We start from the raw sequence: 119,693 nt of genomic DNA on the forward strand, positions 1-119,693 counted from the left end.
GTTTCAAACAAACTTTGCTCTCTTGACTGAATCAAGCTTTAAGATGAGAATAGTGAGAAACAGGGATTTAAAATAACAACGCAGATTAGGGCAGCAAACTTTTTTAGTCGGCGGGCTAAATAAACCTTATCAGTAATTAAAACTAACTTAAAAAATTTGTTATACTGAATAACAGTGTTTAGCCTAGATAAAAAAATAATGCTATACTTGGCTAACTAAAACTTTGTGAATCGTTTACAATTTCATATAGATAAGTAACTTAATAAACAAATGAGTGCTTAACTAAGAAATTTTTTTTTAATACAGAAAAGGCCATAACAAAAAAATATATTTCATTATAAAACTCAACTTTTAAAAGTTACAGTATAAATTTAAAATTTCTTAACTATTTTAAATTATAAAAATCAAAAAAGTATTCTTAGCACTTAGAACGTGTAGCATTTAAAATATGTAATTTCATTCAAAATAACTTAACATATTTGTTTAAGGTTAGATTTTTTACCTAGGGCAGTAATATTAGAATTTTTTTAAAGTAGCAAACTACCGAATTTAGGATTCCGACTTTTTTTTTTGCTTAACCCGGATCCTAATTTTGTAGATCCGGTATTTCACTAATTTCGGCAAACATTATCCAAAAGTGGATCACTAATTTTAGCTACCATTATCTAAAATCAGATCGGTATGCATTTATTTGAAACGAGCAATAGGCACTTTTTGTTAAAAAAAATCCTCATCTAAAGACATAATTATAACAAAACGCTCCTGAAAGACACAAGTAGACTATCGAAAATAAACAAACTTACAGTATCAGTAGTTTAAAAAAAAATCTAATGCATATTGTAGATTTACAAATATTTGTCTATTTTTCCTCGTTACTATCAAATATCCAAAAATGTTTAGTGTAAAATACAAAGTTAAACTTTCTAATTGGTATATGTTCACATAAGTTATATCAATAATTGTATGTTGATTAATTCTTAGTAATTTTGCTTACTTCGTTTCATGATTAACTAATATTTTTTTTACATGTAGCGTTTTTAATTTTAATGATTTTTTCCTGAATATATCTTTTTGTTTATTGGTTTATAATACCTTTAGGCAACTTCCTTAATCGACGGACCTGATAAATCTGGCCTATTATGTTCAAAACGTTGTCATATCCACTAAGTTTTAAACTTGAAGTCTATTATAAAACTTACTGTTTCAAGCATTAAGAAATGTTTAAATTAAATAGCTGTATAAAACACAATAGACAAAACTGTTTGTTTCACTTGTAGGATGACTAAATACTTTTATTTTATTATTATCAAGAGTAACAACAAAAGTTATAAACTTGCATTCAAGGAAAAAATTACAAATTTATTGATTTAAGAAATTACATATAAAATATTTTTTTACTCAATTAATATTAATGAGATCCTTAGTTAAAGTAAATATCTTATTTAATTAGAGTTAATTTTTCGATTTGATTTATATTCCGAATTTTTCTTAAAATTGCATATCAAGCTCTTTTGATATATCAAAGTAATTTTTATTTATAGATAAATGTTAACAAAACTAAAAGTATCTAAAATTGTAGTAGAAATACGTAGTTTAAAAAATTTCGGTGATAACTAGATTTTAAATCAGTAATTATGAAAGTGATAATAAAGTTATTTAGTTGTATAAAGAACATAGATGAGTAACAAAAAAACTATCACAACTTCTAAAAGCTAGTTTTTTATTCATCGAAATATATTTAAAAACAAAAAATTCAATAATATCTCGTTTTATTGTAAAACAGTATATACTAGATCATCAGAATCAATATGTGTCAAAGATTCTAATACTCTCCTAACCTAGCGCAGTAAAGTATTTAGTTTAATTAGTTTTTGAACTATTTTTAATTTTCAAAACTTTAGTTCGAACAACTATCAATACTTTTTAATATGAAGCAGTACGAACAACAACATTTAACAAAACTTAACATTTTAAACGCAAGTGCACAGCTTTTAAAAAGTTTTGAAACCACTAGTTTAAATCGTTTAAAATTTTTACAAATGAAAAAAATACTAAGAGTATAAATTTATTTCCTATAAAAATTATCTATAAAAAATTAATAAACTGCTTAAGACCTAACTAAAAATTGATAAGCAAACATATCTACTTAGATAAATATAACACAAAAGTAAAAACAAGTTTTAAGTTTAAGTTTTGAAAGACAAAGTTTTTAAAATTTTTCGATTGTTATAGTAAAATTTATTAAAACAGATTAGTGTTTTAAAAATTACTAACAAAAAGATCATTGCCTTAGATAAGCATGACCATAATGAAGAAAAATACGTAAAAATATTATTACTTTTTCTATTTCAATGAAAATAGACTAAGAGCATGGCCTTATGAGAACATATCTATACTTTTCAGATGTCGGTATTCTCATCAAACAAAATAAATGTGATTTCGAAACTTTCAGCTTTTCCACAAGAAGTTCATTCAACCATGCGTAGTTCGAACACTTTACTTTAAATAGTTCAGTCAGCTCTTCTATCTTAATTAATCCAATGCCTACACTTTTAGCGAAGGTGTGCGAATACGAACCAGATGTAAGAAACCCAATAGTTTTTCTAGAAGGTTCTACCTTAAAATGGGATGTTTTAATCAATGGAATATAATCTTTCTTCTCCTTTTTTCGCTTTCGATTCTTCTTGCGAAGTGCTGTGTCTGATTTCCTGTAATTTCAGATTTGTAATTATATATTTTATTGAGTAAGCAGTAATATTGCTAGTAGTAAAAAACCAAATAAAAAAATAATGATATATTTAAAAGAGATAATTTGTTCTTATTTCTGTATTTGTGTTTTATTACTCAGTAGTTATCTTAAAAATGTATAGTAATACTTGATTAAAATATTTCATAAAATTAAGTTTTGCTAGACAAACAGAAAGATAGATTCAACAATTTAAGTATAGTAAATAATTCTTACGGATTACCAAACAAAATTCTCTACAAAAGCTTATTTTTATTCTCTTACAAAATTATTTTACTTTAGCGGGTGATTTAATGATACTAAGCGGTAATTTTTTTAATTTAATTATAACTATGAATAAATAATTAAATGAAGATTAATAATCAGAATATATTTATTTATAAGTAAGATATGTTATTATACTATATGAATAAGTATTCTAGTTTTTATTTTTAGATAACTTATGCGAAAACCATTAAAAATAAATATTTTCTAAATTTACGGTTAGAAAAAGTTAACAGCATTTTTTAATTTGAACATATTCCTTTAATAGTTAATCTTCTGAACTAAAATTTAACTTAAAGAAAAATAATGATACACAAATAAAAATTATAACCACTTTTTTAACAGTATTAATTTTCAATAAACCTCAGAGAGTTCATAATCAAACATAGTTAATTTCAATAGTTACAAACCTTTTTTCTCTTTCTGGATCATCGTGAGCAGGTTCACTAGGACCCACGCAGTCATAAACCCCTCTGGTGTTAAGATCATTTATATCAACTCTCAATTTTGAAATATCTTCAATAGTTGGAATACTTAACATAGCCCCTTCACAGGTAACCCCACTACTTAACATAATGACTTCTACTTGAATAAAGTTTTCCTGCTGCTTGCTCGCCAATATATTGAATTTTTCTTGTGATTCTATAATTGTGTACATTAATTTGGTCAAATTACAACTTTAATTTTGAAAAAAAAAACGTCAAGCTTTTTAACTTATTAAACTTGTTTCAAATCGAATTTTTTTGAATATTCTATTTCTTCAGAAAAATAATAAAACATCACATTAATTTGAAAACTATATACAAACTTTTTTTAATTCTAAAAACATTTAATGTAACTTTAATTGTATAATGGAAAATGATAAAAGTGTATTTTTCTAATACCATAACAACTTAAATTTATCCGTTATAATAACAGGTAATCCAAAATTGATTTTTGAATTAGTTAAAAGTATGTAACAAAAAAATTAAGTTAAAATACAAGAACTTTTAGATATCTTTAAAGTAGTTGCTGAACAAACTATATAAATCTTCTAAAAATATAAACTGGAAAGTAATTTTAGAATGACAGTTATTGAAGTTATAGTTTTAAAAAGTTTGAAAGCATATTAAAACAACTAAATATATACTGTATTAATCTCTCATTAAATAAATTTATTAAAATTTTCTAAATACTTTAACACTAGAAAAACGTAAGTATATAAAAATTAACATGTCAATACTAGGAGTTTAAATAAGGAAAAACAATAATTAAAATATTATATCAATTTTCGTACCGTTGTTATTGTAGACTAAATCTAGCTAACTTTATTTTATACTTGTTGTGTTTGTAATCGCGTAAGTAATTTTAATTTGAATCAAGTTACATAGTTAAATAACAAGTTGCATTCAATGTTACCTCTATAACTATTATATTTTGTTGATGTTTATACTTTGAATGTAAATTAAATACATAACTCAACGCTTCAAGTAAATTCATATACTAAATATGTATATAAATTCGATTAGATGACAGTAACTTAATCCACGGGTAAGACAGCAAGTTAAATACTTAAAAAATTATGTATTTGAGAAGCAAATAAACTAACCGGATTTTATACTATGAAAATGATTGTTGGGCAAAAAACATTAGAACAGTAATCAAGCTGATTATGTTAGAAATATTAAGGTTTTAGTACAACTATAAATAACCTTGATTAAAAACTTAAAAAACTATAATAAATAGTTTTGTAAACAATTCTAATAAACACTAAAAAACTAACTTTCACCTAAAGATCTTATAATACTTTTAATTTCAGATGGGTTTCTAAGTACGCTCATTTCGTCACAAAGTTCATTCCAATCGGGTGCAAACGGACTTTTTACTCCTAAAACTGAATAGTTTGGTCTTTTGGAAGGAGGGCGTCTAGAATTAACAAAATAGTTGAGGCTTAACAATAGCTTTAAAAATTCAGTTTGATTAATATAGATTCAATTTTGCAATAAGCTGTTCAAATAGATTTAAAAAAAATAATTGTTTTGAACATAACTTACTTGTAGTATTGGTTCAAATTTTCAGTTTGAATATGACTCCAATGGAATTTTCCAGCCTCTGTATCAGGATAATCTTCTGGAAAATGAGGTTTGAGGCATTCCTTTAGTAAAAAATATTTACTATTTTAGTTTAGTTTATTGAAAGAAATTAAGTTTTAATTTATAAGTTATAAAAATAACAGATTAAAAATGAGTGTTTTAATTTATAAAATATGAAAATAACAGATCAAAAATGAGTGAGTGTTTCCAAAAAAAAATGGAGTGCTATAAAAAGTAAAAACTAACAATTGAAACTCTCTTCAAATCTCTGTCACCTCCAGGTTTAATTTTGTTGTAAATCATCGGAACCCAGAAAGCTGTCGCCCATTTTCGCGGTATTATTACGTCATACCCGGACCCAAAACCTGTATTAGGGCCACTATGTGTGCTTGTATGATCTGTAGAAAATATCTAATTGTATTCTTTAAATAAATATTAGAAAAACTTATTTTGTAAAAGAGCTTAAATTTTCATACTACTAAATTGCATACAAACAATTAAAAGAACAAAACATTTTAATCTTAGATTTTAAATGAATTACAATATGTTTTTTATTTTTCATCAAAAAACAAAAACAAAGCAGTTTTGGTAGGTTTAAACTTGTCATTTGAATATCTATGAAGTAATCAACACAAAAAAAAACAATTGGTGTAAGGAATTGATTATTAGATATGCTTGACCCTTCTAATAAATTATTAAATCTATTGTCAAATGCTTGTTGAAGTAAATTCTACTAAGCCTTCAAGATATCTTCGTCATCATTTTCAAAATAATAAAATAGTGTACAGATTTTTTTATTATTCCGAACTTAGAAATTTCTAATAAAATATTTGTTTAAAAAATTGCAAAAATAAGTCAAAATTTTGACCAGTGTGTAAATAAGGCTTGGAAAGTAGTATGCTTTTAACATAAGTAAATTTTCACTACTTGCATGTATAACTAATAGTTTATTCTAGACTAAGTAAATTAAAGTAAAGATCAAAACATGTTGTTTCAGAATATTCTTAGTTAAAAATTTTTAAATAAAGTTTCAGTTTTAATCTAAACTTTTAAAGGTTTTAAGAGTATCAGCTAATTACTACAAAAACATTTTTTTTGAAATTTTTAGAAACTAATTTTATATAATTAAACAGTAGATTTAGCTATTCTAAAACATAATTTAAGAATAATCTATAACGTAGAATAACTTTAAACCAAACTCATTTTCATAAACGCCTTCCAGGCAGGAATTTAAAAAATAGTCGGCCCTTTACTAGTTTATTACCTATTTTATTTTTCGTAGCCTTATAGCTAACAAGAACATATTTGACACCTATCCATAACTAACGCCCCCTGATAGTTTAAATCACCCCTAAAGGAACGATATTGCCCTCTTTGGGAAACCCTGATTTAGTTTTTGTAACTTTTAAAGTTTTGTATAAAATTAAAAACAGCAAAAAAAAAGTTACCTAAAATTTTTTCATAAAATTTTACTTTGTAGTTAAAGAACAATAAAATTTCAAACAAAAATGAGACCAAAATTTAAAAGATTGATGTGAAACGCAACTTATGAAGAAAATGAAATTTGCAAATACCAGAATTAAGCAACAGTTTATTATTATAACATTCGTTATTAAAAGTATAAACATTGATTAATTTACTGTTGTCAGTCTATCAAAAGTTGAATCCATTTGTTATAATTCAAATTTAAAGTGACCAATTTTGATAAGTATTATTGCCTCAGAAATACAAAAAAAAAAGTTCATTTGAGTCTCTTGCAAGTAAGAATTTAGCATTCATCAAAAAAATCTGCTCTCTTGCACTTCTTACCAATACATTTTTAACATGTAGAGCAACTTCTAGGTTGCAAGTTTATGCAACATAAAGTAATTTCATTTAGTAGTTTAATTTAATATTTTTTAGTAGCTGAATTGTCAAAATATGATTTTGAACAATGAGCTAACTCTCTATACAATTTCCTAGTTTAACTTTAGTTGATTTGTTATAAAACCCATAACTTAATATTTTATCACACAATCGTAAATAAAAATGATAATTAAAAAATAGGTCCAGCATTAGATTAGGGAAAAATGAAATGAAGAGAATCCAATGATTTTTATTTTTATCACGGAAATTTCAGGTTTTTTTTTTTTTAAACTGAGATTATCCAAAAAAATCCAGCGTAGTAGGGGCTTTGTATTACATTAAGTGACGAAATAACTATTATAATGTTTACAGCAAAGCAATAAACTACCGTTAGTATTTACAAATCCTTGTCTAGCAACAACAATAATTGGAACTGGAGTTTTTATTGAGTTGATCCATTCAGTTTTATCTTCACCATTTAATTTAGCCTGATTTTTACGAGTTGAAACCACATGATCAGGCAATCTACTTTCTTTTATCTGTTTAATTGTATTTATATAAATTAATAACTCTACTTTACTAATGAATACATAGTACTAATTTTTTAATGATAAAAATTTACATTTTATGTAGTTCTTTAAATTCATAAAAATATTGGTTTTTAATTTTTAAGTTGTAAACAATAAAGTAAGGAATAAAAACTTATAACAAATAAAACATATTATTTACTGCAAACCAAGAGCATATGACAGTACAAATATTTTTTATACAAAAACTAATATGGGTCCTTATTAAAGCTTAAAATATACGGAAAAAAAACTATAAAATACTTTTCCAAAAATAAAAATTTTAATTTACGTTTTTATATGTAGACAGCATTGTAAAAACGTTATGATGCAAAGTATTTTTAAAAGGTATGAAAGTAATTTTTTGATTTTTTTTTAATTTTAAAAAATTTACTTAACATATATCCTCTCTTATAATTTCTAATAAATTTATTTTTATTAAGTTTATATGAAATGTTTTTTTTATTAACACCTTCTGATAAACTGATTGAATAAAACTATTCTATGTCAAAAAACTCTACTGCTAACTAAAAAAAATGTAAGAAATTCAATAGCTTGTTTCCTAAAAAATGTTCATTTTTTTTATACAGATTAGGCTAAAAAAGTTAAAATACAATTTATTAAAAAATGTAAGAGATATATTTTATTGAAATAGTTTGTTTTTTACTTTTTAGTTGGTACTTTTTTTTTTAATCTATTTAACTTAACTATAATTTTGTCATTAAGTATCTATTTGTTTTTACAAGGCTAAAAATTCTTTATTTAGCGAGTTATTTTAATACAATCAATTAAATTAACTTTTAAACTTATTATATATTAAAAAAATTTTAATATTCATAAATAAAGACCAAATAAATTAAATTTCAGTTAGCATAATCAAGTATAACTTTTTCTTAGTAGTAATCTAAATATATCATATGCATATGCTACTTTTTTATTTAATTTATTTAATTTCAGTTACTTTTTACAACTTATTTCAATAACTTATTTAAAATTTTGAGTAACTGACTATGTATTTAATTAAGAATTCAAATTACTTTTAAGAAAAATAATTGAAATACAAAATTTGTATTTAGTATATTAGAGTAGTCATATATTATAAATTTCAAACCAAGTTATTTTTCAAAACTTCCTTTATTGTATTTAAAAAACTAAGATAAAAGATTTATTATTAAAATGCTTACATTTTCAATATTTTTTCTTAGTAACAAAGGTGAAGAAAAAGGAAATTTCTCTTTAGATATGCTTTCATACTCATCTCGAGAAATTAATCCTAAAAAAAGTTTATAACCTATTATAAATACTTTAGTTGTTACACTGAGTCTAAATCAGAATAACAAAATAATTAATTGAATCTTTTTACTAGTAAATACTATTTTAAATACAAAACAAAATTTAAAATGTTATAATTTCGAATACCTTCAACGTCTTTAAAGAAAAACTGAGTTTTTTGTAAAGGCATTTTCAACCTTGGATCGTTAACAATAATAGGGTAAATTTTACCACTGTGCAGTTTTAGTTCGTTTGTTTTTTCTCGCGAATACAGCTTTCGATGAGTTTCTAGAAATTAGTCTACTAGTTATAATATTGTTACATTTCTCAATTATTCACATAACAATTAAATACAGTGCATCCTCGCCTATCCGGTCCTCACTTATTCTGATCCTCGCTAATCCAGCCAGTTTCAGTCAAAAATATAATTTAATAAATTAAGCAAAATCAAATGTTTTATTTTTTAAACTTAAAACCGACATAAATTAAATTGTTTACGGTGTGATCTGTTTTCATCAATTGATTTTTAACTTTCTAAAAGTTTTGCTTTGTTTATTTTTTTGTTTGTTTTAATTGCTTGGTTCGTTTAAAATAGTTTCATTTAATAAACAATAACAATGTCAGAAAATTTAGTGTCCGTTTTTATATGCATCGCATAATATGAAAGAAGTAAATAGTATCCGGCAAAAGCTAATCCGGCCACAATTAAAAAAAAAACCTCACGAAACATGACCAAATAAGCGAGGAAGCACTGTTTTTAAATTTATAAGTTAGTAATCTGGAAATCACAAATTAATTTACAAACTATTAGTGCAAAAGCTGTTACAAGTTTTCTTTACTTTATTTTTAATTATATAAGTTTTTGTTAAAGTTTAAAAAAAATAGTCTACTTATGCTTTATTTCTTACTTTACGTATTTATTAACCAATTTAAAAATATAAATTCTTAAAGATAAACCTGCCAAATTATATCTTGCAGTTTTGTTTTGTTTTTCAACATCATCTTTATTGTTTATTATCCAGTCAAGCATGTATGTTGAACGATCTAAACAAAATAGCTTTAGCTCGAAACTTTTAATAACTAAATATTTAGAGCAAAATAATAAACAATGCATTAAAAATTTTTAAGAAATATTTAAAAGCCAAATGTTGAACTATGGAAAGAATTTTATAACAAAATATTTAAAAGCAAGATAATAAACTAAGCAATGGAACTTTAGAAAAAATGTTACTAAGATTTCGAGTAGATTGTTCATAAAAACAATACAAACTATTTCTTAGACTTTTATAATTTTTAATGCAAACCTAGTTCATTTGCTAATTGTAAAATGTAACTCTTAAACACACTATTAAAATATTGAGTTGTGCGCTATAGCGTTTTATTCATTTTACCTATACCACAACAACATTAGTTTTCAAATTTTTATCTACATACAAATATCTAAAAACTTTGAGTTTGGAATAAATTAAATTGGATACAATAGAAGCACAAGTATTTATTTTAGCTAGCCTTTTATAGTAGTCTCATCTTTAGTATTAGAACAATCAACTTTTAGTTCATCTTTACTATACGGATAGTCATGAAGTAAAGACAATAAATTTACACTTGATTTAGGTCCTGTCAATCGAAATCTGTTTAATTGTAGTTTTTCTTCCCTGAAAACATAATTTTAATCATTCTTTTCACTATTCACAGACAAAAAATTGAAAAAAAAAAAAAGAATTAAAAAAAGTAATTAATAACCTGAATATAACTTCTTTTTCGTTAGTTATCGAGCTTTTAACCAGATTAACTATAGCTTTGGTGATGGTTGGGTGCGTCCATATAATTACAATGATTTTTTTTTTATTTGTACCTAAAAATTAAAAGATAAAAATAAACACCATAAATACTAAAACGCTATTTGTTAAAAATTAAATTGGTTCGTAAGTTCAAAATTATTCTTATAAACTTGTTTATTCAATATTGTTCTGGTTATTGACACCTTTATCATAACTTATATTTTTTAATAAAACTCAACTTTTGACTTAAATTGTATGTTAGTTGAACTAATGATAATAACACAATTGAAATAAAATATAAAATTCAATAAAAAGCTTATAAAGTTTTAAAGTAGCAAACTAAGAACAAGAGTTAAAATTCAAGTTGTAATATCAACCTTTAATACTATATTTTTTAAGATGTAACGTTAAAAGGCATTCCTGGAGATCCTGATAAGCTAAGCTTATCGGAATAAATACCACAGATGTTCTTGTGCTAAAACTTTATTTCAACTAACGGCGTTTCACTGCTCTCAAATAAATTTAAGAACAGATCTACGGAGTCCATAAAATATTAACACACATTAGAAAAAAAGCAGAAAAAGCATGTAAAATTATGTATAGTGTTTATGTAGGTAGTAACTATAAATGAACTTTATGGTTTAAAAACATGTTTATAAACTGTATAAATTATTGACCAATTTGTTAAATTTATTATGACGTAATATTTCTGCACAACTCAATTTAATTTTCATTTTAAAAACTTGTCTAATCTTAGAGCTTTTTGAGGTTAGTGCCTACTTTTATTAAATTTGAATTTTTTGTAGACAATTTTATAATTTTATGTTTTTATCCCAAACTTTGTTTTTAAACCATAAAGTTCATTTATAGTTACTACCTACATAAACACTATACATAATTTTACATGCTTTTTCTGCTTTTTTTCTAATGTGTGTTAATATTTTATAGACTCCGTAGATCTGTTCTTAAATTTATATGAGAGCAGTGAAACGCCGTTAGTTGAAATAAAGTTTCAGCACAAGAACATCTGTGGTATTACATTTTTATATAATTTATAAACCTAAAAGAACCAAAATTATTCATTTATTGTGAGCAATAAAATTATTGATCAAACTAGCTTGAAAAACATTGAGGTTAAAAAACTTAAAAACTGTTTTAAACTGGCCTTAGTTTTTTTTTTAATTAAAAACAATATTTTTTAAGTCCTGAATAGTCAGAGTGAGTAGAAATCATTTAAAAATCAACATAATGATAAAAATTAATATTCATTGACCATTCAAACCTTCAAACTTAGAAAACAAAGCAGGCCCTATACATTTTCCAGCAGAGTAAACCAGACGCTGTACTTCTATTCCTAGCATAAAATCATCAGAGGAATTTGTAATCAACTTTATTACTTGGTTTAGTTTCAACTCACTTCCCACAAGCTTGCTACAGTCCATATAAGAGATATCCTTTTATTATTATTATGACCCATTATTGAAAAAGTTTCAAACTTAGACGTAAATATTTTATAAAAATTTCTTAAATAACTTCATTACAAAAATATATTTATTAAAAATTTAACTTAAAATATAATTCTACTCAAGTTTGAATTTGATAAACAAGGAATTTTTTTTTATATAGGGCGAATTTTTAAAAGTAGCTCAAAACAAATATAATTGTTGATCACTTTTGTCTAAAATGTTTATTATTTATTTGAACAGTAACTAAGTCCATTGATTAACTTTAAAACTAATTAAAAAAAGTAACCTAGCAAACTTAAATAATACTACTAGAAGAAATACATTTGTAGCAAGTAGTTAAATATAAAAGATGACAAGAATACACGTTATAAAATTATTTAGTAATTGAATATTTATTGTAGCTGGTTACAAAATATGATGTGAAATATATACCTTACTTGTTAATGAAAATCGGCAAAATTTTTAAGGTTTCATTACTTTTCTCATCATAAAAAATGAAAATGCAAGTTACTTTTGTTGTGAGCAATAGCCATCTTAAATGGGTAGGTGTCAAATATGCAGGAAGGGACACTTTTACACTGCGTTAATTTTGCACGGGTTGAATTTTTTTTTTCTATCACTGTTACTCCTAACTGCCTAACCCTTACCCTCGGTAACTTTTTTTATTAATTTAATCTTATACATTTGTTTCATTTATATTTATTTTTAATTTCTACTTTTCTATTTTTTTACTATCACCGTTACCCCTAACCCTTACCCTCAGTTGGTAACTTTTTTTAATAATATTATATTATTTTATTAATTCAATTTTATTAAATTGTTTTTTTTTTTTTTATTAATATATACATTTTTTTTAACTCTCGTGCAAAAATTACCCTTCGTGCATACTTGAACCGTCCCAATCTAGGATAGCCTCTTGTAACAAAATATTGAATAATTTCACAAATACGCTTTCATTATAATGATACTGTTGAAGTTTTGAATAGTTAAGTGCATATTTTCGTTTTAGGAACTTATACTTTATTTAGTTATCTTTAAACTAAGTAATTTCACAAACAATATTTAAATATTTACTTAAATATAGTTTTCTTAACTAGTTATATTACTTTTTTCTTTTTAAAATAAACATATAACATCTCATACTGAACATCTACCTGCACGATGCATCCCTTACTTAATTCTCTATTGCAGGATCTAAAACTTTTTTCATTTGAATGCAATGGAATTAAGTAATTCCAAAACTTATACTTTTCATCATTGTTTAATGTCATTTTAAACCTTTTGGAATGCCAAAGGTGAGTTTCTAGCCATCCTGATCTTTCTGTAAAATTTATGTGGTTAATATATTGCTAAAATGGTTGCTTTTTCAAACTATATATAGTAACTCGTGTAATTTCAAGGAGGGTTATTAATTAAAGTTCTAAAATTTTAAATCAAATATTTATTTACTTATTACATGAATACTATTTTTAGACGAACCATACATTAAGGTTATTATAATAATTGTGTAACTTGAAAAGTTTTTTTAAACATTGTGTATAACTAAAAGCATACAAAATCAACAAAAAGCTTATTACATACTAAATTCAATTAATTTTTAAGTTTGAAGATACATTTTTCACAATATTTAAGAACTTATTTGTATTTAGTAACTAAAAACTATTTACGTTTTTAGAAATATATAGCGAAAATATTCCAATTTACATACCATAGTAAAATTGTAGTACTTTTAAAAACATAGTGAAAACGCTTATCAACAATACATAAATACTATGATTACTTTTTTAAAAGTTTGAAATATAACATAAAATTTATGAACCTGTTCTTTTTGCATACTCATTTTGCAAGTCTTGATGCCTTCGACGCTTTTTCCTACTAACCTTTATTTCATCTTTTGAATCCTTAATAAAATTTGAAAACACTTTTTACTACTTTTTTCTACCACTTAAAACTGTAAAAAGTCTAAACGATATTTTGCTTTAAATTAAGTTCTGCACAAAAAAGTCTTGGTAAAAGTCTAACAACCAGTTTTGAATAGTAAAAACCACTTCAAGCTAGAGTACAAACGTGTGTGATTTTGTATTAAATTATACTAAATTGGCATAAAACATTATCAAACATCAACAAAACATGTAAAAGATATTTAATACAGAACTATTAATTGTTACATAGTTTTTTATACTATTTTAATTTATAGTTTTCAGTTAATTAGCCTTGCTTTAAAAATTCTATAAAAATTTTAGCTTTAGTTGTAAATAATAGCTCAGTCAACTCATATATTTACAAGTGAACCAAAAACCTGATTTTGTAGTGCAAGTGGTTGCAATGATTTGGGTAATCTCTTAATATTATGAGATGCGGCTCTTCGTCGCATGTTCCTAGGCAAAATCTAAATTGATGTTTAATTCCATATTGATAAATATTCACAAAAATTTGTTTGAAACAAATTATGAACTTTTAACTAGATTTTTGATAAACATATTTAAGGATTTTGTATTTTCAGATAGAAATATTACAAATTTACTAACATTATTTTGTTGCTATTTTATCTAATTTATATAAATTTATGTGTTTCAACAAAATTAATTAACAATTTTACTAACATATGCTAAAAACTTTTTTAAAGGAATCAAATAACTTTTGATTGAAAAATATACTAAAAACTACCAAGTATCTCATTGCAATAAATTTCAAGGTTAACTTATTTTATAACTTGATACTAACTTTCAACTAAATTTAATAGTACAAATTTTTAAAATAACCTGTAAAGGAGTTTTATTGCCTCCATAACTTTTCACAGCTTTTAACATTTTTGCAGCCTCTTTGGAAGTTTTTAGAAAAAAGGGCATTGCTAAAACTTCTGTGTTTATTAATTAAACCGTTACTAACTTATCATAAACGTTTCATTTATAAATAAAAAATAAAACCTTTACTAAAAATCGACTTATAACATAAAAGTAATGAATATACTTGATCAAATAAGGACAAATTTATTTGATAACCATAAAAACGACAAAGCCAAACCATTTACAATCTTTATTTAGTAAAAATATCATAAATTTCTAATATTTTTTAAGCAACAGTACAATGCAAGCTAAACTCTTCTTTATATTCTGCCGAAATTTTTAAGTTTGTTTTTATTGCCGTAATTTTCAAGTAAGAGTTTTATAAAACAAAATCCCATAAAGTTTTCTTTGCTTAAATCTGCCTAATGATAAATGCTTTTTGTTTTGCACTTTAAACTATAAGCATTGAACATCAACAAAACGTACTGAAAATAGCAACTTTTTACTTTAGACAGTTTAAAATACCAAAAACAACTATAGTTCAAAAAAAAAAATTTAATGTAAGTGTTATGATGATTTTTCTAGTCACAAAAAAAATATGCAATGAAAACTAGTCACCGCTAAAATTCTAATTATCTAAACTTCATTTTTATATTATGTACCTTATCACTGTTGAAGACGTTATATGTTAAGGGAATAGGGGGTTAACACTTTTTGATTTTTGGTTATATTTTATATAGTTTTTACTAAGCTACAATGTTATTTTTACAGATTTAAAAAGTTCAAAATAATTTTTGAGATATAGCTGGTCAAAGTCCGAGGCAACAATAGGATCCTTATGGGAGGCGCAAACTAAACCGGCAAATAACTAGAAATCACTAAAATCTATCTTCTCCTATGTTTTTTGAGATAACTACTTCAAATTTTTAGAAAATGTTCCTTCCAATATTTAAAAAATTCTGTCGGAACATAATTAACATAACTGTTTTTTTTGTTTATTTTTTATATTAAGTTTTTATTTTTTAATTTTTTAAAAATTCTTTCCGACATTATTTTTTAAATATATTAAGGAACATTTCCTGAAAATTTGAGGTAGTTATCTCAAAAAACCTAGAAGATAGATTTTTAGTGAAATAGTCTATTTTGCCGTTATAGTTTGCGCCTCCCATAAGGATCCTATTGTTGCCTCCGACTTTGACTGGCTATATCTCAAAAATTATTTTGAACTTTTTAAATCTGTAAAAATAATTTTGTAGCTTAGTAAAAACTATATAAATTAAGACCAAAAACCAAAAAAGGGTGTCTACCCCCCTATGCCCTTAAGCAATTTAAATAATTTTAAACATTACTTGTAACTTAGTAATTTCATTGAGCAAAATACTTTTAAAGTTTTAGATTAACAGTTATAATTATAAAATTGTAAAACTTTAAATTAACTGCAGTTATCATAAAAACTATTGGAGATCAAATTCATTAATAAATATCAGTTTAAAATAATAGTCTTAACACTCAAAATTACATTAATAGTATTCCATAGTAAAAATTTGGATTTAAAAACTATCGACAACCTCGTGGTAGATCAAGAGAATTTTTCTTTTCATCAGATAAATTTTTCAGAAAGTAGTTTTCATGCCCTAAAAATAACACACTAATAAATAAATAATTATACATGAGAAATTTAAGCCTAAATTGTGAAATTAAAGGTATTTCCAGGTCTTTTCAAGGATTCAAGGTTTTTTGGCAACTCTGACTTTAGATTGAGAAAGTTACAAATTAACAAACTTATTGCATATTTAAAAAGTATAAATGCGTTGTTGTCTTTAAAATTTGGTTTATATTGTTCTACACTAAGCTAATGTAGAACAACATAAATGTAAAACACTACTTTTAGGCTTGATTCTTTGAGGAAAGCTTAGTGCACAAGATTTTGATTTTAAAACTAGTTTGATTTTTTTATGCTTTAAGTTTTTCAGAAGTTAGATTATTTTAAATCCAACCAGTTTTTACTACTTTTCAGTTTAAAAATTACTAAAAATTACTATTTTGTCAAAAGATAGCTTGCAAAAACTACTCAAAAAGACTTAAATTATAAGATAGATATACTTACCATTTTTTTCTTAATGTGGTATTTTAAAAATATATAAACTAATTTTTTTGATAATTTAAAATTGTGGAAGATTTTTCTTAATTAATATCTATTTCAAAAACACAACATAAGTATTATAATATTGCTAGTAAAAACCAAAAATAAAAATTATGTTTCAAAATACAAAAAAAAATTCCAAATTTGTTTCTGGCCTCCTGACTGTATATTATCTAGCCTTGGATAAAATAAGGTGAGGTTTCTTAAAAGTATTTTTAGCTAAACAACCCTCAATATATTCTTAGATTTCCCTAAAATCAACCAAGCATTTGGTAAAGAATATGTTAGATTAAAAACCAAAGTGAACTTGTTAGTAGTAGTAATTGATTACTTATTGATTGTAAAAGTGCACATGGAGCAATTCCAAGAGAAAAAAAAAGGTGTCCCAAGAAGCAGTATGATACTGTTTTAACAAAAAAGTATATCACATCTACTATCAACTCAGATTTCTTGTGATATTTTTCTACTATATATATGCTTTCAGATTAATATTTTTTTATTAATTAACATTAAATTTAATAAAAGTTAATATCAACTAAACACCTAGTAAAATTAAATTTTATTATGTGTATTATATAGCTCTTATCAAGGTATAAGCTTTTATATATTTTATAGATAAAAAATTATACGTTGCTAAGTTCTCAGTCTTGTAAATAGCATCTATATAAATAAATACAATAATAATAAACTGCTATGAATTTACAACTAAAAAGGATTTGATACAAAGCTTTTAAATTAGGAGTCAAAATATTTAAAAAAACTAAAAAAATTAAGTTTTAATTAATTTAAATATTTAATACTTTATAAACTTAAACTAATAGTAATGTGAAAACAACATTAGGGTTGCCAAATGTTTTTGGCAAACTTTTTCCAGGTTTTCAAAATTTCCTCCGTGTTGTTAAAAGTACGCATTTTTGGGTCTATTTTTAGTTTAAATTTAAGTTTACAGTAAGAAATTGTGTTAAAAACATTGAAAAGATACTCTTTAAATGTGTTTTTTAATAAGAAATTTTGATGATGACAAAAAAATATATCTATACAATAGATTTTTTGAGTCAAATCAAAATTTTACTACTTCACATGTTAAAAATGTTAAAAATTTCAAGTTTTTCCAGGTTTTTTTTTTCAAAATTTCTCAAATTCCAGGTTTTTTAGCCTAAATTGTCAAATTCCAGGTTTTTCCAGGTTCAAGGTTTTTTGGCAACCCTGCAATATTTATATTATTAATACTCTTATTATTATTATTATTATTATTATTAATATTACTATACACAGGTATTAATACACTTGAAGTTAAAAAAAATTTTAATACAAATAAATGATTGTTGCTTAACTAAATAAAGACTTTTTATATTTAAACAACAAAATTACTTTAATTTTAATAAATTTACATGCAGTTTCTATTATATAAAGGTCTTTTATTCTTAGACAGGTGCTCTCAATAATCATAATTTCTAATAACAAAAAGTTAACTAAAATGTATTTTATATATATATATCAAGATGCAATTAAAATGAGATTACATCAGTAATATCTTTCTGGCTAGCTGACTACCCACATTTTACATTCAAAATCAAAAAACCTATAAGTAAAAACAGTAAAATAATTTGCTTGTAATATTAGTAAAAAAGTACTATTTTACAGAAAAAACTGCATATTTTGTGTGTTAATGACGTCATAATACATCAAAAGCAGTTGAAATGTCTTTAATTTATGCCTATAATTATAAGCTTTCATTAAAGATAAAAATTAGAAGTCTAGGACATGTATAAGCCATTTTATTCTTGTTTAAGTCAAAAAATTGAAAAATATGTGATTTTTGGGGTTGAAATTAGATTTGGGCAGCAACTTTTTATTTTGCAATCTTTTTTTTATTCTTCTTACAGAAGCTAAAACACATCTAAATCATATCTCCTCATATGAATTTTACAATATGACTAAAAAATATACTGTACTCCCTTACCCCTATTAAAAACTACCTACATATTTTTTTAATAATTAAACAAATAGTTAGACTAAATTATGTTTTAATTACAATAGGAAATTAATATTGCTCATAATTTTGTCCAAGAATTTTCAAAAATATAAAATGGTCCGAGGACTTTTTTTTCACCTTGTATTTAAAGCTTGTGGTATAAATAATCTATAAACAAAAGTTTACTCTATAGTATGGACAGCATTTGTTTGTATAGGGTACAGTAACAGGGGTAGGATTCAAATACGCACGAAGGGAAACTTTTGCACAAAGACACTCTTTCAAAGGTTTAATTTTTTTTTTCAACTTTTTTTTTATCAATCTCCATTTTTTTGTTTTATCACTATTATCCTTCACCTCGGTCGGTAACTTATTTTTTTGTTTTCTTTTTTTATTATTATTATTTGTTTTTTATTAGTAATTTTTATTTTTACTATCAGTGTTACCCATAACCCTTACCCTTGGTCTTTTTTTTTTTAATTTTATTTTCATTTATTTATTTTTTTTTGTAATATTTTTTTATAAATTTTATTAGTTATTTTTTTTAGTTATTTTTACTATCACTGTTACTTCTAATCCGTACCCTTGGTCGGTAACTTACTTTTTCTTCTTTTCATAACTTAATTTTTTTTTTTAATTCTTGTGCGAAAATCCCATTGTGCAAAAGTGACTTTCCTTGCAAAAGTGTCTTTGTGCTTAAGTGAACCCTCATGCAAAAGTTTGTGCAAAAGTTTCTTTGGGCATATTTGAATCCTACCCCAGTAGCAGTATTCTAGTAAACTATTTATATAATAGGTCTAGATAATCTAAGTCAACTAAATGTTTTTAACTTAATAACTAAAAAAAGTACATGGTGAATTAAAATTACTAATATTCATTCAACAATTTAATTAACAGGCTTCTCTTATGGAGCTTTACTCTTTAACTTGAACAATGAAAAGTTAAAATATTTTCTGATCTGATACTGAAAATGATTTACAAGTTTGATATAAATTTATATGTCAATATACTATTTAAGACAAAAGGTTTTAACTTGTTTACAATAAATTTTAAATACTTTTTTTTTGAATAATTGTAAGAAAATTAAATAATTATTTGCACTAAGAACTTACTTAACAAAAGTTATAAGGTGTTTTTTATAATATCTTAAAACATCTTTTAAACTAAAGCAATAGAGAGGCTCTTTTTTAAAGCTTATCTTATTTTGTGTACTTTTTATTTTAGTTCCCTAAAAGTAATTTTCTAGTTTAATGAAATTAAATTAATATATAATACACAAAGATTAAAAGTTCAAATGAAAATATTATTCTATTAAAAGTATAAACTCAAGTAAAAAATCTACTGTTTTATAAAGGATTAATATTTTTAAGCTTCAGTCAACCTAAGAAAATATAAATCTGTTTTGTAAAATTTTTACAGTTCTCTATTAGAAATATTATTTTAAACATAAACAACCTTTTTTCAGATCTACTTTTTCTCTTGGTTGACTTTTCATTTTCTTTTTTCTTGCCTGTTTTCGCTTCTGCCTCTTTTGTTGCTGTATCTCTTTTTCAGTTTCAGCTTCAGTTTTTCTTAGTTTTTTTTTACTTTTATTTTTCTCAAAGAAAGATTTTATACTTTTATCTATTGTCTCATTTGTATCTGTATTTAAACTAAGTTCTTTAAAGTTTTCTTTTGTTGGTTTTACAAACTCATTTTCTCCTTTATGATTTTCATTTCTTACCTCAGTACCGTCAATTGATACAATTTTTTTTTCAGAATTATTGTTACAACTTTCCAAACAACTTCCTTCATTACAACTTGACATAACTATAATTATCTAAATTGTGAAAGATTTATCAACTAAACATTGTAGGTATACAAAAATGTGGTATAATACTAAAAACTTAAAGAAAAAAGATTTTTTTTTTAATTTATTACAACATCAGAAACAAACATATGTATATAATTGTAAAAAAACAACTTATGACATGTGGCAAGGTTGCCATAACTATTATTTTAATCTAGCATTTGTAATTGATATGGGCTTTCAGTAGTATAACTCTTTTTTAATTAAACTATGTATGTTTAAAATTAAACTTGTTTACAATTAAATCATACATTTAGTCTTGATAAATCAAGTGCAAAAATAGGCAAATATTCACATCAAGTTATGTTTTGAGTCCTTATTATAATATTATACACATATTTTGTATCAAATCCTTCACCAAGCATTTAAACTTAAATATGTTATATCAAAAACCAAAGTAAAATAAAACAAATCTTGTTAGTAATAATAACTGAAAACTTTTAAAAAGTGCACTTGGTGCAATTCTTAGAGAAAAAAAAAGGTGTCCCAAGATACAATATGATACTATTTTAACAAAAGAGTAAATCACATCTACTATCAACTCAGATTTCTTATAATATTTTTTTACTATGAATATGCTTTAGGCTAATAATTTTATATTAATTAACAATAATTTGAATAAAAGTTAACATCAACTAAATACTTAGTAAAATGGAATAATATAGTTCTTAGCAAGGTATAAGCTTTTATATATTATACAGATAAAAGTTTATACCTTGCTATGTGCTCAGTCTTGCAAAAATCATTTTTATAAGTAAATACAGTAATACTAAACTGCTATGAGTTTAAAACTTAAAAGGTTTTGATACAAAGCCTTTAAATTAAAGAATTAATACATTTAGACAAATAAAAAAATTAAGTTGTAACTAATTCAAATGTATAATACTATATCAACTTAAAATAATAAAGATGTTAAAACAATAACATACTTAACTTAAAAAATCTAAATACAGATAAATAATTATTGTTTAAATAAATAAAAACTCTTTATATTTAAACAATAAAATTACACTAATTTTAATAAATTTATATGCAGTTTCTATTATATAAAGGTGATATTTTACTGTTAGACAGGTGCTTCATCAACCATAATTTCAAATAACTGAAAGTGATTTAAAATGTATTTTATACATATATATCAACATGCAACTGAAATGAGATTACATCAGTAATATCTTTCTGGCTAGCTGACTCCACACATTTTACATTCAAAATCAAAAAAACTATACGTAAAAATAGTAAAAGAATTTGCTTGTAATATTAGAAAAAAAAGTACAATTTTACAGAAAAAAACTGCATATTTTGTGTGTTAATGATGTCATAATACACCAAAAGCAGTTGAAATGTCTTTAATTTATGCCTATAATTATAAGCTTTCATTAAAGATAAAAATTAGAAGTCTAGGACACGTATTTGTGATTTTATTAATGTTTCAGTTAAAAAATCAAAAAATGTTTTTGGGTAGCAACTTTTTTTTTTTAGATTTTTCTTAATAAAGCAAAGACACATCTAAATCATATACCCTCATATTAACTTAACAATATGACTAAAAAATGTGCTGTACTCCCTAACCCTGCTCAAAGAGTGGCAACTCTGTTGTACATTATTTAGCTAAGTAGATATTCTTAAAATCATGGCCTCTGGTCTTAAAACATTCAACTTTCACATAAATAGTTTAAAATAGGCAACAAGCAAGGTGTATAAAACAAAAAAAAATTGTAAATCAGTAATGTACTTAATAAAACTGTTAAATGTGTTAACTTAAACTTACAATTTGTAAAAATACCAAGCCCTAACGTTAATGAAAAAAATTAAGTAAGTTTTTTTCATGACCTGTAAAGAATAAACAGCACTTCCAATTTCTTGTTGGGCTTCTAATAAATAATTAAATGGGGTAGGTGTCAAAATTGCACGAGCAGACAAAATTGCATGAGAGGACTTTTATTTCCTGAGCAGACAATTTTGCACGGAGACATTTTTCCGGGGTCGAACTTTTTATTTATTCTAATTTTATTTTTTTAGTTACCCGTAACCAGGCATAATAAAATTTAAAAACCACTAATTACAGCTGTATTATCGATGAAGTAACTAGAAAGCTAATGTAAAAAAATATAGCTTTTTTTTCATATTTTACATTGAATAGAATTTCATAACTTAATCTTTATTACTTTTGTTGTTATAAACTTACTATAATGTTAAATTAGATAAGTTTTAATTTACAACTTATGTACTAAAACAATTTTAATACCTTTTTCTAAAACTAAAACAGTTTATAATGATATTTTTACATGTTACCTAGATTTTTTTTTCAACAACTTAAAATGAAGTTCTTCTTAAATTATTTTTAGCTTAAATGAAAACTAAAAACAGAAAAACTTTTAAATATAAAATGTAACTTAATCTTTTCTTCAACATTATTATTTATTAATAATTAGGATTTTTTATAAAATTAAATACATAAATTCTTCAAGGTACATTAGACTTAAATGTTATAAAATCTTTTTTTATTAATAAAAGTTAGAAACAAAATTTTTATAGAAACATTTTAATGTTTTATACACAGTATACAAAAATAAGTTTTGTTTTGTGAATGCTTTGTCCACAAATGAGAGTTGTAAATTATAGGCTGAATTGTTCTAAAGAATTAACTATATAGTATTAATTTGTGGCTATAAATTAAATGAAAGGTTTAAATGATGAAACTAAAAAGATTTTAGCTTAAATTAATTTTGATATCTTCAAATAAGAAAACCTATCTTAAGGTTAAAAATTAAATATTACAACTGTTATAAAAGATAATTTACATTTGAGAACAAAAATCCTTCTGTCGGGGATTTTTTGATCGTGATATATTTAATTTGTGACGCTTGTTACCATCTCTGCCCATAACCCTTACCTTCGGTCGGTAACTTTGTTAATAATTAGTTTTTTTTTATACTATCACTATTACCCCTAGGCTACTACTTTTATATAACTACTTTTATAAACCTAGCAATAATATAATGTTTTTCACTAATCAAATAATTTTTAATAAGATTATGTTTTAAGCGTAAATAAAAAAAATAAAGGTGTGAAATATAAATAGTGTAAAATCATTTAACTATGTTTTTAAAAAGCTGTGATAACTTGATAGACCAGTAAAATTTTACTTTATTCACTTAAAATAAAATAGCTTTAAATAATGTAATAAAAAAGTATGTTAAATTCCTCTTAGTTCTACATGCACTCGTCTCGCAAATGTTTTAAAATATTTATCTACGTATTATACAATCTATATATAGACTACTACAACCGTGAATAAACTTAAAATTTTGCATCAATTTTTCAATTGATTTAGCTTTTTTATTATTTTAAAACTTTGAGAAATAGCTGAATTTAAAGTCTTACTCGTAAAAACTTTGTTTAGAATCTTTTTAAGACAATACTTTTAAAATTTTTACAATTACTTTTTTGCATTTATTATTTTGTTAAGCTTAATAAACATTTTCTACTTGAACATAATTTTAATTTAGTATTATAAAATTACTAAAATTTCAAAAAACTTTGTTGCTAATGAAGTTTGCTAAACACAAGTTATAAACTAACAAACCTTTTTTCAAACCTTCAGTTTTTGAAATATTACATTTATAATTACCTAAAACATATCTGAAGACAAAACTAAAGTAAGATAATTAATGGAAATCTTATGCGGAATTTCTTACAACTTAATTATTGATAAAATGCAGTTTTGTAACTTTTGCTTATGAATGTTCTTACAATAAAGTCTTATTTAGTGTATTGCATAGATAAATAGTTATTTCTAACCTTTTTAGCCTAGTTAAACGTTAAAATAAATTGTAAGTAAACTATTAGTAAACTTTTTTGTTATATAAATCAAACTAGTAAAAATAAAGTACATTTGATTAAGTATTTGATAATTAAATTATCATTTTATTTAATAACTCTTGCTTTATAATTATATGTACTTGTTGTACTTATTTTTCTTATAAAGTACAGTTGTTCTCCATAAGTAGAGCCTACTTAGCATGTTTTCTAACTTATTGCTATCTGCGAGTGATATTTTTAGTATAAATGGTAATATACTTAAAAAGGAACCAAGTTTTGTTTTATAATTTCCTAATTACTTATTTATAATTTCAATTAACTTTGGTAATTTTTCTTTGCCTTGAATTAACAATTTAAAATTCCTAAAATACGAACTTAATGGGATGCTGACTGTTTCAGTTTAAATTTTAAACGTTTTATCTTTTAAAATCTTAAATTTTAAAACACGTTTACTAAAAGGTATCGATCGTGCATAAGTGAAGATACATGCAAAAGTTACACTTCGTGCTAAATAGACTTTCCGTGCTAAATTGACACCGTGCTAAAATGACACTCTGTAGTCTGTACTAAAGTATGACTATGTGCTAACTTTTCTTACCGTGCTAATGTATCATTCTGTGATATAGTGTCACTCTGTGCTAAAGTGACGCTGTGTTTTTCTAACTCCTAAGTCCTATCCTTGGTTTGGTGAGTCTCAGCCCAAAAATTATAATTCGCAAAAAAAAAAAAAGATTGCGTACTAAATTATATCTATGTTATATAAATAAACATGTTTAACATCACTACTTTACAGTTTTTTTTTTCAATTCACAACTAAAAAGTCATTGCATCTTAGAAAAAAAGCTTTTCCAGAAAACTTTTTATAGAATAAAATAAATGCTTAGTGAGTCAATATACAACTATTACTTATTCATAAATGTTGTCATAATTAAATTAAGCCAAAAAAAGTTTTGTTTATAAACTTAGAATATATCTTAAAATCAAGTAGTAAAGTAAAAAAGCTATTTAACTAGGGTTAGTGAACTAAAAGGTTAGTCTGAGATAAAAAAGCTAAAAAAAGAGAGCTTAGGCAGCAAAGAAAGAAGCTTTTTTTCATGTTATTTTTACTTTTAATAATTTAAAGTTCGTTTTTTGATTAATTTTTAATATGTTTGGGTAAGGTGGATTAGGCATAAGGGTATAAATAAAACTAAAAATTCAAAAAAACTTTCAAAAGGTCTGCTGATTCAGCTTTTTTTAACTAAGAGACTTTAAGTATACTTTCCTTAACCTAGAAAGTTTCAACGAATAATTATTATATTTTTACTCAACTTAACACATAATAAGGCTTTTGTTTTTCAGAGTCTTTTATTGCTTACATTGAACGACAAGAATAAGCTCAAAATACTTGGTCCTAGGACCTGGTGCACGAAAAAAAAACCTTTCGGTTACCGAGTCGCACACCGCGGATACTTAACGTCTTGTCCGGGTTTGGTTAAATAAACATTAGTTAAATCTTACAAACAGTTGATGTATTACTCAATTTAACCTTTTAATGGTTTTTAGCTTTAGAAACTTACTTTTTTCAGTACTCCATCTATATTCTATACCTTAAAAATGATTGCCATCAGTGATTTTACATTCTATTTATCCTTAAAGTCACTATACATTGTATTTGTATACTTAAGTAGTTTTCAATAATTTGGTATTTGAATTAATTATATTTATTACTTAAAATTATTCACAAACCTGTGACAAAAATTTTATATTAAAAGAATTTTATTATTATATTAAGCCAAAAAATTAAATTGATAAAAAAAAAAAAAAAAAAAAGCTTTATTTGTACATAGATGCCGTGCCATATAAGTTTAAAATTAAGTTAAGATTACGTTTATAAAGCAGAGACGTTAAAAATAAAGCTGTTTATATTTCGCATAAAAAAAAAATTAGTTGATTTGTCAAGACTTAATGCTTAAAAGTCTAAGTGTAGAAAAAACTATAGTTATTTTAACTATTTAAACTATAAAAATTAATTTACTCCAACTTTTATAAATGTATGCTTAAAGATTTGAAATAAGAATAGTTGTATTTATCGTTTAAAATACGCTTATCATATAATCATAAACTTGATAGTTTTATAATTTTTTTGATATATGAGTTCAGTAGTTGCTATTTGAGATTGGAAATTGTTTTTGCTCTATAGCACTAAAATCACTAGTATTTTGCTTGGCAGATAATATTATTCACTAAAAGTTATCTGATTGTAAATTTATTAAATAATATATAAAATTACTTAAATTGCTATACCACATCCTCATATAAAAAAGAATTTTATTAGTTAAAATAAATAAGATATAAGTTTAAAAAAAGGTAAACATTAAAAAATGACAAATCAGTTAAAAGCGAATTATAAAGTTGACTTAAGGCTTGTAAAAAATTTATTTAATTTTATCAAGTTTATTCTATTTTTGTTTTTACAAGCTTTAGTATAAGTTCTATAAAGTCATTTTTATAAAATTTTAAATATTAACAAAACAAACTGCTAAAAATAAAATATCATAATTTTATTGAAAAATATACAAACAAAGAGTAAATTTTAAAGTTAAATTAAGTTTTTGTCCTGATGTCATAAAGGTCTTAAAGACAAACTCTCTAAGTTGATTGTAAGATCAAAGCCCAGTCAACACATGTTAAAAAAAACTATATTAAAAAATTGGAAAAATCTTTTGCTAGCATATAATACCTATTTTATACTCATTAAATTATATCAAAAATAATACCTTTTACCATATTTTAAGTAAAGCTTGTTCGTTGTTTAAAAAAAAGATACTACACTTAAGGTGCATCAAGTTTTTAACTAATTAGTTATGCATGTAGAATGGGTAAAGACCAGGAACTGTTGACAGCTTCTCGTTTAGGTGATTTCAGTAAAGTTGAAAGACTTGTAAGGTCGCAAAACCATAACAGTTCTAGTAGCTGGAATCTTGCTCATACTTTCAGGTATATTTATAAATTTATTATTGTTAAACATTAAAGTAATCTATAAGATATAAGAGTGTTCATAATTTTCTTAGCATAGCTTACCATACTTCCCATTTAAAGACAGTTCTGAATTTTTTATTGTCATCACCATTACTTTTTAGATCCATTTGAGATTAAAGTGTACTATAATCAGGTCACCAATAACAAATATAATAATTCTAATTGTCATATACTTCCTTGATTTCATAGCTCCGTTGAAGTTTTTAATCTGTTTACACAGAAACATGTGTTTGTATTATAAAGAAAGGATACTGTATAATTTGTTATTAACATATAATCTAGTGAACTTGTTTCCCTAGGATCTTTTGTTAACAAACATTTAAATTTATATTTTTGAATAGTTAATTGAAATATATGCATTTATTTTGCCAAACAAAATTTTCGGTTTTGTACAAAAACTGTCCTTCAATCTAAAAACTAAACAAAAATAAAGGAAAAAGATTAAGTTTTGAAATAAAGTTTTAGTTATAGAATAGTGATTTTTCAGCTTAATAATTTTTATATCTAATCAATTTCTTTATCTTAAAAATTTAAAAAGGGTAAAAGTACAAAATAAATTAATAATTTTAAAATAACAGAATAAAGACAGCAGCAAACGTAAATTTTCAAGATGCTTCTGGGTACACACCTCTTCATTATGCTGCTTTAAATGATCATCAGTTGGTTTTGTTGGAATATTTTTAGTAACAGAATATAAAAACTGTGCCTTTTTTGAACTTTTATAATTTAATAAATAATTTAAAACTACAATTTTTTTTTTACCATCTAACCCAGGGTTTCCCAAACTTTTTTTTTCAAATTTCCCCCTTTTAATAAATTAAAAAGGCTTGTGCCCCTCCAACAAGTCTACCATTTAAAATTTTTGCTCTTCATTTGCAACTCAAGAATATATAGTGTAAGTTTCAAAATTACTAATATATACACCTAAGTCCTTTTTTTTTGATCTTCAACTGCAACTAACAAATATCTAGTATAAGTTTCAAAATATTAAAATTGTCCCCCCCCCTTTTGTCACTTTACTAATTATTGCCTCCAGGGGAGCGGTACCGCCCTTTTTGGGAAACCCTGATCTAACTCCTTTTAAGGGTATAAACACTTTTTTCGAAATTTGATCTTATTTTATGTAGTTTTTATCAAGCTACAGGATGCTTTTTAAAGATTATGAAAATTCTAAATAATTTTTGAGATATAGCCAGTCAAAGTCGGAAGCAGCAATAGGATCCTTACAGGAGGAGCAAACTAAAACGGCAAAAATAGACTATTTCACCAAAAATCTATTTTCTCCTACGTTTTTTGAGATAACTACCTCAAATTTTCAGGAATTGTTCCTTGATATATTTAGAAAGTTCTGTCTAAAAAAATTTAAAGAAGTTTAAAAACAAATATTTTATATAAAAATAAAAAAAAGTATATTTTTTTTTGTTTTTTATTATAATTTTTTTTTTTAACTTTTTAAAATTTTGTTCCAACAGAATTTTCTAAATATTGCACGGAACATTTCCTGAAAATTTGAGGTAGTTATCTCAAAAAATGTACGAGAAGATAGATTTTAGTGATTTCTAGTTATATGCAGTTTTAGTTTGCGCCTCCCATAAAAATCCTATTGCTACAACGGGCTATATTTCAAAAAATATTTTGAATTTTCATAATCTGTAAAAAGTATCTTGTAGCTTAGAAAAACTATATAAAATAAGATCAAATTTCAAAAAAAAAGTGTTAACCCCCTTATGCCCTTAGTATAAACTTAAGTGAAACATTTCTTTTAACATGTAAATTTTTTATGTTTACTAGTTTTGTATAATTAGTTGAAGTTAATTACATCTTGTTTTATTTATATTTATTTTGTTGTAGTTATTAGATATTTCTAATAGTAAAATAAGTTGTTAATTACTTTAGTATAGTTAGTTTTAAAAGTATGTATATTGATTCTTAAATGGTTTTAGGTTTTAGTTAAGAACTGTATGCTCCTTGTTTTCTAGAATAAACTTAAAGTTCCTGTTTTGATATTACGATATACAAGAGCACAATAAATTTGCTTTTTCTTACACTTTGCGGCTGTGCACAGTAGTCTGCATGAAAGTTTTTACTGTTCACAAACTGTTGTATAGTTTATAAAGAGTTAAGTAGTAAAAAACAACTATGTGTTCTATTAAAACCTTATGTTTTGTTATAGTTATCAATAAGCTTTAATACATAATCACTGATAAATACAAAAACCTAATAGTAGCAAATCTTGTACAAAAATGTTTGCATAATTACCAAATTCACAAAGTCAACATTTTTTTCCTAGTGGTCTACTGCTCACAGCTTTAGAAGGCTTAGAAATTATTTAAGGTAATAAAGCCATAAAAAAAGTTAGTAGTTTTCAAAGTGAAATTGACTTATATTTTTATTTAATTTCTAATACCAATTACAAATTGCTTTTAATTAAATTTAATTCAAGTTATGTTTATAAAGCACAATAATGGTGTTTTACAGTAAGTATTGTATTTCGGATACATATTTTCTACTTAAGTTAAAGCTATTTAATTTGTATCCCTTATAATATTTTTTTTTTCATTTAAGGTCAATAGTAGTTCTGCTGCTTCGAAATGCAGCATCTACCCTCACTGTTGATAAGCAAGGAAATTCACCATTGCACTTAGCTGCCTGGAAAGGAAATAATGAAATAGTTATATCTCTTTTAACTCATGGACCTAGCATTGCTAAAATAAACCAAAAGGTTTGTATAAATTTACAAAAAAATTTGTTGTTGAATTTTAGATACATGTCAGCTAGCTAATTATTTAAAAATTCTTAATTGATCCTTGCAAGTTAGCATTTTTATTTATTTATACAAAATAAAGTTATAAAATGTCTAATAAAAACAATATTTCAGATTTAATTGTAAGTTTTACAGCTATCATTGTAAGCCTAAATAATACTTCTTGAATTCAGTAATAAATTTTCTTTTACCTAAATAAATTATATTTTTATTCTTAAATTTTTTTAAACGCTTTGTAAATTTAAACTAGTTATAAAATTACAAATATTATATCACAAATAAAATTATGCCATTATTTCCACTTGAAATAAAATCACAAAACTTGGGTAATTTATTTATTTTTTACAAAAAAAAAATAAAGTAAATCTTATTTCTTTTTGTAGTTAAAATTGATCAATTTAAATTAAGACATATATTTTATTTAATTGTTATAATAATTAATTTCTTACTACCAGAATAAAGAAAATGAAACTGCTTTACATTTTGCATGTCAATACGGAAATAATGAAATAGTGAAAACTTTGCTGAATCACGGAGCTGAGTGTGATGTTAGTAGATATCAATTAAATTTTTGGTAAAATATTGTACTACAGTTCTTATTACTCTAAAAATTTATTGTGTAGTCAGTTTAACTTAAGAAGCTACAATAATTGTTTAATTTTGTAAATATTAGACTAGCTTTTGTTAAAGTTTTAATAGCAGTGTTTAAATCTTTTCTTGTAACTTATCTAAGGTTTATATTAGTAATAGTTTTATTTATTTATTTTTGATTCTCGATTATATTAAAGCTGACTTATTAGTAAAATTATCAATTTTGGAGATGTCATTACTTAAATAAATATTTACTTTAATTTTATTTGACCACATATGTATTAGAACATTCTAAATAAATTTAGGGGTTTAAAGAAATGACGAATTGTTTTAAACTTTAGAGGGGCCAGTAATTTTTATCAAGCTTCAACAGGATTGCCATAAAACCTCGAATCCTGGAAAAACCTGAAATTTGACAATTTAGGAAAAAATAAGACCTCAAATTTTGAACAAGAATCACTAAAAACCTGTATTTTTAAACAATTTTTACATGTAAAATAATAAAATTTCAATTTCACATTAAAACTATATTATGTAGAATTTTTTGTTTTCATTCATTCTAAAAACATATTTACTATGACTTTACAGTATCTTTTCAATCTTGTTATATATTTTAAGACAGTTTGTTACCTTGAACTTAATTTTAATTATAAAATTAGATCCTTTAAATTGTACATTTAAAAACTTGGAAGAAATTTTACAAAAACATTTGGCAACTCTGTATTTAAAATAGAATTTAATTTTTCCATTAAATTTTAATATTCTCAATTTTTTACTTAAAATTTAGTTTTATACTACAAATGGACAAAAAAACTTGGTAATAAATAAAAGTTTTTATTGATGCACCCTGCAATAGCATATCTTTAAAACCATACATTTTCAGTTTTTAAAGTTTATTTAATTTAAAAAAAATAGTTTTTTAGTTGCTCTGCAAATGTATTTTTTTTTTGCAAATCTCACACTTAGTAACTGTAAATGAGCATTCGTTTAACAGAGGCCTAAGATGAGAATAATAACCCAATATGTAGAACCTAGTCTAAATTATGATACATAAGCTTTAGATGACACAAGGTAGTTTTTTTTTGTCTTCAAATTATGAAATTTAAACTAGTTATTGATTTTTTAAAAAATAAAGAAACTAATCTTACTAAACTAAAGTTATTTTTGATACTTGTGTAACTTTTCTTCTTTAGAGAATTTTAATATTATGTCTTGCTATCTTTATAACGTTACTATAAAAGATTAGAGTGTATTTTTTTATGTATTATAGTTATTAAGTCATGCCTTTTTCTGCTGCTAGACAACTTGGCTTCTAATTGATCGGTATACTATCAAAATCAACCTGATCAAAATCCACCCGCGTTTAAAATCCTTCCGATTTTTTATATTTTTTATTTATTAATTTATTTTATTTACTTTTTGCCTTTTATTTGTTATTTATTTATTTTTCACTTTTACTGTTACCCCTAACCCTTACCCTCGATTGGTAGGCGGTTCTCGAATTTGACTGGGTGGATTTTGGTCGGGTGGACTTTGAACGTGTCCCAATTGATCAATTTTATAAACGTTTTTAGATAGTTTAGTTTTAAACTTCTGGCTGTGTTGTTTTGTTCTAAATTTATTCTGTTGATAAAATTATAAGTTGATTTTCTTTGCACATCTAAAAAATTACTGATATTAGTTACTTGTTAAATGGTCTGTCATATTGAAATAGTATACTAACTTATTTGATTTGGTGAAAATTTTAAGTAATTTTTAAGTAGATTATACATAGCCTAAGTGTAGAAATTACCCACAAACAATTTTATTTTCATTATTTATTTATCATTTTAAAGACCACTGTATAGAACAAGTATTAATTTTACTTAAACAATTGTTACAAAATCCTGAACAAATGTTTTATACAGTTTTGTTTCTCTTTAATTTAAACTAACATTTAAGTATAGCAGATTCAAGATAAATTTATTTTTCAGGCAAGAAACTCACGTATAGAGTCACCATTAGATTTAGCATCTCAGTACGGGAGGGTGTCATCTGTGGAACTGCTAATCAGACATCAACCCTCATTGTTGTTACAAACTTGTTCCACTAACAACAACAATAATATTAAATTTACACCTCTGCACCTAGCCAGCAGGAATGGTCATCTCGAAGTTGTTAAAATACTTCTCGAAAATGGAGCTAACATTAATGACATTGTATGTTTAATTTGTATATGCTATTTAATGTTTTTTTTACAAAATTATTAACTTTTAACATTCTGTTATTTTTTAAAATTTTATTTCAATCGATTCAATTCATATTTATTTTATAATCTACATTAATTATCTTAAACATTTTTAAAAAATTGCAGCTATTCAAATTATCCAATATAGTCTATATGTTGAAAAAAGTTGCTTAAAATTAAGCTTGCCTTTTCTGTTACTTAATTAATATTAACTAAGAAAGAAATTTAAGTAACTAAGTATTAACTAACTTTTGAACATATAGTTTTTTTGTTTCAGATTTAATTAAACTTATATTTTAAAAGTGAAGTTATAACTATTATTTAAGGGTTTTGAAAAAAAAGTTCAGTGCTATTTTTAGAATTTTTTTACTACTAAAAGTATAAATTTAATTAAAGTTTTGCTTGAATATAAATCTCATTAACTTATTTAAATTTTGTATATGGTAGTATACAATAATTCATACAATAATATTAATACAAGTTTAAAAAAATACTTTATAATAATTATAGTATATTTACAATAACTGTATGATATTTATGGTTTAAAACTGTTATTATGACAAAACTACTTACTTAGACAATACTTGCTAATGCATTTTTCAGTATGTTTTACGTTTTCAAACTTATTTTAAAGGGTGATAACGGAACAGCCCTCCATGAAGCAGCTTTGTTTTGCAAATTTAATGTTGTTAAGCTTCTTTTACAAAAGGGAGTAAACCCAAACGCAAATGATCCTCAAAATCGAACTGCACTAATGCTCGTCCAACAATTAGACTCATCTATTGCGAAAAAAATAGCTCGTCATATACTCAGTAAGTTGATTTCTTTTGTGTTTACGCTTTTTACTAAGTTAAACTCAGGGTTGCCACTTTACCTGGAATCCGGGAAAAACCTGGAATTTAAGAAATTTTGAAAAAAACTGGGAAAAACCTGGAGTTTTAACAATTTTCACACGTTCAGTAGTAAAATTTCGATTTGGCTAAAAAAATCTATTAAACAAATAAAAAAATTTGTCATCATAATTTTTTTTTATTAAAAAATATATTTAAAGTGACTCTGCAGTTTCTTTTTAATTTTTATATACTATTAACACAGTTTCTTACCTTAAATTTAACTTTAAACTAAAATTACACCCAAAAATGTGTACCTGGAAGAATTTTTGAAAAAACGAGTGGCAACCCTGTAAACTTAGAATCATCAAAAAAAGCTAAGCAAAACATCAATTAAATTAAGCTTGTGTTTCTTGCAATTGCTTACAATTAAGAAGTGAATAATAATAGTTTTTAAAGTATTTGTTGGTTTTATTTTATAACTTTTTTCTAGGTTTTATGTATAATTTTTTCTATATAAAACTACAAAAGTATAAAAAATTAAAACAGATTAATGATTATTTTACTGAAATTAAAATCTTAAATTCAAAGTCTTAAAGCATCTCATAAGTTTTGTAACCAGGGGGTGGCAGGAAAAATGGGCCAGATTTACCCAAAGTCCTTGCTGGTGTCAGTTTTTCGAATAATTTTACAATATTATGAAATATAAAAAGCTAAAACTTGGTTTATAGTTAAAAAACACCAAGTAGGCCAAACAATTTTGCTTGGTAAGCTACATTTTGCCCGTGGCCGCAGTTTGCCAATCCCTGTCTTTTACGTATGTAAGGTGGTAAATAAAAATAGATCGTTACATTTGAGACAGTTCTTTTACTTATCCTAATAACCTTAAACAAGGTGAATGTTTTTTTAAAGATCCTTTAATGATATATTCGATATTTTAAAACAAAATGCTAAATAAAAATAATATATGACAAAAAAGTCATAGTTTAGCTTAAACTTTTTTCACTAAAAAGCAGTTATTTATGTTTGTAATGTTGTAAGTGTGTGAAGTAGATGTCTATAAGTATTAGTTAGTATTTAGTCTTACATCAATTTTCAATTTTACTTCTTCAAACTTTTTAAGTTATACAGAATTCACAATATTGTTGTTTAGCTTGAATTTCCGTTTAATTATGTTCTGAAGTTTTAGTGTATATGATTAAATTAAAAAAATACTGAATTTAAGCAGTTTACTTATTTTTGACTAAACTAAGTTATTTACAATCATTTAAGCTCTTTTTTGAGATTGTTTTTTAACTGACACCTGGTCACAGTACGGCTTCAAGAAGGTTGCTATCACGCCCTAAATTACGATTTGAGCAGTTTCAGGGATTCGTGGGTTTCAACAGAACTAGAGCCTGTTTCTCCCACTTTGTCATCTCATGATTCTTACGCTTCTTCTTTTAGAAAAAGTACGCACAGAGGTAACTGTGTAACGTGATATTGATTGTCAACGTCTTTATGTTTTGCTGCATGAAAAGTGTATTACTTGGACAAAATACACTTTACCAAAAGTTTTACCGAAAATATTTATACCTTATAACTCAAATCAGTGTCGAGTTTTTTTGATCAACTATTTTTTGTTTTACTTCTTGGTTGTAAAAACTTTTTAGCTCTAAAAATTAAATTTTATTGAACAACTGTTAAGTTGTGTTCAACCAAAACAGTTCAAAGTAATGCATTTCAAAGGTGTTGAATCATCAAGTAGTGTGATAATTCATCTTGTTTCTCATTTGAAATTATCATGATTGGCTTCGTCTTTTTTGTGCTTATCGTTAAAAACATTCAGATTACAATTTATTTATGAAAAAGTATTTTTTGAACTCAAAACTCATATGTATTTAATCCAAGTAAATTGTTTCTCATTGTTTGAAGGAGTCTATTGTTTGAATATTTTATCTAGCTTACATTATAATAGTTAAAAAAAATATTATTTGTTTCAAGTTTAATGCAAGAAAGAATGTTTTTAGTCTATTTAAACCTGAAACATGGTAATATTATTTTTAAGCTGCTTTTCAAACTAACTTTTTTAGGTATGTTGTTTTTAAAACTAGCTTAGCCCTTGTTTTGCATATTAAATAACTTGAAGTTGTAATGGTTTTTCTTAGTTACTCGATTAGATGTTTAATTATTCTTTAGATAAAGGAATTATATTAAGTATAGTGAACCAGAATTGCTCTGAACTTGACATGGGTAGTCAAGTTCAGGGTTGCTAAAAAAATCTGGAATTTGACAATTTAGGTTTAAACCTGGAAAAACCCGGGATTTTGAACAAAAATCACTATAATTTTAAGGAATTTTAGACAATTTTTACATGTCAAGTAGTAAAATTTCGATTTGATACAAAAAATCTATCATAATCAAATTTGTCATCACCAAAATTTTTTATATTAAAAAACACATTTAAAGTACCATTACAGTATCTTTTCAATTTTTTTATACTATTTAACACAGTTTTCTACCTTAAACTTATTTTTTAAACTAAAAATAGACTTAAACGATGTTTACTTTTTAAAACCTGGAGGGAATTTTGAAAACCAGTAGAAAATTTGTCAAAAACATTTGGCAACCCTGTTAAGTTTCAATTTATAAAAATGTTTTAAAATCTTTTTAAAAGTCTGAATTTCAATGTAGCCCAACATTGTTTCAATTAAATTCTCAAACTAAGTAAAAAAAAAAAATCATAATAAAGAAGAAGAATTAAAAAATAAAATTCCTTTTTTTTTCTATTATGATTTTTTGTATTAAAAAAGGTTTGATTTAAACTTGAAAATGAGGTAAATTAGACAAATATTTTAACAACGTTTCTATTGTAACAGCTTGAAAATATTTATTAGGTCTTAAAATTGATAATCAAACAGAATGTATTCTACTATAATTAATTAATTAATTAAATTTCAAAAAGTAAATATTATAGGGTATCTCCAAAGAATACATCGTCTAGAACTGTCTAACAAGGTTTAAAAAAATCCGGATTAGCTCAAAATATTTTTATAACGTTATTAAAATCCCTTTAAACTAGGTTTTTAAAATATATTTACAATATGTCCAGCATTTTCAGAGTGTACCCTAATATTTCAAGGTTCATTAGATTAACGACTAAAAGTTGGAAGAATTTTTTTTTGCGAATTAGACTTATAAAAAATGATGAAACTACTAATTAAACTTATTAAACAAAACTTTAAAATAACCTTTTTAACTATGAAAAAAGAAGTAGAAAGTTGAAAAAAATTGGTGGTTGAGTTTTTACTTTCAAAGACATCAAATTTATATATGCAAAAACTCTTCAACTCGCCTCGCGCCAACTATTTCTGTTATAAATTAAGTTTTTGACTTTGGTCTGAAGCTATGTTCTAGAATCTATACTTTCTAACTATCCATTTTCATAATTTTTTTTTGTCAAGTTGCTAGTTCATTATGTATTTTTGTATAAAAACTTGATATATTCCAAGTTTACTAAAAACATTAAATATTGGTTCTTCAATTTTCATTTTATCAAAGTTTTTTACTATATACAGGGTTGCCAAAAAACCTGGAATCCTGGAAAAATCTTGAATTTGAGAATTTAGACTAAAAAAAACCTGGAATTTGAGAAATTGAAAAAAGGGAATTTTGAACCAAAATTAAGAATTTTCAACAACTTTTACATGTTAAGTAGTAAAATTTTGATTTGACACAAAAAATCTATCGTATAGATAAAAAATATTTGTCATAAGCAAATATTTTTTATTAAAAAAACACATTTAAAGAAGCTTTGACTAATCTTTAAATGTTGTTGTACTATTTAACATAGTTTTTTACCTTAAACTTAGTTTTAAACAAAAAATAGACCCCAAAATGTGTAATTTAAAAAACCTTGAAGAAATTTTGAAAACATGGAGAAAGTTTGCCAAAAACATTTGGCAACCCTGTATATAAAATTCTAAATTTTGTTATTAAAAAGTGGACAAAAGTAAAATATCAGTACATCTTAAAGTTTATGATTTATATAAGTCAAGGGTGGTGTGTAATCTTATTTAACTTTTTTATCCGTATTATGTATGATAAGCTTCATACAAGTTTTACTTATTTAAGTATAATGTTTTTGTTAGCAGCTGTGGTTTTTGTTTAATTTGTATAAATACAAATATTTAACTAGCAGTGTTTGCTTCAAGTTCAGTAATTTTATTAGTTCAGTATTTTAACATAAAACACATTTATTTTTGTATACTCAATTAATAGTTTTAGTATATGTACATTTATTACGTATAATTAAGGTGATCATAAAAGTATTTATTCAGTAGCTGTGTTCTACATTAAAAGTTGTATATATGAATTATATTTGTAGAAAATTTGGTTAAAAATACTTTGTTTTAATCATACTATAGATAAAAAAGCTTTCTATGGCTTAACAATTATGCTTTAATTTCAAGTTCTTATATATTAATATCCTTGGAAATAAAAAAGTGTAGTATAATATTTTAAATCGCTTTTTATTTGCTTTTTAAGATTAAAAGTGACTATTTTTCTAGAACTTTTAAATTTTCAAAACTTAATGCGAAAATAAGAATATAAATCTAGAATTTTATGATTTTACTATTTAGCTATCAACATTTTATGAAAACAAATTTAAATTCAATTAAACTAGCTGTAATTGAATTATTTGTAAAGGTGACTATAAAAAAATGAATCAAATTAAAACTATTTTTGTTAAGATTTTGTTTAAATTACCAATTTTATTATATTGTGTACATACTTTGTTAAAGTTTTCTTAAACTACTTAATTATTCTTTCAAAAAAATTAAAAGCTTACAATCTTCAATTATTTTGCAGATTTTCTTAGAAGGAGCAATTCTCAAGTGCCAGGTAAATACAAATATTATTGTTCAGTGTGTACCTAATCCAATAAAGATATTTATAATTTTATGTGTGTAAATTAAATTAATTTAAATGTCTAATAACTTAATTATAAACTTAGACAAAGTTTAGAATTAGAATTGTCTAATTACAATAATATTTATTTATGAAGATGTTGTTTGCAAAAAGTATATAGGAAAGGAATATATGCAGCTTATTTAATAAAATAATGATTTTTTCACAATTAAAATATCTTGTTTCATCTTATTTTATACGGCTTACGTTAATTTATTTTTTATGACTATTCAAACAAAACTCTTTTTGTGTACTTTAAAGTGTTAAATTTATTAAGTTATTAATTTAAAACTAATATAAAGTTATTAAAAATAAATAAAATAAATACTTATCTACCAAAAAAAATTAGCACTTAAAGTAGATATTTTTTAAGATATACATTTTTTAAAATAAAAAATATTGCATACATATAATACTATAAGAATAATTTAAATAATAAGTATACTTAAGCTTGAAAGTTTTTCCTTCAATATGATATTTATTGACAATATTTTAAAAAGTTAATATTATTAAAGGAAACTTAAGTTAACAGTTATTTTCTTTCATCAAGTCTTTAATAGACAATTTAAAATTTACCAACTACTCAAAGTATCAACCTAAAATATGTAAATTTAAACGTCACTTATTAACAGACATGAATGGGAGAAAATCACCACCACTTCCAAGAGTTGTTGAGGAGAAGAATAGCAGTGTTGACAATAGATTGATGAACAGTAGAAATAAATTGTCATCAAAGCAGTCTATAAGAGGTTATTGTAAAAAATTTAAGTAGATTTAAAAAAATTGTTTCTTGGCATAAAAAATAAAAATAATTATAGTTTGAGTTTAAAATTCTAGACCTTGTTTTATTTATTTTGCTGGTAGTATAATCAATGTATATTGTTTATTTGTTTAAGTCATGTTACCTTAATTAAAATAATTTCTACAAGTATATGTTTTTATTTTGGAGAAAATTAAATATTAAACATTTTGCTTAAAGAACTTGAATAACTTAGATCGTTTAAAACTAAAAGTCTTTTATCATCATTCAAATGCAAATCGTACCTTACTTAAACCTGGTCAACATAACTTAATTTAAATTGAAGTAGCGCTTATGTTATTTTATATTTTTTATATAGTTCTTTTAATATATGATAGAATCAATAACTTACTATATAATCGTAAGTTGATAACTAAATTAATTCTTTACTACAAATAATAACTAATAATTATATTTTGAAATTAAAAGACATTATTTTAAAACAATCAATTTTATTGAAAATATTTATGATTAATTATATAATTTCAGAGGATGAAATTAGTTGTTAAATCAATTAAATAGTATTATGCTTATAAATTTATTGATTTTAAATTTTAACTCGGAATGTTATAGTAATATCAACACATCTATCATCATAATAAAACGTTAATAATATAAAACAGTTTTTTGTAAAAACATACTTAAATTCAGGGTTGCCACAAAACCTGGAAAAACCTGGAATTTGACAATTAAGACTAAAAAACCTGGAGTTTCAGAAATTTTGAGAATAACCTGGAATTTTAAACATTTTTTACATGTTAAGTGATAAAATTTTGATTTGACAAAAATCTATCATATCGACAAAAAATAATTTTTGTCATCATCAAAATTTTTTTTTTAACATAAAACACATATATCTTTTCAATATTATTGTATATACTACTTATCACAGTTTTTCACCTAAAACTTAACTTTAAACTAAAAATAGATCCAAAAACGCGTACTTTCAAAAACCTAGAAGAAATTTCACAAAAACCAGTGGAAAACCTGAAATTAGTCTGATTTAAAGTACTCTAATAATTTTTGTAATGTGTAGTCATTTTATATATAGTATTAAAAAGGTACAAAATAGTAGTTTACGTATACTCGTAAAAGTTATAAATATTTTTGAGTTCTTGTGAATTAAATTAGTTTTAAAAAATTAAAATTATAACATTTAGGTCTGATAAGAACAAATTGGAGGAGTAGTTTATCTCGCCCAAACCTTTTAAGGCGTTCAAACTCTCAACAAAGCTCAAAGTCTCTGCCCAGACTGCCATCTTCCACCCCTCGATCTCGAGAAGCCTCACCAAGGACGAATGCCTCAACTGGAGACCGCATAGAAGAAGTTGTAAAAGAAGATAAAGTACCTGCACCGAAAAATAGGAACCACCCTTCATCGCAAATGTTTCCTGTTCAGCCGGTTATTTCAAACAAAGAAGGTTTTTTAAAAAGTAATGAAAACTGTTTCTCTTCTTCCAAATATGATGATAACGTGTTTATTCAGACAAAAGACGATAAATCAAAGAGACGCACAAGAAGTTTTGATCCTACTTCTGTTGAAAACGAGCTGAAAACAGTTCATGACTCCTCAACGCCGTTCAAACTTTCAATTGAACCCTTAAAAGATTCTTCGAGTACAAACTGTCAGAAAGTGCCAAATAAACCAGCTAGAAAAAAGTTGTCCACTTCAAGCGTTCTTTCAACTTCTTTACACTCTCCGAGTGATAATACTTTAACAAATGCTTCTAGTAACAACGAAAACAGTTTCAATTTGACAAATCAAGTAGTCAGTTCACCAAAACAAAAAAAGGCACCTCCTTTGCCGCCAAAACCAAAGCACATGGTTTTGTCCAATGCTCCAACACCACCTAAGGTAGTTTTCTTATCCTAAAATTTAGTCAGCTAGTTTTTTTATATAACCTTTAAATATATATTTTTTAATGAATCACTATTAATTTACCTTAACAAAAGCTATATATTCAAAATATATTTATTTATAATAATAGAATAACAATTCATGTTTTAGTTTTTGTTAAAGAAAATTTCAGTAACTTTTGAATAAACTGGTTTTTCACTAAACACTTGATGGTTGTAGATTTAAGGTTTATATTAGTTGTAGTTTAAAAAAACAAGAAAGTCAGAAAATAAACTTAAAAGAAAGAAATATTTTTATTAACGTTTTAATTAATTAACTACAGCGTTCCTCAATATCTTCCCCCACACAAAATAAACTCGTCAGTTTTACAAACCCTGTTGGAAATTTTCGTAATACGACGGTAGACAACGATTCTATAACTACATCTAACCAAGGTAGTGTTATTTGATTTAAAGTATTCAAAAGTTTACCACACTTTTATGTTGGTTAGATATTTGAAATAAATATAAATTGGAAATTAATATTTGTTTTTAATCGATTGCATGAAATATAATTTTTATATTTTCTTTTTGTTTTTATGATTAAGAATTAATTTTTATTTTAACTTTTTTTAGTATTAAGTGCATTGCATATGGTATTACCAGTTTCGTATATGATTATCTCTGAGTCTAAAAGTCCTGATACTTTGTTTCAAAATAGATTGTACATTAATATAGTTATGATGTGATGATTGCTTTATTAAAACTTTATAAGTTAAAAATTTTTATTTGTCTAAATTTTTTACCAATTATGTTTTTCAGCAGTGATTAAGTTTTTTATATGATAAGTTAATGTGAAGTGAGGTTTTTATGCTAAAGCCAGTGATCTAGCAACATGTAGTATTTTTTATGTAGTTATAATATAAACGACTTTTGTTGTTTCCATTTGCTGCATTGTGTTGAAAGTTTTTGCTTTAAGAAAACTTTTAATAACATTTTTTATTTTTTTACTAAATTTGTTTACAGTTTTAAATTAAAGAAATATATTACTCAAATTTTCTTATTGGTATTTTTTAGATTAAATCTTATGAGAGGCTTAAAAAACTTCACATAGGAAATGATCCCTAAAATTGAAAAAAAAAATAATAGCAGGGAGAGTTGATTATTAAGGTGAAGAAAGAGTAGATAAGTAAATAGCTGTTAAAGGGGTTAAACTTTCTTACAAGATATAATTGATTATTTTGAATATTTTAGTTTTAAGCTTGTCGATTATTTTAGCACAAAAAATGAAACAAAAAGACATTTGTTTTGTTAAGATATTTAGTAAATAAAGTCTATTAGCAGTACTAAATTTTGTTTATTAGCAATATTAGTTAAGTAAGATATTTTTTTGAAATTAAAGTTGTTATAAAACAGTTGTCTTTTGACCAATATAAACAAAAAGTAGCATAACTTCAAAGTAATTAATTTTGAATGCTATTTTAGAGTCAGCTGAATTCTATATACAATATTTAGAATTTGACAAAAACTAAGCAATTTGTTTTAAGAAATTTTATCAGGGTTTATTTAGGAGACTATTATGGTTAAAAAAGCTAAAATATTCAGTACAAAGCAGCAATTAAAATTTTAAATGCGATGTAGGTTGAACAAGTATTTTAAAGTTGTTTTTTTTACTATGTGCTATTTTTTTTTTTTAAGGCAACCATATTGTTTCTACAAATACCAATTAGATATGACTGAATTTGTTTTTTTAGGTTTAAAACAGTTTTAATTGGTTATATTTTGCTCACACAATAATCAATAAAACTTAAGTTTGTTTAGAAAGTTTTACAAGTAATTTTGCTAAAAAATTCTAAAAGCATGGTGAGTAAGAATGTTTAACTAATATCTATATATATATATATATAAACTTATAAATTTTTACAACAAGCACAAATATTTACAAAAACTATAAAGCTTTTTTTAATCAATTATAATTTATCTTGTTGCTGAAGTTAAGCAATTTATAAAAGTCAACAGTGAAAAAAAAATTTACACTATTATCATATAGGAATATTCAAAAAGTTTTTACTTAATTTGTGTATTAATTTATTTTAATTTAAATGTTTTTGATTTATATATAAGTATAACGGTTTTCAAAGCTGGTGATTATGTTTTATTTTTAAACCTTTCGTTACTAACAGTTTATTGTGTTCTATTAATTTTAATCAAATTTAATGATTTTTAGTTTTACATTTAATATATTTTAATTTGGATCACTATGTCTTTTTGTAGTTAGTTTCCACGTTTGCGTTTGTCATTGTTGTATTGATGTTCACCAAAATAAGTCTTTTTGTTTGGGCATGCTCTTTTATGTTTGTAAAATTCTTTAACCAATTTTGTTCACCCACGTGCGGTACATAGTTATAAAAATTGTTTATAGTAAAAGTCACTGTGATCAATTGAGCTTAATACCTCTACTTGTTTTATTAAAATTTCTTTTAAATGTTATATAGGGCTTTCATATCAGATACTATTTTTATATATAGCATGTGCAGTCAATATTTTTGGTTTAAAATTAGTTGATTATATTAGAATTAAATTTTAACTTATTAAAAGGTATTCACATTTTTCAAATAGTTATTGTGATGGTCTTAATCAGCTATTGTAATTATAATTTTTTTATTGAAATTTGTAACCCCTTTAATTGTTAAAAAATTGCATTATGTATAAGTATAAACTATACAATGAATTTTTAGCTTTTATTTGTAGTTAAATTTAATAGTTTTTTTTATTTATCTTAAATGCCAATGTCGTGTTTTGTTTTTATAACATAATTTAAAAAAAACTATTCCTGAGTTAAGTTTTGCAACTTCTTTTTTAAAAGCCAAAGTTTAAGTTTTTTATTATTTTAGTTTTCTTTTTGTGCTGTAATTTTATGAAAGAGTGCTTTATCATTTTACATAGTTGATCTAACAAGTTGATTTTTACTTTCAAATAAAATTTTAAATATATCGCTATTATATTCTTGTTAATAAATTTTAAGTTATAATGAAAATTATAACTAAATGTTTTGGTTTGTTGCATTAAAAAAATATACTTGGTAAGTATTTATTATTTAAACAAAAGTTTAGCATTTGTTTTGGTTTCGAAAACAATAAAACTACTTAGTTTTTTTAATGTTTTTAATTTTTAAGTCTCTAGAAGGTTTTTCAAAGATAGTAATTATTTTTTTTATTTGTGTCTAAACTTAACACATTTTACTTTACTGTTTACTTTTTGTTGTTTCTTTTCTTTGATTTTGGTGAATAAATTATTGACAATGACAAATGTCTCCGTGGTGATTTTAACTAATAAGACTTGATAAAATTAAGAAAGCAGAAGGATTAACATGCAAATAACATTACTTACAGTCAAATAAACCTGTTTTTAGTTTTTAAACTGGCTAGAGTATAGTACATAGATGGCTAACTTTTTGAGTCGGTGGGCTAGAAAAAGTCTTATGCGGCCCGGAATTTTTTAAAAGAAGTCATTAAAAATTGCGTAGTTTAAAAATAAATTAAATGTTTAATACAAGTTGCAAACTGTTTAAAACCAAAATTATAGTTAGATAGTCAATTTATGAACTACTATTTACTTAAATTCAAATTAATAGCTTGCTCTTATTTTAAATTAGAAATAAAAAATCAACTTGTTCTTTGCAAAAAAGAACGTCACAGGCCATAAATAAATTTATACTTGTCGGACTAGATTCAGCCAGCAAGCTGTACACAGTCTATCTAGTCTAATTATTTATAGCGTTATAAAATAAATAAGCAAACATGTTATTTAAAAAAAGATAAAACATAATAAGGCGTTAAATCCCAAAGATCTAAACTAGCCAAGCCCGTCGAAAAAAAAAAACTGTTTTAGCACTCAAATACTTCATTAACTAATGACGTTTCGCTGCTTAAAAATATGGACAGCTCTACAGAGTCTATTTAAGGTTTTTGTATAATTTAAAATTATGCAAAGTTATATATTAAATGTTAGATATATGTGTTATTAAAATAATAAAGCTTAGGCTAACTGTAAAAACTAGATTGGAAGCTTTTAATTAAAATTAATTATCAAAATATATGCTGTTGCTTTTGAAAAAAGCCTTGAATTAAAAAACATAAATATAATTTTTCTATTAGATAAAATTTTACGTCTTGTTTTCATTTGTAAAGTATATGTTTAAAATAGTTTCATTTAGCCGATAGTTGCATAATTTTACATGCATTTTTATGATAACTCTGTAGAGCTGTTCATATTTTATGAGCAGCGAAACGTCATCAGTCAACAAATTTTTTGTGTGCTAAAACTGTCGTTTTAAATTTTAGTGCAACTAATCTTTAGATATTTTATAAAGTTTAGTTTAAATTATTTTTGTAACAATAAATTATTGAAAGTAATTAAATTTTTATAACTTTAGCTATAGTTGTTTAAAAAATCTGAAATTTATTTAGACATTCAAACCTTAAAACAGAAGCTTACAAAGCACATAAAAATTTCAGTTTTCTGAATATTATAAACTTTTAAATATGAAAACCGAAGCTGGTAACTTTAGCAAAGTTTAAAACTAAGTTATTTTTTAACTTAATTTTTCTTTTATGTTAAAATAAGTAGTATGAGTTTTGTATTTCTTATGATAGAATTATCTAAGTTAGCATACTGGCATCATATTATAAATTATTATTTTAGTTAATGGAATTGTATAGAAATCATTTATTTTTTGTTAAATGATTTTTCTTAATTCAAGCTTCTGGTATTGCATATAATTAAATTTTCAATTACCTAAATAAAGTTCTACAAGTAATAAAAAACACTTAACCTACCTTTTGGTTAAAGTAAAATATAGTTAACATTTTGTTGAAGTTGAAAAATTAGTATGCAATTAAATTATTAACCTTAAGTAAAACGTTTAGTTAGTTTTTCATAAATTAGTAAGACATACATTATTTATTAACTCGTAGTGAAGGTCTACTTAAATGGTACTTGAACAAATTTTCTGCAATTGAATATATAATACAATGTTTTTAACGAGTTTATGATCCTCGACTAACACATATATTTTTTTAAACATAGTAATGCTCTTTTATTACCTTATGGTGTTCTGATACCACATTGTGGTGGTCAGATACAAAGTTTAGCTCGGCATTACTTGTTCGAGTAGGTTTACTAGTACCTAAAGTATTTTTAGCTGTTTGTGCACACGTAACGTGCTTAGTAAACATCTTTGTGAATTGCTAATAAAGCTGATTGCTGATAAAGGCTTAGGTTTCTTAGCTTAGCAAGTTTTAGCTTTTTTCTACAATAAAAATGGTCGTTTTAAACTACTTTGTATTTTACTTACTGCCATATACACTAACTTACTAATTAAATCTCCTGGTCGCGTTTGTTTTTAAGTTTAACTTTAAATTTAAGATATACTGAATAGATAAAACAAATCAGCTGTAGTAAATTTAATGCGATGCCAGTTAAGATATTTCACGAAGTTAATTTTTATTTATTAATTTTTTTTAGTAGTGGCTTTTTTTTCTAATCATTTTATGACATATAACGTTTTGAAACTCAAATAGTAGTTTAAAAAGCTGCATGCAATTAGTTTAAGCTGGTTAACATGTGATTTCAAAAATTAGCTAAAATACAACAATCAATAAAATGGTAAATAAATTTTTTTTTTTAATAATATAGAAGGAGACTGGTCAATTATGCACGAAGACATTTTTGCACGAAGGGTCATTTTTTCACGAGAGTAAAAAAATAGATAAAAAATTTTAATAAAAAAAGAACAAAAAACTTCCCGACCAAGGGAAGGGTTAGGGGTAACAGTGATAGTAAAACTAAAAATAAAATAAAAAAGATATAGGAATTATTAATAAAAAAAAACAAAAACAATTTAAATAAAAAATAAATTAATAAAAAATCAAAAAAAAAAAGGAAAATAAGTTACCGACCGAGGGTAAGGGTTAACAGTGATGGTAAGAATAAAAAAGTAGAAAAAAAAATCAACCCGTTCAAAATTTACCCTTCGTGCGAAAGTGTTCCTTTGTGCAAATTTAAGATCTACCCAATATAGAAAACCCTAAACTGTGTACCGCCGATTAATACCATACTATAAGCATAGAAAACTTGTCAATTTAGTTTAAGCCTTTTTAGTTATTTTATTAGCATGCAACGTGAAAATTAGAAGCATACATTTAACAGTTTGCAAGTTTAAAAATAACAATGTACACTATACTAGCTTTAGCGGTAAAATTTTTAATTAAACATATTACTCTTTATATTTCAATTTTATGATTTAAAATTAACTTCAGAACATGTTTTTTCTTTGTGATAAAACAAAATATGTGAAGTTAATTAAACATAAAACACAGTTTTTTCAATTATAATATTTTTAGTAATTATAATGTTTTATTATTATTATTATTAAGTTTATTGTCCAACGAAGGACCTAGGCATTAAGACCTAAGCCACTTAAACTGAAAGACACTAACATAAAAAGAAAAAAAACAAATTACAGTGATTAAATAAACATAAAACTTATACAATGCACAAACTGAATAAATTAAAACTTTCACAACCAAAATATTCAACGATTCCAAAGTCACCAATCTCCAATTATACATTCCAAAGCAACAAATCCCTGTAACAAGCATCTCCTGTCAAAATTCTTCAGAACCTGTCTTCATCTTGCAGAACATTGATCTCAGCTACTATTTGCCATTCGTTATGTTATCAAAGTTTCACCACGGCAAATTTAGTCAAAATCACTTCAAAATGTGGCAGCAACAATTAACAAATCTTTCTAAGGAATCAACTGAGTATCCAATAATTTCAAAATCTAAAGCCAAAAGCACATTAACAATAGCCCTTCCAAAAAATCAAAATTGAAAAGTACCTAAAATCTATAAGGGGAAGGTGTAGCTTACAGATTAAACTACCAATAAAATACATACCACACACCAAATCAATGGCTAAAAAGATGAACAACACTAATCACTAATAAATTTTACTGGTAAATATTTTATTTAAATCAAATCTTTTTAAGTTTAATCGAAAATGTTAAAGATTTTTGTATCAACAAAGTTTTACTTCGTTGATAAACAAGTTTTGTGCTAATTTTGCAGTACTCTTTGTTACAACAAACAACTTCTTTATATAAAATATAACACTGATAAAATCAGTGTTATATTTTATCAACATTTTTTGCTAGCTTTACTCTGTTCATTAGCTCATATGCTGCTTAGTGTTATATCCTTTCAGGAATTCAGTATAATAACTTTTTAACGTAATTATCTCGTAACATTTGTCTGATGGAGGAAAAATTTGTGTCGACTAGATGTCAAAACCTTTAACTGTCTATTTTTTAGACATTTCTGAAAAATAAACTAAGCGCGTTTTATTTTTTTAATACTTAGTTGTCGTCGAATTATCATGAAATTTACGGCGTAGTTAAGTTAAGAGTTTAAATAAAACCTTGACGCTAATAATCATTTACACTTTATGTCATTTACTAATAAAATACATAAAACTTAATCTATAACTTTTTATACTCATGAACTGTTAGAAGATCCAGTGGTTTAAAAATTAAAAAAAACATTTGTAATAGATGAAAGAAGTAAATTAGCATTATTTTTTTATAAAAATTTTTTCGCCTATGAAATATACTAAGTCAATAGTTTTTGGCTTTCAGCTGATCTGAATGTGTCGTTTGATCTTTTCATGTTTTAAGATGATAAATATTTTAAGAATGTCCATTTCTTCTTTCGTTTATAGTTGTTACAATATCAGCATGTATAGGAATCTAATGCTAATCATAAATTTTCTGATATTCACGCCGGCGGTTAGATTTTTACTATATAACTATATATAATAAACTATATTATGCTATTTCTTATTCTTCATAAAAAATTATTTCCATCGACAGCTATTTATAATCATTATTCTAATTAGTTGAGCATTTAACCGAAGTTTTATATCTTATGTTACAATTTCACCAACGCGCGTTCTGTAAAATTGTTTCTTCTTACAAGCATATTTATCAAGTGTTTATAACGTTTAATTAAACAACGATATTTGTATTGTCTCGTTAAAGTATATTAAGTTATGAAAAATAAGCATGTACTATTTATAGTCTAGAATATCGAAAAAAACTATGTAGTACTACTTTTTTATTTATAAAGTTAATTAATTATATTTATAAATTTTACATAAACATTTATCTTCAAACATAAAATATTTACCTCCGGTTTTTGAAGCTTGAAATTGATTCAAATGTTTGTCTGCTCTTACGATATACTATTAACTTATTTTATTATTTTTACGTTTCACATATAGAAGCGTTTTAAAATTTTTAGAAAAATTTATAAAACTAAAAAAATGAGTTTTTTTTAAATAAAAACCACTACTAGATAACAATAAAATATATTTTATAGTTTTTGTGTTGTCTTATTTCTATACAAAAGCTTCTTTTAATATTAATAAAAAAAACAGTTTAAAAAAGGTAGTAAAACTTTATTTCATAATTAAACGAAACAAAAAATTTTCTCTATGCCAAAACAACAGTCATATTTTAATAAAATATTGTTTTTATTAGTTACTATGATTAGTTAAAGAGTTGTTTTCAGCTAAATGTTATTTAATAATAAAAATCGTAAAGGTGCTTACCTAAAAAAACTTCTTATTAAGAACTATTGAAAAAATTACCTAATTTATCGATTAATGTTATATTGTTATACACTTATTCAGAGTTAATCTATATAACTTATAGTAGAGTGCGCGTTACTTTGTTAGTCAAAAAACTTTTAAAAAGTAAATAGTTTAAAATGTTAGTTATTGAAATCTAAAAGTACCTTATAAAGTTTCAAAATGAAATTTTAGTGTCTACCTCATTATCTTTGAAATTGTATTTTTAGCTCAAGCCGACTCTCTAGCAACACACAACGGTAAAGATGCAAGTAAACCTCCTTCACCCAACACTGCAATGATGCTCGTTTCTCACGCAATACAAAAAGTTTTTTTTTTTCATTTTTTATCGTATTAAAATATTCTCAAGTAGATCCTAAATTTTTGCAAAATTTTATCAAACAAAAACACATTATAACTTTTTTTATATTTACAATACAATAAAAATAGTTTTAAATAATTCTTAGGCCATATTGAAAAAAGCTGCAAAATAAAATGGAAAGTAGAATACATATTTATGTATGTTTAGTTTACTTCAACCACTTTGTTGTTTTAAAGTTGATTTTAAGACTCAAAATAATTGTAAAATTCTTAATATGATTTTTTCGGGTAGACATAGTTGTGGTCCGTACAAGTATTTATATACCGCCTTTTATCTAAAAATATAATTTTTTTTTACTTTTAAAACTTTTTTGGTATACATAACTTTTTTTATTCATTAAAATACTAAACTTTAAATAAATTTTCGGACAAGCATACACTAATGAAATAGACTGAGTCTAAAAAATAGTTTTAGATAGTGTTATTATAAACAGAAAGTTAAAATCAAGACTCTTAATAAAAGTATTGAAAACATTTATGTTAAAATATTTTTTGTGAGTTTTAAAGTAAATTTTGAAAATTAAATAGGCAATATCGATAGATGACTTAGATGCATCAAAAGAAAACTATCGTAGAAAAATTTCCTTTATATCAAAGTTGGAAAATAAAGGCAACCAATTCTCATCAGTGCCTTCGTTAATTGACAATAAGCCTTTAAAAGTTCTGAAACTACCCCCGCTGACTCCTGATAGGCCGCTTTCATTGTGCTTTACCCAATCTACTTCACCTAAAAGTTTTGAAAACTCAAGCAATAGTAAAATATTGAAACGTCAAAAAAGCATAAGAGCTCAGAAATCATCTTCTTCGAGCGAATCTCCCGTTTCAGGTGTTTGAAAATAAAGTAATACTGCATTCCACGGTTTTGAATAAGTATTGATTTATTTTAAAAATAAAAGGTGGTATTTTAATTTGACAGTAAACATTTTAATTAAGAATCTTCTTACTAAAGATTTTTTTAAATGTATAACAGTGATTTAATTAATTTTTTTTCACTAGCAAAAGACTACGTTGAAAAACGAATAAAATCACTGCGAAGAAAATCTATTAGCGAAGCAAAATCACCTTTTCTTAATGAAAATCATATCTTTGAACAACTAAAAAATTTGAAGCCAACCAAGAAAAATACGCCGATGCAGTTTCCTAAAGAAATAAATCTCAGAACAGATGCGTCAAAAAAGGTAATCATTATTAGACAAATCAATGTACGTAAGAACTTGTAAAATATTGAATTATTTTAAAACTTTACAAATAAACTAAAAACTTAAATAATGATTACTTTTATTTTAGTTACTTATTTGCTTATCCAAAGCATGTTTTCTTTGTAAACACTTAGTATATTCACCAAATGCTGTCTTAAAAACATATAAATTTTAAAACAAACTTATGGAATTTATCGTATTATTAACAGTATTTATTTTAACAGTTTATTACATAAATATTAATTATTAAATATTGGATAAAAATCTCCTTATAGACATTTAAGTCGAGAACTTTAAATTTTTTAATTTAAAACAAGTTACAATAGTATTATTTACAGTATAAATAACCCTACTCAAAATATAAAAACAAATAGATATATTATCATACTGTTACAAACTAATTTTCAGTTAGATACTAGGATACAAACAATAGTAATACCAGTACGTAATTAATAAGCGGTGCATCTCTTTACTAAATTTTTATAAATTAATCATCGTTTACTAGCAGAAATGAAATAATAAATTGATTTAAGTATTAATAAACTTTGAAATCTGATTCCATACAAGGCAGCTCAGCAGGCCTACAATATGTACTTCTTTTTAAGTATCTTACAATAAATATATTTATTATTTTAGAAGAGTTACCGTAGTATAAGCTTATGAATATGAAATTTCAATATAAATAATTTACAAATTATCAATATCTGTATTTTATTATAATGAACACTAAATACACAACCACTTAAGATATAAAACACAAGCTACAACGAAAAAACTAAATAGTTTACAGTAAATTGCCTTACAAGTTTAGCACAAAACCGCAAACCAAGTTAAATATTTTTTGTATGAAGTCTTTTTTAACCGTACAGTTATACAATTTAGTTATACTCAGCCATAAGCTTTTTAATCAGATCTATGCAACTTGTGTGCTGCTAAAAGCTAGACTTATCAACAATATCCTTCATTTTTTATTAAATTTTGTTTTACATAATAATTTTATATCAACAGGTTAAATTTTAAAAGTACGATTAAACATTTTTTATTAAGTTGATTAAATTTAACAAAACCTTACACATTCTATAGCATGTAGAAGAACCAAATAATGGCAGTAACGAAGTTGAAGTTTTTAGACAAACAAAAAAGCAATCTTTGCAAACGAAGAGACCTCGCATAAATGGTTCTAATGACAACTTAAAGTATAGTGAACATACTAATGATAATTTAAGAAAAAAAGATTTCAGCCGTAATGTCATAAATGAAGTTATTGATAACTTGAAAGAACTCAAAAAGGTAATGCTTTTAATAGTTTAATATTTTTCTATACTTGAGTTTATATACAATTTTTTATACTGTGTAAAAGCACTGTTATAAAACTGACCTCATACAATTTGAAATATTTGAATTAAGTTAACTTTTTATTGTTGTATTGAATTATTATAACAAGTATTTTACTAAATGTTGAGTAAAAAAATGGATTACATCGTAATTAAAAGTCAAAGTTTTGCAAACTTTTTAGCTAATTATACAAGAATGAAAGTTTTAAGGATTTCACAGTTGCTTGAGTTAGTATGTATCTTGAATTACATGTAGGATAAACTTTGTAGTTCTAGATGTAAGAATAACATTAGATTTTGAAAATTTACCCACCATATAAAACCATTTTAAGTCGAACATTTTTTAAACAATATTTTATTTTGGTTTTTTCAAACTAAATAGTTTTTGTTTTAATTTGTAGACACAAGTTAGCACTTCCACGCAATCTAGCGGAAGTAAAAATCAATCGACTCAAAGCAGCACATTAAGCAGTTTGAAGAAAAAGGTTGGCAAATATTTGAGCAGTGTCCATAGCAGCCCCATTTTTGCCAGAGGTATTTCATCAGCGATTAAAACTGTTTTTCTGTTGTCTTTTATACTTCAGTTTTTTTTTTCAACTAATAGTTGTTGAACTTTTTTTCTCTAGAATTTAAAAAGGTGTATCAGAAAATTTATATTCTTTATAACTTTTCTAAACTTAGTGTCAAAGAGAGTAAGGTAATTTTTACAAATCGATCTCATTCTACTTTAAGTTAAGATCTTTAACCTAAATAACAGTTGACTTTTACCTTTTTTTAAACTCAAATTAGTTTTTGAAACATAAGTGTTCAATGAAAGCCCAAGTTAAAAAGGCGATAAGTCATTAAAATTCTATCTGCTCTTAAAGTATTAAAGCAGTTATTCTCCAACTTTCTCAGCCTAATCTTAACTTAATTAAAACAATCGTACTCTATAAATTTTTAAAGTAAATTTTATTTTTCTAAAATAAATACGATTGCTTTTTAGTTTTGCAATAAAGTGCCCACGTTTTATTTTAATATTTTTAATTGTAACAAATCGATTTTCTCAATAATATTTCTTGAAATTTTAAGTAAATTGATTGAGAAATTAAAGAGAAAATATATTTTTAGTAAATGTGTAATTTAATTTTAATAAACTCTATGAAAATCGACGATGAAATTTGTTTCTACATACGTTTTTATCTAAGAATTTTTACTAAACTGACTATAACTTAAAAGTTACTTTAAATATATATGTTGATTAAAAAGTTTTTTATAGTATATTACTTAAGCTCTTATATAAAGTCAATGTTCATTATTTAAGAAAAGTAATGTTGACCCTCTATTGCCTTAACTCATAAAAAAATATTTTAGTTCTATATTGAATGTTTTTTCTTGTTTTTATTTCTAAACTCAATACAGCATCGGATAGAATATTGTATGATGACCCGGTTGGATCGTCAAGGTCTCTTAACACCTGGGATGACAACTTATCAGAAAGGACTGAAGATAATCTGTTGCCACCATGTCTTAAGAAGTTTAGAGGTTTGTTATTTGATAGATAGAAAGTTAACTATCATCGATATATATTTTTCAAGCTATTACATTATTTTATGTTGATATTCTTTTTAAAGTTAACTCTAAGTAGTAAAAGCCTAAACCGAATTATAAGTAAAAATTTTGTATTAAGTTGTTAGAACCAAAATTTAACAAGCTACAAGTATATTTAGCTAGGTTTAAAAGTTTATACATGAAGAAAATAAGGTTTAAAAGAAATATTACAATAGTAAAAAGTTTAGTTAAAACTCACCAAAATGTATTTACTTAGAAAGTAAAGTATTTTGTGATCTGAATGTTATATTCTTTTTAAGGTATTTACTTGTTATTGTTTATATTGATTTTTGTAAAAGTTTAAATAGAGTGAACATTTAAAGAACTTGTCTTAATTTTTTGGAGAAGAATATACAAAACTTAAGTAAATCTATCCTTTAAATGCTTTACGCTTTGTAAGTTAAGTTTAATTTATTTATTTGAAAAAAATAATAGTTATAAACTATATGTGCACATAAATAAAACGAATAAACTATAAATGCAAAGTTTTTGTTTTTAAGATGCACGACTAATTGGTTGATGATCGCACTTAATAAATTACTAGTATATTTTTGAAATGAATGATGCAACTTATCTTATGTGTAGTTTTTAAATAAAGTTTTGTATTGACGTTTATCTAAATTAAAGTTTTTATATTACAAACTAATAAGTTAATTTTTTTTAATGTAGATGTTTTTAGGAGAATAACTTTTTAAAGTTTGCACTACTTTTAGAATTTCAAAAACTTAACTCAATTTGTACTGTAATACTTATTAAACAAAATACTTTATTTTAAAACAATTAACTTAAAAATGAATTTTTAAGTTATGAGATTTTAGATATTATTTGTAATTTCAAATTTATAGGTAAATAATAGAAAATTTTAGTCATTTCTAGTGAGTTGGATAAAGCTAAAGTAGCTATGTGGGCTTTTAAAATCTTTATGACGTAACATCCTATATAAGTTCCATGCTCACTTTGCTTTTGTTGCTACTTTTAGTTAACTTAAGTTTTTTAGTAATTATTTGAATAATGTTTTACCAAAGTATTGCCTGTCGTGTTTTTTTATTCTGAATAGCTTGTTTAGTTTTAAACTTGGTGCAATTTTTACCAGATTAGTATATCTCTTATTAATTAATAGTTTTATCAAAGATTAGTTGTAAGCAGTATTTTCAAGCTATGCAAATTATTAATGTTAAACTTTTTTGTTTTGATATTTTTTTCAATTAACGGTTTTTTCAGAGTAAGAAGTTTTTCTTGTTTTAACAATTAACCAAAGAGTTATAGAATTTGTTAAACTATAGTAAAACATACTTAAGTATTTATAATAAGAATATACAAATTACCTATACAATTTATTCAAAGTAAATGATTTTGGTTACATAAATTCGGTTAGCACTGTTTTATGTAAATTTCAGTTTTTCAAATGATTGCTTGATTTTTTTTAAGATCGGATAAAAAGTTTTTTATTTGTTTAAATATTCGCAACCTTAACTTGGTGTACTCTGGTCATTATTTTAAAGTGTTTTTTAACTAACTTCAAATTTTTTAAGCTCGAAGTTAGTTCAGCAAGTTTTAGTTTTATGAGTTAACTAAATATTTAAAATTCACAGGAGTTATATTAGATTACATGTATCATTTTGAAAGTTAAAATTTACCAATCAAAAACTTCAAGTAAACAATAGCTCTTAATAAGAAGTAAGTTACTAAACTTAATTACTAATTTTCTTATTTAAATACCCTTTAGTTTTTCGTTATCCTTCATAGTTTTTTTTTGTATGCTTTAAAACATTTTCATGATTTAAAAATAAATCTACTTTTTCACTTTTATATATTTTTTTATTTTAAAGGTTAAAAATACTGTTTATAAAGTTCTTTAGTGAGGTTTTTAAACAGTAAATAATTTATATTTAGTCAGGAAAATTATTGAATATAGCTGTTATTTAAATTTAAAGAAAAGCGTGTAAAAAAAATTGGTGAACTAAATGATTAATTTATATACCATTTGCAAATTATTATTAACAGATTACTCATTTTGTTTTATAATTTAATTCACAAAGCTTTTCAAAACTATACAAGTTCCATTTTCAAGCGATAATTGTTAAATGAAATTTGAAAAAAATTTGGTTAGTGAACAGCTCAAAAAATAATTTTAAATTATGACGTTTGAATAAATTAAAATAAATACAAAATTTAGAGGTTTAGCAAGTCAAACTAAAGTAAAGGTATTTTTTCTTATAAATTTATTAAAAAGTTTTGGAACGAAATAATCAAGCAAAATCTACAGCCTGATATCAATATTGATTGAGGAAGAGCGACCTAAGTTAAATACGCAAATAGCATTAAATAAAAAAGCAAAATTTTTAACATTTTATTAATAAACATACCTTTACTTTAGTTTTACTTGCTAAACCTCTAAATTTTGTATTTGTTTTAATATTTCATATGTCATAATTAAAAGTTATTTTTTGAGCTGTTCACTAACCAAATTTTTTTCAAATTTTATTTAACAATTATCGCTTGAAAATGGAACTTGTATAGTTTTGAAAAGCTTTGTGAAATAAAATATAAAACAAAATGAGTATCTTTTAACAATAAGTTGCAAATGGTATATAAATACTTTTAAAAACCTTCCTCTAATAGTATAAATGAATAATATTTTTACGAAATAGTTTGCTTTGTTTAATTTTCATTTTAACTTTTATATAAATGAAAATCAGTTCTATGTTGTACTAAAATCAGTAATAATATGGCTCTCTGGTCATCCTTCAAATCTTTTCAATTGTTGTTTGTTGTTTTATGACGTATTCAAAAAAATACCTTTCATTATAATTGCTTTTGTTGTTCGATTAAGTGGTGTTTAAGTAGATTCCAAAAGTTAAAAACGTAAAATATCAATTTTTCGTTTGTTTTTGTTACGTGAAAAATAAAAGGTTTACCATCTTAGTGAAAAGAGTAAAACATAATCAGACTTAAAAAAACATTTATTAGGCTATACGTTTGAAGTGTTAAAGTAAAAGATATAAAACTATGTTTTAACACGTGTTACTACTTTTTGTAAATAAATATGTATATAAAGTTGAGAAATTTCGAGTAAATATTGCTTGTTGTAACTGAATTAGTAGAGTCAATAAACTTTTAATGAAACTCTATAGATTAAGTTGATTTTTAAGGAATGCTTAGTAATCTATTATTTATATAACTTTGTTTTATAGTTTACCTTATAGTGAACACTAACTAGTATTTTTTTCAACTAATTAGTATTACATTAGTTTTTTTTTATATAAAGCTTACTGTTTTTTGTTATGTTTACAATTGTAAAAAATAATAAAAACTAGTTTTTAATGTTATATTTTGGTTTAAAATGTACGTTACAACCTTTGGTCTTTCGCTACAATTTACATTATGATTTAAATCTTTACATATAGATGTAATTATACTGCACAATAAAAGTTCATTATAAAAATATGTTAACTTTTTATTTGAAATACTTTTTGATTTAAGAGTTGTGTTTTTAGCGAAAAGATGTATTTTTAGATAAGATAAATAAATAGCTCCTTTTTTATCAAACATTTATAAAAAAAATAATTTTCTAATATACAAATAAAAATCTTGTCCTCTTTAAGTTTAGGTTAAAATAAATAGTAAGTAGAGGGTTTATACTAAAAGATTTAAAATTTCGTCAACTAAATTTTATTTGGAAATTTTAATTGAAACAAAAAACAACAAGAATTTTGCAATGGGTTACTAAAGTTATAGAATTTTGATTTTTTTCAAAGCTCTTTTGGTATAAACACAGTGTTGATAAGATTTAAAAGAAATCACTGTTTTTACTACTAATAACAACATATTTTATTTTTCTTTCTTTTATTGTATACAGTGAATAAAATTGACATTATACTTATCTTAATAATACTGTTAATTTTCAAACTTATATGATCTTCAAAACCTGTTTCGAATATTGCATAAAATTTACTTTTCCCTGTCTTTTATATAATAGCTTATAAAAATATTTTAAAAATTTTAGATATATCTTTTACAATTTCTGTTTCCATTAAAAAATACTATAAAACTATATCTAAAGACTAATTAAAAATAATTAATACTAAAGAATTAATAAGTTTTAGTACTTAAAGAAATCTGAGTTTTTTTATATAGTAAGCACTTTAAAAGACAAGTTAATAAAATAAGCGTTAAATAACATTAAAATTAAAAGCTTTATTTTAGTAGATAATTTAAGTTATAAAATCGTTTGTTGATTAATTTATATAAAATAATGCTAGCAGTATAAATTTAAAACCAGTTTTTAAATTTTGAAAAATGAATTTAACGTACTTTGATACAACGTTAGCTCACAAAATAAAGTTGTTTAAAAGTAAGTCAAATTTACTTTTCAAAATTTCCTTAAAACTGTTTTGTTAAGTTAGCACAGCGAAAACACATTATTTTAATAAGTTATCAATTAAAAAGTGTAATGTGTTTAAACTATATAATTTCCATAGTAACATTGTATGTAGTACTTTTTAATAACTAAAATTAACAAAGTTAAATAATTATTATACAGTTTTTTTGTTTTTATTTTTGTAAATTTTAATATTTATGTTCTCACTCAAACGGCAAACCAGTTTATAAATAAATAATGCAACTTGCACGTCATGTCCATGTCTGAGTATTCGGTTGTTAAAATGATGCATTTAATTATAAATTAAGTTAATTTTTTTTCTATCTGATGTCAAACATGAATAGTTTAAGCAAGTTTCTGAAAATTATTATTAGTAGTTTGCATTTCATTGAATTTTTGAAGTAGGACGAGAAATAAAGTTATGAATAATTATTAATTGATTAATTTTCTCAATGACATTATTGAACTTTGATTTTTTTATTTAATTTTAAATATTTCAAAAATAAAGTTTGAGAACTACTTCAATAGCAAATTCTGATACTAATAAACAAATTTTATGATATTTTGTATGTTTTAGATTTTATTAATATTTTTTTAACTCTTAGAAACAATTTTATTAAAAGTTACTATATAATTTTAAATTTAACGACTTAAGTAGTTTTGTTTTTATACAAAAATTAGGTGATTTACATTTTTAAATATTTATAAATTGACTTTATCTAAATCATAACAATTTTGATTTTGTTTATCTTAATTTTTTATGTGTACTCATACATTTTTAAGTTATCAATTCTGAAAATTATAAAATTCAAAAAAATTTCTACACTAAGATGCAATGTGCAAAAAGGTATTTTTAACCCAGATTATATAACTAGTAAAGTTTTAGTTTTCTGTAAATTTTTTTAGATAAAAAGTAAAATATTTTTATTAATTTATATTGAGATTAATAACAGTGTTTGTTCGAAAACATATTTTTTTACCACACTAAAAATCCAATCATTCGATCAAAAATTTTGCTTAATTGTAATGCAGCAAAAGTATATTTTGTTGCTTTTTATCATTTGGATACATTTTAAACATTATAAGGTTGATTAAAATTTATAGAGTACTTATGTTTTCACTATTATTACATACAAACAACTGTTAACTTTTATAATACTAAATTTATTGTTTAAAAGTTTTTGTTTCCGTGTTACATTTTGTCAAAATATTACAATTCTGAAGCAAATGTTGTTCACTACAGCTGAAAGAATTTATTTCGAAATGTGTTATATTCGATTTCAAGAATGTTTTGGTCGAAAGACACACTTGAGTGGTTTCATTTAATTTCTCCTAAATTAAAGTATATATGAAAATATGTTTGTTATAAAAAAAAACGTTTTAATATCGGTTTCATACATCAAAACTTTTTTTTATAAAATTTACTTTATATGATATTGATAGATATTTTTTCTTAAAATAATTGCAAATAAATAAGTTATAATCAAATAGTGATAAATATCTGTTAAATAGTGAAACTTATAAAATTCAAACTGTTCTATTTACTTTAGATTTAAATAAGATTTTGAAATTGATTAAAAACTTTGATTTCTTCATTTTTTAGTAAAAGCTTTATTTGTTTATAAATTAGCATGTGGTGTACGACTCGATAACCGAAAGGTTCCTTTGTACACCAGGTCCTTAGACCAAACTTTTTGAACGCTTTTTTTGTTGTTTAATAATATAAAAAATTGAAAGTTTTTGATTTGACTATAAATTTAGTTTTATGAAAAATCTAATTTAAACGAAGATTAGCTTAAAGTACCAATTTTTAGAAATTTCGTTAATGCTCAGTTTTATTTTTTAAATTATTTTACTTTTTAAAATATTCAAGCTTCAAAACTGTAGTAATCGAGCTGATTGTTTACAAATAAAACTATTAAATATTTTAAATCCTGCAAAGCTTATAAGCTTAGATTTATAGTTTTAGTTTTACAGTCTAGAAATATTAAAGCTTATATTATTACTGCGAAATTAAATAGAAATAATATAAAAACAAGTTTAAAAAAATGAATAGAGTTTGTCAGCCTGCTAACTAATAAAAATTTTATTTTTCAACGATTTGAAAATATCTGCTTAAAATACAACAACAGTAGCTTGAATTAGATTTCTATGGTATGTAACTTAATTAGGTAATTAAAGTTGTTTGACGTAGAATGTTTCACTCAACTGTTATTTTGATTTTTTTAAACATTTTGCTACATGATATTTTTTTTTTACATTAATAAAATAAATATAAATAAAACTATCACTATAACCATTTAAAGTTAGACTTTTTTTTTTTAATGGAAAATTAGCTGAGGAAAAAAAGTATCTTGAGACTACTCTAAACTTTAAATAAAACAAAAATAAAATAAATTATTAGTTTCAAAAGTCTTGTAAACACCATTTTAGTTGTAGAAATAAGGCATAATTAAGCTTTAAATGTTTAAAAAAAATTATTAAATAGTATTAGTAAATATTACTCTAGTTTAGCATTTCTGTTACACTTTTCAGTTGAAATTATTTTAAATGATATTTTTACCATTAAAACATTTTTTCATCGTTTTTAAATCGTCACATAAACACTTATAGACGATAAACCAAACAAGCTTACAATGCATTATATATGGTTCAGCTATGTAAGCATTAGTATGATCAAATTGGTCCTAAAGAAAACTCTAATAAGGTTATAGTTTAAAATGTATATTTTAGTGGATTTTTGATACAAGCAGATATTTAAATATTTGAAAAATTTCACTAGAGAAAAAATTTGAACTATTATCTAATGAATTACTTTAACACACGTGTTCTCTAAATCCAGATACTTTTTCTTTTCTTCTATTCGCTTTTCTTAAATTACTTTTGCATGACTTTTTTTAATAGTTTCTCTGTGCATATGAATTATAAACTATAGCTTTGTTTTAAATTTCAATTAAACTAAATTTACATTTTTATTTCAATGTTGTTAGTTCTACGTTTCTTATAGTATATGTGTTTAACTAAATATTATTATGAGTATACTATTTTCTTCAAAATTTCCAATCAAGTATGTTTAAAAAAACGACTATTCTATTTTGTTTTTTATTTCTAGAAAGTAGTAAGCATTTTGTTTTTAATAAATAATTATTTAAAACTTAATCTACGTATCTGATTTTACTTAAATCTTTACAAAACTTATAAAGTACTTTATACTTTATTAAGCTAACTGATAATTTAGCTGTTTTTACTTGAAATTTGAAAATATTTATATACCAAAGTTTTAACTATTAGATAAGCATAAAGCGATAGATAAAGTTTTTTTAAACAAAATAATTACTAAAAAAAATTTAAATACTTTGGTTTACTTTATTAACTTACATGTTTATGGTTTTAATATAATTTTTTTAATTGTTTTTTTAAACATTTTCCAAAACTTAAACAGATTTTTAAGTCTAGTTAAATTAAAGAACTGTTGTTCTATGTTTTTATGCAACTTAAACTTATATAATATTTTGACTTTTAATTTACTTTTAAGTTGGTTTACCACTTAATGTATTATAGTTAACTTAAATAATTAAATTTGCATTTTAATGAAAATTGATAATAAACACTAGTTTAAAAAAATGGTTACCAGTTTAAAAAAGTTTTCCTGATACTTGTAAAAAACTAAAATTTAAGAAAAAGACAAAGTAAAATTATTTCAACTTCATCAATTTATAATTATATGTTTTACTTTTTGTGTTGAACTCTATATACTGAAAACATAATTAGTAACTTTATTTATTTCAACCTAAGTTTACTGTTTTAGAAAAGTGTTATTTCTTGCTTTTTGTTTTTAATCTTTATGGGTTTTATGAGTTATAGATTAAAAATGTGGTTCAACCAACTACGAGTTCAAGTAAAATTAGAAACGTTTTGAATACAGTTTATTACAGACTTTTTCAAATGCCATAAAATGAAATCACCTTATATTATGATGTCATAAAGTTGTATTGTCTTCTTTTCAGGACTAATCAGAGGTGCTGCCAATAGTTGCAACAAAAATATTTACACATCCAAACCTACCACTACAGAAAGCACCCCGTCGGGAATGACAATTGGATGCGTTGAAAAAAGTATGCAAGATGAAAGTTCCAATTTTTCTAAAGACAAAGCGGTTCATAATAATCCAAAAACTGAAGAAACTATCTCATGGGGTCGGGTTAGTGTTCCTTCGTCCCCAACTTCGTCTGAGATAACGTCATCTTCGGAAGTAGTTGTGTCACAAAGACATCATTCGCAATACGACAACCAATCTCCTGTTACAAAAATTTTACCAAATGTAGACGTTATAAAAGATACAGTAACATCAGTCAGAAAAGCTTCAAAAGGTTAGTTATATATAAGTATTTGAAATATTTTGTTATATAAAAAAACATCAAAATTTGTTTATGTACAGCTTGTTCTATATATCCATTATAAAAAATTTCACTGGCTGTAATGTTTAAGTTTTATAATTTTTTTAGTAAGTAGTCTAAAATTAATTTTTATCGTGATGCTTTTCCTAGTATGAGAGTTTTAGAATAGTGGTGTATTTTAATATATTATTATTTAGTTCTAAGTGTTTTCTGAAAAGTTCAAATGATTTGTAATTAGTTTTCCTAAACACATCTAGATTAAAACTAAACAACTATATTTTTCCAAAATTTTAGTACACCACAAATTACATCCAATACGTTTAGTTATTTATGAGTACAAAAGCTTTTTTATATTAAAATGTTTAAACAAGGTTTATGTAACTGTTTTAATACAATATTTCATGATATATGGTATAAACTGCTAACCGTGTAAACTTTACTCTAAATTTTAAAGACTTAAATATTAAATTTTAGTACCTATTTTATTAGTTTATCAATATCAAGAAAGCTGAAATGTTTTCTATATTAATTTCTAAAAAAGTTTCAAATAAAAGTTCAGTCAACAATAAAAATTTATTAACTTGTTTTTAAGTTTAGTACTTTTTAAACTAAAAACTTTTATACCTAAAAAAGTATACTTTAAAGCTTATAACATTGTGCACATTTTTGAATCAAGTTTGTGTAAAACTTAAAAGTCTTTTTCAATTTACAAGTTTAATCTTTAACAATTTTTTTTTAATAAAACACTTGGTTTTCTAAATATCTTTACTGGCAATTCTAAAAACAAAACACAAAATGATTAAGTTTTTACAATAATCAGTTTTTGCAATTGCTTACTAAAAAAAGCTACATTTAAATGATCTTTTAAGTTTTAAAAATAACAAAACTTCTACTTTGTATTAACACTAACAGATAACCAAGCTATTATATTTAAAACTATATATAAAATCTATAATACATCTACTATATAGTAGTGTTTTTGTGCTATTCTTACCGTGTAGGTAAAGTAATAACTTAATGATAATTTTATATGGTAGTTGATTCTTTTAAGCTACTAGATAACACTTAGATAGCAACAAAAGCAAATATTTATTAAATCTTATAACATTTCATAATTTAAAGAACATCCTGACAGTTATAATTTAACTATTTATTTTAAAAAAAATTATAAAGAGTTTATTTAGTTGTTTAATATTAGAAGACTTTTTCATTTTATAACTTTTTTTTTCTTTTACTTGAAAGAATTGTTTTAAATTTAAGTACCGTTTAGTTTTAATAGGTTAATTTGTTTCCATTGTATACAAAAATAATATTTTTTAAAGGTGATTATTTATCATATTTTATATAAATGTATTATAAGCATAATATTTATACTAATATTTATAACTTTAACATAACAAATTTGAAGTACTAAAAAATGTATATTGCTATTTTTTTTTAAAATCGTTTTTACGATTAGATGACTACAAATTTATATTAAATAACAGAGAACCCTATAACAACAAATGCTTCAAAAACAGTTCATTCTAACAATGATCTTAATGATATAAGTAAAATCGAAGACGTAAACATTAGTTCTTTAAATATCGACGAAGAATGGAAAAAAGTAAGTTTTTGTTGATTAAAAACTCTTTAACTTGTTATTTAGAAAATTACTATTAATCAATTTAATAGACCTTAGCCTTAATTCTTTTTAAATAAACTTGTTTTTAAGCTTTTATTTTGACAAGAAATAAAACTTCGCATCAAAAAAAAATACTACTTTTAAATCCTACACATATGTTTATTAAAATATAAAAGAAGTAGAATATGTCAGGGATGTAGCTTGTTAAAAGTTGAAATCTTTAGTTTTATTAAATTTTTGCTAATTTTCTAGTAAGATATCTAAAGGATAATTAAATAAAAGAAGAAATAAACACGAGCTGAGCAAGCCATTTGTTGTTAAAAAATAAGCGCTCATAAAATTATTTCAATTTATTGTATAGATATTTTGAGGTTTTCTCTGGTAACCATATAAGTGAAGTATTTATTTTTCTATTTTAGAAGTATTATTTTACGCCTATTTTTTTTTATAATTTTTTGTAACAAACTTTACTCCGTATTTATCAATCTATATTGTATGAGTTTCTAATCACTTATAAACAAGCTGGGTAAAAATATTTGCAGGTATTTACAGCTTTTGAAAGACAGTACTAAAAATGTTTAGCATTTTCTAATTTAATTTTAAGTATTTTAGTCATCAAGATTTTCATTCAATTGATTAAATATTTTTTGAAAAACTGTTGTGTTTTTATATTTTAGTCATAAAATCTTGATAGTTTGTCTCCTTATATGTATATAAGTTGAGAATTTTTTAATTAGTTAGAAATAGATTACAGTAAAATAATTGTTTTAGTTTTTAACAGTGTTATTTTATTTTTCTAAACAACTGTTGATTTTTATATTTAACATTATGTAGTAAAACTTTGACAGATGTCATTTAACCATTGTTTTTTTAATTTTTTACAAATTCTAAATTTACAAGATATAATAAAATAAAAACTAAGTTTATATAACCGAAAGGTCTTACTATACATCAGGTTCTTTGACCGAAATATTTGAGCGTTGACTTTTTATCGTGTTCTATAAACTAATAATAGTTATAATTTGTTCTGTTTTTCCGAAGGCAATGATAAAATACAGGGTTGCCACTTTACCTGGAAAAACCTTGAAGAACCAGGAATTCGACAATTTAGGCAAAAATAACCTGGAAAAACCTTGAATTTTGAACAAAAAAACCTGTAATTTTAACATTTTTCAGATGTTCAGTAGTAAAATTTCGATTTGACTCAAAAAATCTATCATACAAATAAAAATTTTTGTCATCATTAAAATTTTTTTTATTAAAAACGTATTTAAAGTAGCTTTATATTATCTTTTCAGTGTTTTTATACTATATAACACAGTTTCTTACCTTAGACTTAACTTTAAACCAAAAATAGACCCAAAAATGTGTACTTTTAAAAACCTGGAAAAAATTTTAAAAAACAAATGGCAACCCTGTAAAATATTTAGTCTGAACAAATAGTTTAAAATTACTAAAAATATTTGATTATAGCTTTTGTAAATAGATTTTTGATTTAAACATTTATTTATTAAGAGTAAACTGGAGAAATAAGTTGTTTTAAAAGTTTTACCATCACTTAGTATATGTTTTTTTTTCTTCAGTTGTGTCAAACTATCTTTTTTAAACGTATACTTTTTCTAAATTTTTTAAATGAATAAGCTATCAAAGAATCTAAATTTTATTTTTGTCTGTCGTTAAAGAATATTTCTAATTGTATAGATTGCTTCAATCATGACTTCAGTAACTCATGACGTGACAAATGCTAACAACTCACACGGAAGCCAAAACGCCTTCAATAAGGAATTCGAACAAACTTTTTGGAAAATAATGACAGGTGTGTGATAGAGTATTACAAAGTCGATCTTAAATAAAAAAAAGTTTAAAGTTTAGTATTTTTTACTAAAAATTAATGTATGTTGTAGTTTTTAAATTATGTAAAAAAGTGTTTGATAATTGTTGTCAGTGCATAGATGATTGTTAGTTTATAAAGTTTAAGGTTATTATAACTGAACTTAAATTCTAACCTTTTCTTTTGAGCTATAGCTTAAAAACCAATCTAACTCTTATTACTTCATAACTTATTTGTATAATACAAACAGAGCCCATCTTATACTTTAAAAATAGTTGTTTAAGAATTTTAACGTGCATACTATTTTAAACTTATCTTATGTATCAGGGTTGCCAAAAAACTTGGAATCCTGGAAAAGCTTGGAATTTGACATTAAACAAAATAAACCTTAAAAACCTGGAATTTAAGAAATTTTGAAAGAAAATTGGAAAAACCTGGAGTTTCGAACAAAAGTCAATAAAAAAAATTGGAAACACCTGAAATTTTAAACTATTTCTACCTGTTTAGTTACTAAATTTCAATTTGTTATGAAAAATCTATCATAAAGATAAAAAAGTTGTATCTTTATTTTTTCATTAAAAAACACTATTAAAGTAGCATTACAGTATCTTTTCAATGTTGTTATACTATTTAAAACAGTTTTTTTACTTAAGTTTAATTATATACTAAAATTGGACCAAAAAACATGTTTTTTTAAGCCTGGAATAAATTTAGAAAACCTGGAAGAAAGTTTCAGAAAACATTTGGCAACTCTGATGTAGGCAGTTACTGAACAGCTAAAAGTATTAAAAAGTGTTTAAAATTAAAAGTAAACATCTAAAATTAAATTTAATCATTTTAAAAATCTCACCAAGTTTTGCGATACAGGTAAACACGAAAGCTCCATACAAGGATGGTTGCATGATATCCAACTGGAAATTTATTATAATGTTTTAGTTGGAAATGGCTTTGATGATGTAAATTTTATTGTAAGTTATTCTATGTTCAGTATTAAATTTATATTGTAGAAATCTAGTTAGTATACCTTGTAGAAGTCTTCAAATAGTATACTAAAACTTAAAAGTTATACTTATTTAACTTTTATATTCTATCAATTTTATAAAGGTTTTAGATAAAGTTTTTATAACAATAAAGTTTAGTTTTACTAGAAATTTTTAGAATATGTGCCAATAATAACTTTTCTGAAACTTAAAGTTGTGTCGACGTGATTTTTATGTAGATTACGTCACGAACTGTAAAAAACAGTGTAGTTAAAATAATTATCAATCAATTTACAGATTAAAATAAAAATGTACTTATACTAATTAAATTTTTAAATTAAAGTATATAACTTAAAAGAATAACATTTTTAAACAAAATTAATAAGTCTATAAAACTTTAAGAAAATAAAATAATTTAAAAATAAAAAAATCCTAAATAAAAAGCTTTAGATAAGATATTTAAACGTTACAACATAAATGTTTGTAGCTTTTTTGTTGTTTTTCTCCTATCGCGCTTTTCAAATGTATTTAAAGCTAATTAATTATTTATTTTAAATGATTAGTGACTATTAGATAAAGGAACTTGTCATAAAAAGTTATGTATTATAGCTGGTTCCAAAAAACGATATTTTCTTATAAATCTTTGTTAGTATTTTATGGTTTAATTAAAATTAAATTTTTGTATGATTCAACATAAAATGGTTGTAAAGTTATACAAAGATATTTTTATATTAAGTTACTTAATCAATGTTTACATTATTTTTACATGGTTTTAAATACAGATACTTTGTAATATAAGTCAACGTTATTACGACTCTTGTTTACAACATGTGATGTATACATTTTTTGAATGATAACGATATGAGCTTTTTGGTTCATTAGAGTTTTACTTAACAATTGAAATGTATTTGCTTTTGTTCAAATAAAACTAATTCTATTTCATATATTTTCTTAACAAACAATCTAGGTGTTTGGAAATAGATTTATCGTTTTTTTTTCTAGTTATAAAACCTTAGTTTTCTTCAAAGTTATACTAGTCCATATAGAAATATTTGGAACACGAGTTACAATTTTGCACGAGAATAAATATATATATATATGATAATTTAATAAAAAGAATAAAATAATAAGTTAACTGAGGGTAAGGGTTATGGGTAACAGTGGTAGTAAAAATAGCTAATAAAAAAAATTGAAATAAAAATTAATAGTTAAAAATAAATTAATTAAAAAGAAAAAAAAGCTACCGACCGAGGGTTAGGGGTAACAGTGATAGTAATAAAAATTTAAATTGATAAAAAAGTTATAAAAAAATAAATAAATTTAACCAGTGCAAAATTGTCTGCTCGTGCAATTTTGTCCCCTCGTGCAAATTTGACAGCTACCAGAGATAACATACCTAGCTGTTTTTATGAATTATAAATATCTGTTTTTCGATTTAGGAATACTGTAAAATAATTATGGCTTCCATTAAAAAATTAGTTTTGAATTTTAAATAGAGTTAAAAAGCTTTTTTTACATATTTAACTGTTCATAGTTATTTAAAAAATTATATACAGCTTGAATTTTTCAAACGCAGGCATTCTATTAGTATCATGAAACGAATAAAATAAAGTTTTTAAACTATTCATTGATAAAAATTGTGTAGTTTTGTTAAACTTTTCAAAATAAACTTTCTTCAATAGAAATAACCTTTAAAACATAATTAAAAAAATTAATTATTTTATTTTACATGTAGAAATATAAGATGTAAACGTTGTCTAAGTTTCAAAAGCACTAACCTAAAACAATATAATTACAGGCAGACGGAATTTTAGAAAGTTGTGATTTGTTACACATGGGTATAAATGAACCCAAACACGTTAATTCTATTATGACATCACTAGAGAAACTTGCACCAATTAGCATAGCACATCCTGACGATCTTGTTGTTGATTGGCTGCAGTCGTTGCAACTTGAATCTTACGAAGGGGAGCTTGTACAAATGGACTGTTTCACTGTTGATCACGTGACAAAACTCGATGACTCCAATCTTAAATCAGTTAGTTATGCACATGGCACTTTAACATAACTATTTTTTTATAAACACTATTTTATTAGCTTAAATTTTTGATTGAGTTACAGTTTTATTTCCGTTTTTTTTAGATATATAACTATAATACAATTTTTAAAACAAGATTAGTTTTTCTTAAAGGTATGTAGCAAGCCATTGTATACGGGCATCTAAGAGTTTTAATAATTTATAAAGCTTACTATATTGAATAAAATTTCCTCTTTATATGAAAGCTTGTATTAGAAAACTACTTAAATTATTTTTAAAAACACTATTTGTTTTAATTACAGAAGTTGAAACAGTTATTTAGCTCATTTGTAAATATATGTTATATAAACTGCTCTTAAGCTTTTTTATTATCTGTAATACAAATTTATTAATATGACTAGTTGACTAACTATTCTTAGAGAAATGTTCTACTTAGGTTTTTATTTTCAGAAATAAAACTTTTTTTTGTATTACAATATAGTTCAAGTCTTTAGTTCAATAAGTTTATGATGAGGTCAATTAAGCCATATATAATGTATACTTCCCCAATATATGAATTGAGTATCTGTCAATAGAGGTAATTTAAAATAAAAAACTCAAGTTTATATAGACATTTAATTTAACTGTTCAAAATATAGGTTTAATTGTTTGCTAACAAAAGATCCTAGTGAATTAACTTCACTGGAATATAAATAAAAACATATTATACAGTGGTCTTGCTTTATTCTACCAACTGTGTCCTTTATTATATGTGTCCTTTATTCGTTGACACACAGAAACATATGTTGGTAGAATAAAGGAAGATTACTGTATAATTTGACATTTAATTTAGTCATACAAAATCAAAATACAAAAAGTTCAAAAAATAACAACTATTTGATTTTGATCATTTAATTTACATTTAACTATTTTATGACATAGTTTTTATTTTGTCTAACTTTTTTGCAACTTTTTTTATATATGAAAGTTTAACTATGCAGTTAAAATTAAAATAACACTTGAGACCTGGTTTAACACTAATTTAGTTTTAATAAAATTTTGCAAATTTACAAACTTTAATTCAATTTAAATAAATAACTAAATTTTGCTTGTTTATATCCTATACAATCGTAATCATAGTTTTAATTAGTAGTTTTTAAGAAACGTGTGATAACTACTTTTTTTGAATATAAATTTCATTTGACTTTTAACAATTGTCAGATATTTAAGAAACTGGGGCACTACAAACGAGTGAAGGTCTCGCTCAACACTCTCACAATTACCTCTTCAACAATTGAAAAGTCTAAGCCATATAAAGTAAGCTTTTAAATAACTATAAAAGATCTCAATTTTTTTTTATATGTTGTTAAAGTTTAATATTTTAAAGAAATAAAATTTTACAACTAAAAATATTTAAATAACCAAGTAAATTTCATTAATGTCACATACAAAACTCTTGTTTAGTAATAAGTTTCCAACATTATTTTCTTCAGTTAGCTAGCAATCTTATAAATTAAATCTCGAACACGTATTTAAGCGGAAGTTACGTCAAAATATCCAACAAAACTAAATGTAACTGATGAACAGCTTTTGTAGCTAGCTTACTAGTTTAATGAAAGTTTAGTTTTATTGGTTACGTAAAGTATTTGGCAGAGTTTAAGATTAATTACAACTATTAATAACATTAGTATTAAAATGTGTTATTTTAATACATATTTAGTTAAAAGCTTGTGAAGTCTACAAAATGAAAATAAGTTAGCTAAAAATTGTTTTTACTCGATTATATATTGACAGATATTTTTAGAGCTTTTTTTTTTTTGTGTCTTAAATACTTATGTAAAATATAAGAAAACAATTATATAAAATCTTGACTAATATTTAGTTTTGTTTGTAAATAACTTATATAACTTAATAGTGTTTTCTTATCTTGTTTATCTATTTTTTAATGCTTTTTTACAACAAGCTTAGTATTTGTTTACATTTTTTATATTGCTAGTATTTTTGTATTACTAGAATTTATTATCAATAAGTAGAAAAACGAAAATGTAGTTATATTTTTCAAACATTCCCATAGATTAATTTGTTTTTATTTATATATAATAATACTTTAAAAGAGGAAACCTTCCGCTAGTAGAAGAAAAAGTTTAGATCAACGAAGAATAGGAGGAGTGAAACGGAAGAGTGTTGAAGATCAGGAAATTGAAATAAGTTCTGGTGAAAGTGATTTCAAACAGTTACAAATGGTATGTTTAAAGTTTACAGTTTAGATTTTTTTATCATCTACAATTCAGTACTGTAATCATTTCTAAAACTTAATTTTGAATCAACATATTTTTAAAAACTGTTACACCGCATCATTGATTATAATATATTTTTTTATACCGTATTTTTTTTGTTTAATAACTTATTTATTACCTTATTATTATACTAGCCATGTAAACGATTAAAAAATAGTTTTGATAAAAGAATTACTTTTCTTTACTTCAATTACTTACAAAACAGCCTATTGTTAATAAAAATAAAACGACTCAAATACACTTCAGAAAAATGAACAAATATATTGGAAAATTTATGTTCTAGTTGTTTTTATTTATATTTTATTTAGTATAGATAATACTTTACGTCCAAAATGCTTAAAAAGAATTATTTTATTTGCAGTTTATTGGTTATTTTTATTTAACAAAAACTTATTTCTATGATGTAGCAATATTTTTCACCAGGCAAGTGAACCGACATCTGATCTACCTGATCTTCAGAGGGCGCAGTATTTGGCATCTGAAGTTTCTTCAGGATCCCTGTTAAGTCTCAGACCTCCTAACGAGACGACAGAACAAGTTACTGTTTCTGCTTGGCGCCACAAACCTGAAGTACTAATTTCAGACTGCAAGACCTACCAAGCTCAAGTTGGTATATTTGTATAATGCTGTGTAGATTTTTTACAATTTATTTAATTATTTTTTTTATCAGTTTTAAAAAGTATCAAGTAACTTTTGTTTTATGAAAGTGTTTTAATCCATTGATTCACTCTGAATTTATAACACGTAAAACATTTTACATAAAAATCACTTTCTTTTCTAGGTTTTATTTTACGAATATTTATGTTTGAAAACATATTCTTATACAGGTTTTATTATAAATAAGGTATAACATCTATTTTTAAAATGTTAAAGTTTTGACAACGCTATATAGTGTAAGTAATTAAATTATTAAATCTGTTAGTACAATGTACATTAGTAAGTTGCATATAGGTTTTGTTACATTTTAAAAATAGAATAAATACAATTATTTATTTTGTTTACATAAGTTTTTTGTAAGAATTGTACGTGTTTTATTGATTTAAACGAAAGGGAATAACAAGTTTATAACTGGCTAACTACTTAATTTCATATGCTAAAGTTTCCATTAAAAACACATCTTATAATTAAACATAATGTGTTGGTTTGCTGGTTTTGAAATCGTTTTTATTTATTAGTTTAGATTTAAATTGTGTTTTTTAACTCTTAAAAGGGTTCATTATATCATTTTCTTGTTTTAAACTCAGTTTTAGACATTAACAGTAAAATTAGAACTTTTTTTTGAAAGGCTTAGCTTGTTTCAGTCGCTTATGATTTACCGAGTGTTACTATATAATTGTTATTAAATTTTTATGTTTTTCTTACTAATAAGTATCATATTTTTTGTTTTTATGCTCTATTTAATTTTTTGATTTGATGGTCATATATCCTTAAATTAAATGATGTTCAGCAAAATGGTTGTGAGCTAAAACAAAAAACTTCCTTAGGAGCTAATACTACAGTTATGTATAATAATGTTACATTATAGGTGTTCAAATGTTAACAAAATATAAACATAATTTTATCAAAAGCATCAACAAAAAAACGAGGTACAACAGCATTCTATTTTAGTAGATACTGCCTTAGATACTGCCTCTATATATGTAGATAATTTCCAATTTACTTTTACCCCCTTTGTATTCATTTCCCCTGATAGCTATTTAATCCCAACGGGGCGATATCGTAAATTTTGGGAAATCCAGCTCTAGTCATATAACCTATAACTCGTTTCTTTAACTTAACTTTTAAATAACTGTTAAAACATAAAAAGTTACTAGTTATACTTTTTTATTAATTCGTACATAATAAATCAAAGTTTTTTGTTTTGTATTTTGTAGTAAGTGTTGTTTTTTGCAAAAGCAAGATAAGAAACTTAAATTTCACATATAATTTTTTTTTTTTAGTATCTTGGTTCAAAACTGATAGTTGAGTTGAAAGGAGCGGAATCTACATTAGAGGCCTGCAGTAAGATGAAGAGATCCACTCAAGATCTTCGAAAGATGCCTCTGATTACCTTAAAGATTTCGTACAAAGGAGTCAAGTTCATTGATTTTATATCTAAGGTCTCTACTCGTTTGTTTTATTGCAATATTTTTAGTTTGATTACAACAAGATATGTACTTAGTAAGAAAAATTAGATTATTATCTATTAAAAAGATATAGGTATTGTAATTCTTGTAAAGAATATTTATTTATATTACTCGTAAGCAGTTTATTTGAACTAGTTTTGGTTTTTATCCTATATCATTTTAAATTTCAAAACCGTAGTGAGATTTTAAAACTTTCACATAATTTTACAAAAGTAAAGTTTAATAACTTTTTACATATTTTTTAACAACTTAGATTTACTTAAGAAATTTATTAAGTATTATGAATAGAGTGATAGTTTTTTTCTGCCTTGCAATTTTTTATGTTACGTATTTTTACGTAATTAATTATATTAAGTTTTTTTCATTATTAATTGTAATTTTTCGTTCTAAGTTATCAAAATAACATAAAGGCTTCATTATACCACTTTAATTATCAGTCTACCGAAAGCTTTTGGTGTGATCGAAGTGGTATAAAAAAAACTTTATGTTGACCTGAGCTTGTCACACGGAATTTTTAAATCCAAGTTTAGACTCTGTTATAATTTCGTTTATTTAATAATTATGTTTTGTTAAATTACCAAAGCTAAACATATTTATTATAATTTATTTTTATACTAAAGTCGTACACAAAATAGGGAAAACTTGGTCTAATAAATATAGTTTTATAGTCGTATATCTTATGTTACGCAACTGGCTACTTTATTTTATATTTAAACCAACTTATATTCATTTTAAATTATTAATAGGGATAAAAAGTTAAGTTACATATACATTACTGTGCTTTATAACTGGGAGCTAAGTCGTTGTTCAGAGTTTAGCTGCTTCTTATAATTAAGAGTACTGGTTTCTCACTAAAATGGCTTTTTTTAACTATTTTTACTACACTAATAAATATTTTTTGTAATGTTAGTAATTAAATGTATACTGTGGTAAAATAAACATATATAACTTTGATATTTATATTTTTGTGTGAAAAATTATTTTAAAAAAGTTTTAATGAGGTACTAAAAAATTTTACACAAGAAAAATAAATAAGAACTCAAAAAAGCAAAAAAAAAATAAAATGAAGAAATGACGCAAGATTGTTAATTGTGGTATCAGTTTATAACATTTGAAAATGTTTGCAATATAAAGCTTTTTTTTCAATAATACTATAAAAACACCATACGAAATATATGAACAAAGACATTTATGTACTACTACACATACAATGCATCTAAACTTTAAAACTATTTCAGCACGAGATAGCAGAGCATGATATATCAAACATTTCATTTGCCTCCCAGCATGAGGAGGATCTCCAAACATTTGCTTACATCACCCATGACGTAACAACAGGAAAACACTACTGTCATGTTTTTCGAGTTTCAACCTTGGTTTGTATAGTTTTTTCAATTTTAGTATATATGTTGTTTTTATCCTTAGACTACAAAAATTCTATTGTATCGTTTAAAAATTAAAAACAAAACTTTATGTTATATTTATAAATATAATAATGGTTTCCGCTCTTATTATAATCAGTAAACTTAGGTATTTCTGATAAAAACTATAATGTTTGGCTATTTTTTTATTTCTATTCGGTGGTTTTATATATTACTTTCGTTTTTGATTAGATTTAAAGGTTTGAATTTTAGGTGAAATTTTGTGTTCGGCAAAAATAACTTTTTTATAGTACTTTTGCTGGTATTACAACTGTTAATATATGAGACTCTTTTTTATATATCAGCTAAAGGTGATGACAGAGTTACCATTAACTTGGCTATCTTAAAATCTTACTAAATAGATCTAACTCATAAACACTAAATAAACATAATATTTTAATATTCTTCTTTCTATTTTTATAAAGTGTTAAATTTAACTTTTGCTTTAAAACTTTATACTTTACGGCTAAGCTAACCTCAAACAAATTATTTAAACATAAAAACATTTTTGTTAAGGCTAATAGTATGTGGAAATAATTCATTTTTTGAATTTATTAAAAGCATAAAAGTTTGAATTATCAAAAGTACTAGAATTTTTATTTTTTTATACATCCATATTTGCCACATTTTGGATTTTTTTAACCTAATGGTAATAAGTCTTACACATCGATCTTTATAAGTTTAGTATAAACAAATTAAGTGCAAAAAGGTTTAAAAATTTTAAGCGCTGGGTTTAAACAAGCTTTTTTATAACTAAAAAACAAACTCGCCTGCGAATTTGTACGGAAATGTCAAATATTTTAGAAAAAAAAATCACTGGTATCTCCCATAGATTTATGGACCTTTTTAACAGGGTTGATACTCAATCAAGCTGGTATGGAAGATTTTAAACTCAAGCTTACTTAAGTTATTTCTGGCTAGCTAAGTATATTTTTACTATGTCCAACAGTTAAACTTTTTAGTAAAAAAACAGTAATTTTTAAGACACTTTTGGTAAAGTTTTATATGTCGTTTTATTACATTTTTAAAAAAATTTTCAAGAAATATTTTAACAGTTATAGCTTAGTATTTAAAAACACAGTTACTAGTTTTTCATAGTTTTAATTTTTTAAGTTGTTTTACTCTCTTATACAACATAAATTGATTTTAACTTGTTTTTAAGCTGTATAAATAAATTTTTAGTATTTTATAGTAATTTGAAAATATGTTTTGAATTTTAAAACAATAAAAGTTTTAGTATTAAAGTTCTAATACTTTTTATTCAGGATACCGCCTATGAAATAATACTAACTCTTGGCCAGGCATTTGAGACTGCCTACCAGTTAATACTGAAAGACCAGGCAACTACTAGTTAAACAACAAATTTTTAGTTACTTTATTTTCTCTTTTATACTGTAATAAGACCAAAGTTTTCTTCGATGCTGCTAACCATCTTGACTCTGAATTAAATTGTGTTTTATTTAGTTGACAAATAGTATTCGCATGTTTTAAATAGTAATAGAAATTAAACTTATTATGGTTTTTTAACATTAAGTCATTTTTGTTTTTAGTAAATTTACAATGCAAATTTCCATACAATCAAAATTTAAATTATTTTTCTTAGATCTTTTTCTGTTTATTGTTTGTTATTTTTACGCCTAATTTAAAGAATTATCCAAAATAAATTTACTTTGTCTAAAAACCAAAAGTTGATAAATATTTTTTTTAATATAAAAATTTAATCATCAATTTATACTTAATAAAAAAATCATCTTAAACATAGTTCAATTAAAATACTTTGTAACGGTTTTTATTGAAAATTTAGTTTTTTAAACATATACCTTTTAATTTAAATAAAATTTCTGTAGAACCTAAGTTGTAATAGTCTCTTTTTTTAAGTTTTTTTATTTTTGAATTAGTATTTACCACTTATCTTATTAGCATAAAGTATTTTTTAAGCAAAATATAAATAATTAGTTTTACTTTCATGTGATCAACTTTAATCACCTTCTCAATTATTGCTTTATTTGGTTCAATTGTTTTAAAGTTCTAACTTTTTTTAATAGTTATAAACCTTATAAACTCAGGACACTGTTGTATATGCTATTTTAATTTATTCTAAACCATTCTAGTGTAAATCCGATTGACTACACCTAGTCTAGTAATTTTTAAATTCTATTTTTGAAGCATTTTAAAATGTATTATAAAGCTTTATATACTTGGACAACTGTAAAGTCAATCAACTATGTGAAGCCTCAATTGATTAATATTAGATTTTTTTTCATTCTAAGTTACCATGCATTTACTTTCATAGAGTTTTGATACTGAGTAAACGCTACAAGTATCTACTGATACTGTTCTAGAAAAAGTTATTTGTTATAATAAGAATAGAATTAGAATCGAAATTCGTATTTTATTTTTGAAATCTCGGACACTTTTCATTGTATGCAAGACTATAGTTATTATTTTTCTAATATCAATTTTTTTTTGAGATCATGATTTTTAATATCAATTAATACGTCTCTACTTATCATAATAGAAGACTCAAAAGTATGAAGAATATAAAAACTGCATTAATAAGTATTACGGGTTTGCCACGGGACAGGCTAAGTGATTTTTTTTGGGTCAAAATGACCAAAAGTCAGTTTTTTTTTTCTCAAAATGTCAGAATTTTTCTATTCTATTTCACGAAATTCCTTAACTTTCAAAGCCTTTAAATGGTAAAAAATTAACAAGAAATCCTTTAAAGTCAGACTTAAGTTAAAAAAGTGATTAGAAATTTACTTACAAAATCAATAAATTCCAAAGTCTTCACATGATAAAATAAAATTTTAGAAATCCTTTATAACGTCAGACTAAAATTGCAAAACTTTTCTAGATATACGTTGAACTATTACCCTTTTATTAAGTAGTTGTTGTATTTAATCTTTTTAGTATTGGTGATCTGTGGCAAGGACACTTCCATAGTGAAACTTTGATATATACACAAAATCTTTTTTGCAAAATTTTAGAATCAGACTGTTTTTTTGTTTAAGTAAGTTATTAAGATCTTTACAATTTAGCACATAGTTTAGTATTATATGTAACAAGTTTATGTGTATAGTTTACCTCAATATATAATTTTTTAAGTGCTATTTAAACTTTAAAAATAAGTAAAATCAGACTATGTTGTTTATTTTTTTACTATAATTAAGAAAAAACATCGGCGTAAGTCTGCAGAGCAGAAGCCTGAACTTTCGTTTGCCGTGAGACGAGCTCAAGTTTAACCAAAGGGTTGATCATGCCAATTCGATCATCAGACCACAAGCTTCGGTAGACTGAGACCGGTTTCGTCCTTATTAGGACTCATTAGTCAGTCACAACCTCATGTGAAAGCATGATAAACCGTTTGTAGATTGACGACTGCAAGTTAAGTGCAACTATTGCTAAAAATATAAAAGTAGAAAAGTTTTTTTTTTTAATTTGAAGGTTTTATTTTAAGTGATATTAGAAAGTATTTAATTTATATAACAAAACATGGTTAAGTTTGTTATTTGTAATATTTTGTAGAACAACTCAAATTTTTAAAACAAACAAGAGTAGATTTCTTTGTTACAACTATTCAAAATTAAAGGCTTTATATTTAATGATAGAAGGAGATATTTTATATAACATGTGTACTGAATAAGAAATGCGTACTTGTCAAAGTTTGTGTACTCAAAATACGTACATATCAAAGTATGCGTACTCAAAATTGCGTATTTAACTAGAAGTGCGTAACTAAGAGGAAGCTAAAAGTCAGGCTAAGTTGACAAAATTTTGCGTGGCAACCTGGTTTTAACAATGAAAAACAAAAAATAAATTACTCTATTAAGTTTAGTAGTATTCAATAAGTTTGAAGTTTATAAAACAGTCGAGTGGATGAGTTATGTGGTTTTACTTTTCTATTTTAAATATTTGGATTTTTTTTGTTTGCAATAAGGTTAAGCTCTGACAAATCGAAAGCATTAGATCATTACACTTTAGGTAGTACCATACAAGCACGTAGTATCTGCTGTAATGTATAGTTTTTGCACAAAAAGAGCGCTTTCTATTCAAATATTCTGTTTTAAAATATGTTGCTTTTTAAGTTTTAGTTACCATTTGTACTTAGTTTATAGTGCTGAGAAATAACTCTATTATATAAATGTTTATCCTAGCCCTTTGGCTTTTTTAGTCTTCATAGTAATTTACAAATAAGACTTGATTAAAAAGTTTCGACTTTAATGAAAGAAAAAAAAGTTTAAATAGTACAAGTAGAGAGTCAACTAGTTTAATATTTTAGAGTGTATGCTTCAATTTTTGATTAGAAAATTATAAAAGTTTATGTTACAGAACAACTTTATTTTTTATATAATGAGTTTTATTTGGTAACTCAAATTTTGAGTAACGAAACTTTATTTTCAGTAACCAATTTTTAATGATTAGTAAACAAAACAGACTTATTTTTGAATTGAAGTTAATTATATATTCCAAAGAGTGATGATTTAACTTTTTGATACAAAAAATAGAAGAAACTTTTATTTTAAAGATATAACTTTACAACAAACATACAATCATATCGTTCAAATTTTGGAAAACTGCTTAATTATTGAGAAACAAAATAAAAAATTACACAGCTTTTTATTTTATAGTAATATATATTTTACATTATACCTATACTAAATATAATTTACACGATTAATTTCTATTTGAGATGGCATGAGTTCTATTTTAAATGAAATTATTAAAAAATATCATTTTTTTAACTTTTGATACAGATGTTAGTTTCAGAAAGTATTATATAAAAAACCACTGGTTAGTAGTTATACTGTTGGACATTTATGTGAAATTATACTTATTTCACTTCAATTGTCCATATGTCGATGCATGCATTAGAATAAGTTTTAAAACTTTTTTTATTAAATTTTTTTTTTAAAGACAAGTTTCAAATAAATAATAACAACAGTTCTCTAATTTATGTTTTAAATTCTACTCGATATTTTTTGATTGACAAAGGCAAAATAAATACAATTTTGTATTCATTAATTGCCGTGTGCAAAACCAGGTGAGTATGTAAGCTGGCTATTAAAACCGTGCCGAGACACCTGCAAATTCCAACATGCATATACCAACATGCCGAAACACTTGCATCTTCCAACATGCAACGAGACACCTGCAATTGTCAACATGTCAAGCCACCTGCAAAAGAGAGAGTAAAAATGTATATAAACGATGAAGCACATCTACAATTAGGTTATTATACCTCGAATACCCTACGAAGCGGACCTAGGCCGCTTCAACGGGGCGACTCTTCCTTCGTGGAAGTAGTTGCAGCTTTTCACGTGAGACTTCGAGGCCGGAGACGTGAATGGCAGTACGATACAAAATAGTTGGCTTGGAACTGCGCGGCCGCAGAGGTTAACTAGAGAACGATATAAAACAGCTTACGTGAGACTTCGAGGCCGAAGACGTAAGCTGTGGTAAGATATGAAACAACTTTGATAGGATTTCTACCTTCATAAATATTGTATTTTCCACCTTTATCGATATTGAAGTTCGTATAAGATTAATGTGTAGAAAACTTAAGCGTCGCGCACCATTTTATATCGTCTGTTTGTGAAGGCAATAAATTTTACATAGTTTTTGATGTTTATCTTATAACTAAACTAAGTTGATATACCTATTTATACCCGATAAAGATAGAGATAATTTAATATCACTTTATTTACATATAAATAAATATGGTATACAATAATACAATGCATTAAGCTTTTTCTAGTAAGTTTTAAAAAAATAAACACTTTAACCTAGTATCACAGGATCTAATATTTAACTTAATTTTTAAGTTTAGTCAATAAAAAATATTACCACTTTAATAACTTAGTTTTCAACACATTTTAAAACTTTATCATCATTACTTTTACGTCGGACAATTTTTGATTAGTTTCATATAGGGATGGGCAACGTACGGCCCACGGAATTTATATCGACCGGTTCGCCAAGTTTTCGAAAATTTTAGTTGAGTCCGACCGACGAAAGGTAAATCTGAACCGCTAAACTAAATTTTTATTCTCTAGATGTTCTGGGATTCAGAACAAAAGCAAAAAAAGGGTTTTAGGTACAACTTACGGGATATTTAAAACTCACTTTAAATAATGTAGAAAAGAGTCATATTTAATTAGTAATTTTCAAAATGAATTGGATAATTGAGTAGTTTTTGTGAAAATAAACTAAATGATCTGGTCTGCCAAGGGATAAATTTCTCCACATTGACCCGTTGACTAAAGTCGTTCCCGAAACCTAGTTTAAGACTTGAAAAAAAAGAGATCTGAAAACTAAAACTTTATCTTTGTACTTTAGGTTTAAAATATTCTCGTTTAGGTATTTCAAATAATCACTTAACTTTTTTAATGTCATTTATCTATTTACACGTGCAGGTAATAAAGTACTTTTAAGTAAGTTATTTTAATAGCTTTTTACAGTAAGTAAAAATACGAAATAGAACGCTTAAATAATATTTTGCTTATTGTAAACATTAAACAGTTTTATGTATTCAAAACGACTTTTATCTTAAAGTTAACTTAACTTAATTTAACTTAAAAGTCTGCTTTATTAACTTTAAACAAGTAACAACAACAAAAAATGCTAGCATTTAAAAATAAAAATACTTTTGATTTAAAAATATAAAACTTTTTGTTCTAAAAGAGACTGTAATCGATTTTTTGAACAGTGTACAACTGCTTTTTAGTTTCAAAATTATTTTAGTAGTATACTTTACAGTGTTATATATAATGGCTGGTTTGTAAGTATTGTTGTTTATTGAACGACAAAAAAAAGTTCTCAAAATATTTGGTCAAAAACTTGGTGTACGAAGGAACCTTTTGGTTATCGAGTCACACCACTTGGATACAGTTTAACGTCATTTTCAAGGACTATAAAAAGCTATCTTTAATTCGTAAATATTTAAGTACGAATATATAATGTTTTTATACATTTTACTTGAGTGTGTTTAAAATTTACAATGTTCTTTTACTCTTACTGATATTTTTTTAGTTTATTTATAAACAGTTCTGATAACAAACACAAAATAGTCTATTTTGGAAAAAAAATTAAAGAACTTTTTCTACTTCTAATATTAATTAAAAATTATAAATATTAAAAAGTAATTTGTTATAAACTAAAAGTTTAGCTTTTCTACAAAATTTGTACAGAAGACTGTGACATTAGTCAATCAAAAAAAACAAAGGCAACGAAAATATTTATACATATCCTTCGTTTAAGTTATTAGGATTTTGTATTATGTTAGTTTAAAGTCATTAGGATTGTGTTGTAGCCCATACAATAGTGGTAAATTTTAATATTTTAGTTTTTCAAAAGTTTGTTTAAATTAAAATCATACTATTCTCTTTTTCATTGAATTTAAAAAAATAAGTTTAACTAAACAAACCTCATCAAAATATAAACATCGTTCTATATTTTTAAATTAATCTTTTTTTTTTTTTTTGAAAACATATTTCTTTCAAAGATACCTTACTTTTTCTACTTATAAACAGTACATACTAATCTTTGTTTACAGATTACTAAAAGATCTGTATAGATACGTGTTTAAACAAGCTTAGCAACAAAAAAAATTGTATTATTTAAAATAGATATTTTGTTTATGTTACACATAGAATAGTGAGAATTTGAAAAACATTTTAAACTCCAATTTCTAACTATGCTTTTTTTATGTAGTTATGTTTTCCTAGACTTAGTTGTTATTAATTTTTATTCTATGCGGTATAAAAAAACATTTTTTATACCGCATTGAATAAAAATTAATAAAAGTTATAAAACTGTTATAGTTAATTTTGTTTATATTTAACTCGATAATTATGATAATCTACAAAGTAAATTCAAATTGTAGACACTTAATTGTCCATTCAAGTATATAGTACACTAGTTTTCTTATGATTTGTTATTATTTATTTAGTATGTTATTTTCAGTTTATCCAAAATCATTTTGAAAATGAGCAAGCTCTATAAGCTAGTCTGATTTTTATTTTAGAAAATATGAAGCATTAAAGTGTTAGAACTTAGACAAACTTCATCAAACTTTAATGTAAATTTAATTATGATCGTTAAAATCTGGTTAATTTTATAATTCTATAAAAATAAACAAGTTTCAAAGACTTTTGGTTAGCTGCACAAAAAAATATGTTTTACACTTTTATAACTAATTAATTTTGTTCGTATATTCAGTAATAAGTGTTCTTTGTTATACTGTTCTAAAAATTTAAACTGTAAGAAACAAAGCAGTTTTTTATACAATCCGAGTTTCGAATCTTATTGTAAATAAACTGTGTCAAAAAAATCGAACAACTTTACCGTGCGTCAAACTTGTGTGGTCTACACGTTTCGCTGCCATGCAAAACTAATAACTATTGAATTTTTTCTGTTGTTACAAATATTATCACATTTTTAAGAACTAGTAAAGCTGGAAGCCTTTTTGGAAAGCAAAACGTTCAATTATAAAATGAAATATGTAAAGTAAAATTGAATTAACTTATACAAAAATAGTTATGTCCTTGAAATGAAATTAAAAGATATCCGTGGCGTGCGACTCGATTACCGAAAGGTTTTTGTGCACCAGCTTCTTGGACCAAATATTTTTAGCGCATTTTTGTCGTTCAATAAACTGTACTTATAAAAACCAATAACTTTGAAAAACGGTTAATAGTTGCAATGTACGTTTATCAAAACGTTAGCCTAGAATTTGTTTGTTTACTTGCTTTTTTTCTTGTGTACTTAATTAAACTTGTTTGCATTTAAAAAAAAACCTATAAATTTTATTCATTCGACTAAAGTAATTAGATTACTTCCACAAACTATTTGTTTTAGTTAAAACTTTATTTTTAAGAAAATAAATTGTTAAAGTTATTTGTTTCTTTAAAAGTTTTTTTTTTCAAATCAAAGATTTTTCAAGTGCAATACTTTCTCTTAGAAGATTAATTTACTAGTATTCTTTAACTGAGTTTAGAGTGATAAAATTTCACTTACAAGTATCGTTTGAGTTGTACACATCCGTGGTTTTAACTTTAAGTTATTATATCTACTGAACTATTATACATTTCCGTTAAAATTTAAATTGTTTTAACCGTTACTACTCTTCATTAAATTTTACTAAATTTTTAAAGATTTTTTTTATTAATCTGCATAACATTTATAAAAAGTATTGAGCAAGTAATTTTTAATTCTTATAATTTAAACGTGAATTTCTGATTTTACTCCTAAACAACAGCACAACTGAAGAATCCTGCAGAAGATTTACTAAATGAAATTAACCAGCTTGTTTTCATGTTTAAGTTCTAAAATAATTTTCTTGCAGTTAACTTTAAGTGCTATTTTAAAATTAGAGATAAAGTACATAGCTACTTTTTAAGGTTCTTAGAAACAAACTTTTTCATACCAAGATTTATCATTCACTAAGGTCATAAATAACTAGATTATCAAAATAGTTAACTATTGACTGAGCTATCTATCAATTTAAAAGACATAAAGCCATCTTAAAAGATTCTAGATTAAAATAAACAATAGTTTTTAAAAGAACGATTTTTAAAGTAAAGTTAAAAGAGTTTGCAATTGGATAAACTTTTAATATATAAAAGGAGTGTAGTAATAAGTACATTATATCTGAAAAGAATCATTTATGAGTATATTGATTGGGTTTGAACGAAATTAGTCCAGTCTAGAATGTAGAAATTTGTAATACGTATATGACTAAAGTTTTACATTAAATAGTAAATATATCTTTTGTGTAAATAAATTTACTAAGCTCTAGATAAATATTTTATCAAAAAATTTTAACATATTATATCAGGCGAAATAACTGACAAACTTGATAAATTGTAAAATATATAACAATGTAGATTATTTTTGCGTGAACGGAAAACAATACACTTATATGTTATAGTTGAATTTTATACTTAGATAGTTAGTTATAGTTGTAAATACTTATAGTTTACAGCTAGAATATTTTCATAGTGCTTAGCATAGTTTTAAAATGTTTTTTTTGACAAGTTTATGGTAAGAGTTTAAACTTTTAAGCAGACTTTTGTTTACCACATAACATTTTTACACAAATAATAAACAGCCTAAACAATTAAATTATTAGCTGAAGTCAATAATAAAACTATAAATTAAAAATACTTCAGCTTATTTTTTTTTTAGAATTTATCTACATATTAGATTCCTCTTTTTTGCCTGTGCTTGTTACGCTATAAGTTAATTTTTAAGTTCTAGATATTCATTTACAGTTGTAAAAATTGACAGTTGAAAATACGAAGTCTTTTATTTTGTAAGTGCTTAGTGTTCAAGTGTAAATTTACATGACTTAATTTTTATTTTTTGACAAGTTTTTATTTACCACTAACTTCATGTAAATTTATTATTAAATTAATTGTCAAATCAAAATTAGTTTAGCTTTTTGTTTTGTGATTTTTTATTTACATAAAGTTTAAGTCTTCAATTGTTAAAAAAAAATTATATTAGCTCAATATAGTTAATATGAGCATATGGTGAATAACTCGATGATCAAAAGGTATTTTATACACCAGGTCTTTAGACCACACTTTGACCACTTAATATAACGTTTTCAACAAATTTGTTATTATTAAAAACATTGAACTTTTTGTAAAAAAATGTTGAAATTATATTTTGTTTACTTTTGTCATAAAAGATTAAGCATGACTAAGCATTAAAGTTTTAAAATATAACTTTTTTAGCTTAATGTATAACAAATAACAACTTATAAATAAAAATACAAAATGGGCGACTCTATAAAAAGTTCAATCAAAGAAAAAAATAAAACAAACGATACTCACGTTAAGAGTACTACAAGTTTTTACGATTTCGATGTCATTCTTAACGAAATAGGAGGTTTAGGAAAGTACCAGCTATTTTTAATTTCTCTCGTTTACTGGATAACTCTACCAGCTGGTTTGTTATTTAAAACCAAAATTTATAAAATTGATCTTAAATAAAATACGCTTTAAACAATAAGTTTTTTTTTTTAACACACTTTAAAACAAAAAACATGTACTTTCGTTTTAATTTTTATTTCCTTACAATTTATGCATGCGATTAGATTGGTTAACAGTTAACTTAAAGAGTTAATATTAAGCCTAATTTCCTTTGATTAGCGAAATTTCTTTACTGTATTCATATGTAAAAACATAATAAAAAACAATATGAATTAAACAAGGTAAATGATAAAAAGTTAATACAATTTTACTGTTTTTTTTTTGTTTTTGGTGTATTTACTAGTTGGTCCACAATGCAACTTAAAGTTGAAATGTATAAATTTATTTATCCAATTATATTACAAACAACTGTTTTATACAGCCATTTCGTGTATGAGATATTTCTATCACATGTATTCCTCAGTAAAGCTAAAGTTTATTAAACATGTTTTAGAGAAATTTAGAATTTAAAATTTTTATAAGTATTATGACGTAGCAATAATGAAGGCTTTTGTGCAGTAAGCTAAGTCTGAAAAACACGTTTATTTTAGTTTTGTTACTGACTTAAGATTTTGTGCATTCTGAAAAAGTTTTAGTGATTGCTATTAAAGATTTTGTAAAGAATAAAAAGGAAAGGTTGTATTAGAAAAATGTTTAAACTGTTAATGTCGTTGAATGAAGATTTGTAATTCCGATATCCGTGTTTAAAACTATTTCCCGTAGATCCCACGTACTGTTTGAGACATTCAACAGAACAGGAAAAAAGACACACAACAGAAGAGGCAAACTAAATTTGGAATTTAAAATATAACAACACAGACTATAAAATTAAATGGAAAGTACTAAACATGACAAAATCAAAATTTTATACTAAATTCGGCTGCAGACTTTGCAACTTAGAAAAAATAAAAATTGTTAAATCAGACAAGACCATAACACTAAACAAGAAAAGCGGAAGACAAAATATATGCATTCATTACCAAAAACCCTTCTTTAGAAAATTTAAAACTAACTAAATATTAAATCAAAGTAAAATTAAGCCGCGAACACGAACAGTTTAAAACATGTTTCTAATATAACCTTTTCTTTCCATACTTTACAAAATCTTTAATAGTAATCACTAAATTTTTTTCAAAATGCACAAAATCTTAAATCAGTAACAAAACTGAAATCAGCGTATTTTTCTAACTTATCTTAGTGCACAAAAACCTTCATTATTACTACGTCATAACACTTATAAAAATTTTAAACTTTAAATTTCTATAAAACATTTCTAATAAAGTTTAGTTTTACTGAGATATGAGATAGAAATATCTCATATACGCAACGGCTGTATAAAACTGTTGTTTGTTATATAGTTGAATAAATATTAATTATTTAGCTCCAATTTACCTTGTCAAGAACAAAACTTTTTTAAAGTAATAATATATATATATATATATATATAATATATAAAACAATAACGAATAAGTCATTAGGTGATAAGTTGTAAGTGTTAGTTTTAAATGTGTTTATTGATTTTTATACATCACTAAAAAATTAAAATCCAATATTATTTTAAGTAATAGTACTAGTTTTTAACTTAATTAAACTTTTTTTTGTTATGATAAAAAGTAAAACTTGCAGTCAAAAACTAAAATTCCTAAAAAAATAAAACTGAACAAACTTTTCAGGTATGAATCAAGTTGCTTCTGTGTTTTTAGCTGCAACCCCAGAATACAGGTTTTTTATTGGCTTTCCTTAATCTTTAAAAAAGTAAACAGTTGATACTATATGTTTTTTTAGGTTTCTATTCAAATACACCTAAGAGCAGAAGTTCCAAAACTCTTTTTCATGATCACCCTTTTTGGTAGAAATTTAAAATTAAATAGCATCTTATATTAGATATCACCCCACCAGTGTTAGTTAACTACCCATTAAATTTTTTCTTCCCCTTACTAGTTATTAACCCTTATATCGCGCACTTTGAGAGACCCTTTTTTCCTAGAATAAAACTAAAATAAGTAAATCATCAAGTTTGAAATAAAAACTCTAAGATTGCCCGAAAAAATATTTAGAATTATTTTCCCACTCGACCATTTTAAATTCGATTATTTTAAACACGATCATTTAAAAAAAGATTATCATTGCAAAAATTACAATTTTTTTATAAAAGGCTACTATTTTATCTCAAAAAGTTATACTTGTGAACTAATATATGTTAATGAAATCTCAACTAATCTTATAATTTATAAAATCTTAAATAAAACTTCTAAAAACTGATTTGTACGCATAGTTATACACTTTTTAATAGGTTTAGTATAAGTTTTCCTGTACATGCTAGCTGCAGAAAAAATTTGAATTGAACGATAACTTATAACACAAACTAAGAATATTTTATTTATTGAATACAACTACAATTGTATAACTAGAAGTATACGTAACAAAACAAACTTTGTCTGTACTTCTTACTAAAAAACGCTCTAAAGCTACAAAGAAAAACTAGAGAAAATTGTAGAAGTTTTACATAAACCTTAAGTTAATGTTTAGATTTTGCAAACATTACTAGATTGTCTACTTTTACTCTAAATAATTTTGTTTATATATTGTCATTTGTCGTTACGCTATTTATATTTCAAGTATCCACGAAAAGTATAACACTACTAAACACTTCTTACAGTTTTTTAGATGTCGTTTTAAAGTAGCGTCAAAAAATATAACTCTATTTCAAACGCACAAAAATAATTTAAAAATATAATTTTGTAATTATACACAAGTACGATACATAAAGCTAAACACGATCAATGTGCAATGCAATGTGAAGTATGTATTGAGTTTAGTATATAAAAAAGTAACTTATAACATGTTATAAGATTACTATCGTAGGGATTAATCAGGTTATTGAACCACATAGCCAAATTACAAAGAAGTGCCTTGAGACTTTTTGAAAAGACTTAATTTTAAAATGTATTAGTCCTTATTTGTTTACCCTCTTATATGTTATTCTGTAGTGTTATTAATTTTAAAGAATAAGCTTTAAAAATAAAAGCTTGGGCGTTTTGTACTGTTTTTATTAGGGTTATAGAAACTAACATTATGAAAAATAAGTTTGATAGATCTTGATCAGCAAAAAATTGCTTAACTTATCTTTTATGTTTATAAAACTTAAAATAAAAACAAAAAAGTATGGGTCGTGCTATATTAGAATTTTGTTGCTGCTATTGCACTAGGATAAAAATATTCCTACAACAAGAAGACATTGAAACAATATAATTATAATATAGCTTTAACTTATATTTAAAAGTTTAAAAGCAGATGAAACAGTCTACTAAGCGACAAGACTCAAACTGGCTTATATTAGTCAGTACTATTGTCACACCACCTCAGTCTAAGTCTAAGCAAAAGTACAATTTTATTTAGCGAATTTAATCTTTTGTACAAAATATAACGCCTTTTAGCATATCACTCAATAGATATAACAAATTAATTTTAGTTTTTTTTAAGTTAAAAACATTTTTTCCAAAACTATAAAAATCAAAACATTGGAAAAAATATCTGTAATTGTAATAATTACCAGTTCGTCAACTTTTGATAAGTTTGTTTTTTAAGCTTAATTTTAAATTTGAAATAAAAATTCTATAACTAAAAACGATCTTTGAAAATTTTAGACTTTCTGTTGCTATTCTAAACTCTTAGGTAGGGTAATTTTTCTTCCCCTAAACTTTTTTTAAATTTTAAATATCATATTTTCAATTTGCGTCAAAAGCAATTAGTTTTAATAGTTATTCTTTACGAAACAGTATGTTTTTAAATAAAATCTTGGTTAATATTTTTTTGTAGTACTTTTGTTAAATACTATTCAAGGATCACATTTTTCGTTTATTTTTTTGTGACTTATCTAATTTTACTATATAGGTGCAACTTGAACCCTTTAGACGACCCAGCATACTTTAATTTAACTGAAGAACAACTTCAGCAAATGTTGATACCGATGGATAGTCATAATGTAAGTGACGTTGTTTATAGTTTATTGTTGTTTTAATAGCGACTTGTTCTTTTAATAACATACCGACATTGTTTTATATTATTTATTAAACGACAAAAATAAGCGCTAAAAATATTTGGTCTTAGGACCAGGTGTACGAAGAACCTTTCGGTTATCGAGTTGCACACCACGGATACCTTTTAACGTCTTGTCCAGGGCAGTTGTTTTGTTAACTTGGACTTGTTGTTTTAATAACATTACGAGATTTTTTTTAATTGTTTATTGAACGACAAAAATAAGCGCTCGAAATGTTTGGTCTTAAGACCTGGTGCACGAAAAAACCTTTCGGTTATCAAGTCGTACACCACTTGAATACCTTTTAACGGTCCAGGACAAATGTTAATTTTAATGCTAAATTTAACTAAAATTTTTTCATTTTATGTTGAAGTTTTTTTTTTGTCTATAAATCTAGGTGCAAAATAAGCAAATAAGATCAACGAAAATAGCTTGTTTTTTACACCAGGGGTCGGTAAGCTATGGTCCGCGAACATGTTTTTATTGGAATGCGGCACATGAAAGGTAAAACTACAGCCCGTGAAAATTCAAACGTAGACCTTGAAGTTTTTTTTTTTGAAACTCACATTAGATATTCTGAAGTTTGAAATGAAAACAAAAAAACTCCGGTACAACTTATGAGAAATTTGAAACTTCAATAAATATTCGGGGTTTTGTATTGAAAAGTATAAACTAAAACTATAACTGCTGTATGCGAGTTTGTTTATTTTCAAAATTTGGCCTTTGACGATCAAATGCCTTCCGACCCCTGTTTTACACAAACGAGCTGCTTTCCTAAGCCTCTAAAAACTGATTAAAATAACTAAAACTGTAATTTGTTAATAATCAGTTTTTTTACTGAAGTACGCATTACATACTCTAAACTTAACTTTAAAATAAAATTTACAGTTTTAAATTTCTGTAAAACTTTTTTTTGTTTTAACATGAATTAGGTTTACACACTTTGACTTTATATTAAACTTACCAAGGAATTAATTTTACTCAAAATCTTAAATAACCTTTTTATATTTTATCAAACGACAAAAAAGACGCTTAAAACAATTGGTTTTAGGACATGGTTCACGTAAAACGTTTCGGTTATCGAGTCGCACACCACGGATACCTCTTAACGTCTTATCCAGGATTTTTATAGGTTTTATAACAAATAAAATATTTTTCCTCAGTTTCACTATTTAAAAAAAATCTATAGACATAGAATCAATAATAAGGACCACAAAAATCACAGTTTATTTTTGTAAAACTAATTATGGAAAATTCTTATTTTTTCTTGAAAACTATTTATTTCAACACAGACTTGAACAGGTTTTTAATTGAGTAAGTAAAGTTTTGGAAAACCAGTGTAGATGACATGTAGAGTTGTTTTATTACTTATGTTTATTAAGAATTTTGAGAAAACTAACTATTTCATAAGTTCATATTTATATTTTCAGAAGTTTAAATTGAGACAAAGATATCTAAACAACGCAATTTATTGAAAAGTGTATTTTACTAAAACACAAGTAAACTTATACTTTATCATATAGAACTGTTTACAAAAGTCTAGTTACTTTATTTTTAAGTTTTATAAAAAATAAATAAAGTTTACTATTTTTTTATTTAATTTACAAACACACAGAAAATATAAAATATCATCAAAAAACAATTTTTTATAAAAATTTACAGGAATCAGATTTTTGCAGAAGATACGCTTACGACTTATCTGAATGTGTCTCACCAGATCCTTCAACCTGCATCCATCCTTCGCCCCCACCAATTGGTTTCCCAACTCAAAAGTGTGATCAAGGATATTATTACGACACTGAAGTCTACACTTCAACTGTTACAACTGAAGTTTGAACAATTTCATTAAAAGTTATTTTATTCTTTTTAGTAAAATTATTAAAGTTAAAAAATTTCTTTTCTAAGACTTTTGCTAAACCCGATCGATATAACTATTAGTTTATTCAACGACAAAAAAACGCTCCAAATATTTGTTCCTAGGAACTTGTGCACGAAGAACCTTTTAATCATCGAGTAGTTCACCACGGAAACCTTTTAACTTCTTGTCCAGGACAGGGTCTTTTTTTTTTGTATTATAAAAAATCAAAAAGGAACAATTAGCATTAAGAATTTGTAGTTTTAGAAAATAAAAAGAACATAAAACATGTTAAAAGCAGCTAGAAAAGATATAAAACTTTACTCAGAATAGCTAACGTGAAAAATAGTTAGATATAAATTGTTTTTTAGTTGTAAAATAAATTCCTCTTAGAACAGTAACTTAGGCTTATTGAGTTGTTTTAAATTATTTATAACTGTAGTTATACACCTATAAATTAGACTATAACAAGATAAACTACGTTATGTATGATGAAAAATATAACAAAAAAGTAAACTAATAGTATGATTAATTCTAGTATTTAACTCTTACAGTTTAGAAATATTAGATAAATCCATAACACATTAATAGTTTAATTAAGTTTTACTAAAGTAATATAGCCACTTTTAAATGTTTTATATATAAAAACAAATGACGTGACTTACATACAAATTAAGATAACAAAAAGCAATTTTTTTAAACCATACTACCATTTTTAGAAATAGAAATCCGATCTCATGTTGGTTTCCTTTAAGACTTATATTAAATTTTTAGCGTTTTCATTATCACATTTCTGTTAATCATTTTCTTAAAATATCTGCTGAGCTCTTTGTAAAATTTAAATTGAACGTTTTAAGACTCGTAGTAACGGTTGACCGAAGCGAGTATTTTATTTCTAACCGGGCACACATAAAGACTGTGAAAACTATCATACAAAAAACAACAACAAATATTCAAATTCATAAAAGCTTTTTATTTCTTTGGTCAAAACTTTCCAGTTTAAGATAACTTGTTTCTATCATTAATATTTTTGACTCTTTACGTTCTCAATTTGCTCAGTTTTGATTTAAAAGTCATTACGAGTTACTATTTACGTTACGCTATCAGATAAGAGTGAATGTTAAACGTTAGTCACTCGGAATTATAAGTTATAGATTAGAGATTAAGGATTTTGGCTCAATATAATTAGGCTAAATATTTTTTTTTGTAAATTAGACATATAAATAGTTTAAATGCTTAGATAAATTTTAAAGCTCGTATCATTCGAGTAAAAACTGGAAAAGTTAAGTTTTTAACGTGCGTTTTTTTTTTTATAACAAAAAGGTCATTATTTTCTTTAAATTACTCTGAACTGCAAAATAATTTTTATTCACAACACGTTATCATAATGAAGTCTAATGTAGTTATTACGACTAACAGAAATTTATATGGCAAACTTATGATAGAGTTTAGAAAAGAACAAAAAAATAATAATTAAACAAAAGTAATTTTTATAAGTTTTTCTAATGAGTCAACTTTTTTTATTTCAAACTGAATTTCATTAGTCTTATACTTCGAAAATTCTTTAACAGTTTACATTTAAAAATAATTCTATTTAGTATTCATAGTAAATACATTTACTAAGTACACTAGTTGTAAGAATATTAAAAATATAAAAGACCTTTGTAGAAATAATCGGTAAAATTGTTTCAGTTTTCAAGCAGATTTTAACAAGCAGTTTAAACATTTAAATATTTAATTCAATGAAATTACAATAGTTTTTATCTTTTACAGTTTTTGTGTTGTTTATTATTCATTTTAAAGATCAACAATTATATGTTCTAACTCAAAACTAATGATTTTTATTTTTTATAAACTTAGTTATTCGGTTTAGTTTACAAAAAAGCATGTTTATTCTTTTTAAAAGATTTTATTAAATTTACCGAATGTTTTTTCTCACTTGGAAAAATGTAATTTTACTGGAAAAATGTAATTTGCTTACACAAATCTAAAAAGTTATTATAAATAAATAAAAAATAAAAATTCTAAATTTTTTACAATATTTTGCCATATATAATATTAAAATTTAACTTATTATCGTAAGGTTCATAATTTAGATTTTTTTTCAAACATTTTCTGAACAAGACGTTAAAAGGTATCCGTGGTGTGCGACTTGGTAACCGAAAAGTTTTTTCGTACACCAGGTCCTAGGACCAAATATTTTCAGCGTATTTTTGTCGTTCAATAAACTATATATATTTTATGAGTTATATATAAAAGCTGTTTTTTGATATAGTATAAAATTACAATTAAATACTATGTTATAATCGAAAATTTCGTATAAAAACTGACAGTTCAACTTAGTTTGTGATGACACAATAATTGGAACATCTGTCACTGCTGTGTATTTTGCAGGGATTCTTTTTAGCTCTCTTTTTGGAGGAAGACTTGTTGACTAGTTGGTTTATTCTATTTTTAGTAGTATTGTTCTAAATCAAAACTTTTTCTAGTACTATTATATTTATATAATTTGGAACTGTTTTTTTAATTGACAAAGTCAAAGTTGTCGTTGCAAGTGCATAGATAAGTATTTATAATATAAAAAAATAGTTTTCATGTTGTTTACAGCTGTTTCACTACTTTACGCATATCATTAGAACAAATATAAAACTTTATTGGCGGTTTTTTTTAAGTTACAAATTTATTTGGTATGTCACAATCTTTTTTTGTAACTTTTAAAAAAATCGCCAATAAAGCTTTGTTTTTGTTCTGATTAAAGCGTAAAGCATTGAAACTGCTGTAAAATGTTTTAAGACAAGTTTTTTTTTTTTTATTGTACATTTATATATATATTTATATGTATTGTAAATTGGAACAGAATAACATTTAATTAACTAAATAAATTTCCACTACGCCCACTTGAAAGACTTTGAAATAAAATTATGTATATAAACACTAAAAATTTCTTATAGCTGCATGGAAAATTAAATAAAAAACTCTTAAACACAATAACAGAATACTAAACAACTTAAACACCAACAAAAAATTTGCAACTGCAAGAACGAAAAATGCTGATAACTGCTTAGCAAGCATAATTAAATAATAACAAATAACATAATTAAATAATAACAAATAACATTACAAAATTTTACGTTGGTTCAACAAGTACAACATTCAAAAATTGAAACCATAAGGCAAGCTTTAATAATAAATTAAAAAGACATATTACTGAGATATCAAACTACATATGGAAAATTAAATTATCAAACAATAAATTTAATTTAAGATGGGAAATACTGTGTAGAACTAAAATAAAACTGAAAAACAATAAAGCATATAATTTATGCAGCTAAGAAAAATAGAAAATTAAAAAAAAAAAAAAATTACCGTTAAACAAAAGAAAAGAAAGACAGCAACCCTGCCTTTATAACCAAAATATATATTTAAAAGAACAAAAAATATTAAGTTTAACAAAATAGAAACAAAACTAAACTAAAAATAGGAACAAACAAGACAAAACAAAATTAACTTGTACAGAAATTGTTTTTAAAATTAGCTACAACTGTACTTTTGTGATTCTTTAAAAACTGTGCTGTTAACTTTCTTATTGTTCTGATGACACGCTTTTAACTTGTCGAGAACTATAGACCGAAACTTAAAAAAACTATATTTTTTTTATGTATAGTTTTTTATGGTTTACTATCATTTCTAACTCGCTATCATTTCTAACCCGATCATTTCTAACCTGATCACTTCTAACCTGATCATTTCTAACCCGATCACTTCTAACCCGATCACTTCTAACCCGATCACTTCTAACCCGATCATTTCTAACTCGATCACTTCTAACCCTATCACTTCTAACCCGATCACTTCTAACCCGATCACTTCTAACCCGATCATTTCTAACTCGATCACTTCTAACCCGATCATTTCTAACCCGATCACTTCTAACCCGATCACTTCTAACCCGATCACATCTAACCCGATCACTTCTAACTCGATTACTTCTAACCCGATCACTTCTAACCCGATCAGTTCTAACCCGATCAGTTCTAACAAGATCATTTCGAACCCGATCACTTCTAACCCGATTACTTCTTACCCGATCACTTCTAACCCGATCATTTCTAACAAGATCATTTCTAACCAGATCATTTCTAACCCGACTTAACCCTATCATTTCTAACCCGATCATTTCTAACCCGATCATTTCTAACCCTATCATATCTAACCCGATCATTTTTAACCCGATCTGTATTAGTATGTTTGTTTATTATTGTTTTAAAATTAGGGTTTGTTTTAAAAACAAATTAATCTCTACAAAATCGTTTTTTAATGAAAATTAGTTATTTTTGTATAAAATTAAACTTAATGTTCAGATAGCTTTTGTTAAACTTTAATTTTTTTTATTCATTGCTGTTGGAAGTTTTTTATTCTACGCTTGACCTAGGCATCAAAAGCTAAGCCATTTAAACTCAATGACACAAAGAGACGCAAATTTATATACCTTAAAATAACAAACTATAGTTTTATCTAATATTTATAGATTAATAGCAAAAAAGATTTTTATTTTAGTATAATACTAGTTGACTTATTTATGATTTGAAGGAACAGATTTTTTTAAAATTTGGTTTTAAGTCCATAATAAGCAAGTTTAACATCAATTCTTTCATCGATCAGTGAGCTCCAATAAAACCAAACACAGTTGCACAATCTTTAAAATTAGAATTAGCTTCCGATTTCTTTTTAACAAAAAACTTTCTCTTAAAAATTCAGCAACACATATTGAGACGATTTAGTAAATTATTTCAATGATTTTAGAGCAGCAATCAGCAAAATAGTCTATATTACGCACTTCTTCATTAAAAGAAGTTACATAGATACTTTTATAAAATTCTTTTAGAACATTATGAATGTCAGAATTCAAACAAACTACAAAAGTTCATGAATAAAATATATTCTTGTTCAAACAACAACCGGATATACACATCCTGAATTTTAGAGTTAGGTTCTGTACATTTGTGCAACCGTTTGGTATTTCATTAATTTTTTTTTCTCTTATTTTTTTCGCTTTGCCAAAGCATAATCGATTCAATTTAAATAAACATTGTTGGAATTAAGGTACAGACAGTTGTAAAAAAGTAACAAATTTAAGTGCATTGACTAACCACTAAATTTAAAGTCCAAAGCGCATTAGGAATACAGGCTAAATAAATATCTATCGAAAATATTGAAAAACCTTTTATTATTTACAGATAAAAGGCGCTGCTAATAAAATCAAACTGTAGAATGAACCAAATTCTACATAATATATCAATGGTTTATAATGATTTATTTTCGTTAGGTTTATGAATCAATGGTTTATTTTCGTGGTAATTAATTATTTTAATAACGTTTAAAAATGGATTATAAATTAACTGTAGTTAATTAGGTTTAAAAAGGAATTAGGAAAAGTATGAGTCTTTTGTAGTCAAAAGATTAAATATTAAGTTTTGATAGTCGTCAATGTAAGAAATATAATGCGTGTTGCAGCAGTTAAACACTATTCTCTACTTTTTTTTGAAGATATTCAATATAGTTAATACACATTTTCTAAGTATGGAGACCAAATTGGCAAGTTGCATCCAAATTTAGGGCGAATTTATATGAAATACAACTTTTTAAGAATAATAATATCAGTATCTATGAAACTTGAAGTATAAACTTAATAAAAATTAGTAATCGTGTTTAGTATGGTGGTTTCATTTAAAATTATCATTATAAAATTTTAAGTTCTTAAAACAAAAATGTATACTGTTTAATAAGTCAAAAGTAGAGGTAGATGTTTTTCAACAATTAGAACCCGTCATTTACTAGAACTTAAATTTAAATTTATTTCTTCTAGCCAAAGTTAAATTATATTTAAAAATTAAATAAGACATATTATATAATAAACCTTACTATAAAAGTTAAGTGCTGAAAACTTATCATCTTGCTTTTTTTTTCTATCAAAATATGATGTGTATAGAGCAAAACAAATTTACATTTATCATGAAAACTTAAAAGTTTTCAAAATTTAAAATTGCAAAAACAGTTTCTCACGATTGATAATAAAAACTTCTTTAAAAAATTTCTTGATATCTTTTTTTCACAGGTTTTCAAAAACACAAAAACTTAAGATTATTTAGCGATAATTAAATATGAAACATAAGCATAAGTTACTTAATTAATTTATGTATTTTTAAAACTTATAATAAAATAATAAAGTTGCTTTTTGTTATGAAACTGTAATATAGACTTTAATTTCTAATAAAGAAAAAACTCATGACTTTTATAGAAATTTAGAGGTGCAAAAAAACACCGAGAACAAAGTCAATAGACTTCAAGCTGGCTTTACTGTAATGAATAAAAAGTAAATATGTTGCGTGTAACAATTGTCTGAATAAATAGTTGATTAAAGGAAACAAAAAACTTGAAGTAGTTTTTATAAACTTCTGCTCCTAGTTATACTTAATTTAATTATAATTGATTTATTACTGTATTTAAAAAATTTTCTTCAGTACGTATTTTGTTTTTACTTACGTTATTTCAACTGTTCATAACAAAGTAAATTTTAAAGAATTTTTTGTCAACTAAAGTACTAATTTAAGTCGTAATTAAAACATTTTTTGTATTATATATGTTTAAGTAAAGGTTTTAAAGAAGATTACCTGGGCGATTAACCTCGGACTTGTTATACAAATAAACATGTCTGTTTAATTGTTAGTGACTTTTTTTGCTCTAGGACTAAGTAGGAATTTATTAATGATGTGAAATCAAGACGTTCAATCGACGTAAAATACTTTTGCGGTTTGTTATATGACATAACGGTTTTAATATCTAGGTTATACCTAAAAATCAGGCTTTTTAACATAATATAACAAATGTATTTAATTTCTCCTAATGTTTGTTTGAATTCCATTATCTTAATAGGCCTATGCAAGTTGTATAAAAATTTGTTAAAGCTATTAAAATGAAACTTAAAACTAACCTACTATAAAACGTTAATACACTAGTCAGCAATAATATAACATTTACAACAGACTTACACTGTAGTTTTTAGTTAGACCGTAATGTAAAGGTTTTTGTATCTGAATATTACAATTGTAAAGGTTTAATGTTTTAAATTTGCTTATGATAAAATTATTATAGTCACGTGAATATATTTATGATCCAACTTAAATATAGTTATAAGTTCTTACTTTAAAATCCTACAAAAAGAATAGTACAAAATATTGTAAAGTAAATGTTTTAGTGAATTGCATATTATTAACGAAAAACGTCTGTTAAAATAAATTGAAAGAACAAAAAAATATGAAATAATGAAAAAAAATTTAAATTATGTGTAGAATGAAATAAATAAAAAATATGATAAAAGTAAATTAAACCTATGTTAAGCTAATACTAAAGTTGATGTTTATACTAAAAATGTTTTTAACGTAACACAATAAAATCATAACGTTTTTAAGAATCTAATAATAAAATACTTTAATAGTTTTATTAAGACTAGTTTGTTTTTGAATGAGATTTAGATTAAAAAATAAAACAAACAAGTAAAATGGGTTAGAAATGATCAGGTTAGAAGTGATCGGGTTAGAAGTGAATGGGCTAAATTGAGTTAGAAATAATCGGGTTAGAAATGATCTTGTTAGAAATAATCGGGTTTGAAGTGATCGGGTTAGAAGTGATCGGGTTAAAAATGATCAGGTTAGAACTGATTGGGTTAGAACTGATCGGGTTAGAAGTGATCGGGTTAGAAGTAATCGAGTTAGAAGTGATCGGGTTAGATGTGATCGGGTTAGATGTGATCGGGTTATAAGTGATCGGGTTAGAAGTGATCGGGTTAGAAGTGATCGAGTTAGAAATGATCGGGTTAGAAGTGATCAGATTAGAAGTGATCGGGTTAGAAATGATCGGGTTAGAAGTGATCGGGTTAGAAATGATTGGGTTAGAAATGATCGGGTTAGAAGTGATCGGGTTAGAAGTGAACGAGTTAGAAATGATAGCGGGTTAGAAATGATCGGCTCCCGTTTTTTATATGTATAAAATAGAACTAGATTAACTAAATTATTTGTCACTGACCCTACAAAAAAGACTTAATTTTTAAATAATTTGTTACAAAAATCAAGATTCAAATAAAAACAGTAAAACTGTTTCATATGTGTTTCTTCATATAATCTTCAGCTGTTTAAATTTGAAATGAATCGAATGTACATATTATTAGTAGACAAACTACACAAATATAAAATTATGACGTAATAACAAAAATTTGTAAGAGGCATATCAGTGCAAATTCCAACTTTCTTAAAAACAAAGCATAATTAGAAATTAATAATGTAAAAATGCGGATACAATGAAAAACTTAAGTTTGAAAAACTTAAGCAAAAATCTAAAACAAACAAAAAAGTTAAAGTAAACGAAATATAGCTTTGTATAATTACCATTTTAGCAATTCAGTTAAAACAAACATCGGTAGAGAATTTATAGATTTAGTAAAAAAACATTTCAACAAAAACAACCCACTATCTAAAATCTTCAATAGGCATAGTTTGCAAGTTAGTTAATATGGAGAATTATCATGTAAGGCTAGTTTGAAGAGACTTATTAAGGCACCTAATCAAAATTAATAAGCAAAAATAATAAAATTCAGAGCTAATTTAATTGCGCTGGTTGTTGCCAATAGGATTTGAAAGGGGGCAATTGCCGTTCAAAGAACATCATTTAAAAGGCAATAACAATTAATTCTGAACTTGAAAAGATTTTTTTACTTTGTTTATTCAATTATCTTTTATAAAATTAAATATAAGTTCAAACTAGAATTTTCCAAAATTGCTCAAGTTTTTTTTTAACTTATATGTAATTCTGTCTATAGTTCACTACTCTGTTATGCTAAGGTTTATGACCATAATCATCTAAATTTGAACAAATTTTCCTTTATTATTTTTAAATACTTTTAAGTGGTTTAATTAAAACTACATTGACTTCATTAACTAAAGTTTTTTTTAAATCTTACACAAAAAAGTTAATCCAGTAAGACTCATCAAGAGTAAAGTAAAGGTTAAATGTAAAGATTTCTTGTTTAAAACACACAAAGTCTTGTCCTATATAAAACTGCAACTAATTTTTATATTTTTCTTCATATTTTCTGACTAGTTAAAAATTCTTATCAATAATTGCAATACCTATAAATTTTTACCGTTTTAAAGCTTTTTTACCTATTTTGATATAAACGTTTTTGTATTTAAAATTTTTTTTTTACTGATTGGACCTAGTTTTATCACTATTTAATTTAAGCTTGTTATCTACTATAAACTTATCTGATTTTTTAAGTTGGGTACGATTAGTCTAAGTAATGATAAAAAATATTTTACGAAATAATTTTAATTTTAAGCTTAATAGTGTGCACACAGCTTAGTCAAAGCTGTTTTTTTGAAATACATGTCATTTTTATAGAAGGTGTAGGGAGAATACACTGTACAATTAAATTTCAATATTAAAGTTTTTATAATATTTATAACGAAAGTGTTGTAATGTTATTTAAATTTTTCTAGTTAATTATAAAAGCTTGATATAAAACTAGTGATAAAAGTCAAAAATTCTATTTACCAAAATTTCTTAATTTAATATTTAAACTAAAACAACATTTTATTAGTTTTGGGAGAACACCTGTAATGCTAGTTTCTACAATCGGACTATCAGCTTTTGGTGTCGGTTGTGCGTATTCCCCTAACCTAATAGGATTTACTCTTCTTAGATTTTGTATTGCCTTGTTTCTGCAAGCTGGATTTATAGCTGCTTTTGTCTACAGTTAGATTTTATTATAGTTAATTCATTGTATACTTTTAAATCCTAGTAAAACAATTAAAGTTCTATACTTGAGTTATCACTATAGAAAAAAGCCTATTTTGACTGTTTATAAGCTTTTTATAATACAGTGTCTCCATAGCAGGGTCATCAGTTATAATACTTAAACTAAGAGATTGATAACGTACTTAATGTAATTTAAAAAAATAACCTTATAAGGTTTATTTGTGATTGTTTACATTAGCTACGTTTACCAAGTCTTACTATAAGTTTTATAGTTCACAGTTCTGCTAAAGAGTAACACTGTGTTATAATAAGCTTTTAAATCAAATTCGTAATATTATTTTCTTAGTTAAATCATTTTACTACTAATGAATGTAGATAACAAAAAAAACTGTTCGAAAAAAATCGATAAGGTATGCATTTTGATCCCAATTACCTTATGTAAATTTGCAAACCTTATAGTTTTGAGACAAAATTTACTTTTTTTCACCGAATTTTACCATGTATAAATAAAATAAAATACCTATTTATTTATATTAAACTAAGTTTTTTCTAGTTTTTTTGAAGTAAATTAACTTTTTCAAAAAATTATAAAGTTACACTTGCATACTATTACAATGTTTATGCTTTCTTTATTTAAATTCATTTACTTAATGAAATTTAATCTTTTTTATAGAAACTTTGATCTTGCTTATTTTCTTGTTTTAGTGCGTACCTTATCGATGTCCCTAATGTACTTTGTTATCTGTCTAAAAGTATTAATAATTTTTTAGCCTTTTTTTCCAATCTATTTTCTTAGTTAGTACAATTGTAAAGCAATGAGTAAGACTTGTATAAAAACAATTTTGTAAGTGATTTTGAAACCTTTTAACAATATTTAAATATTATGATTTATTTTAAACTTTAAAAACAAACTTCATACTATTTTTTTCTAAAAAATACTTTTTTTCTATCTTTATTTCTTTAATAACTTAAAACTAAGCCTTTTTAACTTTCTATCATTTCAAATACAAATTCAAAGTTTTAAAAATTTCATATTTGAAAACAACGTTTTTACAAAAACATTCTGATGATATTTTAAAGAGTTTAAATAAAATCTATTTTTAACTATGCAGTTTATATTATCTAACTACATTATCATAATTATTAAGAAAATTATATTAAAATTTATTAGTTTTAGCGAACAAACCATAGATATTTTCAAACTTACTTTTAGATGTAGAAATAGTTGGAAAACGTTGGAGGACACCAGTTGGAATTTTTACTCAATTATTTTTTGCTGTTGGGTATATGATTCTATCAGGTTTAGCTTACCAATGGCGTAATTGGAGGGAACTGCAGTTTGTAATTTCAATGGTGCCACTTCCATTTTTAATATTTTATTTCTTTATACCTGAGTCTCCAAGGTCTAGTTTTTGTATTTATAAAAAGAACTAACGTAAATTCTAAACTTATATTAACTAATACTACATAGTGTTTGAAATTTCTTGCTGATATCGCAAATGTTTTTTGTTTTTTTGTTTTTTCTTAAAGAAAATTTGTAAATATTCCTTACAGTGACTTTAAAAACAAATATTTAGTAGAATGTTGTGAAACGTACTTTTATATTTTATACGCTTTACTTTAACATATCAATTATGTGTACCATCTTTTAGCGAGCAAAAAGAAGTTTTATATTTTTAAAACACTATTAAATAAACTTTTGTTCGAAGTATATTTCAAGCTAATAGAAATTTATAGACTAAAAAAATAAGTTTTGAAGTTGTTCTTTTTATAACTTTGTGCTAGTTAAATTATCGTTTGTATATTTAGAACAAAAAAAAACTAAAAATTATATGTGAATACAAATACTTTATAAAATCTTTCAAGCAATTTTAAATTAAAATACGAACTTTTTAAATAAGATAGGTTCAATAAATACTAGTTTTAGCTTCAAGTTTTTTATTAATTTCTATCTAAAACTGCTTAGTGTGTATATAACATTTACTTTTGTGTTATTTTTCCTTCTTAAACAATTTTGACAATAATAACCTAATAACTTCATCGTATATGTATGTAAATTAAACTTGTTTTTAGATGGCTGTTTAATCAGAGAAAAAATTTGAAAGCAATAAATATTAGTAAAAAAATAGCAAAAAAAAATGGAACTGAAATTAAAGAAGATACATGGATGAAATCGATTGAATCAGGAAAGAAGTTAATGGTTAGTAAAGTTTTATCTTTTGCGAATTATTTTGATGGGTAAATGTCAAAAAGCATGAGATTAACTTTCGCATAAAGTTAGTTTTGCAATAATTTTATTAAAGATTTCTGTTACTATATTTCGAATTTAGTTTAATCTTTAGTTTTTATTTAATACTTGTCCAAATTTTAATTAGGTTTGTTCTAACTATACTAAAAATTAGAGTTTAATTATAACTTAATTTGTAAAAGTGATGCCTTGCAAAATTGACGTCTCGTGCAAAAGTGATCCGTCCTTGTTTTTATTAACTACATCGAAACTATGTTTTTTGTAGCATAATAACCTTTAAAGTATAGATGAATGTTCTGCAATGTTAAACTTTTGTCTGTGTTAAAAAGCAATAAAGTTTTTAATAATTATGTTTACAAAATAGAATATTACATCTAAAAATTAGATTACATCAATACTTTTTTAGTTGAATTAAAAGCTCTTTAAATATATTTTTATAAGTTGGTATAATTTTGAATAACATATTCTAAAATAAAGTTTTAAATAATTTAGGAGACAAGTGTAGAAGAAAATGCTTCAATAGTAGAACTTTTTAAAAGACCTAAGATGAAATTAGTAACATTAAATATGATGTTTAATTGGTTTGTAAACTCACTGGTTTACTATGGTCTCTCGTTGAATGCTGGTGCATTAGCTGGTAATATTTTATTACTAGCAAATATTAACTAAATAAATGTTTATAGAAATGATAATCTAAAAAAACTTATCAGAAAAACTTTTAAATTAGTTAAAAACATTAATATTGTATTTTTTATTTTAACTTTAAATTTTAAAATTTTAAGAGTGTGTAATAAATATTTGATATATAATACTTAAAGTTATTATAAAAATCAACGTTCTATATCGAAATCAGTGTAAATTTAAGTTACTTTTTTATTTACAAATCTTTAGTTAAAAATGGAAAAGAACCTTTAAATTTGACAATAAAAAAGCCATAAAAATATCCTTAATTCAATAACTGTCTTCAGACTAATCTATATACATTATAATCATTACTTCTAACAATAAAAATAAAATGAAGTTAAAAGTATTTGTCATACTTTAGTAAACTATTATATATCTTAATATATAACTAAAACAAAAGTTCTATTGAGTTTATTGTTTTGAAATTGTTTCTCACTTACGCGATGATCACAAGCAAGTGTACTAACAAGTAGCAATGGATAAACGCTTTATATCTACATTTATATATATTCTATAATTAAGTTTTACACATTTAGGATTTAAGTAAACTTATCATAAAATATAAAATATTTTGTAGTTAAAAAATATAATTATCACAATCGATGTAAGTTATATACTAAACGTTTTTTTTACACACTTTTGATTTAGTGAAGGTTATCATAAAACTTAAAATATTTTATAGTTTTTTATTATCTCGATACATGTTAGTTCATTTATTAAAAATAAAGAAAAAGACAAAAAACCATTTAAGTATCAAATTAAGTATTTAAGCGTATAGAAAATATATTTAATATTCATCAAAGGTAACGTTATACGACCTTAGATATTAAAAATACGGCCGTACGATAAAAGCCTATCGGAAATTCAAAAACACAACAGTAAGTAAAAACTATACTTCAGTTATGCGTTTCATATAATTCATTGAAACCGAAATACTCTATGAGATCTTTTAATAAATTTGGAATAAGTCGAAAATAAAAGTGGAAAACATCCGTTGAACTGTTGATGTTTGGTGTTGTATCATTTTTCAACTTACATTGTAAAACCAGTATTATTTTGTATATTGTTTATTGAACGATAAAAAAAGCGCTCAAAAAGTTTGGTCTAAGGACCTGGTGTACAAAGAAACCTTTCGGTTATCGAGTCGCACACCACATGTTTATTATATTGCAATATAATATCTAATGAAAATAAGCATAAAACTATATAAATAAAATAAGTTAGAAATTTACAGAGACGATGGGCTGACAATTAATCATTAATCAACGCAAATCACACAAAATTACAGAAAAAAAAACTTAAAAAATTTGAATAAAAGTATTCTACGGAAGGGTTTTGAAGTTAAAATTGACTAAAAAAACATACAAATATCATTTTTATGTAAAATCAAAAATTAATAAATACATTAAAATATGTTTTCCACTTTTGTTTAAACTCTAATTGTTTATTCCTAAGTATTCAATTATACAGCTCTCGATAATTGCTAAAATAATTAAGTACAACAGTTTTAAAAAACTTTATATAAAAATTTCACTAAATTTATTAAATCCATCATATTATTCTAAATTACAAAATAAAAGAATTAAAACAATTAGTTAGGTCACTAAGAAACGTAAAAAAAAATACATAAAACTAAAAAAAGATATTAAGCATTTTTTACAAATTTAGTAGCTACTTTAAACCTAAAAGAAATAAAATAAACTAATTAATTAATTGCGATTTCGACAAATTCCAAATTTTATGTAATTTATTTAATTTTTGCAAAATTTAAAAATTATACAGCTTTATAAACTTTTAATTCAAATACTATATTTTTAAATGGAACGATTTTTTTTAACGTGTAAAACTTGGAACTATAAAACCGAAGCTTGTGTAAAAGGGCATAAAGTTTATTTAACATTTATTTTAAATAGATCGACTGTATAATAATTAAACATAAATTTAGAATTCACAAAACAAACTTTAAAAGTAGTAGTTAAAAAAATCAGATTTACATTTATAATCTAAAAGTTTTAAATAATTATAAAATCTTTTTTTTTTAAATACTCTCTATTACAAGAAACTTACATTATTTATAGTTGGAAAAATTAATGCTTAGAAAACCAAAAACTAAAAAATTAGAAAATTGTATGAAATAAAAAACAAAGTCGGGTATCGACGATCACAGTATACCTATTTTAAAACGTGCAAAAATATTAAAACTTGTTATATATTATTTTAAATTTTTTCATAAATTAAGCAGAAATTTTATGATCAAGTATTTATACAGAACGTCTATAATTTCAACTAATAGCTGTTTTAAAAATTTATGTAATTGATATAAAATAATAATAATAATATTTAGGCAGTCCATAATAATATAAACTCAAAGTTGTTTTTCTTATTTAAATGGGAAATTTATTTTCATGCCTTTAAATTAAAAGAATATTAATAACTTAAGTGCGAAATCAAAATATGTATATTTTTATTCTGTTTTTGTTTTCTAAAGACTTTTAAAAAAGTTATAATTTACTTTCTACTGAATTTGCAACTGACGATCATTTTATGCTTTTAGTTATAGTATGAGTGTTGTATTTTTTATTTATGGATACTATATTTCTTATCTTAATAAAATTTCTACATCATTTGTTTAAAAACTGTTTTTTATTAGAACTAAAACTTTTTAATGATACGTTATGCTTGATTTTCTTAATGGCAACTTCACATACAAAACATTAAAAGGTTAATAGTTTTTTTAATGATTAATAGAGCTGTCATTTTCTTTAGGTACTGACTTTTTAAACAATACATTAAATGGATTAGTTGAATTTGGTGCATACTTTGTCATTGTTCTAACAATGGACAAATTGGGAAGAAAAGTCTTATTATCGGGATGTCTCTTCATTGGTGGAATGGGATGTATTATTTCAATTATATTCAATTCATTAGCTGACGGAAGAAATGGTTACCATGATTAACTTTTTTAGTTTCTTAGATAACTTATAGTCTGAAAAATTTTAAATCTATATTAAAAAATATGACTTAAGCTAATTTTACATAAATCAAAACATTTTTTCAGTTTCGATTCTACTTAAGTTAGTTCTTTGTGTAAAATAAAACCTTAGTTTTATTTTCTTAAATTGTAATAAATCAAACACTTTTTTTAAGTAGACAGCACTACGAAGTGTGTAGTTCATAACATATAAAAAAAATTGTCAAACTTGTTTTAACTACGTTAAGTTATATAAATGAATTTTAAATTCAAAATAAGTCTGAATAAACACGTATACTTTTTTAAACACGTAATTTTTTTATAAATCTAGTGACCTGACCACTAATATCTTTTAAATACAATTTCGTAGCCGAATGTACTTTATTTTTCAATTCAGAACTATTACAAATACAACTTTGTTTATTGAAGTGTTTATAAAAAATATTATTTTTTGAGTTTATTTAGTCAAGACTTGACGCATTACAGTCTAAGTGTATAAATTGATAGTATTGACAACCGCTAGATCGGAGAACTGAAACTGTGGAAACTTTGCTATGTTAGCGGCAAAACCTTTTTCTAGAAAATTATCTTTAGACATTTATTTTAACTGTAAGACGGCTCTTTAGTAAACAAACTCTTAACATAAAGTTATACAACGAAAAACTAAGTTATATAAACAGGGATAAAGTAGATAATACATAAAAAGTGTTAGTTTTACACAAGCATTTTGTAGACAGCTAGGACCATAGTAAAGACAAAAATATAAACTTAAGGTTTTTAATTTCAACGCTTATCTACCAATTTTCTATGGTAAACTTATATTGATATATTTGTTTAAAAAAAAGTTTTCAATTTTTATTATAGTAATTTTCATCATTTGTTTAAAGAAAATGATTAGGTAAATAAATACACTCAAAACTTTATTCAAGCTTATCTATCTTTGCAAAAAGTCTACTAAAATATTTTCTATAACAAGTAACAATTTCGTCTTCCAGCTTTTGTGACAGCAGGCACAGTTTTCGCATTGGTAGGAAAGATGGCAGTATCTGGATCCTTCGCAATCATCTATAACTACACTGCTGAGCTGTATCCAACATCTGTCAGGTTACTTTGTTTAGTTTCAAACAACTACGTGTTATTGTAAAATTTAAAATGTAAGTTGCTAAACATATTTAATAATAAAGATCGGAACAAAACAATTCAGATTAAATATGTTAAAAACATTTTCAAGTAACACTAGTTATTGTACCAACAGTGCTCTGTGTGTTAAGTTGCTAGCACAATTCTACCGAGTCATAAACGGATTTGTGTAGAACTGAGTATAAAAAAAATCCAAGCGAGGTGATTAATTTATGTTAATGAAAATTTAGATCAACTGCAGTAGGTCTTGGATCAACTACAGCTAGAATAGGATCGATAATAACTCCTTATACATTGCAACTTCAGGATACTATACCTTGGCTAACAAGTGTATTTTATTTATATATAATTATAGTTATATTAACTTTTTATTCGGCTTGTTGTTTAATTTTTGTTTAGCTTCAAACTATACAAACAAATACTAATAACTGAAGTAAGTAGAAAAATAATATTATACAATGTAAAATACCTGGAAGTTTACCAAGTTAATTATGTAGTTTAGTGAAAAACTTTTTACCATTGTCAGCTTTTTTTTACTTTTAAACTATCTGTTTTTTTTAAATTGCTTTTTCTACAATATTTATACTAAAATGTAAAAATACTTTACTTCTTGGAAGTTTTCTGCTTACTTAAGTTCAAATATTTAGTAAAAAAGTTTTTTTTTTTTCAACCAAAACAAAAAAATAATTTTTGGGCATAGGTTGTTTGATTAATATACTATTTTCGGTTATAGGTTATATTCGGGTCTCTAGCACTTACAGCTAGTGCTTTGTCTTTATATTTTCCTGAGACTTCAGGAAAACAACTTCCTAATACCTTAGAAGAAACTGAAGCTTTTTTTAGAGGGGAAACTTTGTTAGTAGTCTTTTTAATATATAAGTACCTAAAAATAAAACAGATAAACAACTAGTTTTTATCTTAATAAAAGTACGTACAACAATATGTGCTGTTTTGTTGTATTTTTTTACTTTCTGTACTTAATACTTTTACAGTAACGTAACAAATTAAAACAGATTTTTAGTTAAAAAAGTTTACTGTTTATTAAACCGCATTAAAAATAATTACTTTTTAATTAGCTTGTTTGAGATTTAAAATAATTTATACTCGTTCTAGATCCCTATGACACACTTATATGATCTTTTTTTTTTATGTAAAAACTTTTAAATACCTAAGAATTTTTTGAAATTTCTCTTTCTTTTTAAATTTCTTTTTACTTGTATAAGTTTTTGCGTCGTATTATAAACAATTTCTATCTAAATACAGTAATGAAAATGACTGAAAGTTACAAAAAGTTTGTATATTATAACTAGATGATAGTATGTTTTATAGTAAAAACCTTAACTAAAATACTGTGAAATTATATTAATACAATACAAACAAGATGAGTTAATATCACTTGTATGATTAAAATTGTTTTGCTAAAGTTTAAAAAAAAACAAGTTAAGTGCTCAAATTATAATTACAACCGGTACAAACTTAATTAAAAAGCGCAAACTACAACATTAAAAGTATAGTTAGAAAAACAATTGTGTTCTTTTCTTTTGTTTGATAAATTAATTAACTTGATTTATTATCACTTTTAGCACTTAATCTTTGCTAAGTAAGTATAAAACGATCAATAATAATTAATTTCACTAATTATGTTTTATATAGTAGTATTATTTAAAACTATTAGTAGTATTAAGAATTTTTTTAATTTTATGTGTGACTTTAACTATTTAATACAATTATCATAGTTTTTTGAACAAGTTCAAACTGTTTATTTATGTGATCATCGTGTCTAAAGTGATGAAACTGTTTTTTAGAAAAATAAACTCATCTAACAAATTTATATCTTTATATACTTTTAAACTGATTGTTTTTTTTTTTTTAACTTTAGAAATACTAACAAACAAGATGAAGAAGAGAAAATGGATGGTAAAGTTAATCAAGCATACAGTGAAACGCACACTAAATTGTAACTCATAAACTTATGGACTATACCATTTCCTTTTTTGTATTGATATATTTCTTTTAATTCCCAAGTAGACTTTTTTTAATATGCGAGCTTAGACGGTAATCAACAAAATATATTTCAAATATTACGACGAACTATTTCCTTTACTTTTTGTAAAGTTGTATATAATCACACTACCTTATTTGGCATGTATACATAGTTTTACACTTTGCTTCTTAATTTAAAGATTTCAAATTCAAAGCTTTTAGTAATTCACAAAAACTATAGCTTATATAAATTTACATTCTAAAAGAAAAATTCCAATCATAGTCACAAACTTAAACTCAGTAACTTGTAACAACTAGGATTAATTTAAGATTAATCAATTTTATTATTTCATCATCTTATAGATGTATATGTTATTAAGTCAAGCAGTTTATTAAGATCCACTTATAGAACTTCATAAAAAAAAATTATCAATATTTATAAACAAAATTTCAGTTTTAATTTCTTACATTAGGATTAATTGTTTTAAATTTTTAGCTATTTTATGTTTATTAAAACTTATTTATTAAGTGTGTTTTCAAACTTCAATCAGTAAGAATTACAGTTCATTATATATAGTGAATTATACTTTTATTTTTTCGTTTTCTATTTTTATTTAAATAAGAGAAAACAATTTCACGTCATCCTTTGATCAATTTATTTTAGTTATTAAAGCAATCAACGTATATTTTCAGTTTTTGATAATTTTTGTTTTCTTGATGTATTTTGTTTTTATTTTCGTTTTATTAAATGGTTATATATAAGTTATATTGATCTATATAGATTATAGAACTTATTTGCTTTTTTTTTCATATGTTTATAATTGTATAATTTTTTTTATTTTTGATTGTTCTTAACTATATTTATTCGATAAGTATTTAAAATTGGTTTAAACATTGAGATTTGTGGTTATAGATAAAACGCGTATGCAAAAAAATAAAGTTAAAATAAAAACTTATTAATAAAAAAATAAGTAAATTCTAGTTTTTTAATATATTTATTTCGTTACATCACATGAAACTTTTAAAAACCTCCCAGATCATTTTCGAACTCATCTACTAAATTGCTCAGTTGGCTATATTACAAATTTCTTCACCCCTTTCATATTTGTAATAATATAAATTTTTATAAATTCAACAGTTATAAATGATCTAGTCTTTCACATCTAAATTCTAAATCGTCATGCGTCTTGTTTGAAAACTTAACTATAAAATATCTTTTACTAGTTATCGTAATTTTTTTAGCAACGATAGTTGTGTAAAAATTACAGCCCAAAAAAAAACTTTTTAACGGTTAGTTACCTTGTGCTAGTGGTTTGTGAATTTTTGTTTAATCAGGCATTTTTGTTAACGGCGGCATCAAATATTTTTAATATCTTCACTTTGTTTTCACTTTTACGATAAATTTAGTCACTTGTTACGAGTTGATTTTGATAAAAACGAAAGTTAGACAAGTAAATATAACTGTTTTCACGCGAGTTTGCTTATCTAATTCTGCTTTATTCTGAAGTTTAGCACTTTTTCCTATCCTTCACGATCACTTGTAGATTGTATTCATTTCTCAAAAAATTAAAACCACTGCACAGTTTAACAACATCTTCGGCAACGTAATTGAAAATACTCATGTCATTTACTATTGCTTTTGCCCCTAAGAAATTTTTGTCTCTAATATAACGTTTTGAGCTTTTGTATAAAAAAATTTTACTGCAGTCTAGGATTTAAAGAATAAACTTGGAACTACTTCCAACAATGTCTGAAAGATCTCTTTTCTCAGTAAAATAAACAAAAATTTTATTATTATTATTGGAGTTTATTGTGCAAAGATGGACTCGGGCATTAAAACCCGAGCCGCTTAAACAATACACACGGAAAAAGAAACAAACAAATTACATTCAATGAAAATTAAAATCTAAAAACAACACAGTAAAAAAAAATAAAATAAATTACAAACAAATAGTCCTGTACGATAAATAATAACTTAGTATGCACATAGAACAAAACGAAATAAATTCTCATATAAAAACCTTTGCATAGACTAGAAAACGTTACACATTTACAAAAATTATATATAAAAACTTATAATCTGTAGGGGGAAGGCGTAAGGAGGAAAAATTGATCTTAGTGATACTAATATTTTAAATTGAATTTTTATTCGTTAATCACTGTATTTTACTTGTGTTTATATTATTTAAATCGATTTTTTTTTAGTTTTAATTGAAATTGTTCCACCCTCCCACACGAAACCACATCCTGCGGTAACTTATTCCACATATTTATTGTTCTGCAGAAAAAAGAATTTTGCAACTGACTGTTATTAAAATTATATTTACATTTTATTTTTTTATTATTTCCTCTCAAATTATAATTGGTCCTAGAAAAAACAAAAAACTGATTGAAAAATTCTTTATATTTACCATTAACAATTTTAAAAAGTGTTATCAAGTCAAACTGCCATCTTCTATACTCTAGAGACTCCAATTTGAGTTTCATCAATCTATCTTTGTATGAGGTATTTGAAATGTTGCATCTAATACAAACAAAACGGGTAAAATTTCTCTGCACAGACTCAATCCTAATAATGTCTTTTTTAAATAGGGTGACCATATTGGGGTATTGTATTCGAGTTTAGGGCGAACGTAGATTTTAAATAGTTTAGTAAGAATATTAGCAGAACTGGTCTTAAAACTTTTTAGTATTTGATATGATGAGTTTTGAGCAATTTTGTATAAATAACTTATGTGTTTGTTCCATTTTAGATATATGTATTCCCAAGTCTTTAAAAGATTTTACTGCTGGTATTTTAGTTTTATTAATTAAAAGGTTAGTAGAGAAGGGTTTATTTTTATTGATGGTTAGAACTTGGCATTTTTTTGGATTTAAATCAAGTTTCCTGTTTTTAGCCATTCGTGAATATTATCTAATGTTATTTGTAAAGAAGTTTCTGACTTGCTAAATACTTTTGCGTCATCTGCAAATAGACTTTTTTCGCTTTGAATGTGAGTATTAAAAGTGATATCGTTGATGTAAATTAAAAAGAGAAGAGGACCAATGACTCCACCTTGTGGTACTCCATTGTGAATTTCTAGAGGATCTGATAATGTGTTGTTAATGAGTACACTTTGTGTCCTACTGTTTAAAAATTCGCTTAACCAATTCACTAAGTTATCATAAAAACCATATTGAGTCATAATTTTTAATAATCTAATGTGTGACACAGAGTCAAAAGCTTTTTTGATGTCAGTATAGACTACTGTGACTGATTCATTGTTTAAGTAAGTTATTAGCCAAGTATGTAAACATGTTAATAATTGAATTCCTGATGATCGGTGGGGAACAAAGCCAAATTGTTTTGGTGTTAATAAATTAAAGTCGAAGAGGTGGTTAAATGTTTTTTGGGAAATAATGTGTTCAAAAATTCGGGAAAACGTACTGGTTAAGGATATTGGCCTATAATTTAATGGGTCGTGTTTGATACCTTTTTTGTATACTGGATTTACATAAGATGTTTTCCATTGTTTTGGTATTTCTGACAATGCTAGGGAGCAATTAAAAATTAATAATAAAGGAAAAACTAATGATGGAATAGCATGCTTAATAAAATAAGGTGGAGTTTTCTCTGGCGTTCTAATAATTTTATCTTTAAGATGCTTCGTCGATGTGTTAATGTCTCCAGAACTTATAATAAAACTTTTCATTTTACTGCATGTTTTTTTAGGTTGCTTAAAACTTTGATGATTTTGATCTTGTTTAAATACATTTTGAAATTTTTTATTGAAGAGTGTGGCTCTTTTAAAATCTGAAATTACTGTTTTGTTTTTATGGTGATCAAATAGGGGAGGCAATGAAGTAGTTATTTTATTTTTAGATTTAACGTAGCTAAAAAACTTTTTTAAATTTGGGTTAGTGGAGAAGGATTTTTCATATTCTAAATTGTATTTTTTAACAGCTAATTCATATTCTTTTGATTTAATTTTATAGTCTTTGGAGAATGATTTATTTTTCTTACTTTTTTTGTAAAGAATAAGTTTTTCTTTAAATAATTTTTTAATGTTAGATGGATATTTTTTGCATTTTTTATTTTTAGAATAAGGTAGAATAAAGAGTTTAATTGAAGTTTGAATTAAGTCGATAAATTGGTCATAAAAGTGTTGGAGATTTTTTGATTTATTAAATAATGAAGTCCAATCAATGTTTGACAAGTATTTGTTAATATTTTTAAAATCAGCCTTTTCAAAATTATATGAAACTACTTTAGAATTATGTATTTTTTGACTTTCAGTTTTAATGTTAAATGAGATCAAGTTGTGGTCACACGTGGTTGTTAATGGGAAGCTAGTTAAAAGAGATGTTATTTTATCTAAACCCAAATGGTTGCAAATTAATAAATCGAGTATGTTTCCACTTTTATGAGTTGGTTTTTCAATTACTTGAGTTAAAAAATTATCTGTGCAGAAATCAAGAAAAAATTCATGGGATTCATTAAAGCTTGTATAAGGAGTTCTCCAGTTAATCTTTGGCAGATTGAAATCCCCAAGAATAAAATAAGAATAGCTATCCGGCAAAAACAACTTAATCAGTTTAATTAACAGTTGGGGCACATTTCGCAGCCAGTGGAGGAAGGTAGATACACAAAAATCTTAGTTTAGTCTTTTTTAAAATAACATCTATAATAAATATTCAAAACCAAGGGTATTAATCAAGTTTATATCATTTTTAACACCAAAAACTTTAAAGGAATCTTTGTAGAGAACTGCAACACCTCCACCCCTACTTATCCTATCGTTTCGAACAATGTTATAATTACGAGGACAAATAACGGCATCGTTGACTTTAGGAGTCAACCATGTTTCAGTTAAAAAAATAAGTCAATATCTTTCATATGTAAATAATTTTCTAAAATATCAAATTTATTTAAAACAGATCGTAAATTAGTACAAAAAATCTTTAAATTGCTGTTAATATAACTATTTATAGAAGACTGATTAATCTTATCTGAACTAGCAGATAGATTCAATTTTTTATAAAAGTTTAAAACGTCTGACTTACAGTCTGTCCTATTAATCCCAGAGCCTCTGGGTGTCGAATCGAAAAAGATGATTCGTAGCTTCCACTATCTCATTGTTCTTTATCAAATATTTTATGTTGAGATTATTTTGTTCTGCTAAAACTTGTTTTCTTTTTAATTCTTCTCTTAGCTTCTTAAATTTTTTCAGTTGTTCAATGGTTCGATCTTGATTTATGTAGATTTTAACTTCAAGTTCATTTGTCACGTACTTGAGATTTCTCAGTTTAATCAGTCTTTCTTTTGCTTTTTTGTCATTGAGTTTTACAATTATAGGTCTGATTTTTCCATCTTCAAGTTTACCTATACGGTATAAGGATTTTAGTTCGTGTTTCTCGACTTTATTTTCACCTAAAACTTCTTGTAGGACTTTGAAATCTTTCTTGCAGCTATCAAGTTGAGGAACACCTTTATTTTCAGGAATATTAAATACGATTATATTTAATCTTTTTTTTCTCAATCTGTTTTTGTTCGTTATCAGCTTCTATTTTACCTTTTACAACATCAAGTTTATTGTTTATGTCGGTAAGAACTTCAACTGGCTTGTTTTTGACAATATCAGCATAAGTTGCTTCAAAACTGTTAATCTTAGTATTGATTTTAGAATAAAAGTCTTTTGGTTTCATCGTTTCCATTGCATCAACATATGTAGAAAACTTTGATTCAAATTTTTCAAATTTGGAAGAAAACTCTGTTTTGAACTCCAAAAAACTTCTTTGTAACTCTGTGACTTTTTCTTCTAAAGAAATAACTCTGTTACTAAACATCACATATTTGTCATCATTCTGAATTTCAACAATACTCTTTTCAATGCTTTTACTTTTTTCATTATACTCAGCTTTTATTCTACAAATATCAGCCTGGAGTGAGTTGAATTCATTGTCTTTTCTACATCCAAACGCAATCAACTTTTCTTTCAACAGTTTTCCTATTTTGGAACATTCAATCAAAGCTTTGATTTCAGCTTCCATAGACAGTTACTTTATTACTTACAACAACCTTATTCAATATTTTTTAGATAGATCATTCTAATGATTAAAGGTTATGAGATGATCCTGACTTATATGAAAACTAAAACAATCAGAAACCTTAGCTTTGACTGGTATAATGGTATCAATATCAAAAAACTCAGAGGTACTACTTCTTCAACTAGATACAAGAGATGGCGTTTTATGAGACATTTAACGCAGAGGTCGTAGTTTTGAATTCTGTTTATTAAATACAAGTCTTAACCAGTAGCTACTGAAACTACAGTACAATTGATGGAACAGTGGGTGTAGCTACTCTATCAGTCTATGCATTAAAGATACTACAAGTCTTTTTTTTTATTGTTTTTGTGATAGAAAGATTCCTTAAAAAGTTTATTAATTTTTTTAGTACTTCAAAGCCATGAAAAATAGTGTTTTTTAATTTTATTCCTTTGCCTTTGTTACTTTTTATTAAGGAGTTGTGATGCTTTAATACCTTCTGAAACTCATAATGAAGTCTATGTATATTTTTCAGATCAATATAAATACTCTTTATAATAAACCTTCACCATATTTTTGAAATTTTAGGTTTAAGTTTTGGTAAAATTAAGTAAATGAGTATACTTAAAAATATTAAATTTTACAAAAACTTTTTAAATGTTGTTCTTAACGTTTTTTTTCTCCTTTTTCTTATGTAAGTGTTTATTAATTCAACGTAGCACGTCAGTTTATGAATTAACCTAAATTTTTATAATATATTCTTTTGTAACTAAACAAAATACATTTTGCTTATATTTTTATCAGTCACTGATTTTTCATTTTAAGTTTTACTTATAATATTAATATTTAGTTTAATTCTTTTCAATAGAAAGCGTTCATTTATTTATGAAATTTTCAACCTGCAATTATTTCTAATCTAAACTATTTATGATTCTAAACAAGTTGATTTACTTCCAAATAACTTTTTTATTTCTTCAATGCCCATTAAATTTTTTATTACTCAGTTATTACTTTTATTATTGATTATTATTTGAGTTATGAACAGTTAGTAGTGAAATTTTTATTTTAGTTACTACAAAATAAAATATATTTTACAAAAGTCCTTTATCATTTAAAAATAATAATAGGTTTTTTATGAAATCATTAACTTTTTATATTATAATATGATAAACTTTAGTATAGTTTTGAGTTTTCTTTGAATTGTAAAGATTAACTGAAATTGAAATTTTCATTTTTATCAAGGCTATAAGATATTTATGCTTTTGTGGGAACTTAACAATATTTAAAGAACTATTTTATTTGGATTGTGTTGTAAAGCATTTTAAAAGTTATTTATAAAAACCTAGGACAAGATATACTAAAAGTCTCTCTAGGTTTTTAGTTATTTAAAAGTAACATAACTTTTTAATGAAAGAATAAAACCAAAATTTATTACTGCTTTAATATTACTGAGATTTCTACTAGATATTAGTCGATAGGCGATGATCTAATGAAAAATGTTTTTTTAACTTTTGGTTTGGATAAAAATCGATATGATATATCAAAATTCAGGGTATAATATCAATTCCTGTCTAAACTATTATCTATTCAAACAAGTTTTCATGCAAACAAATATTTTTTAACTAATATAAAGAAGTATACTTTTAATTTAGTTCAAGAGTAACAATTAAAGATCTTTAGTTGCATCCATGGAGGAATTTACAAATTTATTGATTAAAAAGTTTTACTAAATACAATGTTTAGCTCAACTAAATAACTTTATTTATATAATATATTTATTAAAATATACAATTCATTAAGTGAAACACTTTATAAGTAAATTTATATTTAAAAAAATGCAAGTTAAATTCAACAATCTGACAAGTAGCTTGTTTTGTTGTATTTAAATTACAACTTGTGAAGTTCTTATAAAAAAAAATTTATACTAACAAAATGTTTAAATAAGCCGTGTTTTTATAACTTTGTAAAAACTTTTAGTAATTGGCATAAAGTTTGGTAGCATAAAGGCTCAGTAAATAAAATAAAATGTATTTACTTCATAAATATTTATAAATACATTTTATACCATAATTTCCAAAAA

At 24.4% G+C, this 119,693-nt stretch overlaps 3 protein-coding genes across 5 annotated transcripts; 2 read left to right on the forward strand and 1 right to left on the reverse strand.

Annotated features, from left to right (window-relative positions):
* Window positions 1-1,834: 1,834 nt before the first annotated feature.
* On the reverse strand, window positions 1,835-20,789 carry LOC145831567 (ribonucleases P/MRP protein subunit POP1-like). The gene is made up of 18 exons (XM_082938866.1): window positions 20,372-20,789; window positions 16,367-16,432; window positions 14,775-14,872; window positions 14,312-14,401; window positions 13,832-13,913; window positions 13,167-13,333; window positions 11,829-12,000; window positions 10,509-10,620; window positions 10,275-10,420; window positions 9,723-9,809; window positions 8,913-9,053; window positions 8,678-8,766; window positions 7,316-7,466; window positions 5,329-5,480; window positions 5,044-5,144; window positions 4,773-4,915; window positions 3,421-3,652; window positions 1,835-2,708 (listed from the first exon to the last, which is right to left on the reverse strand). The coding sequence occupies exons 1-18, from the start codon at window positions 20,721-20,723 to the stop codon at window positions 2,363-2,365; spliced, it is 2,727 nt and encodes a 908-aa protein (XP_082794992.1). The 5' UTR covers window positions 20,724-20,789; the 3' UTR covers window positions 1,835-2,362.
* A 6,625-nt stretch (window positions 20,790-27,414) lies between these two features.
* Window positions 27,415-77,737, forward strand: LOC145849112 (uncharacterized). 3 transcript variants are annotated; one of them, XM_082954194.1, is made up of 28 exons: window positions 27,415-27,569; window positions 28,190-28,270; window positions 30,177-30,333; window positions 30,831-30,923; window positions 32,940-33,164; window positions 33,828-34,005; window positions 35,337-35,486; window positions 38,875-38,907; window positions 39,606-39,722; window positions 40,933-41,627; window positions 41,953-42,064; window positions 50,530-50,627; window positions 51,209-51,506; window positions 51,677-51,858; window positions 52,963-53,169; window positions 53,615-53,747; window positions 54,615-54,737; window positions 63,192-63,554; window positions 65,069-65,187; window positions 66,907-67,021; window positions 67,904-68,004; window positions 69,815-70,054; window positions 71,255-71,350; window positions 72,148-72,276; window positions 72,754-72,936; window positions 74,271-74,429; window positions 75,695-75,832; window positions 77,143-77,737. In XM_082954194.1, exons 1-28 carry the CDS (start codon window positions 27,448-27,450, stop codon window positions 77,230-77,232), a joined length of 4,737 nt encoding a protein of 1,578 aa, XP_082810320.1. In that variant the 5' UTR covers window positions 27,415-27,447; the 3' UTR covers window positions 77,233-77,737. The 3 variants fall into 3 exon arrangements, with proteins under 3 accessions (XP_082810320.1, XP_082810322.1, XP_082810321.1); XM_082954196.1 differs by lacking the exon at window positions 35,337-35,486; XM_082954195.1 differs by lacking the exon at window positions 28,190-28,270.
* An 8,924-nt stretch (window positions 77,738-86,661) lies between these two features.
* On the forward strand, window positions 86,662-111,564 carry LOC145837952 (organic cation transporter protein-like). The gene is made up of 14 exons (XM_082945450.1): window positions 86,662-86,833; window positions 88,530-88,578; window positions 90,751-90,841; window positions 92,558-92,725; window positions 95,084-95,187; window positions 102,403-102,557; window positions 103,774-103,963; window positions 104,634-104,769; window positions 105,301-105,445; window positions 108,259-108,435; window positions 109,459-109,567; window positions 109,834-109,933; window positions 110,337-110,458; window positions 111,483-111,564. The coding sequence occupies exons 1-14, from the start codon at window positions 86,662-86,664 to the stop codon at window positions 111,562-111,564; spliced, it is 1,800 nt and encodes a 599-aa protein (XP_082801576.1).
* Window positions 111,565-119,693: the final 8,129 nt, after the last annotated feature.

Source organism: Thalia democratica, chromosome 1 (genome assembly GCF_965202585.1).
Source record: "Thalia democratica chromosome 1, ktThaDemo2.hap1.1, whole genome shotgun sequence".
NCBI classification, from domain to species: Eukaryota; Metazoa; Chordata; class Thaliacea; order Salpida; family Salpidae; genus Thalia; species Thalia democratica.

Bases quoted from the DNA above. Each gene is read 5' to 3' on its own strand.
- LOC145837952 (XM_082945450.1), top strand. From the start codon at position 86,662: ATGGGCGACTCTATAAAAAGTTCAATCAAAGAAAAAAATAAAACAAAC. The intron at 92,726-95,083 runs GTTTGAACAATT...AAAAACTGACAG, and splicing joins CTTCAACTGTTACAACTGAA to TTCAACTTAGTTTGTGATGA. The intron at 109,568-109,833 runs GTTACTTTGTTT...ATGAAAATTTAG, and splicing joins CTGTATCCAACATCTGTCAG to ATCAACTGCAGTAGGTCTTG.
- LOC145831567 (XM_082938866.1), bottom strand. From the start codon at position 20,723: ATGTCAAGTTGTAATGAAGGAAGTTGTTTGGAAAGTTGTAACAATAAT. The intron at 12,001-13,166 runs GTAGATGTTCAG...TAATAATAAAAG, and splicing joins GTAAGGGATGCATCGTGCAG to GATATCTCTTATATGGACTG. The intron at 9,054-9,722 runs GTTTATCTTTAA...ACTAATTTCTAG, and splicing joins TGCAAGATATAATTTGGCAG to AAACTCATCGAAAGCTGTAT.
- LOC145849112 (XM_082954194.1), top strand. From the start codon at position 27,448: ATGGGTAAAGACCAGGAACTGTTGACAGCTTCTCGTTTAGGTGATTTC. The intron at 72,277-72,753 runs GTATGTTTAAAG...ATTTTTCACCAG, and splicing joins ATTTCAAACAGTTACAAATG to GCAAGTGAACCGACATCTGA. The intron at 72,937-74,270 runs GTTGGTATATTT...TTTTTTTTTTAG, and splicing joins GCAAGACCTACCAAGCTCAA to TATCTTGGTTCAAAACTGAT.